Source organism: Ursus americanus, chromosome 26 (genome assembly GCF_024610735.1).
Source record: "Ursus americanus isolate L20-20 chromosome 26, mUrsAme1.1.p, whole genome shotgun sequence".
Lineage (NCBI taxonomy): Eukaryota > Metazoa > Chordata > Mammalia > Carnivora > Ursidae > Ursus > Ursus americanus.
The window spans coordinates 41,609,042-41,748,309 of NC_142152.1; the positions used below are offsets into that span (position 1 = coordinate 41,609,042).

Sequence of the window (139,268 nt, forward strand, 5' to 3'; positions counted from 1 at the left end):
CTCTTAGGATTGAAGTTTTTCAACTGTGGTGTCAACACCCATCAAATCTCTGAGAGTCAGACGTTGGCGCCCCCGAGATATAAAGTGCAAAGGTTTTTGCAGGAGACTTAAATTTGTGGCTGTTATCGTTTTTTCTCTTTATAGTTTTTCAATGTTCCCTGTATAATAAAGTCCAAAGCTGTTAGCCTTAAAATACACTTTTTCATGTTTTTCTGCGGATTTATCTTCCACAAGCAAAAATCTCAGCATCACATTTCTTAAGACCCTTTGGCAAGAATCCAGACTCCTTAGCATGATATAAAAACTTGTTCCAGTCACTCCTCACATTAAAGCAACCCCCCAAACCCCAAATCTATTCCTAGAACCCCGCTTAAAATCTTTTCCTGTATTTTCATCACTAACAACATGTCTCAGCATCTTCAATCATGGTGTTCTCAGTGTAAAACCTTTCAGATTTCATGTCCAAAGCATAAAATCCAGATGCCTGAGCATGAATCGAAAATTGGACCAGGTATTTGTTATATTAAAAAGTCTTTACATTACTCTTCACTACTTAGGGAATAAAGCCTAAATCCCTTTGCACGAAACCGACATTTTTCAATCCTCCCTAATTTCTCCATGCAGCTTCTTGTTCCTTTCACACTTCGCTCCTCCAAGACTGGGTTTCTTACCTCCTGTCCCCGAACTCATTTTAATGTTTTAGTTCTGGATCTTTTTATGTTGTTAAGCTGGTTCCTCTGCCTACATTTCATTAATTCATTACAGCAACATGTCCTGATTCTTTTTTCTGGGCCAGGCACTGTATGAGGACCCCGATGGGAAGAGATGGAAACAGGCTTTCCTTGCAGAAAGAGCATCGCCGGCAATGGAAATGAGGACTGTGCCCTCCTGCTAAATGTCGTGCTGGAGGTGAGTGCATGGTCCTGGGGGGCAAGACCAGGGGATCTCCTTCTGCTGGTGAGCGTCTCCTTCGAGGCTCTACTGGGCTCAGCTGCTTGCCCCTTTGGGAAGACTCTGGGTGTTGTTGGGGCCATGTTTTGTAAAGTGAAGGAGTCTCTGGCCTCCCATGTCTGGCTTTCTACAGTGGCTACGGGCTTCCTTCTGACTCCCACCCTCTACACGCCCACCTGCTGCTGTTGGGACAGCCTGGAGGCTACCCGGCCTCTTCTCTGGGCTCCCCAGAGGTAATATGGTCAGTCCTACAGATGTAGCGTGATAAAAGCTCAGATCTCAGGCCTTAAGGCAATTTCTTTAAGAAATATCTCTTGATTTGGCAATTCTCACCTTACCGGAAAAAAAAAATTCAAAATCAAAATCAGGATTTAGTGCACCTGGTCCGGGTCAGAAGTGCCCTCGAGGTCTTTGAGTTGGACCCTCTGCCCCCCGCCGACACTCATAGACAGACACCCCAGCCTCACCACCTTCAGTGCCCGAGCCTTCTTGGCCAGGTCAGCTCCCTGCTTGCCGCTGAGCAAGTGGCCCATTGGGTCAGGGCTGCCAACGTGAGTCTATGAAGGGTTGGGTGGGAGGGGGGCGGGGGGGCCAATCCCTCAGCGAATACCTCGCCCTGTCGGCTCACTTGTACAGTAAAGGAAATCTGATTTTAAAAATAGAGCTTGGAAGAGGAGATGAGGGGTATTTAGGGGCATATTCGAGCCTGGGGCGGGGATCGGGGAGAGGTGAGGACAGGGGAGGGGGCACGCAGCCTGAGTTGCTGAGAAGGAAGGTGGAGAGCCAAGAAAAAGGAGGCGTGCGGGCAGAGGGGAACGAGGGACAGCGGGCGTTCTCTGTCACGTTCTCCCCTTTCCTGGCCTCTCAGACACTAGCGGTCACACCTGCGGCCCTGGCCCTCTGGGCTGTCAGAAGGGGCATCGGGGCTGAGATCAGGGGGAGACCCTCGTCTGCCTTGGCCTGCCTCCAGGCCATCCTCAGAACTGCGTGGCTCTGTGGGACACAGCTACCAGGTCTTGAGGGCTAAGCGACTTTGAGATGAACGTCCCGCATTTACTCCCTCCGCTGCCCTGGACCTGCTGTGCCTCACTGCGGGGTGGGCACGTGGGAACACTGGTGGGTATTAGTTATTTTATTAAACTAGCGTCAAGGTCCAGGTGTACCCTTGTTAGGCTAGGGCTGGGGCTCCTTGGTTTCCTGGTGCAGACCGGTGGTGGGGTCACTCTCCCCCCTCAGCTTGCCAATTGGGATTTCCCAGGTGGCTCCCTGAGAGCCCCGGGAGGAGCTTGGGTGGGTCTTGGGTCCCGTGGACTCCCGGGGACTCCTGCTTTGTCTGCTCGCCCCCTGCCTTGTGGATTCAGACCACTCGGGCCTTACAGCTGTGAGACCCTTCGCACCTGGAACCAGAGCAGTCAGCCTCAGTTGCTTCCCGCTCTTCACCTGGGGGCTGGGGCCTGGGGCCTTGGAAAACAGTTTCACCGAGGAAACAGTCTCTGGAAGGGGCTTGCAGTGATTCAGGACAGACATGGAATTACAGCAGAGCTGGGGTTGGCCCCAGGGCTTCGTCACCAGCCCCAAGCTAGCTTGATGCGATACCTCCCGGAAATGGTTCCTCGGCCCCTTGCCTCTTCAAGCCATCGAGGTGAGGGGCAGTGCCCCTGACGTAGCAATATTTCTGTGGCCGAGTCCCTACACCCCCGCCCCCTCACTGCTTGATTGGCAGCTCCAGGGGGCAGCTGGATCACTCTGCCCAGAATAACCCTGGGAGGGATTGGGAGAGGGGTCACATACGAGAATGTCCTTCTTCTTTGGGCTGCCCAAATGGGCCAGGCCAATCAGCTGCTCCCCAGGCTGCTTTTGCCTTTCAAGGCAAGCGGGCAGAGGAAGGAGCCTTGCCAGCTGCTAGCCCGGGGCCCACACTGACTTTCAGTGTGACCTTCTCTTCCTGGGCCCTCAGTTTCCCCAGAACTGCAAGGCGGGCTTGGGCAGGGGATCTTTGTTCCTGTAGCTCTGGGGTCCTGGCAGGTGCCAGATGGGTGACTTGGGGAATGGCGGTTAAAGGAGGGGTTGGCTGAGCAGGTGGGGCTCAGGGACCCCACCCTGCCTCAATTCCAGAAGCTGGGGGTCCTTGTACTATTTAAAAATAGTATTAGGAGTTGGGGTCCTCACACTATTTCATTTACGGAGAGCCCCCCACGTATAAGTCATGGTTGGGAGCTTAGGCTGGCCGGTTCCTCCTGGGGTTTGTCCCGTTTGACATTGGGGCTGGGAGGGTCTCAGTGGAGCCTGTCTCTGGTGGGGCCCTCTGGGCCTGGTGTTCTTCTGGCTCTGTGGACGGGACGGGAGCTGTAGACCTAGAAGCTGGGTGAGGGCTTTGAGGGAGACGAGGGGGCTTGGCCTTGCTGTGGGTGGAAGTCGGGCAGAGTGGGAGGCAGACTTCCTTCCCAGGGGAGGTGGCCCTTTGTAAGCTGGAAAGGGTCCCAACAAGGAAGGGCCTGTGATTATCATGAAGACTGGCGACTTTTAGTTTTGGAACACCTGCTGTGACTGGACGGTCAGCCCTCAGACAGCATTTTCACGCCTGGGTCAGCTTGAATTTCCCCACTCGCCCTGTGAGGCGACGGCGTTCGGCCTTGCGAGTGAACGCACGGGAGCCCTGGGGCTGCAGTGACTTCCCTGGGAGCTCCGATCAGCAGTGGCTGTGGCAAGGGGGCCAAGACCACCGAGCGAGCACCCCTGGCAGCAGGCTCCTGATGACCGGAGCTAGCGAGGGGCGGGGCGCGTGCACGAGGAGGCGAGTGCCGTCCAGACGGGGCTAATTAGAATTTATTTATTGAAACTGACGTTTCCCCGGCGTCTGCTCTGTGTCAGGCATGACCCTAGCAGCTTGACCCCCAGACACTGACTTTGCTCCGGACATAGTTCCCCATTTTGTGGCATCGAGAGAACCCAGGTCAGGAAGGAAGCGGCAGTGTAGAAAGCCAAGTTTTCCTGCTTCCTTCCACCAGTGGCTGGAGAGAGCAGGAATGGATGCCCCAGGGGGGCAGACAGTGGCCATTTGGGGACCCCGAGGGACCCTCGGCCAGAGAGGCCACTTTGGTTCCGTGGCATCCATGTTCTCAGCCTCGTGACCCGATGGGAGGCCAGGCCCTCCCTCGGAACAGGGGGCCCCAGTGTCTGCCTCCATCTCCCTGAAAAGCTCATGTGGTCATGGCCAACTCATTTTGGCCGATTCGGTTGTCGGCAGAGGGACAGGACAGCTGGCCCTGGACCTGCTAATTATAGCCGCTCAAGTATTTGAACGAGGTACTGAGTCCCCCATGTCATGGTTTTTTCCTGCAGACAGACTAACCCTTTTACCTTTGTTCCTGAGTGCTGGCCAGCCTAGCCGCCCCATGTATCGCCCAGGCACCCCACGTCCCCCAGCGAGCCGCCTGCCCGGTGGGGAGGTCAGCATGGGACCTCCACCCCAAGTCTTACCTTTGATGCAAGCGTTCAGTTGCTCTGCTCCTGTCCCGCTGTCGGCTAGAATCTCGCTTCTTCCTGCAAAGTGATTGGATACGTTTATTTCTGTAATTAAGAGTGTCCAGGCTTTGGGTCACTTATGGACATTCTCCTGTCCCCCATGGCACACCCCACACTTTCTTCCCTGCTTCTGTCCCAGGGCTGAGTCACTTTGCTCCCTTTGGGTACTTCCGTTTTGAGTACTTACTATTTTCCAGACGCTGTTCTAATTCTTTGAATCCTTATGGCAACCTGTGACGCTCTTACTGTTACTGTCCCCATTTTTCAGAAGAGGAATTGGAGGCTCAGGGGCGAACCTCAAATCTTCAGCAGACCTGAACTCGTTCTCCCACTGGGTCTGATGAAGGCTGCGCCTCCTGCTGGCCTCAGGGATAGCCTACCACCCACGGAGGTCCGCAGTGGCGCTTCCATTCAGCTGTCCCCATGGACTCCTGAGCTTTTGGCAAGACCCCAGTTCTTTCCAGACCCCATTTTGCTCTCAGCAAGAGCAAGAGTTGATGTGAGTCTGGGGTCTGGGCCCCGTACGTCACCCCGAGTTGGTCTCTTAGCTCCCTGAGCTTCGACTTCACAGGCGAATCTAAGTAGCATCTCCTCAGGCTGGTGGTCCTTCCTTCCCCTGGGGCCCCGTCCAGGGGGACCCCCGTGCTGTTTTGTCCTACCCCTGGTGTCTGTATGCACATGCTACTCCTTCGTCCCACCCTCTGTTGGCACGCAGTAGGGCTGCAGGCAGCAGGTGTGTTCTCAGAGGCGGGTGGAACTCTGAGCGGTTTCCTTTCTCCCCTCCCAGGTGGCTGGAGGTGAGACTGCGCTTCCCCCCCAGGGAGGGAGCAGATGCCTGGCCCAGAATCCAATCGAAAGAAAGGTCTGCAACATGAATTTTTTTTTTTGATTTGTAAATTTGGACAATTTGTAAATGTGTAGCTCCCTCAGGATGGAACTAACCTGACCTCTTTATTTTGCAGCTGAGGCTCACTGCTCCCTGGGTGGGCAGTGAGTTGTGGGTTCCTGAGGCCAGCATGCGGCCTGGCGCCCCATCCCCACCCCCCCTGGGACGCACCCCTGTCCAGAGGGGGGTGCATGCTGCCCTCCTAGGCTGACCTCATAGAAGACCAGGTATGTATGCCCTATCTTTACGCCACACAGGTTCCGTGGGCAGAGGCCTTAACACCACGTTAATATGGTAATATAATTAAAAATCCGGAATAACTGTCACTCTATTATATGTAATCGAGGGAGGTATTAAAATCTCTGACCAAGATACAAAGGAGTGCAACAAGTGAGACCTCTGGTGGGGGCTCAAAGGGGGCCCAAGGCGGAGCAGAGAGCACAGACTCCCCTGGGGGACCTTGGTCAAGTGACGTGAGGCCCCCTCCCCTTCTGTAGGATGGGGACTGTCATCTTTCAGCGTTGCCTTGTTGCCTTAAATGAAATAAAATAGAAAGTGCCCGGCACACAGTAGGTATTCAACACAGATAAAAATAACCCTTATTTGAGGCAGATCTGTCCCCTCCCTGTTTGAAAGCCCTTCTCATTTTTAGAGAGCCCAGAGGGAAGACGAGGGGAGCAGGGACTGTTGGGGGTCAGTGTAGGGATCCAGAGAGCCTTTTCTTGAGTCAGCTGTATGACTTGGGCTGGCGTTGCCTGGATTTATGAGGCCTTCCGGAGGAGCAGACGTCTTCATGTTGAATTAGCCTGGCCCGGAGGTGGACGCAGGTGATGTCAGCCCGGGTACGGCATTTTATTTTTCTTTATCCTGCCATATTTCATATCTGAAATCTATGACAAACACCTCAAAGTATTCACCAGGACCAAACCTAGGCCAAAATAAAATGCTATGTAATAAACAGCAGAGCCTCGCGTGTGGGAAAGGCGATTACGAGCTGGTCACGCTGGCAGAGGGCTGGTTAACCTGTGCTCACGTTTCTTCTACATAAAGTCATGGTCAAAAATAGATCTCTGCCCGGCAGGGGGGAGGAAAGTTCTAGAAGGTCCCTGTCTGTGCTAGCAAGAGGAGAGACTCTAGGAGGCCAGGGTGAAACAGGACGAGGGCTCACACTGATTCAGGTTGAACGTTGGCTTAGTTTGGTGTTCTGGAGGTCTCAGAGCCTCAGCGGCTCCATCTTTAGGTGAGACCAAGATGGTCTCTGCTGCGCACTTAGCCCTGTGCCTGCTCAGGGATTCTGACAGCCTAGACAGCTGGGAGGGGGCCTGGGGAGTTGAGTCTGAAGCTCAGGGAGCAAGCAGGAGTTAAAGTGTCTTGGGGAGAGGGGCATTCTGATGGGACACCAGGGTGCAGCTCGCCACCCTGGACACAAAGGGGGGCAAGCAAGGGCCTGTGGGGTTGTTCCCCTTTGTCCTGGAACCGACAGATCAGATATACCCGTGCCCTTGAGCCACACTCCGTCTTGATGAGATGTGGGGGAAAAGATGGCAGCTGCGGGTTCTGTACAGAAATCTAGCTGTCAGGACTGCTCACTGGGCAGCCGCGCGGCTGTTGACGATGCACGTGAGCTGTGGGGCTGCTGCTCCCCAGAGGCCCGCATGTCCCCTTCACCAGGCCCAGCTCATGTGACATTCTCCTGGAGTTCTCATTCCAGCTAGCTAATCCCCGAGAACATGGGGCCTCTTGAAGACTGAAAAGGAAAGTCCTCCCTGATGGGTGCATTGCAGACACTCCCGCTGGTTGGCTCTGGAGGGATTTGGGGCCTGGGGGCGGTGAAATCGAAGCCGGCAGGCCCACACCTGCTGGCCTCCTGTCACTGACATGCCACCGGGAGGCCCGGGGCTCTGGCTTTAGGACATATAAAATTAAAAGAGGAATGATCTTTGGGATAAAATAAATCCCCCGTGTCTGGCAGAACTTGTTTTGGGGATGTGTACCCATCCTGGGCCATCAGCCAAAATGCTCTTCCTTTTGTTTTTGTAAAAAAAAGAAAACAACCCCCCCACCCCACAAACAAACAAACGAGAAAAACCAAAAAAAAAAAGAAAAAAACCCCACACCAAGTGTTTATTTTAATTATGTAAGGAATGTACTGATAATTAATACACTCGTTACTAAAAATCAAACACTGCAGATAAAAGCTAAAGCCATCTGCAGCCCCTCCCTCACTCCCAGCTCCCCCCACCCCCAGCATATTCACTGCCGTTGCCAGTTTCAGGTGCATGGTTCCAGATATTTCTCTGTGCATTTATGTATGTATATAAATAGACCTCTAAAATATATGATTTTGTTTATTTTTTACATAAGCTACAGCACAGTGTACATTTTCTTCTGCTGCTTTTTCTTCCCTCAGGAATCTGCCTGGAGATAATCAAGATCGACACCGTGCCTTATAACACATCTTAGTACCCTGTAATCCGAACGCCCCGGGGCTGACTTAACCCCCTCACTGCTGCGGCAGGAGCCCCAGGTCCTTACCCCGTGGGGACAGGAAGCGGAGTGCGGGGCAGGTGTAAGTAATTTCTCAGGAGCGGGCTCACAAGTGTTTATGACATTATCACAAATGAATATATGGCTGCATCAATTAGCAAAATAAAAGGGGGACATGCCTGGACCAATGATGGCAAAGTGTTTATGAACAAAGGATCATGATGAATCCAGTTCTGTGCAAAATACTGAGGTCCATTAAAAGACAATAGGTCTCGGCTGTTTCATTCTTTTTAAGAGCTGTTTAATATTCCAGGGTATGTATGCACCCTTGTTGATTAGACCCTCTTCTATTGTTGAAAATCCCGGCTGTAAGTGTGCCGGGGGGTAGAGAATGTGTCCAGATAGGAGCTCTGGTCAAAGTCCTGGTCATCTGGGTTGGTGGGGGGAGTCACAGGTTCATGGCTGCTTGTTACGTTATTTAAGGAAATAAATAAAAATGAATACGTAAGATAAAAGTAGACCTTGCAGAGATAAACGAGCATGTCATGAGCCGAGGTTTCAATTCCTACGATTTTGTTCCACTGATGCCGCTAGAAAGGGATCTAAGCCATTCGTGTTTTGTTGTTTCAAATGGCCCCGCAACGAGCATTTTTATAGCCAACTCTGTAAACATGTCCCTGGCTGTTCCTTTATCCCAGCTTCTTGGAGGTGGGGTAGCTGGGTTAAATGGTTTGCAAAGTTTATTTTCATTGAGCTTTCTAAAATGCCATTTTGACCTTGTCACTGTCCTGCTTTAAATCCTCCCTCTGACTTCCTGGAGCTTCTGGGATGAGGTCCAAGAGCCTTAGCCTGGCACGCAGGCTCCTTCAGGGTCTGGCTGGAAGCTTCCCAGCCTCGTCCCCCCCAACCCCTTGCCCCCCACTAGGCACACTGCAGCCCCAAGAGCTACCTGCTTCTGTCTGTGTGTGCTTTGCCCTTTTACATTCGGGGGCTTCAGCCTGCCTTCCCAACCAGCTTCCCCTGAGCCTTTAAGACCAGGCTTTGAAATGTACCCCACGCTGAACTCCCCCCAGCACCTTGTTGAAAAGTCCAGCAAAGCACAGTCCCCGTAAGTGTGATGCCTCATTGACACATTTTCCTAGTTCAGGAGAAGGTTTTGAATTTTTCCAGAATGCATGAAACCGGCCACATGTCAATCTCCCCTTTTCCTTTGTCCCTTTCTAGGGCCCTGGGCTCCTGGGTCGCCTGGATCTGCCTTCCTCCCACTGAGAAGGCCTCCTGTTCTGCTCCCGAGGACTGAGCCGGTGCACTGGGTGAGTGCTCCGAATGTGTCAGACCACAAACGCATGCCTGGGGGGGAACCTTCCCCTCCACTGCCCCCAACGGCTCTGCCCTGCCCTCCAGGGCACAACACCAGGTTCCCTCCGTGCCTGCTGGCAGGACCCCAGAATCCATGAGTAGGGGGGATGGTAGCATCTCGGGGTTGAGTGTGCTGGTGATGGGTTTGGGGGGCATAATTACAGCTTGGAAACGGTTGATTGCATCTTTTATGGCCTTCTCCTTGCCAGAGGGAAATGGGCTCAGTCCCAGAATATAAGAAGGAGGTAAGTCTTAGCATGTGACAGCAGGGCCACCAGCTGTGGTAAGGCAAGGGCTCTGGGGAGAGGACAGGCTGACAGTGGATGCTGCCTTGGGGACAGGGTCATGTTCCAGAAGGAGCACAGGCTTTGGGGCAGAGGGACGATGATGCCAGGTCCACATCACCCTGGGGGCAGAGGGCCTCACCTGCTTGTGGGAGGGACTAAAGTCACCGGACCTGCTCAAGGTTTGGGTCTTTTTTTTCCCCTCCAGGATGGGGGGTTGGGGGGTGAACTCCGAGAGGCCGGCCATCTTGAGAGCACAAACCCAGCTACAGAGCAGACGTGAAGTGTACGTCTTTGGCAAGGCCCTGAGAATTCCTGTGCCTCAGTTTCCTGATCGGAAAAGCATCTGCACACATGGAGTAGTGATAGGCAGAGTGAGACAAGAACACAGATAAATCACCAAGCACAGTAGCCAGTGGAAAACAGGAGCCTTTCCCCTCCTGTCCTGTCTGAAATGCATAACCTTCCCTCCTGGAGACACAGGCAGCCCCTCTTTGGAGCAGGGAGACCCACAGAGTGGAAAAAAAAGGCTGCAAGAGGGTGAGTGGGATTAAAGGCCCCCCCCTTGCCCCTCTCGCTCCAGTGCAGACGCCCCCAAGGGAGACCCTGGCCTTTCTGTCAGTGCCCTGGCAGGGGAAGGGGCTGCCCCCGCCGGGTTTAATTGGGTTCTCCTGAAAAGTTTGGCAATAGTTTATTTTATTTTTTTATAAATATATATAAAATGTCAGACTGCTCTTCAGGCAGATTTTTTAGGCGTGTATTTTATGGACTTTGGCAAGGACGGCTCGGAAGGAACAGTGGTACAGTCTCCAGGGGTTAATAATTCCTGGAAAAACTTCTGGCTAAACCTGACTTCTCCTGCATTTCACAGAAAATGCTCCCTGGGCCCGGCCCAGCCTGAAGGAGGTTTTTGTGCAGTGGGCAGCCTTACCTAGCGCCCGTGTGGCTTGTCTGTTGCCTTTTACACAAAAGTGAACTTCCTCGGGCGCGGGGCACAAAGACTCCTCTCTCCGAAAGGTTGGGTTTATTTACTCTGGAGCGGCTCACCCCGGCTGTTTCTCGGTGGCCCCGTGTGTGGAGCCGCCTGCACCCCTACCTCGTAGCCCCGTGCTTCTCGAAACCCCACTCCCCACTTCTTCACACAGGGACGGGGGACAGGGCCCGGAGCCGGCGCTGTTTGTGTCTGAAGCAGGAGGAAGTGTCCTGGGGAGGGGGATAGAGCCTCCCTCTCAGCGGGAGCCCCTCCCTAGCCAGCCTGCCAGGCAGGGGCTAGAGGGTTTGCCGCCCTGTGGCCTTTGGCTGGTTAGCGATTTGGGTAGGTGACTTTTTAAATCCACACCGGTGCTAACCTGAGCTCTTTCCTGAACCACAAGCTACCCCTGACCAGAAACCTTTATTTGCAAAATTTCTTTTGTGCGAGTCTTGTGTTCCGCACCCCGCATTGCCCCCCCCCCATAATGCTGCAGCAGCAGGAACGCATATGCAAATACCACTTTACCAAACATTTGCAAATTGACACTTTCAAAGCAATCCTTTAATAGATTAAAACAAGAGCAGTGACAAAATCACAACAGAAACCCCAGGCTCTGAAAAGCAGTTTCCCCAAGGTCTCACAGTAGCTCCCAAGCGGGGCAGCAGGGGCAGTCTGTCTGTCTGTCTGTCTGTCTGTCTGTCTGTCGGGAGTCAGCCTGCACTGTCCACCTGCAACACGATGCTGCCCCCCCACGGCGGGTCAAAGCAGCTGTCGGGACCCCGACAGTGCCCTGGCCCATTGGATTGCCAGGAGCGGGACGGTCAGGCTTGCAGTGACAGGGGTCTCCATCCCCAGGTCCCCAGGTTCCTCTGCCCCCCCCACCCCGAATCTTACAATCTTACTGCCCCACGAAAGTGCGTCACTGCCTTGAGGGTGAGCTAAGGCAGCCTGGTCATTCCACACAGCCTGTTACACACGCACGCACGCACGCACACACACACACATACACACACACACACACACACACACACACACACACACACACATGCGCGTGCCTGCGCGCGTTCCCTGAGCGCCTGCACTGGGAACAAAGACAAGAAAACTCCTTTAGAAACTGCAGAACAGAGCCTCGTCTAGCGGGGGTCCCCTGATAAAGGCCCCGTCCACCCAGAGTTCCTGGGAACTGAGCCCCCATGAATGGGCCTGGAGATCCAGTGCCTGATGCGGCGTGGGCCGCATTCATCAACATGCAGGCCCCTGGGCCCGTCGCCGGGCGAGGGGCTTTCACGAGTCCCCAGAGCATCCAAGTCACGGTCCAGCAGCCGGCTGAATCCGTGGCTGCGGCCCAGCCTCCAGAAAAGGGCCCTGCTTTTCCCATGACCGGGAGGCCTCTCAACTCACCAGACCCCCCCCTCCTACTTCCCCCCTGCAGGAAGGTTCTCCCCCACCCGCTGCACCAGCCTGTTGCCCCAGAGAGGACCCAGGCCAGCCTTTCTGGGCCTGGGAGTTGGGGCGGGCACTTGGCCACTCCAGGTGGCCCGGCCCTTGAGATGGGGAGTTGGCTGCAGGACAGCCCCCCACCTCCCCCCTGCTGGCCCCGAGCACTCACCCCCATTCTCTGCTCCTCTCCCTCACTGCCTCATTGTGACAGAAGCGCTCCACCAGCCATCTCCGTGCCTTTGCCATGCAGCTCAGGGCAAGGTACATGGGAAAAGTCTGCGCATCCTTGCTCTGACCCCAGCCTGTCTCCTCCGCAGCCAGCCCCGCTCGGGACTTAGCTCTGTAGGAGCTTCTCAAAGGCCTAGACGTGCGGGCTGCCAGCCCGGGCAGGGAGCCGTGCTGCAGCCTCCCGGCCAAGTACCGGCCTGCCTCTCTCTGCTCGGATGCCTCCCGTAACAGGGAGCTCCCTCTCTCCCCGAGCAGCCCGCTCAGGGCTCGCACACCGAGCTGCTTTGCCGAGCCCTCCCCTGCTTTCTGCATCTGCCTCCGCGGCTCTGCTGCAGCCCCCTCGCCCCCTCTGCCCTCGGCTCTCCGCAGACAGCAAGCTCACTTCAGTGCTCTCCTTTCCGTGCTGAGGAGCGAGCCCCCCACCCACCGAGGGATCAGATCTGGGGTCCCTGTCACCGTCCAGATCACAGCCGTCTACACCTGTCCCGGGGCGCCTCTGCCCCTGCTCGGTGGGGTCTGGGACGGGAGCCCTTTGCCCTGCTGTTCTGCAGAGAGCCCAGGGGAGGGCGCGGGTCTCCCCTCCCAGGTCCAGCTTCTCGAATCTCTCTGTTAAGCGGCGTCTGAGCCCTCCGTTTTTTATGGCCCCTCTGCTAGTTGCCAGGGAGAATGCTCTCTATGCAACCCCCTGCCTTTTCTGCAGGAGCTGCTGGCGGCTGGCCGGCCCTGGGCAGCAGCAGCGGCGGCGGCAGGCGGCCACAGTGGGGCTGGGGGGCTCCTGAGACAGAGAACACCAGACCGGGCTGGACTCCCTGCTTCCTAGCTGTGAGACCATGTAATTCCTTTTACTTTTCAGAGCCTCTGTTTTTCCCTGTGCAATAGATAAGAGAGGGGCTCCCTCCCCGTGAGATAAAAATGAGATAAGAGTCACCTAGCACACATCAGACACTTCATGAATGCTTATGGAGTAGACAGTGGGACCCAGGGAGGGAGGCGCACATGTAACAAGTGGCACGCAAGGAAGAAAACAGTCTGGCCTTTCACGACCCTGCCCCGAATACAAACAGGAACCTTGCTTGCCAGAGACCCCTCAGCCAGCTTAATCGCACAAATGAAGTCAGCCAGAGGCAGCCCCTGGCCTGTGAGCTCACAGTAGATGCAGCAGGCGGTAGAAATGCATGCGAACCCACCTCTGCATTTAATACGGCAAGAATTTGCATTGTATGTAATAGCACGCGGGGCCCCGGGGTAAGGCATGAAGAAACACTTTGCTCTGCTGCTGCCTGGAAGGGCTGGCTTAGACAGTAGGGGGGGCCATCTGGGAAAGAGAAACCCAGTGGGCTCCGGGCATCCCACAGACTGTGGGATCCGGGTATCCTCCCATGCACTCATTCTCCAAACCACCGCAGTGCACCTACCTTGGCAGGCCCAGACCCAAGTGGGAGGCTGGACCCCGAGTAGTGGCAGTCGGCTTCCTGTCCTCGAAGTTCAGTCTGGTGGGGGAGAGAGACAAGGAATAAGTCAGTCACTGCACATCAAGTGATCGGGGGGCGGGGGGGTGATGGCAGGTGAGATTTATGGAGCCCTGTCTCGGGGCCAAGCCCTGAGCCTGCACAGGACTCACCCGGGGAAAATCTCTGAGCACCAGCTTCATAATCCCCATTGGGTTGATAAGGAAACTGAGGCAGGGGATTGTGAAGTCGCATACTCACCGTCTCTCAGCTGCTGTGAGGCCAGGCTGGGATGGAACCCCAGACCGTCTGAAGCTCCCCACCACACCCTGCTGCTGAGGGCTGCTCAGGAAGGCAGAGCTGAGTGCTGGGGGGGCGTGGGTGGGCAGGGGATGGATTGATTAGTTATAAGCACCTCCCAGCGGTGCTTGAGATCCCAGCTCCTCTGTGGCCCAATCCGTTTGAAGGGCAGATTCAAAATTAGGTGGTAGCACCTATGGGCAGAGGCTTATGAAAATGGCATTATTAACCTGACGTGGAGAGGGCCCTGCCCACCTCCAGGCAGATTGCAGATAGAGACGGAGGGGGCTGGGGCTTGTTTATGTGGACAGTGCGTGAGAGAGGACAGAGCACATCCGGGGGTGGGCCCGCCAGGGCTTCTTCGTGGGGAGGACTGGCTTTGGAGGGGATGAGGGCTTGATGGCTGAGAGAGGGGAGCAGGGGAAAATATTCAGGGCAGCCCCTCACCTCAGGGAGATGCTCTAAGCTGGAACCCACTCTTGGAGGGAGGGTCTCTGGGCCCTTTTCTGATCGGCACAGGGACTGTGAGCCTCACTGCTCCTCAGTTTCCCAAACGTCACTTCAAGAAAAGCCCCTGTCCCCACACCTTCCCTCCCACTCCCACCGCTGTTACAGTCGGCAGACACCTGTCTGCGTGTTGGAGCAGTATTCAACAGGAGAGCTCTGGTTCCCGGAGGGAGGGAGCGAGGAGGGCTCGATGTGGACGGGGGAGGGAGGGAGGAAAGCCGTGCCCCCGACTCAGAGAGGCGGCTGAGCCAGGTCTGCAGCGGGTAGGACTTGGGCCACTTAAGATTTGTGCCAACTCACGGTGCAGTGGAATCAGACAGTCTGAATTCTTCAGACACCAGCCAAGAGTCTGTGGCGCCCCCAAGTGCCGCAAGGGGGCTGCCTGGGCCACATTTCTGAGCCCAGAAAGTGAGGAGGGGGAGACCGTCAGTAGGGACTGTTGCTTTTGCATCTTTATTGGCGCTTTTAATTGCGGCATGGAGAGGGGGGCCAGGCCGTGTGCTGGGCTGGGGACAGCCGGGAGGGGGTGGCAGGCTCTGGCTTGGGGTGGCTGCTGGCTGTGCCCCTCCCTCACAGAGGGCTCCGCTGCAGTGCAGCAGGCTGCCGGAGGGTCCCGGGAACTGTCCCAGGGAACTGTCCCGGAGGGTCCCGGGAACTGTCCGCTGGCCGGCTTTCCAGAATGGGAAACGGAGGAGGAGGGAGGGAGCTTTTCCAGGGTGACGAGGTGCCCAGGAAGCCCACCGCACAGAGTCTGGCAGCTTTAGAAGGGCCAGGATCGGGGAGAAGAGGAGGAGGGGGGTGGTGGTCTGTAGGGTCTGGGGAAATTGGCTGGACCTGGGGTCGAGTGTTAGTTTGCCGTGGGTGATATGACTGATGCAGAAAAAGGGGGCTGAGAGAGGGAGAGGAAGGGGCTGAGGAGTCAGAGCAACTTGGTACACAGTTTTAGGGCAAAAGCACTAATTCTTTTCCTCCCCAAAAGGCAATTAAAAAAAACAAAATAAAATAAAATAAAATAATTTTAAAAAGGCATTTGAAAGCTAGACAGCTCAATCCTTAGCAGCCAAGCTGGTCTCCGGAAGGATTCATCAGGTGGGCAGCTCTGTCTTGGAGAAGGGAGGGGCTGGCAGGTCCTTTAGAGCCAGTGAAAAGGTTGCAGGGGCCTGGATGGCTTAGGGTGGAGGAAAGGGGCCAGGGAAGGAGAGGGCCTGGGGGGAACACAGGGGATCTGAGGGAGGCAGGAGGGCCAGGGAGGGGGCTGGAGGGCCTGGAGGGAACATTGGGGTGTATGTGTGAGGGAGGCATGAGGGCCAGGGAAAGGGCTGGAGGGCCTGGGGGGGCGGGGGCATGGGAGTGGGGTCTGAAGGAGGCAGCAGGGCTTAGGGGTGGCTGGAGGGCATCTGGTTCTGCAGCTCCTGCACCTTTGCACTTTCTCCTGGATCCAGCCAACTTACAGTGGCCTGCTCCCATCAGCCCCAGCCCCTTTCTTGCACCCTCTCCACTTTGAGGCATTCGTTCTGTGAATCAGCTCCCTAATACCCCCCAACATTTAGTTTGGATGCTGGGCTCCTCTGCTTTTTTCGATGGCTTCCCCTCTCCTACCCCCTCACCTCCTGCACTTTATTTTTACCTATTGATCTTTAAGACCTTCAATTATGTAAAATTTGAAATAACACAAAAGTAGAGAAAATAATACATATTTTCATCACAATTTACAGTTTCCACATTGCCGGCACCCAGGTGCCAACAGCTCTCAGCCCCTCCTGTTCTGTCTGAGCCTTACACTGGCCCCTTACCACCCCCACCCCAGACTATTTGGAAGCAAATTCCAGACACCATATTGTTTCCTCTGAGCATATTTCAGTGCCTATCTCTAAAAAAGAAGGACTCTTTTCTGTTTTAAAAACATAACCACAATGCCACTTTCACAGTTAAAAAATTAACAGCCTTTCCTTAATGTCATCCAACATCTATTCAGCATTCAGATATCCCCAGTTGACTCATAAATTTCTTTAACTGTTGGTTTGTTCAAATCAGTGTCCAAATTCTTTCCTGCACTTTCAAGGGGCACTGGGATGACAGCAGGTAAGTTACAGATACAAATTCAGGGGTCTGACTATATACCCTCACCTTAAGTGAGTAATCCACCCTCAGTAAATCTCAGTTTTCTTACTGAAAATGGGGCAACTTCGGAGTCTCTCCCAGGGTCATTTAGAGGATCGGAGACAGTGCACGGGAAGCCCCCAGCCCTGTTTCTAGACATAAAAGACACTAAGCAAACAGAAGTTGCTAGAACTTCTTTTTTTTTTCTGGAAACATTTAAAGGGGAGTTGGTCTGGGGTAGGTAAAACAAAACTGGCTATCATCCACAAAACAAAAGGCTCCTGGCAGTCCAGGCCCCCTGAGTGATGAAGACAGTACGTGTACCACATCTGAACGAGGGCAATCTGCAGTCTGGGGACTGGGACCTCCAGCTGGCTCGGAACTGTCACCCCACATGGGAACAGCAACCTGGGACCTATCAGGGACCCCCGCCGGTTGCTGATCCACTAGATGGCAGTCTCTGCTGGGAGTCCAGGAGGGACCACTACCCCAGAAGGCTCTGGCCACCCCCCAGCCCCTGGGGCCGAAGGGGGATGCACACCACTAAAACACTGCAGATAATTTCTAAAAAGCATTTCTCAAGATGTCATGCAAGACATTCTGGTTTTCTCCCTGTATAAATCCGGGCCCCACTGCAGAAGCAGAGGGAATGAACATTTAATGATCATTTGCTCAGGCCAGTCATTGGTATGTCCACTCTCTCTTTAAATCATCACCACAGCTATGACTGATTTCCCTTTATTTTACAGCTGAGAGGACTCTGAGAGGTTAGTGGCTTATCCAACATCAGCTAGGAAGCAAGACCCAGGATTCCAATCCAGGTTTGTCTGATTCCTGCCCATAATATGGAGAGGAGGAAGGATGGGTGTTTGGTCTGATGGGTGGATGGATGCTGGCCTCGGTGAGGTGTCCGCAGATGGAGAAATGGTGTGATGGCTGGTGCATGCTGGTGAGATGGGTGAATGAATTCAAGTGCAGAGGGTGGAGAGATGGATGAATGAGAGAGAATAGCCAGCTTCTCACCAACATTAAAGGCTTACTTGGTCTCTGAAGAGATGTCTCCTCTGAGTGGAGCTTGCTGGCGAAGCTCCTGCCTTTTGCTCTGCCGCTGAGCGAACTGACTGGCTCAGGTGTCTCTGGGACAACAGGTGGGCTGCCAGCTCACAGGGACCAAGCCCCAGCTGTGGTGCTGGAGCTTCTCAGCAGCAACTCTTAGTTCCAGCAGTTTTCACACTGCACTGAGAAACAGCAGGCAGCCTCCCTCCACTGGCTCTCCTGGATGACTAAGCCCTGAGCCCAACCGCATGCTCAGTCCTTATGTAGCCACTTGGCATAATTTTATCTCCTCTAAATCATTACAATGACCCTCTATGATAGCAGTTACCACCCTCAATTAAGATGCAAGAAAATTGAGGTTTAGGAATGCTAAGTGACTGGCCCCAAATCATGTAGGGGACAATACAGAACCAGGATTTGAACCCTGGTCTGCTTTATTCTTCCAAACTCATACACTTTCAACATTTATTTTTCTCTAAGTCTGTGTCTGAAAAAAAATTCACTCCTTGGGGTTAACCCATGTTAGACTCCTCCACCTGGTCTGTCAGGGAGCTGGACCTCTTATCCCCCATACTCTAAATTTATTTCTCAAGTAACACCTTCTCTAGTTTGTCCTATTTGTGACTATCACACATATAAGGGTCAAGCATACTACTGACATCTTGCAGTATAATTAATCAAGTCAAATTTCTGGTAGTTCCTATGATGACTGAATACTAAGGGAAGCAGATGTAAAAATGACTCTAGAGCCTGAAGGAGTACAAGGCAAGGAGAGAGGGAATCAGACAGAGGGCTTAAGGGCAAATCAGTAAGCCTCCCTGAAGACCTGGCTCAAATTCAGCAGATATGTTTTGATAACCTGCATATGGGCTAAGTCCTGTTACACATATCCCAGATGCTCAGGTTTGATTCCCAGGTTTGCTGTTTACTAGTTTTGTGAGTATTTAACCTCTGTGCCTCAGTTTCCTCAGTTGTAATATGGGGATACCAACAGCACCTTATTAATGGGTACTTGAAAATTAAATGAGTCAAACATTTAAAGAGCTTAAAAACAATGTTTCCCATATGGTTAGCATTCAATAAATACTCCGTTACAGTTAAAATTGTAATTGTCATAACTACTTTATTGAGATGGTATTTAATATCTCTAACTGCTAAAGAATCATTATCCACATTTTATAGACGACAGAACAGGTGCTCAGAGATGTGTATGAGCTTGCTTTTGGAGAGGGAGTCTGTGAAATAGAAACATATAAATTTAAGGCTAGAAGATTTTAGCTCTAGTTAGGGAAATGAGAATTATATACACTAAATGGACATTATCCATCTAATGAAATATTAAGCCTTGGAATAGGCATTTCCTTGGGGGTATCGAGAATTATAGAAAGAATGGGAGCTGAGAAGAAGCTGAGTAGATGAAGGGCAAGATGAACAATTACGTTGTCTTGGTTCAACTTCCTGGCTTCTAGAAGCAGTGGGCAAGTTCCCCCAGTATTCTCATGTATGTTCTTACCAAATTTCTTTCTCTTTCTGTTTTTTTTGGGGGGGGGTAGAAAATAATCATTTTAGAAACATTTCTTTGTTTGCTCTTTTGAGGGTGGCTGTTTGGAATGAAGAATTGTTCCATGGAGTCTTAGCTTATGTAGGGCATGAGGACTGGGTGACCTCCTCCCATTTCTGGGCAGGATATTTGCAACTTAAGCCTCGGCAGTGTGTAGCTGCCTGTGGGGGTAGTGCTGGGGTGGGGTGTACATTTGGATGCCCTGCTACCCCAGACAAGGTATGGGGCTAGCATCCGTGCTGACTTGCTGGGCTGTGTTGGGTGCATGCTCTGATTTCAGCATTACCTGACAACGACTCTGCAGGTCCTGCAGGAACTGTCGCCTCTGCGTCTTCTTTAAGGAAGGCAGTGTATTTACTCATCCATGGCTGTTAGTATATCCTGGAGATGCCCTGTGCTCCTGGGACTGCCTGTGTGGGAGGTCACATAAGCCGTCCCACTCACCCACACACACGTTCACACACTCACCTTGGAGGCTGACAGTGGGGTATCAGAAAGCAAGAACTGCCATAAAAATGAGGCAGCAGGGGTAAGTGGGTAAGGCAGACTCTGGAGCTCAGCATCTTCCTTGCTGCGTGACCACTTGTAAGTCACTTAACCTTTCTGAGGCTCAGTTTCCCCGTGTGTAAAATGGGACTAAGCATGTCTGCCCATATATCAGCTTCTCAGGGAGTCTCTCTCGTCATTTGCTATTGCTCCCTCTCCTGCTTTATTTTTCTCCATAGTTCTGTGTCATATACCGCATATCATACTTACTTATTCTTAATGTTTTCTGTTCTGTCTCCACCCAAGGGATGTTAGCTCTCCGATTTTGTCTGTTTTGGTCATTGCTGTATCCCAGGACCTAGACCAGTGCCTGGCACAAAAATTGCGTGCTCAGAACTTTTGGGGGGAAGAAAAAAAGAGATGCTGTTGAATTGTACCCCTCCCCGCCAGAGACTGTCAGTGCATGCCAAGCAGGCAGCATGGTGCCTGGTGCAGTGTATGCATTCAATCAATATTGGCTAATTATGATTATTATGTCTAATTCGCAGGGCTGCTGTGAGGATCAAACAAGATAATGTATGCTAAGGCATGCTGTGAACACTACGTGCTGGGTACAGGAGGTACAACATTAATGATCGTCTGATGCTTGGAGGGAACTTGCACTTAAACTTCATGCTTTTCACTTCCACACCACCTGGGAGGGAGGGCAGACTGGTGGATTTTTGCCACCTGAGGCTCAGAGAGGGGAAGGGCCTTGCCCAAGGCCATACAGTGTGATGAAGGCAAAGGCAGAAGCCTAGGTTCCCAGCCTGGTGGTCTACCCATGACTCCCTTAGGAAAGTACCCAAGTGGATATATTTATGTATATATTATGTTATACACACATAAACATGATGTATATGTGTTTTAAATTTTATTTTTAATGTTTCATGTCTCGAAAGTTGCACTGTGGTCAGTGTGCTGGGCACCTACCAGGCCAATCTGGGAGGGTAGGGAGGAAACTGGCTATATTGTCAGTAAGGGTCAGAGTAGAGGCATTTGTAGTTTCTGGGAAACGATTTGGTCATCAAGAATCTCCTGGCATAGACTCCCCCGAGGGCAGCCCCATTTCATGAAATGAATTTTAGTTTTCTAAAGCGCATCCCTTAGTTGGATTTCTATTTTCCAGGGCACTTGTTTAAGCTTTGATGCCGTGTCCAAAAAAGAACAGATCCCAACAATTTCCTGCCCGAGGCCCATCCTTCCCGAAACCCTCGGCTTGGCCTGAGCATCGAGATAATTCGTTTTTCTAATCAGATTGGGGGCTGTTTGGCCAGCAGGGTGGGTGTGTGGGCCGGGGAGGGGGGTGTTCAGGGTGGGAGCTGCTTGAGGAACTGTCGATAGTTCACTGCACCCTCACGCTGGACCCACGAGGGTGCTGCTGTCCTCAGTCTACAAATCGCGCAAGTCGGGGCACAAGACAGAGAGGCCAGGTCACGTCTCTGCAGTTACACAGCTCATGAGTGCCTGCTGGGGTGGAACCTGGTCTGTCTGTCTGTCTAGCACCACAGCTCGGGCGCTGCTGCAGAGGGAAGAAAGATTTGGATGAGGGTCTCAGAGGCAGGGTGGGGGTGGGGGAGATTACCTGGTTGCCTTGGTGGGAAACTAATGGCTAATTCTGCTTAGGAACTAGTGCTGCGACTATCTTACAGATGGGGAGACAGGCACAGAGAGGTTCGTTAACTTTCCTGATGCTGCCCAGCTCGTCAGGGTTTGAGGCTGGATTTGGAGGCAGGCAGTGTGGTGTTGAGCACATGTGCTCTAACCATGGGGAACAGAGCTTTATGACTGAGCACGTAGTCACGCAATGTAAAGATGGCACACAGAGTTCAAGGATCTCGGCTGGACTCCCTTTACCGTCCCCTGGTGGGTGTGCTCTTCAGTGAGTCAATGGATTCATTCTCCCCCTTAACAGAGCCCTGCAGAGGCCCTGCAAGCCAGTGGCCCATGGAAGTTACTTGTAAAGAATCCACATATGTGATAAAGCTTTATATATTTATAAAAGGGGGAGGAGAGGGTACCTGGGAGATTTGGGAGTGACCATTGAAGGCAGAGGGCAGCAAGGGTCTAAGATCGAGGGAAATGGAGGTGGGGGTCATGGTTGTTGTAGAGGTTTTAAGAATCAGTAAACCAAGAGAGGGGCAACCCTGGTGCAATGGCCAGAAGTGACCCTGAACCAAGGATCATGATTAATTCTCCACAACCGAGGGATATAAAGAGATCAGACTGGTTTGTGGTTATTAATTTTATTATTAAAAAGAATAGAGTCAAGAAATAAAGTAATAAAGGCCTTGAATAGAGCAATCGTGAGAATGTGTTCTGGACAAAAGATTATGATTAATCCAGGTCTGCTAACCTGACATGAACAAACAAAAAAGGTCTAGGCTATTTTCTTCCTTTTAATGGGGCTTTGTGTTCCATAGAATGGGCGCACGGGGGTTTTTCGCGAGAGATGAAAGATCTTTGTGGGGAAGGAAACTGTGGATGGGTGTAGGCGGGGCTTAATGGGTTTTACTGAATAGTCAAAAATGAATGAATGCATAAATAAAATTATAGAGGTCCAAGTGTGGACCAGTGACGAGGATGTGTTTTTAAACAAGAGTTATGAGTAATCTGTTGTATCCACCTCTAGTTACTAAAAAAACAAAACAAAACAGAACAGAAACAAAGCCCAATGAATTCGAGGGTATTGGGATGGTGGGTAGGAAGCATATCAACAGCTATATAGAACTGTCATTGGTCTGGGGCTGGATGGTGGCTTCGAGTGTATTTGCTGTATAGTTAAATATGAATTAGAGGAGTAACAAACTGAGGGTTACTGGAGGGGAGGCGGGGGCGGGGTAACTGGGTGATGGGCATTAAGGAGGGCATGTGATGGGATGAGCATTGGGTATTATATGCAGCTGATAAATTATTGAACACTACATGTGAAACTAATGGTGTACTATATGTTGGCTCATTGAATTTAAATGAAAAATTTAAAAAATTAATTTGATGAGAAAATAAACAAAAGGATGAAAGACAGCTGATAATGAAGCACCAAAGATAATGTTGTATGAATTATGGATTAAGATTAATACACTTATGTACATTATTTATGTACTTTTATGTACTATTTATGTACTATTATGTACTACTTATGTACACATTTAAAACCATAAAACAAAGCTCTTACGTCTGTGGATAAGAAGCATTGGAATAGAAGTACTAATAATATAAGTGCTGATGGATATTTTTGTTCTGTGTTAGTGCTGACCTGGTGTGTTTATTGTATTTAAAAAAATAAGTAAAAACAGTAAGGGACATGTGGGAAACGATGATGCAATTATACCTGGAATCAAAGATTGTTATTACCTCAACTCTGCATACCTGAGTCCATTAGGAAGAAGATCTGGGCTGGTTCCTTTGTGGGTAAGAAGCATAGAGACAGATGTTTATAATGGCTGTTACTCTGGTTTTTGATTAGGTCATGCACGTTGATTATAATATATTAAGTGAAAAAATATGTACGATGAGAACTATGCTTAGGCCAATGGTGAGAGAGTGTCATGAACCAAACTGTGATTAGTCTTGAGCTGCTCATCCAACAGCCGTTAAAGAATACCTGGTTGTTTCATCCTTTTTAACACATGCCTTGTGTTCCACAGAATGGAGGCCCCAGAGTAGGTCTAATGACACTCTGTTGATGAAGATCTTGGCTGTGACCTCCTGTGGGAAATGAGCCATGGACCAACCAACCAAGTGAGTGATGGGTAATGTTATTGTTCTAAGGTTGGGTGGTTGGGTGATGGGTGTGTGTGTAGCATTATTAAACATGAACAGGCACAAATAAAATCAAAGATGGTCAAACATAGACCAGTGAGGAGACTGTGTCATGAACCAAGGTGATGAATCTCATTTGGCATAACTGTCACCAAGGTAAGAAAAAAAAAAAAAAACAGGTTGCTCTCTGTGTAGGAGATGAGCAAATAATAACAAACAATTATATTCATATATATTAATTTTATACATGTATAGAACATGCATATCTCTTTACAGAATTGTTACTTATTCCTGGGTTGAGTGGTGAGTTCCTGTTTATTGATTTATTAAAAATAAATGAATGTGTACATAAAATAAAAAAGAATTAAACATGGACTAATGAAGACAAGATTTATGATCCATGATTACATAATCCTGCAAATCTGAAGGACATTAAAACAAAAAATCTGTGCTATTTTATTTATTTTAATGGCATTTCACTATTAATTTATACGCTATGGTTTATATAGACACTTCTGCATTGATAAATTTGGGTGTTACCCTGGCAACAGCGACGCTCCGGTAGACATAGATACTGGTAGTTTTCTGCTTGTCGGTAAGATTCATAGGTATTCTTCTATGATTTTTTGAAAGGAATAGATAAAATTAAAAAGGACCAAGTGTAGTCCAGAGAGGGTAATGTTTAATAAACTAAGGCTCATTATTTTAATTCTACACAAGTGAAAGCCATTGAAAATGATCCAGAGTGTTCAGTTTTTAAACGGTTGTCTTCTGTTGCACAAAATGGAGCACCATAGTTCATTTAATCATGCAATATTTATGAGGATGTTGAATCTTATTTGGATGGATAAGGTATATAAAGAAAATGTAAGTAATAGTTGATGTTCTTAAATCTTTGGCTGGGAAGTTGTTCAAGGGTGTTCATAGCTAAGAAAATGTATGAATGAACAAATTAAGGAGTAAAACAAGAGATGGCAGACATGGGCCTATGATGATAATATCTCATACTCCCAGGATTAAGATGATTCTAATTCTGTACATCTAAGGTCCGTTTAAAACAATGTGTTGGTTAAGGAGTAGTCAGTATTCTTGCTTTTGCATGATGGTGCATTGGATGTTGATTTTAGTACTAAAAACAAATAAATAATTACATTAATGCATAAAATACAGGAAAGGCCAAAACTCAGACCGGTGATGAGAAGGGTCCAAGGATTACAGTTAATTCAGTTCTGCCCTTTGGTCCGCTATCAAAATAATCTAGTCTTTTTCATTCCTTGGACCAGCTACTTTGTGTTTCACTGTGGATATATACGTAGTTTATTTAAACAATTCTCCATGGATAAAGATCTAAGATACTAACTCTGAGCAAGGAGCACAAAGGGAGATGAAAGATAATGTCAGTGTTTTACTTGTAAGGGTAAGAGATTGGATTTATGGTTGCTCATTAAAACTTCTTTAGAAATGACCAAGTCAAACAAGAGAGAATCAGCATGGACCAATGATCAAGAACTATGATTCATCCAATTCAGCTTCATTAGAAAAAGTTCTAGACTATTCCGTAAAGATAAAGAATATTTATTAGTGTTGCCCAATAGAATTTTCTGCAGTGATGGATGTGTTTTATATAATTTGTTCTGTCCAATATGGTAGCCACTAACTACATGTGACTCTTGAGCACATGAAATGTAGCTAGTGTGTATGAGGAACTGAATTCTTAATTTTACTTGATTTTTATGAAATTTAAATAGTCCTATGTGACTCATGGCTATTCTGTTAGTCAATTGTGTCGGGTAGTTGGGTAATGGGACTTTCTTGAATACTAAATATGGATAAATAAATATATAAATTAATAATACACAAATCAATAACAGGATTAGTTATGGGCTAGAGATGAGAATGTCTCATGAAACAAAGATTATAATTAATCTAGTTCTGTGCAACTGAGATTCATGGGCAAGGAAGTCTTAGGTTCATGGAAAAAAGACATAGGCTTATTCATTTGTTTTATCAACTGTTTATATTACCTTGTGTGTCTGTTTCAGAGTTCATGTGAACATTTCTCTACCATTGAAGATCTTTGTATCTTGGTGGGAGAGGATCAAAAACATACTGTCCAAATCATAGTTGGAGGGCTGAATGGTGGTGTTGTCAATATTCAGTACGTTATTATATTATTTACTTTAAAAAATGAATAATAAATTATAGTCCATGCTTGGTGCAAGGATGATAATGTGACATGGACTAAAGTTTGTGATTCATACAAGTCACCACAACTGCGGTCCATAAAACTTTATCAGAATGGAAGGGAGGGAGCACCCCTTTCATTAGGCCCTATTAAGCAAGGTCCTTTTTGAAAAAAGGTGAAAGAAGATTCTCCATTTTACATTTGTTTAATATTTCATTTTATACTCCATCACTCTAGATTTACACATTCCACCATTGGTAAAGATTTGGGTGTCTAACATGTTGATAGAGAAACACAAGTAAAGATTTTTGGTGAACCGTTGGGGAAGTAAAATGAGATGTTCCTGGATTTTCTTTGTTATGTCTTTAAAATTTGACCAAATTAAAGAAAGACTAAAACAAGAGGGCCACGCATGGTTATGATGGGTGTGGGTTTGCATGAAGAATGGTGGATCCGTATGCACAACAGTGAGTCCATTGTAGAAAGAGGTCTAGTGTATTAGTTCTGGGAGAAATTAAACAAAAGACAGAAGTAGGTGATATTCTTTTATTCTTGCTTGTTGTGATTCATGAATATGATCAAGTCATTTTTAGTCAATGAATGAATGAATGAACAAATGCGTAAATGAATAAATAAAAAAAAGTCCCAAGCCTAGACCAATGATGAGTACCCTGGGGTGTCTGAACCAAGGATTTTGATTAAACCCTGTAACTCTGAGGTCCATCATAAAAACAAACCTCATTTCTTGCCTTGGTGGGACATGGATTGTGGCAGTTAGGAATACAGGCGTCTTGCTTGTGGCTTTGGCACATCTTAGGGATGGGTCCTTTTATTAGTGAATCCGTGTGTGAGTACATAAAGAAACACATCCACAAATAATGACAATGAGACCTAGGTATTTGCCAGTTACGAGAGTATCTAATGAGAAATAAATTATTATTCAAACATTTCTGAGGAGCTGAGTTCCAGGAAGTGAAGATTTCATGGTTTTTACCATGTTTTATCAGAAACTCGTAGGCAGATGTCTGTAAGCATCAGTGTTGTTTCTGGGTTGGTGGTGGTTACTTTTATCAAGTAAAGGGGGTTAAAGGGAAACATCATAAATATTGATTACAGAATACTTAATTAAAGAAGACCAAGCATGGGCCGATGTTAATGTGTTACGTGAGAGGAGTTATGATTAAATTAGTTATTCTCAATATCATTTTTGAAAAACACATCTAACTTTTTCTGTGCGTATTTGAGTTTATGGGAAGATATTAGTTGCGTTTAGGTATGTCTAGGTATGTAGTTTCACAAATGTTGATGATATTATTGTAAGTGATTGAAGGAAGAGATTATTTAAAAGAGGGCAAACATGTATCAATGAAGATAATATGTCATTAAAAGAAGTTCATTATTAATCTTGCTCTACCCTTCAGATGTCCATATAAGTAAAAGGGGGTGGTTTGGGGCTCTGTCCTCTTTGGGTAAAGGGCGTAGAGACAATTGCTTATAACAGTATTTTGCATTTTTTTTAAGAGAAAATACAAGTTATTTCATGAGCAAATAAACCAAAAACAAACAGATAAAGGAATAAATTTATAAGGTACGGTTATGCATGGATCACTGATGAGCATATGTCAAGAAATGAAGATGTAGATTTGCCAAATTCTAACCAAGGAAGATCCATAAAAAAGACAGTCTAGGCTCGGACCTGCGTGGTTAGGGTTTAATAGACAGGATTTGGAACGGGAAGAGTTCTTAATTCTTCTACTAGGATGTAGATTTAGCAGTTGTCCTTATATTACATACATTAATAATTAAAGAAGTCAGCAAATAGAAAGGTGGCCATTTGTGGGCTCATAATGGGAATGTGATAAAAAGGCCTTTATGATAAATCTGGTACAGTAGGACTAAGGTGTCTTTAAAAAAATCTAAATCTATACCACTGCTTCAGTTTCCTAAAATCTGCATTTTATCCACAGATTTCAGTCTGCTTTCTTCATTATCCCAGGAGGAAGATCTTGGCTGTCCTTTCTGTGGATAAGAAGCAAAGTGACTCATGTAAGTGACAGAGTTTGTGTTCTTGGTTTGGAGATAATTTGTGTGGGTTTTTTGTGGGGTTGTTTTGAAGGAAGAATGGGCACTGTAAACATAAGTGAAATCAGACTCATCAGGCCCAGACCACAGCTGCAAATGTGTAATGAACCACGGATTAAGATTAGTCCATTTTAGTTTAATTGAGATCCATTAGAAACAAAGTTTGAGGGGTTTGCATCCATTTTCAGAGTTCCTTAATATTCCATTTTATTTCTGCACCACATTCTAAGAACATACTCTACTGATAACTATCTAGATTGTTAAACCTCTGAGGAAGGAGCACCTGGGAAGATAGAAAGTATTGCCAACGTCCTAGTTATGGAGAGAGTCAAATGGTAGGTTCAGTGTACTATTTTTAAAATATGAAGAAATTAAGTGAAAGACCAGCAAGCAGAGTGCAGTGAAGCCCATGGGATGGGTATGAAGCCAATGTATTGATTAATCCGTACATGTAACACTGAGGTCCAATTAAAAAGAGATCTCATTTACCAGCTCTGTGGGAAATAAGCCTGTGAACAACTCTCTGCAACATTCAAAGATCTTGTTCCTGGGTTTTTGTGATTCATAGGAAGTACTTTCTTTAAATCAGCAAGGCCATGAATGAAGTAATCAATAAATAATGCATAAACAATCAATATACAATGTAGAAATAAATAAATGAAGTAAAAGAATGTTGAGCTTGGATCAATGATGAGTAGTTCTGGGGTATATGAATCAAGAATTTTGATTAAACCCTAAACTCTGAGGTCCATATAATACCGTATATTAACTGTACAGGAATTGAAATTAAAAAAAAAAATAAAGAGACCTAGTCGTTTTCTCTAAAGGAATAGAGTTCAAGCCCATCGGGGATCTGGTTCTTGGGTCTTAGGCGGTTTTGCATGTGGATTGTATTGACGCAGGTGAATCAGTGAGTGCACGAATAAATGAACGTGTAAGTGAATGAAGACAAAGAAGCTCACGTGTGAATCATTTACGAGAGCGTGTCGTGAAACAGGTATTATTAGTAATATATTTGTTTAACACCAAGTTTCAATATAATATGTAGGTAAAAGCTGTTGCCCCCTTTAGAGCACATAGGAAGTCCGGACACATAGGAGCACACACGCGACGTATCTATATGCATGTGTCCGCAGTCTGCGTTGATGGGAGTTTGTGGTTGTTGGTTTTGTTAAGAAGAAGGAAGAAACGCTTACATAAGCCAATGATTATGTGACTGTCTAATTGAAAAGAAGCAAGAATGGGCCAGTGTTGAGGACGTGTTATGTGATGTCAGTCATACTAACACATTAACACAATTAACTTAATCGTGTTCACTGAATTTTATTTAAAAACAAAAAATGTCTGTATGGTGACTAATATAACAAAAATTATAAAAAAAATCCCCCCAAAATGAAAAGGGACGCGGTTATTTCTGTGGGCAATGAATGTGTAGGTGTGGGCAGTTGTTAGTGTGTTTATGTGTTCAAGGATAGGGTCTTGTAGAAACTCAAGTAATTATATATTGTGTTAAGTCACGGAGTGAATGAATATGATCATTTTATTCGATTTTTTTAGAGGGGGGAAGGGCAGAGGGAGAGGGAGAGAGAGAATCGTGTGCAGGCTCCATCCCTAGTGCGGAGCCCCACGCAGGGTTCTGTCTCATGACCCTGAGATCATGACTTGAGCTGAAATCGAGTCAGACATTTAACCAACTAAGCCACCCAGGAGCCACAATATGAGGATTTTCAAATGATTACTTAAAAGAGGGCAAACTGGACAATTTGGAGCATTCGTGATGTGAAATAAAGTTAACAAGTAATCTTGCCCTACTCTACTGATGTCCATACGAAGAAGATGGGATCTAGTTTCTTCCTACTTGGGGTAAGGACATAGAGAGAGGTTTATGTAATGATGGTATTTCAGTTCTAGATTTCAGTTGGAAAGTTTACAGTTTTATGTGTGTGTATATATATATATAATATATATATAATACATGATTATATATTTACTATTATATATATAAAATTTTATAATTTTATCATATATTTATCTTATACATAATGCATTACATACAATGTTACATTCTGGAATGTGTCTTTATCATATATTATGTATGTTTTAAAAAAAATAAATAGGTGATGAAATTATTCCATGGGCAGTTAGATAATGATAAAGCTAGGACTGTTGAGAATACGTCATGATGCCAGGTTCTAAATCTACACAGTTCTGCACAAGTAAAGTTCATGACAATAATCATTAGGCTGTTAATGAAGAGTAGGGAGTATAATAGTTACAAGCCTTATTCCTGAGTCAAGTCTTAGATTCCATGATGTTTCCATGGCCAAGAATTAAAAATAAAACGAACTGATAAATAAAAAGGAGCACAGTTTTTGCACCAGTAATGAGAATGTGCTATGATCCAGCTTTATTATTAATCTGGCGGTGTAAAGCTCACGTCCACTTAGACATATCCAATAGAGACTGTTGAGAATTGGCGTTTTCATTTACAGCGTGAACACACCACAGCCAATGTAATAATTCTCTAATGGTGAAGGTCTCTGTTGTTGCCTCTGTGAGTAAAGAGCACAGAGACCAGTATAAATAACTATCAAAGCCACTGTTCTCTGGGGAGAGTGTTCATGAATTTCCAAGGAATTATTTTTAAAAACTGGCTTTATAGAAATAGATACATGTATACATATATATAAAATCAAAGAACAGCAAGCATTGACCAAAGCTATGACTACGTTATGAACCGAGGTTCATGGATTAGTCGTTTTCAAGACCACGTAATAGTATGTCATTTTAGTTTGGCACCAAAGTGTATTTAGAAGTATATCCCTTCCTTGATAAAGATCAAGGTTATTTACTTTTTGAGGGAGGAGAACATAGGACGGTGGGAGAAAATGACATTATTCTAGTTGTGAGGGAAGAGGATGGTTCACAGTCGTTCATTTTACCACCTTTACAACGTGGACACATAAAGAGACCAGCAAAAACCTGTTATCACTGTGACACAGATAGGAAGCACAGCTGTCCACCAGTCCCCATGTGCAACCAGAGCTGCACTGAGAAAAAGACGTCAAATGCATTAGCTTTGTGGGACAGGTACAGATAGACTAAGCTTAGTAAGAATCATTCCTCTCGTTCTTGGCATTTGTGAGTCATGGCTATTGACTGTATTATAATGTATGCATCTAAAAATGATGCAGAAAGGAAGATAGGAATGAAGAAGACAAAAAATGCCAAGTGTAGGCACCTGGGTGGCTCAGTCAAGCGTCTCCCTTTGGCTCAGGTCATGATCCTAGGGTCCTGGGATCTAGCCGCATCTGGCTCCCTGCTCAGCAGGGAGACTGCTTCTCCCTCCCCCTCTGCCCCTCCCCCTGCTCCTGCTCTTTCTCTCTGTCTCCCTCATAAATAAATAAAATCTTTTTAAAAAATTGCCATGTTTGGATCAGTGATGAGTACCCTGGGGTGTCTGAATTAAAGGTTTTGATGAAGCTCTGTAGCTCTGCGGTCATTCCAAGAGGAGGTCTCGTTATTCCCTCTGTGATGAGGCACTTGAGAAGCAAGAAAGGAATATTCCGGATCCTGTTCTTAGGCTTCGTGTTCCTTGGGTGTGGGGTGTTTTTAATCACAAATGAAATAACGCCTGATTAAGGAAAGACATGAAAAGATGAATGATGACAAGGAAAGGCACACATCATTCAATTACGAAAGTATGTTTTGAAACCTTTCCGAAGCAGTGAGGTCTAGGAAAATAAGTAGGTCAAGGTTTTACTCGGTTCAGCAGGGAACAAATGGAAAGGTATGCCCAAGATTGACTGTTGTGATTATGAATTGATGGTGGGTTGCTGATGGTTCATTTTATTAAGAAAATGGAAAGATGTTTGCATAAGTAAATAATAAGACTCTAATTGAAAAAAAAGGTTATGGACCAGTGATGAGAACAGGTCCTATTAGAAGCTGGTTTACTGTGAGCGTACGATCACACGTTAATATTATTCAAAGTTTTGTCTAGTGAGTTATAATTATAATAATGACATATTATATGTTATTGTAAGCATATGAATAGATTCATATTTTATTTAAAAGGTGAAAATCATACCCCAGTGAGGACCTTATTATGGAATAAGGATAATGATTATCCTGTTTCACAGTACTGTTTGCATATTTAAAAAAGGCTAGGCTTGGGGCGCCTGGGTAGCGCAGTGGTTAAGCAACTGCCTTCGGCTCAGGGCGTGATCCCAGTGTTCTGGGTTCGAGCCCCACATCAGGCTCCTCCACTAAGAGCCTGCTTCTTCCTCTCCCACTCCCCCTGCTTGTGTTCCCTCTCTCGCTGGCTGTCTCTCTCTGTCAAATAAATAAAATAAATAAAATCTTTAAAAAAAATAATAAAAAAATAAAAATAAAAAAGGCTAGGCTTTCCCTGCTTTGTACGATGTACACAGACAGATGCACTAGTAGTTATTTCCTTTCTGAGGGGCTGCCTGTTTTACCATTTCGCTTTTTCTTTTCTTTTTTTCTTGTTTTTATAAATCGAAGTACAGTTAACACACAATATCACATTAGTTTCAGGTGTACATCATAGGGATTTGACAGCTCTATACGCGGTACTCACCATAAGTGAAGCTACCATCTTTGCCTTTTCTTTTCTTTTTTTAAATTTATTCATTTATTTTAGAGAAAGTGAGAGTGAGTGGGGGGGAGGGGAAGAGGGAGAGGAAGAGAGAGAAATCCTAATGCAAATGCTCTGCTGCGTGTAGAGCCTGACTTGACTCCCAGAACACTGAAATCACGACCTGAACTGAAATTAGGAGCTGGATGTTTGACCAACTGAGCCACCCAGGTGCCCCTGCCTTTTTTAATATAATGAACAACAGGTAAAGTTACTCCATGAGTAATTGAATGAATGAATGAATGAATGAATACATTAAGTAGAGTCAACCATGGACCATTATTAAAAATACACAATGAAACAAGAATTTAAATTTATCCAATCAGTACAAGAAAGATCCATTGAAAAGGATAATGGAGATTTTCCCTATGTAATGTACATGGGCGTGTTTGTAATAGCCATAGTTGTTACTTGTGGGTTGGGTGGTAGATTCAATCATGTTCTTTATATTATTTAAAATTAAAATTAAATGATTAAGTAAATAAACAGTAGTGATATTCTTGAGCCAATGAAAAGAAGCAGGTTTTATGTTTAACCTAGAACTCTACAATTAATATCTTTTAGACATAACAAATTTATGGCTTTTTCATCATCATCATTATTATTATTTTTATTATTTTTAAAGCCTGATTTTTATCTCAGAATTAAGACACCATAATTGATTTAATCATATCTAATGATGAAGATTTTGGCTCTGTGGTTAAGGAGCATAAATACTGAGGTGAGTAATAGTCAAAATTTATGTACTTGGTTAGGGGAACTTGCTCAAGGGTGTTCGCTAAGTATTTCAAGTAATAAAGAACTACACAGAAGTATAACATAAAAGAATGCTGCATATTACCTATGACAGGAATAGATTATGAACCATAAATAATGATGTTTAATTCAATTCTGCACAACTGATGACTCCTTAAGAAAAAGATGGAAGATGTTTCACACATCTTCATACATGATATTTACATGACAGTGGATTTTAATATTCATCCCTTCAGATGATTCAGGGAGCACATGTGTGCTACTCTAAAGGCCATTGCAAAAAAAGATCTAATGTATTAGCTCTGTGGGAAATGAGCATATGAATAAATCTTAATGTTCCAGGTAGTATTTTTGAGCTTTTGTGATTTATATGTATTGACTATATTACTGTTGGAACAGTGAGTGAATCGATAAACAAAAGATAAAGGACTGAAGAAAAAGAATGCAAAGCTGGGGACAATGATGAATCCTGGAGCTGGCATTGAGTCTGAATCTAAAATTGTGTAGGATGTGGGGAAAGGGGAGCCCTCTTCACTGTTGGTGGGAATGCAAACTGGTGCAGCCACTCTAGAGAACAGTATGGAGGCTCCTCAAACATTTAAAAATAGAACTAAGCTACAATCCAGCAATTGCACTACCCGGATTTACCCAAAGAATAAAAAAATACTAATTTAAAGGAATACAGGCATTCCTATGTTTATAGCAACATTATGTGCAGTAGTAGAGATACGGAAACGGCCCAAGTGTCCACTGATGGACGAATGCATAAGGAAGAGGTGAGGTATATATAAAATCGAATATTACTCAGCCATCAAAAAGAATGAAATCTTGCCATTTGCAATGACATGGATGGAGCTAGAGAGTATTATGCTAAGAGAAAAAAGTCAGAGAAAGACAAATACCATATGATTTCACTCCTGTTTGGAATTTAAGAAACAAAAAAAACGAGCATGGGGAAAAAAAAGAGAGAGAAACAAACAGAGAAACTGACTCTCAACTACAGAGGACAAACTGATGGTCACCGGAGGGGAGGTGGGGGGCGTGGGGTAACAGATGATCGGGATGAAGGAGCGCACTTGTGATGAGCACTGGGTGGTGTATGGTAGTGTTGAATCACTAAACTGTACACCTGAAACTAATATTACACTGTAGGTTAAGCATACTGTAATTTAAATAAAAACTTAGAAAGATAAAAATAAAAAATAATGGAACAAACAAAATTGTGTTAATCCCTGTCTGGAAATCTGTGGACTGTTGTCACAAAGAGAAAAGGCAGACTCTTTGGGAAAAAATGAGCTCATGAATGGATGAGGAAATGTGAAAATGAACAAAGGTAAGGAGGGCCACATGTGGACCGACTGTGAAGTTATGTAATAAAACAAAGATTATTTTGCTTAGCATAATCCCCTCCAGTTCCACCCATATCAATGCAAATGGTGGGTACTGGAACAGAAAAAGAGCATAAGGAAAAACTAAGGAAATCTGAATAAGGTATGGACTTCAGTTAATGATAATGTATCAATATTGGTTGATTAGTAACAGATGAACCATACTACTTTAAATGTTAAGAAGAAGGGTTACCTTCATAAATTTTCTATAAATCTAAAATTGTTCTAATATTAAAAAAAAAGATTATTAGCATATATTTGAAACACCTGGTTCCAAAGATAAATCAAAGCTCTGAGCTCTTCCATAAGGACAGGTATGGACAGATACATCCAAGAGTTTGTGTTGTTGGTTTGATTGATTGTTTGGTGGTTTTAGCTAAGAAGGACAAAGAAAAAAAGGGCTTACATAAATAAACAATTGTTTCAATATTGTATTATTGAGAGAGGGCCAAATGTGAATCCATATTGAGGATGTGTCATATGACCAGAGTTAGAGTTAATATAACTGTATTCACTAGTTTAATTTTTTTTTTAATCAAAAGAGGTTTTAGTAATCAGTTATGTCTCTGGGCCATGAGCATGTAGACTGAATATTTAATATTCCCGTTCCGTGCTTTGGTTTTCATTGATACTGACATATTGTCATAAGGGAATGAAGGAGTGCATCTCTGTATAGGTTAATTATTCAAAAGAAGGCTGAGCAAAGGCCAATGAGGAATATGTGTTATGAATCAAAGATAATGATTGCTCTTTTTATACCCAAATGTCCAGATAAAAAAAATAGAACTCACAATTTCTTCCACTTTGGGTAAAATTTACATTGCAGTTGGTTAACATGCAGTGTACTGTTAGGTTCAGGTGTACATGGAAATTTACATGGGGAAATTCTTTAGAAAAATGGGTAGGTAATTGATTTATTTTATGCCTAATTGTATACATGAATAAATAAATGAATCTGTAGACATCAGTCAGAAAACTTTGTGCTTCATTGGTGAGAATATGCAATAAAATAAAGATTTTACATTTATCCAATTTTGGACACGTGAGGTCTATTAAAAGCAACCAGTGAGTTGTTAAATTTATGGATAAGGAGTATGCAGATGGATCTATTATGGTAGATAATTGTTCTTATTTTCATGTTGGTGTTAATTGTGTTGTGTAAAAAGAAAAACTAAGTAAGTCAATAAATAAGAATGCGATTCATGGGCAATGATGACATTCTAAAATGACCCATGTTCATGACTGGTCTGATACTACAAGACTAACCTCACTTTAAAAAAACATCTCACTATAGGCTCTTTCTCTCTTTTGAGAGTCTGCATTTTCACCACGTGAACACACCACCGATTTAATCATTCTCTAATGCTAAAGATTGTTGGCTTTCACAAACGGTGTGGGTAAGGAAAGAAGAAATTGATGTAAGTAGCAGAGTTTATATTCTTGGGTTGGGAGGTTGGTTTATGGGTGTTGTTTGACTTTTCCAAAGTAATGAATGGCTATATTAATAAATAAAGCCAAGTAACACCGGCACAGACCCAAATTGGGATTTATGATTAATCTGATTCAGTACTACTGAAATTCAATAAAAAAGATGCAGGGTGTGTCATTGGTTTTCAGGGTTGATCCACATTGTGTTTTATTTTTGCATTGCAATACATTTAAGTACTTCTCCATTGATAAAGATTTAAGTTGTGACTTCCTTGAGGGAGGAACGCACAAGAAAATGGACAAGTTGATGTTTTAGATATGAGGAAAGATTAAAGGTCCCGCAGTTATTTCTTGAATCATCTTTAAATGTAAAAGGGTCAAGCATGGACCAATGAAATTGATACGAAGCAAGGATGTTAGCTAATTTATATTTGCAAAGAGCATATGTATATATTGCAAAAAATGTCCTTGTCTATTAGCACTGCAGGAAATGGGCATAAAGCCAGTTCTTAGTGTTGTTCTTGGGCTTTTAATGGATTATATTGTTATTAGTGAATCAATGAATAAAAGAAGAATCAATTTATAAATGAAGGAAGAAATGTTCAGTGTAGATTAATGATGAGTATTCTGAGATGTCTGGATCAAAGATTTTAATTAAACTCTGACTTTGAGGTCCATTAGAAAAAAGAAATGTAGTTAACTTCTGTGAGAGAGGGACTTAAACAGCAAAAGTTAGGAGGAGTCAATGATCTCTTCCTGAGCTTTAGTTCTTAATGTCTGTGAAATGTATCCTAATAAAGCAATGCAAGGGTAAAGATGAGTAAGTGGATGATGACTAATTATGTGAGTCTGCGATGAAACAAGAATTATTATTATATTATTTCCTGAAATCTGAGTTTCATCATCTAAATAGATCAAGTCTATCTTACTTTTTTCCATAAAGAATATGGATCCTATTCCATGCGAATCCACGTTGTTTCAGATTTCTGGTAGGTAGCTGGTTGTTGGTGCTGTTTAGAAAAGGTACAAATCTTTCACACTAGAAACAATTGTTTAAATACGTACCTAATTGAAAGAAAGCCCAGCATGGACTAATATTGAGAATACGATCATAGCTATGATCGAACAAATCCTGTTCACTGACTATTACTTGAAAAAAAAAAAAGAGTCTAACAGGTTATATCTGTGGGCAATGAACATATGGACAAATACTAGTATTAGTCAATATTCTTGTCCAGTGCCTTAGCTTGCCTTCACTTTGAATGTATTTTTAAAAGTTAATGAACAAATGCGTTCATATATTGGTTAATTATTTAAAAGAAGGCAGAGGAGCAGGTGTCATGAAACAAATACAGTGATTAAACCATTTTAGACGAAGAGGAAGAAATCTAGACTTATCCCACTTTGGACAAAGTAGATATCAGCAATTGCATGAACTGGTATTTCAGTTTTGGAGTACTGGTGGGTTTTACTCTTTTTCTTTAAAAAATGAATAAATAATCAAATTAGGGCAAATCTTAGACCGATGCTTCATGGCGCACTCTGAGCAATGCATGAATGTGGACCCTTAAAAAAGATTAATGGGGCTGTGAACCATGTGGTTAGGGTGTATATAGATGGATAGTAGTACTAGTTACATTTAGTTATTTAGCAACTAGTGGGTGGTGGATTTAACAGTGTTCATTACATAAATTAAAAATTAAATGGTAAATAAGTCAATAAAAAATAGAGTCATTCATTTTTTTTTAAAAAGATTTTATTTATTCATTTGACAGAGATAGAGACAGCCAGTGAGAGAGGGAACACAAGCAGGGGGAGTGGGAGAGGAAGAAGCAGGCTCCCAGCGGAGGAGCCTGATGTGGGGCTCGATCCCAGAACGCTGGGATCACGCCCTGAGCCGAAGACAGACGCTTAATGACTGCACCACCCAGGCGCCCCAAAAATAGAGTAATTCTTGCGTCAGTAATGAGAATATGGTAGGAACTAAGGTTTAGTCATCTAGTACCTCATGACTCCATTAAAAAAGGTGTCTATGCTGTTCTGCTCTTTATAAAATGTGTATTTTAATTCATGGAACAAAAACACTACAGCTGATTTAATTATTCAATAGTAATAAACATTTTAGTTTTTACCTTTGTGGGTAAGGAGCCTAGAGACTGTAGTAGATTATAGTCAGAATTCATGTCCTTGGTTTAGGCGGTTATAAAATCAAAAGACCCCATGCGGGGACCAATAATGGAAACTAACCAAAGTGTATAATTAATGCAGCCCAGTGCAGTTAGGGTTTATTAAAAATCATGGAGAACTGTTTTTCATTTTTAGGGCTTTTAATGTTATCGTTTGTATCATGGTTAATTTAAACATTTTGCCAGTGTTAAAAAATCTAGGCTATTTACTCTTCAAATGGCAGGGGGCAGATACAAAAAGGGAAGGTAGTATCAGTGTCCTCATCGGGAGATGTGATGGTAGTTGGTTCATCATCGTATTAGTTATCTATTGCTATATAAACATTTCCCTATAACTTAGCGGTTTAAAACAAGAGTAAACATTTGTTATCTGTCACAGTTTCTATGGGGCAGGAATCCAGGAGGGGGTTAGTGGGCAATTTGGCTGAGGGTCTCTTGGGTTGTTGCAGTCAAGATACCAGGAGTCATCTAAGGTCATCTAAAAGCCTGACCGGGCTGGAGGATCTGCTTCCATGGCTGCAAAGTTGGTGCTGGTTGTTCGTGGGAGACCACAATCCCTTCCTACACAGACCTCTCCTTAGGACTTCTTGAGGATGCTCACAACCTGACAGCTGACTAAACGAAGAATAGCCAATCCAAGAAAGAGGAAGGTGGAAGCCGCAATGTATTTATAACCTAGACTCAGAAGTCCTACACCCTCACTTCCACAGTATTCTATTGGTCATGGAAGCCAGGCATGATTTCCTATGGGAGAGATTATACAGGCTGGAATACCAGAAGCCATGGATCATTGGGAGCCATCTTGGTAGGCTACCTTATTATGTACCATCTTTAAAACATGGAGTAACTAAGTGAAAGAAGGGCAAGAATGGACAAAGTATAAATATGGGGTTGATGTGAAGCACGAAAGTTGATCATCTGTATGCAGAGTGCTGAGACTCAATGGAAAAAAAATGTAGTCTCTTAGTTTTATGGAAAACAAGCCTACAGATAGAGCTTAGTGATATTTTGGGATCATGTTTTTAGGTTTTGTGATTCATGAGTGTTGCTTTTATTATTATTAGTGACTTAATGAGGGAACCAGTAAACAAAGGTAGCAATGAATGAAGGGAAGGGTGCTAATTTTGGACCAATGATGAGTATCCTGGGGTGTCTGAATCCATGATTTTGATTAAACCCTGTAACTCTGAGGTCAGAGACCTAGTTAATGTCTATCTGGTAAATCAGCTTACAGCAGAGGTTAGTAATATTCAGGATTTTGTTTTTAAGCTGTGAAGTTTCATAGTTCTGAATTGTAGCACTATAAGTGAATTAATAAATGAATAAATAAATAAATACATAAATGAAGACAAGGAGAGCCATATGTGGCCCAGTTATGAGAATGTGTAGTGTGTTTATTATCATTAATATTTTCTGAAGCACCCAGTTCCGTAATAAATTGATTAAATCTGATACCTGTTCGGGACAGGAACATATACAGATGAGTACCAGGAAAGCAATGTTGTGTTGTTCTGTGGTCTTCGAGGTGCTGCTTGCTTGTTGAAAACAAGAAAATATGATCTGGTTGGTTATATCTGGGAGTAAGGAGCATATGAACAGCTGTTAATTCTATTTAAGTTTCTAATCTGGTTTGTATATTTGTAGATATTGATGGTATTGTGAGTGAATGTATAAATACATTTATGTCTCAACCAATTATTTTGAAGAGGGTACAGCAGGATTTTCCCAACCCCTCTTTACTGACATTTTTGGCTGGATAATTCATTGCCAGGAAGGCCGCCTGTACATTGTAGGGTGTTTAGTACTTCATGGCCTGTGCTAGATGCCAGTACTGACCCCTGCCCCTCTCAGTTGTGACAATAAAAAATATCTCCAGACATTGGTAAATGTCCTCTGGTAGCAGATTTTTTGTTTTAGTTTTAGTCTTTTTAAAAAAATTCTTCATTTAAATTCAATTTAATTAGCATATATTGTATTATTCGTTTTAGAGGTAGAATTCAGTGATTCATCAGTTGCATGTAACACCCAGTGCTCGTTACATCAAGTGCCCTCCTTAATACACATCACCCAGTTTCCCCTTCCCTGTACCCACCTCCCCTCCAGCAACCCTTAGTTTGTTTCCTAGAGTTAAGAGTCTTTTATGGTTTGTCTCCCTCACTCTTTTCTTATTTTATTTTTCCTTCCCTTCCCCTATGTTCATCTGTTTTGTTTCTTAAATTCCACATATGAGCAAAATCATATGGCATTTGTCTTTCTCTGACTGACTTATTTTGCTTAGCATAATACCCTCTAGTTCCATCCACATTGTTGCAAGTGGCAAGATTTCATTCTTTTTGATGGCTGAGTAATATTCCATTGCATATATATACCACATCTTTCCATTCATCTCTCTCTTTTTTTTTTTTAAGATTTTATTTTTATTTATTCGACAGAGATAGAGACAGCCAGCGAGAGAGGGAACACAAGCAGGGGGAGTGGGAGAGGAAGAAGCAGGCTCATAGCGGAGGAGCCTGATGTGGGGCTCGATCCCATAACGCCGGGATCACGCCCTGAGCCGAAGGCAGCCGCTTAACCGCTGTGCTACCCAGGCGCCCCTATCCATTCATCTCTTGATGGGCATCTTGGCTCTTTCCATAGTTTGGCTCTTGTGGCCATTGGTGCAGGTGCCCTTTCGAATCACTATGTTTTTATCCTTTGGGTAAATACCTAGTGGTGCAATTGCTGGGTCATTGGGTAGCTCTATTTTTAACTTTTTGAGGAACCTCCATACTCTTTCCCAGAGTGGCCGCACCAGTTTGCATTTCCACCAACAGTGTAAGAGGGTTCCCCTCTTTTTGCATCCTTACCAATATCTGTTGTTTCCTAGGTTGTTAGTTTTAGCTATTCTGACTGGTGTGCAGTGGTGTCTCATTGTGGTTTCATTTTGTCATGGCATGAGTCATCACAGAGAATGTAAAATAAGTAGTCAAGTGTACCCAATTCTGCAAAAGTAACATCTTTTAAAATGATCTTTTATCCTGTTAAGACTATTAAAATATATATATATTTTTTTTCTTTAATGATTTTTTATTATATTATGTTAGTCATCATACAGTACATCCCCGGTTTCCGATGTAAGGCTCGATGATTCATTAGTTGCGTATAACACCCAGTGCACCATGCAGTAGATACTGTTTTTATCCTTATGTGGTGTATTCAACGGTGGCCAGTTCATTATTTAAACATGAAGAAAAGACTAATTAAGAAGTACCAAAGTTTATTACTAGCTAATTCCACATAATCAACATACATTAAAACCTAGGTTAATTCTCCTTTTTCCTTCACAGAATTACCATAAGGCAGCAGACTTACTCATTTTCTAAGAAACAATATCTTGGCAGTTAGCTCTGTGTGTAAAGAACATAGAGACAAATGTAAGTAAGACTCAGAGTTGCCATCCTTGATTGGGATGCTTTGTTCATGAGTGTTTAGTGGTATGTTGAAAGAATCAATGTCCATAAAAGAAATAAAAATCTCCAAGTATGGACCAGTGATGGGAATATGTTATCAATCAAAAGTTACTTTTAATCTAATTTGGCACAATTGAGGTGATTAAAAAGATAGTCATTTGATTCATTCTCAGAACTACTTAATATTTCACTTTATTTACCTCCACAGACGACTCAAACATTTCCATATGGGGCTAGTACCGGCTAGCACACAATGTTTTGTGTGGCAGCCTATAAGCAAATGGAAGACTTTGTTTTGAGATGTGATTAAAGATGGTGGCTTCATCACTTTTCATTGAAACATCTTTAAAATATGGGCAAATTAAATAAAATAAAACCACAGGAGGACCAGTGGTGAATGTGGATTTGGCAGGAGGCATGGATATTAATTGATCACATGTATTCTCTGAGGTCCAATATAAAAGGAGATCTAGTCTATTTGCTTTTTGGGGAAAGAGCCACTAGTGGGAGGATCTTGTCCTGGAATTTTATGTGATCAGTGAATAACTAAATAAATGAAGATATTAAGGAAGAAAAACGTGCCTGGACCAATGATGAGTACCATGGGGTATCTGAAACAGGAGTTTTGATTAAACCCATATGCAACTCTGAGGTCCATTACAAAGAGACACGGAGTTATTCCCTCTGTGGGAAAGGAGCACATGGTACCTTGTGCTTGGGCTATCGTGGTTCTTAGTGATGGACTGTATTTTATTATAAAATTGACCCACAAATAAAAAAATGTGTCAATGGAAAAAAGAAGACAAGTTATACACTTACTATTAAGGAATGTAATGCGACATGGGGTAGTATTATTAATATTTGTCTGAAACTCTGACTTTCATTAAATTAATAGTAAATGAAAGGGGTATATGATTATTTGTACATAATACTCAGGAGTGTTTGTTGGTGGTGGGGGTTGCTGACTCTTTTATTAAGGAAATGGCAACACATTTACTCTATAATAGTCAGTTAAATGACAACATAATGGAGAGCCAAGCAGAGACCAATGATGAGAATGATTTATATGACAACACTCATCATTAATCCAATCTTCTTGAAAACTAACTTTTATTAAAACAATAAAAAAGAAGCAAGTCTGTTATTGACGGTAATAACTATGGCCAGACATAAATTTTGTTCAGTGTTATGTCCAGTGGAAGAGATCACAGTTATTAGTTTCTTTGTATAAGAGAAATAACGTATAATTTTATATATCAGTCTATTTTTAAAAAGTCAGCAAACCACGGACCAATTAAAACACAGGTTTAAAGATGAGGATTTTGATTCATTATAGTTTTCCAATGACAAATATTCTAGGAACATTTTAGGCTCTTCCATTTCTTGAAAGGTGCATTTGGACCTTTCCAAATTGTGGTAATTTGGTTCTGGGTTGCTGTTTAACCATTTTGAGTTTTCTTTAGAAAGATGGTATTATTATTCCCTGAATAATAAAATCAGCAGTAAGTGGGTGAATCCATAAATCCATAAATACGTGTAGTGGAGGATTGGGAGATAGAACCAGGAAACAAATTAAATATGTTAAATTCTGCACAAATAAGTCCAATAAAAAGGTGATCATGGCTCCTCCTTTGTAGGTAGCAAATAAAGCCAGATGTCTCTAACTGGTCATTATTTTATTTTATTTTGTGTTGAGCAAGGAATTCAATAGTATTCCTAATATTTCGTAGAAATTCAACTAAGTAAGAGAGTACCATCCTTGGGAAGATGATGAGAATGTGATCTGAAATAGAGCTTCTGGTTAACTAGTCCTCTTCACAAATTTCAGTTTAAAAAAGAGAACTCTGTTTTCATTGTGTTTACAAATTGGCCTTCCTTCCCCCTTTTTCCTTTGTAGAATGAACACAAAGCTGATGTAATCATTCTGTAGTCCTGAAGACCTGGCCATTAATTCTGGGACTAAGAAGCGTAAAAACTGATGTGAGTAAATATCAGTGTTTGTGTTCAGGGCTTAGATGGGGGTTATTTATGGAAGCCCACGAAATTATTTCAATAAAATAAATAGTTAAATAATATATGAAATTGAGGAATGCCAATCCTGAGCCCCATGATTGGAATATGTCATGAATTAAAATTTGTATTTACTTTGACTCATCTCAACTAAGGACCATTACTAAAGTGATGGAGGGCATTTCATATATTCTCAAAGCAGTATATCTTCCCATTTAATATTCTTGCCACATTTGCTTAATACATTCCTTCACTGGTAAAGATCTCAGTTGTTAACCCTTGGAGGCTAGAATACCTCGGAAGATGGCAGATGTCAGTTTTGTCACTTGTGGGTGAAGATGACAGGTCTGTGGTTGTTGATGACACCAGCTTTAATGTATGACAAGTCAAGTGGAAAAGGAGCAGGCGGATACCAGTCATAAGTGAGGGACTGATATGAAGCAGCATGCTGATTAATCCCTACGTGTCAAACGGGTTCATTGTGAAAAGTGGGTGACTATTTGCTCTCCATGAATGGGGGCAATGAACAGATTTTGGTTGTTTTTCAGGCTTTTGTTCTCAGTTTTGTGTCATTAAAGGTTACTGATTGTAGAACTATTATCCGTGATTCTGTGAATGAATGAATGAATCCATTCAAGAAGGCATCAGTGAATGAAGACCTAGCAAGCTGTGCCTGGATCAATGATGAGTATTGGTGGAGGTATCTGAATCAACACCTTTGATGAAGCCCTCTGTGTAACTCTGAGGTCCATTACCGAGAAGGAACCAGTCAATATTCTCTGTAGAAATTAGCTAATAGTAGAAGTTAGGAAAATTCAATAAACTCGCCCCAGGCTTTTGTGGTTCATGGATATGGATTGTATTATTTCAAGTGAATCAATGCGTGAATAAATAAAGAAATGAATACATGAAACACTAAAAGCCTCCTCATGGGACAATTAGCAGAGCGCAGTAAACACTATTAATATCAATACAATCCTGAAGGAAAATGGAAAGGCTTACTCTGTAATCCCCTTTTATATGGAACATATTAGTGTCTGCAGCTAAGAAGCAGTGTGTGGAGTTCCTGTAGTTTGCTGGGTTTTTTTTTTTTAAAGAAAAAGGAAAGTGTTTGCCTCAGTCAATAATCTGTTAGATAGCCATCTCTTTAATAGGTATTGATACAGGTGGATATTTGAAACCATTATAGATCTTAATCTTGGGTGAGGTGTGGACTTAAGAGTATTTAGTGTATTTTTTATCACTAAGAATTCCATACTGGTTTAATAATGAATTGTATGTTTGAGCCGAAGTTCTTATTGGTATCTAGCTCTGTCTGATGAGCAGCCATTAAAAAATTCTAAATGTGGTGTAAATCTGCTTTTTCCTACACAGAATGAACCATAGCATGGCTGATTCAATCATTTATTAAGAATGATTATAGTCAACCAGGAGCATGAAGACTAAGACAAGTGAGTCCCTTAGCTCACATTCTTGTTTGGATGACTTGTTCATGGGTGTTATCTGAAGCATTTCAAAGTAGATAATTGTGTACCTCACAAAATAAATAAAACACTCCAAGTGTAGACTGGTGATGGGAATGTGTTATAAACCTAATATTACGTGTAATCTAAATCAGTACAATGGAGGTAATTTTAAAAGAAGATACAAGTTATTTTATTTATTTTCAGAGCAGTTTAATATTCTTTATTTTTTACCATGGTTGATTTAAGCATTCCCATTTGGGTAGAGCTAGCTGATAGCTCTTTGGGGGCAGCCCAGAGGTGATGGAAGATGGTGGTTTCATTATTTTTCATTGAACCATCTTTGACATATGGACAAATTAAATAAGAGAGGGTCACACAGGAAGCAGTGCTAAATGTGGGTTTGATACAAAGCAGGGAAGTTGAGCCATTTGCATGTGTAGCTTTGAGCACCATTACAAAAAAAATGAGTTTATTAGCTCTCTGGGAGAAAAGCCTAAAATTCAAGGATCTTGTTTTTGGAATTTTGTGATTGTATTATTATTATTTGTGAATCAGAAAATTAATCAATAAACACAAAAAAATTTCCTAGCATGGACCAATGATGAATGTCATGGGGTTTCTGAAACAAGAATTTTGATTAAACCCATCTGCAACTGAGGTCCATTACAAAGAAACACCTCATTATTCTCTTTGTGGGAAATGAGCCTACAGCATCTTATTCATGGGCTTTTGTGGCTTGGGGTATGAATTCATTATTATAATACAATTAGCCCATGAATAAAGAAATATATCAATGAATAAAGAATAAGAGAGATATGCATGCACTACTTTTAAGGCATAGAATGAGACATGGGTAGTTATTAAAACAATTTTGAGATATTTAGTCCCAATAAATTAATACTCAAGGTTTTTATCACTTTGGTAAGGGGCATGTGGTCAGGTGCGCGTAAGAATCAGTGTTTTGTTTTGTGTTGAGGCACACTGCCAATTGATCATTTTATTAAGGAAAGGGAAATACATTTACATAAGTAGTTGATTGAATAAACTATGTAATTGAGAGGGAGAGCATGGAGCAATGATGATAATGTTTTATACAGCCACAGTCATGATTAATGCAATCTTTTTATGCAGTTTTATGTAAGCAAGCAAGTATTAAAGAATCAGGTTGCTATTCTTCTGGGTAATGACATAGGACAAATGTAAATATTATTCAAGGTACTCCTCCGGTGTGGGTGGGCTGACATATATTGAAGTATAATTATAAGTGAGCAAATGCATTTGCATTTATATCAGTTTTTTTAATATCAGTTTTTTTTTAAAGTCAGCCAGTAATGTGCAAAAGGAAAGCATGCAGTTGGATGTAGAGATCACGATGCATCATGTTTTATACCGCTGATATCCAGAGGAATTCAAAGAGCTCTAGGCCTTTCAAATGGTGCACACAGACATTTGTAAATAATCAGTATTTTGCTTCTGTACTGATGGTTGTTTAATTTTTGGAATTCTTTTAGAAAAATGAAGGGATGGCCTTATTATCCCATGAGTAATTAAATAGAACAATTAGTGAGTGAATTAATAAATATATTAAGTAGGGTCAAGCTTGGATCCCTGGTGAGATTGTGCCCTGAATTGAATCTCCCAGGTATCCAATTCTGCACAAAGAAAGTTCCACAAAAAAGATGATCCTGGCTTTTACCTACATGGGTAGCAAGTCCAGACAGATACTCCTCATAATTATAATTATTTTTCTTCTGTTTAGTGCTAGGTTCAATGGTGTTCATTATATTATTTAAAAAATCACACAAATTAGTAAATATAAAATAGAACGCTCTCTTCCAGATGTGTAGAAAATTATGCAAATTAAGGTTTATGGTTACTTGACTTTTGATCATTTAAATTAGTTAAGTGTAGACTGATTCTTTTTCAAGTTTGCCTTTTACTCCTCAGAGTGAGCACAATCTTGATTTGATTATTATCTCATGGTGAAGATCTTGCCTTTTATCTCTTTGGGTAAAGAGAGAAGAGATCAATGTCAGCAATAATCAATGTTCATGTATTGCTTGGGGCTTGGTCATGGGTATTCATTGAGATGTTCTGAAAGACAAATGGCTGCATACATGAACAAATTCAAAGGTGGTCATGCGTTGACCAGTGATTACAATATGTTATGAATTCAGAATTATGATTAATCCATTTTAGCATTACTGAATGATTGAGATGAAGGATGAAAGGCATTTCAATAATTTTCAAAACACTTTTATATTCCATTTTATTTTTGTTCCACAGTGGATTTAAACACTTCTCCATTGGTTGATATTATTATAGACTATGAACCCACTGAGGGGAGAACATAAGAAAACGGGAAATTTTGCTTTTTTCTTAGTCATGATACGAAATGGTAGTTCACTGAACCATCTTTAAAACCTAGATGTTAAATGAAAGAGCCCAAGCAGAGACCAATGACTAAGGGAATTGAGATGATGCAGGGAAGTGGATTAATTCACATTTGTAATTGCACAGAGAGAGCTAGTTCTGTAGCTCGGTAGGGAGTCAGCTTTCATGGACATATTCCTGTCTTCAGGGACCTTCATTTTATTTTCCTAATTCATGCGTGTTGACGGTATTATTAGCAAACCAATGAATAAGTCAGAACAATATGTTAAATGAAGGCACAGAATACCAGGTCTGGATCAATGATGAGTGTGCGTGGGGCATCTGAATAATATTTTTGATTAAAACCCAGTCTGTAACTCTGAGGTCCGTTCCAGCTATGGGAAATGTGCTTACAGATGAAATTAGAAATATTCAGAGTGGTCTTGATTTGTGTTGTTGCTATTTTATTGTTCACAGCTATGAATTGTATTCTTATGAGGAAGTCAGTCCACGAATAAGTAAAGTATAAGTACAGAGGAGGCCTTACCTGATCCGGAAAGGAACTCGTGAATCAAGGATTATTATGAATATTTTTCTGGAATTTTGAGTTAGAATAAAGTAGACTAAGGCTGCTCCTCCTTTGGGAACGTACAGATAGACACATGTGAGCATCAGTGTTTTTGTTCTGAGGCGGTAGTGAGTCAGTGGCATGTCTTATTTTAAAAAGGGACAAGAAAATTATATTTTGTATAGTAATCAGCAATACTTAATAGAATATGTATTTTCAATGATAATCTAGCAAATCATGATAAGCCCATTAGTATACAATGATTTTAATAAATAAGATTTAATCTAATCAATGCTAAAAAATAAAATACATTATTACATAATTATTGAAACTTAGAAAAGGTCTAAGCATGAACATTGGAAAGGTGAGTACAGTAACTGTGTTCACTGACTTTTCTTTCAAAAGAAAAATGTAAAAATAAAAACCTAAAAATGAGAGAAAACTGTAAATGTATTTTGTTGACGATTTCTGCAAGTGAAAAGCCAATGGATACATTTAGTATCACTTAGCTTTCAATTATGAAGTATCCCTAGGGTTCACCATTATTGGTGCCATTATTGGCAGTGAGTAAAAGAATAATTTTATATTTCAATCCATTATTTAAAAGAATGTAAACCATGGGTCAGTGCGGAGCACATATAATATATGAAGGAGCATGATTAACCCTGGTCTATACCCTTGAAGTCCACTTGAGTAAAAAAGATCCAGGCCCCCTCCTTCAGGGAAAGATCATATAACCCCCATTCTTTAAATACATCTTACTGTTGAAACATTTAAATTCAAATTAATTAAAAATAAAAATTCACACCCTTCATAACACTACCCACATTTCAAACCACATGTGGCCAGTGGCTACCATATTGAACAGTGCTAATAGAGAATATTTTTATCACGGCAGAAAGTTCCATCAGTGCAAACAGTGCTGAGATAGATAGTTGCATGTAATAGCATTTAGCTTTGGATGGTTGATGGCTCTACCATTTTGTCTTTTCTCTAGGAAAAAAAAGAGTAGATAATTAAATTATCCTTAGAGTTATTTACAAAGTGAGTAAATAAATTAATTGATAAACACAAGAATTGAAGTATAGTAAGGCTCGTTGTTCAGATTGTTTGATGAAATAAGAATTTAAATTCATCCCGTTTTGCTCAGGTTTTCCCACTAAAAGATTATCTGGACTTTTTACTATTTGGTAGGTTATAGAGAAAGATATCAATAATAGTGCTAGTTCTTTTTGTGTTGGGTGGTAGATGATAAAAGATCTTCTCTATGTTATTTCACACTAAAGATTGAGTAATTCAGTAGATGAAAAGGATACCACTGTTGTATTGAAATGTGTGAAAATGTGACACGAACCAATATTTATGATTAATCTACTAATGCAGAACTAACTTCTATTTAAAAATCTAAATTTATACTTTTCACTCTTTTAAAAATCTACCTTATCCTCCTGGATGAACACTCCACATTGAATTCAGCCATTGTCCAATGAAGAAGATCTTGACTGTTACTTCTGTGGGTAAGAAGCACATGTAACAGTCAAAGTTTGTTCTCGTTCATATGGTTTGTCCTTATGTGGTTACTAAGGTAGTTAGATAGAACAAAAGGCTATATACACAAAAATATCATCTAAGAACACTATGTATGAACCAGTAGTAGGAATGTGCTCTGGGCCAAGGAGTAGAATTAACCCATTTCAGCACAACTGAGATGCATTTTTTTTAAATGGGTGGCATTTAATTAATTTTTGGAACTGTTTGCTATTTCATATTATGTCTAAACCACAGTTGATTGAAGCATTTTCATTTTGTTAGAGATCCAGGCTATTTAACAATTTAGAGGAAGGAGGTCTCAGAAGGTAGAGCATATTGTCTGTGTTCTAAATGTGGGATACCATTGTATTTTTTTGTTATTAATCCATGCTTAAAACTGGACATTAAATGAACATGGCCCAATCATGGGACATTTTTAATGATGGTATTGGTATGAAGCAAGGTTCACACGGAGATCTGGTCTGAAAGCTCTGTGAGAAATCAGTCTAGAGACAGATCATAGTTCTATCGAGTATCTTGTTCTGGGAGCTGGTGATTCATGGGAAAATGAAAGTAGAAATGAATGACGATAAAGAGTGCCAAGCGTGGACCAATGATGAGATTGGAGGGTGTCTGAATCAAAAATTTTGATTAAAGCCATCTGTGACTCTGAGGTCCATAATTAAAAAGTGGCCTCATTTTTTCCTCTATGGAAATGAGCTTAGAGCAGAAGTTCAGAATGTTCAAGTGTCTTGATTATGGGCATACCCACTTTCTGGGTATAGATTGAATACTTGTAAGTAAATCATGCATGAATAAATTGAAGAAATATAAAAATGAGTAAATATAAAGAAATCCGGGCATAGACCAATTATGAGATATGTGATAAAACAGGGATTGTTGTTATACATTTCTGTGGTACTAAAGTCCTTTTTGCCCCTTTTTGGAGGGAGTGGGTAGGCAGATGTATGTAAGACTCAGTATCGTTGTTTGATGTAGGTGGTTGTTTGCTGGTGGTTGTTTTTATTTAGAAAAGGAAAAATTACATACATAAATAATTCATTAAATACTTAATTGGAAAAAGAATGAGCATAGTTCATATTAGAATGTGCCTTATGAGCAGAATTAGTATTAATCTACCTCTGTTCACTGAATTTTATTAAAAAAGAGAAACAGCTCATTTTTAAAGCTCTGTGGGTACTATAATAGACATGGAGACAAAATGGTATTTTTCACGTTTCCTTGTCTAGTATTAGTTAATTCCCAGATATTGATGAATTGTTACATTTGAGTAGATTAAGTCCCAACCACCGTTTTTAAAAGGGGGCAAAACATGGTCCGGTAAGAAGCAAGAATAATGATTAATTTTTTGTATATACTACTGATCCTCTCTTTGTAGCTTGGCTATGGGCATGTGGACACTTGCACATGATAAGCATATCTATTCTGGGTTGTTCATGGGTTTACCTGTGTGTGTGTGTGTGTGTGTGTGTGTGTGTGTTTTAGTATATTTTAATGTATGATCAAATATTCCCTGAGTCACTCCATAAATGAATAAATAAAACAATGAATGGTTGAATTAATATATGAGGAGGGTCAAGCATAGATCTTGGTGAGAATATGCCATGAACTACAAATTTAAACTCATCTATTTCTACACAAATTGAGTCCTTCAGAAAAAGAAAATTGTCTACGTTTTTGCCTATGTGGATTGGGGGTCACTAGACAGATAAGTGCAATGGGCAGAATTTTAATTTTTGCACAATAAACTCAACAGTATTCATTGTATTATTTAAAATTTATAGTTAAATCAAGAAATAAGATATTCTTGGGTCAGTAATGAAAATGAGAAGTGAATCAACTTCCTGATTAATCTTGTACCACACAACAATTGTCTTTTAAATCGGTCTAAATCTGGACTGTTCATTCTTTTGAATATTGGTACTTGACTCCACAGGATGAAGATGATGGTTGATTTAATCAGTCTCAACTGATGAAGATCTTGGCTGTTAGCTTTGTGGGTAAGGAACCTAATGACTAAAGTAAATAATAGTCAAAAGATCTTGTCAGTTGGGGTGAATTTTTCATTAGGGTTCACTGAATTATTTCAATTAAGCCATACATAGATCAATGATGTGAATGTGCTATGAAATAAAGATGATGATGAATCCAGTTCAGTACAATTGTGGTTGAAAATAAAATGGGAGACATTTTATTCATTCTCAAAGTAGATGAATAATCCATCTTATTTTTGCAGTGCATTTGACTTAAACATTTATTCAGTGATAAAATCTAAGACTGCACTGTCAGTGTGGTAGCCCCTAGCCACATGTGGCTATTTAAGTCTAAAGGAATTAAAGTGCAGTGAATTTTAACTTCAGTTCCTCAGTTGCACTGGCCACATTTCAAGTACTTAGTAGCTGCACGTGGCTAATGGCGACCGCGTGAGAGAGTGCAGGAATGGCACAGTCATGTTATGTTGTAAAGTGCTACTGCATAGCTCCCCCTGAAGGAGGACAGAGGAAGATGGAAGGTGGTTGGAATAGGGTGCTCGTGAAGCTGGCATGTTAATTGATCCATACATAACTCGCTGAGGGCCACTGCAAAAAACGGCTTTTGGGAAAAGGTCTAGTTATAGGAAAAGAGCCTGTAACTAGACCTTGGTCACATCCAAAGATCTTGTTCCTGGCTTTTTAAAAATTCGTGGGTATTGATTTTATTACTGTTGGTAGATCAATGAATGGATCAATAAACAAAGGTATACATGAAAAAAAAAAGATTGCTTAATCTGGATCAATGATGAGTACCCTGGGGTGTCTGAAATCAAGGATTTTGATTAAACCCTATAACTCTGAGGTCCATTACAAAAGATTCCTCTCTGTTGTCTTTATGGGAAATGAGCTTATTCTAGGAGTTAAAAATATTCAGGAGTGTGTTCTTGGGCTATTGGGTATTTTATTTTCAGTAAATCAGTGCATGAATAAATCAAGAAGCAGATAAATGAATAAGGACAAAATGGGTTATTCCTGGACCAAATAGGAGAGTATGTAATGTAATATATGTAATATAAAAATCATTGTTAATAAATTTCTGAAGCACTGAGTTCCGGTAAAGTAAATTGATTAAAGCTGACCCTTTTGGGTAAAGAGAATTTAGATAAATGGATGTAAGAACCCATGTTGTTTTTCTCGGTTGGGTTGTTGGTTTTTTGTTTTACTGAGAAGAGCAAAACATTTACTCAAAATTAATTATCGATTAAATAACTCCATAACTGAGTGAGGGCTTACACATGGACTTATGTTGAGAATGTGTTACATGACCAGTTACAACTAATCCAATGATATTCACTATGTTTTAATAAAAAAAAAGGAAAAAAATCATCTGATCTTTTTTTCTGTGCCTAAGAAGCATGTGGACAAGCATTAATATTGTCCCTTTTCTGTGGAGTCACAAATACTAATGATATTATAAATATATAAAAGAGTAATTTAACATTTTAATCAATTATTTGGACCATGAGGAGCACGTGTTATGAAACAAGGACAGTGATTAATCCAGTTCTACACAATTGCTCTCCAGATAAAGAAAATAAGACTTACGCTCTTGATTTGGGGAATGGTGAATACATTTAGATAGGGTTTCTTTTTCTGGTTTGGTGAAGTTTCTTTAAAAAAGCAGAAGATAAATGACTCCATATAACTATGTTCGTACATACACATATAAAGGTGAGACAAGAATGCACAATTGTTGAGAATGTGCTGGAATCTAGGATTCAGATTAGCCTAGTTCTTTCCAAGGAAGATTCATATAGAAAAAAGAGTTCTCTCCTGGCTGAGTAGGGGACATAGAAACAGATATGAATAGTAGCCATGGTTCTTGCTCTTTTATCTGTTGTTGGTTTCAGAGGTGTTCATTATATCAGTTAAATGTAATGCTTGGCTCAATCAAGCAGTAAGTATGCTGTTCTGAGTTTTAATACATAACAGGCACTAAGGTTTATTTCTAATCATTTATTGTTGACTTGAACTAAAATATCTGAATCTAGGCTGTTCTATATCATCTGTTTCATTGAATCTATTTGTTTTTATATTTGCTTTCTACTCTACAGAATGGATGCATGATGAATCAATTATGGAGTGTGGAAACTTGTGTAAGTAACAGTCAAGGTAATTGCTTGTGGTTTGGTGGTCTGTCATGGGTGTTAACTCCATTACTGAAAGGGAATAAATGGCTACATATACAAATAAAATGAATGAAGGTCATGTTTGGGCCAGTTCAGCACATCCATCGTCAATTAAGGAGAAAAAAGCAAGATCGTTTTATTCATTTTCACAGTTAATTATTCAACTAATTAATGTAAAATGTATTACTCAATTTCAATTTTGAGTCACAGTTGATTTAAACCTCCCTTTATTTATGGAGACATAGTTTGGCTACATTCAAATAGTAAAATGGGGTTAATATGAACTATTGTATTAATCTCTATAGGAAACATTATGGACAATCAATGAAAGATATAATCAGTGGGCTGTAATTCTATTCAGAAATGTTAGAGATATTCAAGGCTCTTGTCTCAAGTTTTCATGACCTTTATGCATTTTATTATCATTAGGGAATTGGTGAATTAATCATTAAAACGTGCACACGATTGAAGATAATGAAGGCCAGTCCTGGACCAATGATGATGACTGGTGGAGTATGAGTCATGGATGATGAATACTATGTAACTGGAACTCTGAGGTCCAAAACAGTAAGAAATCTAGTCTATACCTTCTGCTGGAAATGATCCAATGGACAGACAGAATATTTAGGAATATTTAAAGATCTCCTTAATTTTTTTTTTTAAGATTTTATTTATTTATTCGACAGAGACAGAGACAGCCAGCGAGAGAGGGAACACAAGCAGGGGGAGTGGGAGAGGAAGAAGCAGGCTCATAGCAGAGGAGCCTGATGTGGGGCTCGATCCCAGAACGCCGGGATCACACCCTGAGCCGAAGGCAGACGCTTAACCGCTGTGCCACCCAGGCGCCCCTAAAGATCTCCTTAATTTTTGTGTTCATGGAATTCGATTTCTATTATTGTAAATGGATCAACAAAAGAATCAAACAAACAAACAAAGCAAGAATGCAAAACATTATCCAGTTATGAAGATATATGATGAGGACAGAAATGTTGTTAATATATGTTAAAAATACTGAATTCCATTAGGAAATAAATGTCCTAAAGGTATTATCTCTTTGGCTAAGGTTGATATGTACAGTGTAAATCATAGCCTGTTTTCTTGTTTGGCCAGGGCCTTGTTCAACGTTGTTTGTTACTTTGAGGAAAAAACGTAACAATTTAATGCATACCTAAATCACAAATAAAATGAACGGAGGCATGCAAGGAGAAATGGATAGACTATTTCAAATCTATTTTATGATCTGTTTTTGTGATCTCAGAATGGATGCTCCCGGCCAGTTTAAGCATCTCTCTCCATGGCCTTCATCTCTGGTTGCCTAGCAGCATAGAGACCAATGTGAGTATGGTCTAAGTATTTGTCTTGGTTTGGGTCCTTGTGAAAGGATCCAAGAAGGCCAACCATGGCCCAGTGATAAATACGGCACTGTCCTGAGCACTATTGCTGATGATTGCAAAATTAAGAATGATTAATGAGAGATAGAATCAACGTAGTAAGGGATCCTGTAGCGAGCTGTTAGAGATACTTGAAAATCTTGTTCTTAAGCTTTTGTGATTCAGAGTTACCTAATTACTAAAGAAATGAGGGGTTAATCAGTAAACAAATGTAGAAATTAATGGAGCAGAAGAGAGCCAGTTCTGGACCAATGATGACAAAGGGTGGCGTATGAGTCATGGATGATGAATATTACGTGTCTGAAACTCTGAGGTCCAACGAATAAGAAATCCAGTGCATTCCCGCCGTTGGAAATAATCCTTCGGGCCGCTGTAAGGGTACACGAGGCTTTTGTTCTTTTACTATGTCTACCCGGTTTCGATTTCCTATTATAAATGGCTCAATGATAGAACCATAAACAAATACGTAAATCAGTAAATATAAAGAGATGAAGCAAACTGTTAAACAAAAAAAATGTGGTGAGGCAAGAAATACTATTAATATTAATTGAAATCACAGACGTCCATTAAGAATTAAAGGGACCGACTGTGTTACCTCTGTGCAGGGATCGCACAGGCACTGATTACTAATAGTCACTTCGGTTGTCACAGACCAGTCTCATGGGTGAGGTGGTTGATTTTGTTAAGAGGAAACTCTGTAAATATTATGAAAAATTAATAAATAATCAAATGGCTGGGTAAATGAAATGTGAAAGCAAAGCTTAATGGAGAGGACGTCTCAATTTTTTAAAATAATCTCTTCTGCTTTGTACTCCTCAGAATGGAGGCACTTGAGCTGATTCCCTGCGGTTGGCTCCATTGTTAGGAACACAGACGCGAATGTGAGTAATAGTTACAGTGCTCTTAGGTTGATGGTTAGTTTTTAAAAAGAATATTCAGTGTTTTAATAAGATGTATTTTGTATAAGCAAAGAAAGCCAACTGTTGCCCAATGATAAATATGCTATCATATGAAACATTGAGGATAATTCATATAAGAAATATATTGATGGGGTAAATGATTGTATAGGTGGATATAGGAATATTTAGGGCCCTTCTTTTTTTTTTTTTTAAATACATTGGTACTTGTTTTATTATTATCAGAGAATTGGTAAATTAATTCATAAACAAATATTGATGAAAATGAAGAAAAAGAGGCTCAAGCTTGGATCGATGATGATGGCTGGTGGCGTATGAATCATGCATAATGAATGATACGTGTCTGGAACTCTGAGGTCCAACGAAGAGAATCTAGTTTACCGCCTCCATTGGAATTGGCCCTATAGACAGATGTTAAGAATATATAAGGTCCTTGGTCTTTTTGTTCATGGATTTTGATTCTATTATCATAATTCGATATATTAAAGTTATAAACAATCAATAAACAAATATAAATAAATATGAATAAGTAAAACATTGTTCAATTATGAAAATGTGTCATGATGTAAGAGAATCTATTAATATATGTTAAAAACACTGAGCCAATTAGGAAAGACATGGTTCAAAAGTGTGACTTCTTTGGCTAATGATTATATAGAAAGTACAGTAATAATCATTGTTCTTATTCTGGCTTGGTGACAAATTTGATATTCATTTTCTTAAGAGGAATATTAATAAATATTACCCCAAAATAATAAATACCTAAATTACTGACTAAATGAAATGGAAGGATTAATAGAGGGATAATGTCTCTCTCTCTCTCTTTCTTTTTCATCTTCTCTGCTCTGTACTTCTCAGAGTGGCCACACCAAGCTGATTAAAGCATCTTCCATGATTATGAGCTCTATATGTAGGAGATGGAGACCAGTGTGAGTACAAAGTTCTTATCTTATTTTTGGTGGTTTGTTTAGGATGTTAATTGAAATATTAAGAAGTATTTAAATTTAATTAAAGGCCAACCATGGCCCCACGATAAGTATACAATTGACATGAAACATATTGATTTACTGGTATTTGCAACATCGTAGATGATTAATGAAATGTAGCTTCAAGGAGGCAGTGATTCTATGGTCAGATGTTAGGGATGCTTAAGGGTCTTATTTTCAAGTGTTTTTGATTCATCAATGTTTATTTTATAGTCATTGATTTATCGATAAGTTAATCAGTAAAGAAATGTAGAAGTGAGTGAAGAAAAAGGGCCAGTGCTGGACCGATGATGACGGCTGGTGGCGTATGAGTCATGGATGATGAATACTGTGTGTCGGGAACTCTGAGGTCCAACACAACAAGAAATCTAGTTTTTTTTTCTCTGTTGGAAATGACCACAGTGGTAGATATTAGTACCATACAAGAATCAAGTTCTTGGTCTTTGTGTGCATGGATTTTGATTCTTTTAGTATAAGGAAATGAAAGAATCAATAATCAAATACAAATAAATATGACTAAGTTAAGGATTATAAATTATGAAAATTAATAAATACCTAAGTGGATGAGGAAATGAAATGTGGAAAGCAAAGCCAATAAAGATAAGGTCTTAAATTTTTTTTTTTTATCACCTTCCGTGTTTTCCACTTCTCAGAATGGATGCACTAGAGCCAATTTCAGGATTTTTCCACGGTCACAAGATGTCTGCTTGTCTCTATGTGTTTGGTGCATAGAATGGTGAGTTTTTATGGGTATATACTCTGTATTTGAAAAGTATGAAATGTAATAAAAGAAAGCCATGGTTCATTGATAAATATGGAATTGCTGTTACTTTGCATTACATTGGGTAGTCCCTATATGAGACTTTGAGGGTGACCAATCAAGGCAATACGCTGATGTAGCATATGATTCCATGGACAGATGTGGGACTGCTCAAGGGTGTGTATTCTAGGTGGTTTTTTTGCTTCATAGGTATTTTATTACTATAAGATAAATTGATGAATTAATTAATACACAAAGGATGATGAGAGTGAGGGAAAAAAGGCCAAGGGTGGACCAATGATGATGGCTGGTGTCGTATGAATCATGGTTGATGAATACATCTCGAACTCTGAGGTCCAACATCAAAAGAAATCTAGTTTATCACCTCTGTTGGAAATGATCCTATAGACAGATTTAGAGTTTTACAGGGATCTTGTTCTGGGGTCTTTGTGTTCATGAATTTTAGTTCTATTAGGATAAGTGAATCAATAAAAGAAGCAATGTAGTAAGGCAAGAATGAGAGAGAAATCGTTCATGGGTATTACCTCTACATAAGAATGCTATAGATAATATAAACAATGGCCAATACTCTTGTTCTGGGTTAGTGGAAGGTTCAATGTTTGTTTTTCTTAAGAAAAAGTAAAATACATATTACCCTGAATTAATATGCAGCTTAATTACTGAGTAATGAAATGTAGCGCAAGGATCAATAGAGAAAATGTTTCATTCATGTTATTATCTACTCTTTCTACTTTTTAGAATGCACACACCCAGGGTGGTTTAAGTAGTACGCCTTGGCCAGTGATCTCTACATTTGTCTGTAGGAACATGGAAGCCAATGTGAGTAATAGTCAATGTTTTCGTCTCACTTTGGGTGGTTTCACCTGGGGATTCTCTGTATTATTTAAAAACAAGTATTCAGTATAAGAGAAAAGACCAACCATGATCCAGTCATGAAATTGGAAATGTATGAAATACGATGTTGATTAATCTACCTTTATAACAATGAGGATGATTAATGGGAGGTATTTCAATGAGGCAATGATTCTAAAGAAAAATGATAGGGATACTGAAGGCCCTTGTCCTTGGGCTTTTGTGATTCATAGATATTTATTTAATTACCATAGTGAATTGATGAACTGATCCTTAAAAAATGTATATGAGAATAAAGAAAAGGAGGCCTGTGAATGGACCAATGATGACAGCTGGTGGCGTATGAGTCCTATACGATGAATGCTACGTGTCTGGAAGTCTGAGGTCCAACACAATGATCCTGTGGATCACCGTTAGGACTATACAGGAATCTTGTTCTAGTAATCATGGGTTCGTGAATTGCTGTGTTATTCATATAAATGAGTGGGTCACTGATAGAACCAATCAATAAATATATAACTAAATAAAACCATGGAAGAAGTTTTGCCAACCATGAATATATATGTGGTGAGGCAAGAACTATTAATATAAACTAAAGAAAGCAGTGCAGGTTAAGAGATAAATGGACCAAGGGTGTTCCCTCTTTTTCTTTCTTTTTTTTTTTTTTAAAGATTTTATTTATTTATTTGACAGAGATAGAGACAGCCAGCGAGAGAGGGAACACAAGCAGGGGGAGTGGGAGAGGAAGAAGCAGGCTTCTAGCGGAGGAGCCTGATGTGGGGCTCAATCCCATAATGCCGGGATCACGCCCTGAGCCGAAGGCAGACGCTTAACCGCTGTGCCACCCAGGCGCCCCAGTCCCTCTTTTTCTAAGGATCATAACATTGCATTTATATTTATACGTATATATGTGTATAAATTATGAAAAACAGTAAGTACCTTTATGACTGAGTAAATGAAATGAGGAAAACAAGGACCAGTTAGAGAAGGCCTCAATTTTTCTTTATCACCTGCTCTGCTCTGTAACCCTCAGAATGGGTGCACGACTCCAGTGCGTTGAAACGTCTTCCGTGGTCACGAGCTCTGTGGTTGCCTCTTTGTGTAATGAGCCCAGAGACCAATGTGAGTAATAGTTTCATGTCTGCATTTGAGAATTTATTTTCAGGTATTCACTGTATTATTAGAAGTGTGAAATATAGTAAGAAATGCCAACCATCAGGAATGATAAATATGGGATTGGTCTGCTGCATTGTATGTATTAATACATATATGGAACTTGGATGATAATTTATGAAAGAGATATATCAATGTGGCAGATGATCTGATAGGCAGACAGAATATTCATTGCTCTTATTCTTGGGTTTTTGTGAATCATAGAGTTTTAGGGATTAATATTAGTGAATTCATGAATTGGTCAGTGAACTTAGGCTGATGAGAGTGAAGAGAAAAGAGGCCCAGATTTGGACCAATGATGACAGTTGGTGGTGTGTGAGTCGTGGATGATGAATATTACGTGTCTGAAACTCTGAGGTCCAACGAAAAAAGAAAGCTCATCTATTGCCTCTGTTTGACATATTATAGACAAATATTAGGAAAATAAAAGATTAATTTTCTCACATATTGCATATTGCATGGAGCACTGGGTGTTATACACAAAAAATGAATCTCGTTTTGTGTTCATGAGTTTTGATTTTACTGTAAAAAAATGGACCAAAGAGACAATCGGTGTACAAGTACAAATAAAGAGGGTGAAATATGTTTGCTCTTAGTATATGTGGTGAGGTGATAAAAGCTATTAACATATATTGAAAATGATGCAGTTCATTAAGAAATGTAAATGGTTCACATATCTTGTTCTGGCTGAGAATGATATATAGACAATAAATAACAGCCAGAGTTCTTACTTTATATTAGTGTTAGGTTTGATTTTTTTTTTGAGAAAAATAATAAATATGATCCCAGTTCACTGTATTCCTAAATGTCTAACTGAAGATGGAGTGTGTGGATCAACAGTCTCTCAGCCTCCTGTTATTGTCTGCTTTGCTTTGTATTCCTCAGAATGGAGACACTTGGACTTATGATCAGGTGCTCATGGATGCCCCTGCGTGTAAGATCATGGAGACCAATGTGAGTGACAGTCAGATTCTTCTCCTGATTTAGGTGGTTTGTATAGGATATTCAGTGTCATATTAAAAATTTAAGGAATTCCAAACATAGCTCAATGGTAAATATGATGTTGACATGAAACATTATGGTAACTAATCAATACGTTCCCAATGAGGATCATTAGTCAAATAAACATATTCGGTGAGGCAGAAGATTCTATAGACAGTTGCTAGGGATGTTAAGGATCTGTTCCTTGAGTTTTGTGATTCACAGATACTTATTCTATTATATTAATGACTTGATAAATTGACAGTAAACAAATGTAAACAAGAATGAAGAAAAGAAAATCTGAGTGTGGACCAATGATGACAGCTGGTGGCGTATGAGTCATATACGATGAATGCTATGTGTCTGGAAGTCTGAGGTCCATCCAATACAAAGATATCTAGTTTAACAGAGGTCAGGAATATATAAGGACCTTGTTCTTATTCTTTGTGATCAAGAATTTTTAGAAATATTATAGAAGTGTCAATGGCAGAATAAACGTATGAATGAATAAAAATGAAGAGGGTTAAGTATTGTTCATAATTAAAATATGTAGTGAGGAAAAATAATATGTTAGAATAAGTAATAAATGGATCAAATGCATTTAACACTTTTGACTAAGGATGATATAGACGGTGATCAGTAGTAGTCAATTATTGAGTCATGGGAATAAAGGGTACAAAATAAGGAATACAGTCAGTGACATTGTAATAGCATATTGAGCATACCATAATGTATAGCGATGTTGGATCACGTCTTGTACACCTGAAAATAATGTAGCATTGTGTGTCAACTATACTCAAAAATTAAAAAAATTTTTTAAATTTAAATTCAATTTAATTAACATGTAGTGTATTCTTTGTTTCAGAGGTAGAATTTAGTGATTGATCAGTTGCACATAACAACCTGTGCTTATTACACCAACTGCCCTCAGTGCTCATCACCCAGTTACTCCATCCCTCCACCCACCTCCCCTTCGGCAACCCTCAGTTTCCTAGAGTTAAGAGTCTCCTATGATTTGTCTCCCTCTGTTTTCATCTTATTTTATTTTACCTTCGCCTGTGTTCGTCTGTTTTTTCTTAAATTCCACATATGACTGAAATGATACGGTATTTGTTTTTCTCTGACTGACTTATTTTGCTTAGCATAATACCCTCTAGTTCCATCCACGTTGTTACAAATGGCAAGATTTCATTCTTTTTGATGGCTGAGTAGTATTCCATTGTATATGTACACCACATCTTCTTTACCCATTCATTTGTGCATGGACATCTGGGCTCTTTCCATAGTTTGGCTACTGTGTACCTTGTTGCTGTAAACATTGGGATACCTGTGCCCCTTCGAATCACTATGTTTGTATTTGGACAAATAATACCTAGTAGTGCAATTGCTGGGTCATAGGGTTGCTCTATTTTTTAAAAAATTTAAATTCAGTTAATTAACATATAGTGTATTATAAGTTTCAGAGGTAGGGTTCAGTGATTCATTAGTCTTATATAATACCCGGTGCTCATTGCATCAGGTGCCCTTCCTAATGTCCATTCCCCAGTTACCTCATCCCCCACCCACCTCCCCTCTAGCAACCCTCAGTTTGTTTCCTATGATTAGGAGTCTCTTACGGTTTGTCTCCCTCTCTGATTTTGTCTTGTTTTATTTTTTCCCTTCCCCTATGGTCCCCTGCCTTGTTTCTTAAACTGCACATATGAGTGAGATCATATGATAATTGTCTTTCTCTGATTGACTTATTTTGCCTAGCATAATACCCTCTAGTTCCATCCTCATCATTGCAAATGGCAAGATTTCGTTTTTTTGATGGCTCAGTAGTATTCCATTGTATATTTGTAATACATCTTCTTTATCTATTCATCTGTCGATGGACCTCTGGGCTCTTTCCATAGTTTGGCTATTGTGGCCATTGCTGCTATAAACATTGGGGTGCATGTACCCCTTCAAATCACTATGTTTGTATCCTTTGGGTAAATACCTAGTAGTGCAATTGCTGGGCTGTAGGGTAACTATATTTTTAACTTCTTGAGGAACCTCCATACTGTTTCCCAGAGTGGTTGCAAAGGAATGAAGTAGTCATCCGTGCTGCGATGCAGATGTGCCTTGAAAACATTGTGTTAAGTGAAAGAAGGCAGACAGGAAAGGTCATGTCATGCATGACTCCATTTATATGAAATATCCAATGTAGATAAATCCATAGAGAGAGAATAAAGATTGTAGTTGCCCAGAGCTAGAGAAAGGAGGAGTAGGAGAGACTGTGTCATGAGTATGAGATTTTATTTTGGAGTGATGAAAGTATTTTGAAACTACATAGAAATGGCAGTTGCACAATATTGTGAAAATATTGAATGCTACCAATTTGTTACTTTAAATGGCTAATTTTACCTCAATTAAAAAATGAGAGATCTTTATTTTAAAAAGGCAGTTATTAAACTGACAAATTTGAACATTTGATGTTTCTTTTATGAAGGGAAAATAAATATTACCATACATTAATAAATACCTTAATGACTACATATATGAATGGTGGAAAATTTGGATCAATGGAGAGAATGTCTTAATCTTTTTATCACCTTTTCTAATTGGTACTCTTCAGAATGGAACCCCAAGCTGATTGGCCATGGTCAAGATTGTCATGTTGTTTCCATGTTGGAAGGAGACCAAGGTGAGTAATGGTCAAAGTTGTCATCTTAGATTGGGTCATTTGTTTAAAGGTATTCATTGACTTATTAAAAAGTATGAAACAGGGGCGCCTGGGTGGCTCAGTTGTTAAGCGTCTGCCTTCGGCTCAGGGTGTGATCCCAGGGTCCTGGGATCGAGCCCCACATTGGGCTCCCTGCTCTGCTGGGAGCCTGCTTCTTCCTCTCCCACTCCCCCTGCTTGTGTTCCCTTTCTCGCTGGCTGTCTCTCTCTCTGCCAAATAAATAAATAAAATCTTAAAAAAAAAGTATGAAACACAATTTTAGAAAGTTAACAATGTTCCAGGAATAATGATATCAGCCATGATGTTAGTTTATCAATAATTGCACTACAGAGGTCGGTTACTGAAACAGAATCAGTCTCCGTGGGAGATGATTCTATAGAGAGATTTTAGAGATCTGAAAGGATCTTCTTCTCGGATTTTGTGACTCACGTATTTATTTTATTATTATTAATGGATTAATGATTTATTTGATACAAATATATAAATAAATGAAGAAAAAAAGACCCAAACCTGAACCTTTGGTGGCAGCTGGTGGCATATATGTCTGGATGGTGAATAATATGTGCCTGGGATTCTGAGGTCCAACACAGGATGCAGTTGGATCCCTCTTTTAGACATGCTCCTGTAGACAGATACTAGAAATATACAAAGGTCATCTTCTTGTCCTGGTTTTATCAATTTAGATTTATTATTATAAATGGATCGGTGATTGAACTATTAATGAATTATACATAAGTGTATAAAGAACAAGAGAGTGACGCATTGTCCAGCTGTGAATATATGTGGTGAGGCAAGAATTATTATTACTGAAAATTGAAAATACTGATACCCCTTAAGAAATGAATGGATCAAGAGTGTCAGTTCCTTGACTAAGGATCAGAAAAACTCCTAAGTATAAGTTAATTGTAGTTTTTAGGTCAGTCTCAAATTTGAGGTGGTTCCTTTGTTAAGAGAATGAAAATTAAGGGGCGCCTGGGTGGCACAGTGGTTAAGCGTCTGCCTTCGGCTCAGGGCATGATCCCGGCGATCTGGGATCGAGCCCAACATCAGGCTCCTCTGCTAGGAGCCTGCTTCTTCCTCTCCCACTCCCCCTGCTTGTGTTCCCTCTCTCGCTGGCTGTCTCTATCTCTGTCGAATAAATAAATAAAATCTTTAAAAAAAAAAAAAGAGAGAATGAAAATTAAGAAATTCCTAAATGACAGAATGAATGAAATGTGGAAAAGAAGGATCAATTCTGATGAAGTCTCTGATTTTCTTTTTCACAACATGCTTTGCTTTATATCCCCCAAGATGGACATCCTAAAGGTGGTTGAAGAATTCTTTCCTGGTCACAGTCTCTATGGCTGCATCTGTGTTTCAGGTGTACAGAGACCAATGTGAGTAATAAATCTCATGTTTTCATTTGACAGGTTGTAAAAAAAAGGGGTGTTTACTGTGTTATTAATAGTGTGACTATAATTCGAAAGGCCAATCATGGCCAGTGATAAATATGGGAGTATTACCAAGCGTTACATTTACTAATGCATTTATGATAGATTAAGAGTGATTAATGAGAAAGAGTATATCAATGTGATAAATGATTCTAGGGACAGATGTAGAATATTCAAGGTTCTTACTCATTTTTTTGTGAATCATAGGGTTTTTAAAATTAATATTAGTGAATTAGGGAATTAATGAAATAATATGCAGAAAATAAAGAAAAAGGAGCTGAAATATGGACCAGCGATGACGGCTGGGGGCATAAGAGTCATGCACAATGACTGCTATGTGTCTGGAACTCTGAGTCCAACGCAAAAGAAATACCATTTAGTACCTGTCTGAAATTATTCTATAGACTGATTTTAGGACTGTAAAGGGACTATTTTCTTACATTGTTTTCTTGAATTTTGATTCTTTTATTATCAGCTGATCAATTTAAGAATCGATGTACAAATACTAAAAAGTAAAAATGAAGAGCATGAAGCATATGCACTTTTAATATACATGGTGAGGCAATAAATACCATTCAAAGGTATTGAATATCCTGAATTCCATTAAGAAAAATAAATGGTTCGTGTGCCTCTTTAGTGCATGGTAATAGAGAGGTTCTTACTCTGGGTCAGAAGCAAGTGAGATACTAATGCATTTTTAAAAATAGAAGATAAAGCATGATTGCAAATTAATGTATTTCCAAATGATTGACTCCATGTAAAGCGGAATGTCCAGAACGCAGGAGGTAACGTTTCCGTCTTGTTCTCATCTACTTTGCTTTGTGCTTCTCAGAAAGAAGACACCTGACCCGGAGTAAGCATCCCCCATGTTCAGGCGCTCCAGGCTAGCCTCTCTGTGTGGGAGCATGAAGCCCAATGTGTGTAATAATCACAGTTTTTGTCTTGGTTTGGAGGGTTTGTTTAGGGTATCGCTATAATTATTTAAAAAGTATTAAGTATAAGATAAAAGACCAACCATGGTCCAAGGACTGAGTTGGAACTGCATGAAACATTATGTTGACCAATCTACCTTTACCATAAGGAGGGTAGTTAATGAAGAAGTTTGTTTATTTAGGCAATGATTTGAAAGAAAAATGGTAGAAATACTGAAGGCTTTTGTCTTTGCATTTTTGCAATTCGTAAATATTTGTTTAATTTACTGTTGTTAGTAGATTGGTGAATTAATGGATGAGGGTAAAGGAAAAGAGGGCCAATCCTGGACCAATGATGACAGCTGGTGGCGGATGAGTCCTATACGATGAATGCTACGTGTCTGGAAGTCTGAGGTCCAACACAACGATCCTGTGGATCGATGTGAGAAATATACAGGATAACGTTCTTATAATTTTGGATTTATGGATTTCTATATTATTAATGTACGTGGATCAATGATCGAACCAATAAAAAATCTATAAAAAAATTAAAAAAGGATGAAGCCTTATCAACTACCAATATATTTGGTGAGACAAGAAATCCTTTTGAGGTAACCTAAAGAAACTGAGGCAGGTTGTGAAATTAATGGACCGAAGGTGTTATCTCTTTTTGTAAGGCTCACGTAGACACACTGATAAGCGATATCCAGTTTTGTAAGCCTGGGTCATTCTTGAGTTGAGGATGTTTATTTTGTAATATATACATTTATATTTTCGTATGTATGCATGTTGTGAAAAATTAATTAGCACCGCGTAGCTGGAAAAATAAAATGAGGAAAACAAGGACTAATAGGGAAGAAGTTTTAATTTTTAATTATCTTCTCTGTGTTAACACTCCTCAGAATCGACACACTCCAGTTGATGTAAGCATTTTCCATGGTCAAAAGGTCTGTGATTTCCTGCATGTTCTGAGCATAGAGATGAATGTGAGTAAATGTTCTTGTATTTGCTTAAAAGTTTTTTAAATAAGGTATCCACTGCAGTGTTGAAAGTGTAAAATACAATTTAAAACCCTCAACACAGGAGCCTTTAAATATGGCATATAACATTTGCTAATGCGTATGTGAGGTATGGCTGACCACTGGTGTAAGACATGAAACAACGTGGCAGATGGTCCTATAGGCAGTGGTAGAATATTTGTTGCTCTTATTGGATTTTTTTGAATCACAGGGTTTTAAAAATTAACATTAGTCAACTAAGGAATTAGTGATGTAATATACAAGAGAATGAAGAAAACAAGACCCGGATTTGGACCAGTGATGACAGTTGGTGGCGTATGAGTCATGGATGATGAATATAACGTGTCTGAAACTCTGAGGTCCAATTAAAAAAAAAAGAAATATAGTCTGTTGCCTCTCTTTGAAGTAGTCCTATGGACAGTTGTTAGGGAAAGAAAAAGGTACAATTTCTTGGTTCATTTTCATGAATTTTGATTCTACTGTAACAAATGGTTCAAAGAAGAATCAATATGCAAGTATAGATAAGAGGGTGAAGCATGTCTACTCCTAATAAAAATTATAAACATTTTTTGAATATACTGGAGTTTTTAAGAAATGTAAATGGTTCAAGTGTCTTACCTCTTCCGCTACGAAGGGTACAGACAGTAAATAACAGCCAAAATTCTTACGCTTGGTCTGTGTCAAGTTCGATATTGTTTGTTCAGAGAAAATTAATAAATATGTCCCCAACGTGCTGTATTCCTAAGTGACAGACAAATTGAAGGTAAAATCAGTGCATCAGTAGAGTGTGTCTCCACCCTGTTAACCATTTGCTCTGCTCTGTGCTCCTCAGAATGGATATGCTCCAGCAGCACTGCCATCATTACGTGCTCTCTGGTTGCATCTGGGAGTTTGGAGCATAGAGACCAATGTGAGTAGTAGCCAAAGTTTTCATCTTCTTCTTCTTGTGTGTGTGTGTGTGTTTTTAAAGGTATTCACTATATCGTTAAGAAGTATGAAATATAATCAAGTAAGGTCAACTGTAGCCCAGTGACAAATATGGAATTGATTATATTGATTAATAGGGGTTGATTATATTGATTAATGCATTTATGTAAACCATTATAATTAATGAGAGTGATACATGGATGTCAGAATGATCCTAGGGAAAGATTAGAGATATCAAGGCTCTTGTTACGTTGTCATGAATAGTAGCATCTTAAAATTATTTTAGTGAATTAATGAATTAGTCAATAAACAATGTGGCACTGAGTAGAGAAAAAAAGGGACAGTATTGGATCAATGATGACCACTGGTGGCGTATGAGTCATATACGATGAATACGTGTCTGAAACTCTGAGGTCCAACAGAAAAGCAGTCTAATGCACTGCCTCGTGTGAACTGATCCTGTAGACAGATACCACAAATATAGAAGGATCCTGTTTTGGGTTCATGTTCATGCATTCTCTATTTTTATAATTGGATCAATGAGATGGTCAACAAATAATATATAAATAAAGATTAAGGTCATAAAGCATTGTCCAGTTATCAAAATGCGTAGCGAGACAAGAAATACTGTTAATGTGTATTGACAACACACTCCTGTCCATTAGGAAATAAACGATACAGACAAAGGTGTTGCCTCTTCGGCGAAGGACGGCGTAGGCGGTGTTAAATAGTAAGAGGCAATGTTCATATTCTGTGTCAGTAGCAAGATCATTATTGTTCATTTATTAGGAGACATTAAATAAACAGTTCCCCCCATTGCAAGTTCTCTAAGTGACTGACTAGATGAGAGGTGGGGTGCAAGGGCCAATTGAGATAAGGTATAAAGCTTCTTGTTTTCGTCTGCTCTACTCTGTTCTCTGCAGAATGGACACACTCACGCCAATTTAAGCATTCTTCCATGATCACAAGTTCTATGGCTGCATCTGTGTGTTGGAGAATAGAGATCAATGTGAGTAATAGTCAATGCTCTTGTCTCAGTTTGAGTAGTCAGTTTAAGGGTATTCACTGTATTGTTAAAAAATGTGAAATATAATCAGTGAATGCCGACCGTGGCCCCCAAATGAACTAACATGAAGCATTGTGTTTATTAATCCATATACAAAACATTGAGGTCAGTTAATGAAAGAAGTGAATTGATGGGGGAAATGATTCTACGGACAGATGTTACACATTAGTCACTGCCAACCATGCACTAATGGTAAAGTAAGAGGTTAAAATGAGCATGTTGGCCAATCTATACATTCTACACCGAGGTCAGTTAGCAAAGTAGATCTAGACTGTTTGCCTGTAGAAAATGATTTTATGTACAGATGTTAGGGATATTAAAGTCACTTTTCAAAACCTTGTGGGCATTTTTTATTATTAGTGAATTAATGAATTAATCTTTAAACAAAATTATGGTTCAATGAAGAAAAAGAGGATGAAATCTGGACCAATACCGATGACTAGTAGCCTAAGAGGCAAGGATGAATACGACTTATCTACAACTTTGGCATCCAACACAAAAAGAAACCTAGTCTATTGCTTCTGTTACAAATGGTCCTACAAGCAGTTGTTAGAGCTATCCCAGAATTTTATTCTTTGGCTTTTGAGTTTCACAAGTATTGATTGCTTATTAAAAATTAAGCGATGTAATAATAACTAAAAATATGTGTGAGTAAATGAAGGAAAAATAGGGCCAAACGTGGAATAACTATAGCATATGTAGTGAAATGAACATCCTCACGAATTCATTTCTAAGAAATGAAAGTCCATTAAAAATATATTAAGGTGTTTATACCTCATTAGAAGGGATGTAGGGACAGATGTATGTGGTTGTCGATATTCATGTTCTGTGCTGCCTCTGGGATGCAGGTGTTTTTGTTTTTGTTTCTTTTCAGTTGAGAAATTGGGGAAAAGTTTATATCATGTAATCAACTAACTGTATTAAAGAGGGTCAAGCCTGTAGCTGTGACAAAATTGAGTCTTATAACAAGTTATGACCAATCCAGTTCGCTTCACTGTGCTCTATTGGTAATCATTCCACAATGTATACGTAAATCAAAAGTCAAATATACAACTACATTTATCAATAATTTGTCAGTAACGTTGGGAAGAAGTATATAGTCCTTTGTCATTTATGATAGTGAGCAACTGGGCACCGTTTTTATTAATTAGTGTTATGATCTTGATTTTGTACAACAGTATGCATTTTATCATTGTAAGTTAATAAATAAGGTAACAAGTGAATACAGTAAAAGGGGTCAAAGCTCGTGGCCAGTGACGAGCACACGGTGATGCATGATCCAGCAGTTCTACTCAGGTTTTGTCCCTCCTAAGACACAAATCTCAGCTCTCCGCAGGTCGAGTCAGGAGAACCGCACAGGTGGATACACAGCAGCGTTTCTATTCTGGGTTTCTGGGAGGTTGTTTTCATTCTTTTAAAAAAGTGACTGGTTGTCAACTTTTTATGAGTTAAAGATTGAATGAACGAATATTAAAGCTACTGATAAATATTTAGGGGCATAAATAAAATCAAGGAAGACCAAATATGGGTCTATGATGGAGCTGTATGGCAAGGTTTATGAAGTAACCAATTTCAGTACAGCTTTTCTTGTAAAGGTTTGAGGATTTTCATTCACTCTCTTAAGTATCTAATTTTTCATCTTAGGTTGGCACCACATTTATGATCTAAGTTGTTAAATCAATGAAACAACTCAGAGAGAGATGTAAATTGCACTCTTTGGATGGGGAGTGGATAGTGGGCTCATGGTTATACTTACATCTTTAAAGACTGTACAAGTTAAATGAAAAATTATGGAGGCTCCTCAAAAGATTAAAAATACAACTACTCTATGATCCAGCAATTGTACTACTAGGTGTTTACCCAAAGGACACAGAAATGCTGATTCAAAGAGGCACATGCACCCTGATGTTTACAGCAGCATATCTGCACTAGCCGAAATATGGAGAGAGATGAAATGTCCATTGACTGGTGTCTGGATAAAGAAGTTGTGGTATATATATATATATATATATATATATATAATGGAATATTACTCAGCCATCAAAAAGAATGAAATCTTGCCATTTGCAGTGACATGGACAGGGCTTGAGTGTATAACGCTAAGCAAAATAAGTCAGTCAGAGAAAGACAAATACCATAGGATTTCACTCATATTGGAATTTAAGAAATGAAACAGGAAACGTAGGGGAAGAAAAGGAGAGAGGCAAACCATAAAACAGGCTCTTAACTCTGGAAGACAAACTGAGGGTTGCTAGCTGGAAAGTGGGTGGAGAAATGGGCTAAATAGGGGATGGGTATTAAGGAGGGCACTTGGGATGAGCGTTGGGTGTTATATGTGATGAATCAGTAAATTCTACTCCTGAAAGTAATATTACACTATATGCTAACTAACTGGAATTTAAATAAAAACTTGAAAAAAAAAGAGCCAAGCAAGGACCCATGATGTGAATGGAGTGCATTCTGAATGTGTCTTGTGATTAATTCATTTCTTCATTACTGAAATTCATCTCAAAAGGTAATTTCGTATATTATGTCTGCAGGAACAAGGCTATAGCCAGACTTCAGTAATGTGCAAGAATCTAATTATGTGGTTTAAGTGGCTTCTGGGAATTTAGTACATTATTATAAGAGACTAAATTAAAAAATCAGTAGATGATAGATAAGCAGATAGATGATAGATAAGTAGATAGATGATAGATAAATGATGGTAGGTAGATAGATAAAGAAAGTAATTAATGCTGGATTAATTAAGAAAAAACTGTGAGGTTGAAATTTTTGTTTATACAATTAGGAAACCTTGCAGTGTATTAAGAAATCAGTGGGTTAAAGGTGTTACCGCTCGGGGTAGCTGACTGTAGAGCAGTGGTTCTCAAACTTGAGTGAGCACCACCATCCCCTGAGAGCTGGTTAACCTGTAGATTGCTGGCCCCATCCTCAGCATTTCTTTGATTATATTTAATACTTTTAAAAAAGTTTTTATTTCCATCCCAGTTAGTTAGCATACAGGTGTTTCCGGTGTACAATCCAGTGACTCAACACTTGCGTGTAACACCCAGCACTCATCACAAGCACACTCCTCGTCCCCGTCACCTGTTTCCCCCCTCCGACCCGCCTCCACTAGTTGAGATGATGTTAAAAATAGGTCAAGTCCGTGTCATTCATTTTTATAGCTCTTTAAATTTCTATTTCAGCTTTTCCTTAGACATTCCTTAACTCATAAAGATGTAAACTCCCTTTATTACGAGGAAGAAGCACATGGGAGATGTAGGTGGTAGTCAGTGGTTTAGTTCTGATGCAGGTGGTGACTCTATAGAAAAAGAATATACAGATTAGCTGGAAAAGGACAAACTGTGGACCAGGGATGTGAATGGAATGCATTCTGAACCATATTTTATGATCAAAACACCTGTGGCCTACGGAGGTCCATTACAAAAAGGGGTTTAAGCGTCTGTATCTGTGGGACTGAGCCTGTGGATTTCAGTAATACTCAAGGGTCATGTTCTTAGGCTTTGGTGCTTCATGGATTTTGATTTTATTATCGTAATGAATAAAGGAGAGAAACAAATATGTCAGTGCCTAAAGATGAAAAGCGTGAAGCATATCCAGCTATGAATATATGTGGTGAGGCGAGAATTACTATTAATGTAACTTGGGACAAGTGGAATTGATTAATAAATGGATCAGGGGTTTACATTTTGGGACAGGATGATACAGATGGTGATATGTAATATGTGTGCTTGCTTTTTTGGGGGGCTTTATTTAAAATCATGTTAGTTAAGATACAGTGTATTATTAATTTCAGTGTAGAATTTAGTGATTCATCTGTTGCATGTAACACCCAGTGCTCATTACATCAAAGCGCCCTCCTTAATGTTCATCACCCAGTTACTCCAACCCCCTACCCACCTCCCCTCCAGTAACCCTCAGTTTATTCTCCATAGTTAAGGGAGATGGCGTATGAGCCATGGACAATGGAAAATAAGTATCTAAAACTCTGAGATCCAACGCAATACATAATTAGTCCAATCCCTCTTTTGGAAATGATCTTATGGGCAGATGTCAGAAATATGTAAAGGTCACGCTCTCATTTTGGCTTTATAGATTTAAATTTATTACCATTAATGGATCAATGTTAGAACCATTAAAGAAATGTAAATAAACAGAAAATGAAGCACTGGCCAATTATGAACATTCGTTGTGAGGCAGGACATATTATTAATAAAAAAAACACCAGTGCCCATTAAGAAATAAAGGGATCAAGTATGTTACTTCTTTGGCTAAGAATTATGTCAACATAGGTAATTAAAAGTCAATTATTTTAAAATTCTGAATCAGTTCCAAGTTCAAGTTTCTTCCCTTTGTAGGAAAGAAAAATAATGAAAAATTAACACGTATGCAAAACATTCAGTAAATGACATGTGGAAAGGCATGGTAAATGTAGATAAGGGCTTAATTTTCTTTATCCCCTGCTCTGCCCTGTACTCCTCAGAATGGACGCAGTTGAGCTGATGGAAGCATCTTCCATGGTCATGAGTTCTGTGCCTGCCTTTAGGCATTAGGCGCATAGAGACCAACGTGAGTAATAGTCAGAGTTCTCGGGTTGAGTTGGGCGGTTTTCTTAAGAATATTCACTGTATCATTAGTGTGAATTAATAAAGAACTTAGAAGTGAACAAAGGGAAAGAGGACCAGTCCTGGACCGATGATGATGACTGGTGGCGTATGAGTCATGGATGATGATGAATGACATGTGTCTGAAACTCTGAGGTCCGACCAAACACTACAGGGCAACCTCTTCATTTGAGAGGATGCTGTAGGCAGAAGTCAGGAATACAGACAGATCTGGTTTTTGGTCTCTGTGTTTGTTCGTGCATTTTCATCTGCGATTATAATTGGAGCATTGAAATAGTCACTAAACAAATATATATATATATAAATATAAGTAAAGAAAGAGGAATATGGGAAAGCATGCTCTAATTATAAAAATACGTGGTAAGGCAAGAAATAGTATTAATAAATTTGAAAAGCGTGTGAAGTCTGAAGACGTGTAAATGGGTATATGACTTAAATCTTTGGCTGAGGATGATAGAGACAAAATAAATGATAGTCGATGTTCATTTTCTGGGCTGGGGACAAGGTCTAAGTTGTTCATTTTCTTAAGAGAAAATGAAATAAATATAGTATACGCCTAATTAATGATTGCCTGAATCACTGAAAAGGGAATTGCAGAAGCAAGGATCCATGACGATGAGGTCGCAGTTTGTTACCGTCCTCTCTGTTCTCGGCTCCTCAGAACGGGCACACTCAAGCTCCTTAAAGCAGCTGCACATGTTGGAGCTCTGTGGTTGCGTCTTTGTCTTAGGAGCCTAGAGAACGATGTGAGTAATGGTCAGTGTTCTTATCTTGGATGGAATGTTTTGTTTTGTTTTAATGACTCTATTATTAAAAAGTGTTTGCTATAATTAAGAAGCCCAAACATACCAATATCAAACATCGTTGTGAGCCAGTATGATGTTAGTCCATATGTGAAACACTGAGTTCAGTTAATGACAGAGTTTGTCTTCAGTGGCAATAATTGTATGGATAGATGTTAGGGATAGTCAAGGGTTTTGTGATTTTTTTTTTGGTGACTTATGTTTATTTCTGTATTAGGCAATTAATCAATAAACAGGTGCAGATGACAATAGAAAAAAGAGCCAGTCCTGGACCAGTGGTGGCGACTGATGGCATAGGAATTGTGTGGTGAATACTATGTGTCTGGAACTCTGAGGTCCACCGCAAAACAAATCCATTCCATGTTGTTGAAATGGTGCTATGCAGACGTCAGGATATACAAGGATCTTCTTTTTGGTCTTGGTTTTTATTCATTTTCATTCTACAACTATAATTGGATCAGTGAAAATAGCAATAAACGTATTACAAATGGATGATGGGAGTAAATCATTGTCCAGTTGTAAAAATATATGGTGAGGTACGAAGTACAATTAATATATATTGCAAACACTGACAGTTAATGAAAATAAATGATACAAGCATGTTGTCCCTTTTGCTGAGTATGACATAGGCAGTAATGAGTAGTCATTGTTTATTCTTTGTCAATGGCCATATTGATGTGATTTGGTCCCTTAAGAGAAAATAAAATAGACATGATCACAACTTACTAATTTCCTAGATGGCTGAATAAATAAAGGTGGAATTATGGGCCAATGGAGAGAATGTCTCAATCTTTTTGTTGTTGTTGTTCTTCTTCCACTTCTGTACTCCACAGAATGGACGTATTCCAGTGGATTTAAGTCTTCCATGGTCAGGAGCTCTCTGGTTTTCGGAGCATGAAGACCAGTGTGAGTAATAGTCAATGTTCTTCTTGGCTCAATTATTGTTTTAAAAAACATTTTCAATGTATTATTATAAATTTATATATACATATCATATAAATCATATATATATATATAAATCGTATAGAAATGAATGAAATTTTGCCATCTGGAATGACATGGGTGGAGCTAGAGGGTATTATGCTGAGTGACATAAGTCAGTCAGAGAAAGACCGACACCGTATGATTTCACTCATAAGTGGAATTTAAGAAAAAAAGCAAAGGGGAAAGAGAGAGAGGGGCAAACCAAGAAACAGACCCTTAACTCCAGAGAACAAACTGATGATAACTGATGGGGAGTTGGTGGGGGTGAGGGGCTATTACCAGGTGATGGGCATTAAGGAGCGCACCTGTGATGAGCACTGGGTGTTGTGTGCAAGTGCTGAATCACGATATTGTACACCTGAAACTAAAATAACCTAGTATGTTAACTAACCGGAACTGAAGTAAAAACTTAAAAAAGTATTAAATATAATCAAAAAAGATGAGATATGCCAGTGTTAAGTATCAGATTAATATGAAGCACTGTGTTGATTAATGCATATATAAAACACTAAGCTGAGTCAATGAAAGAGATTTGGTCTCAGTGGAAATGATTGTGTATAAGGATGTTAGAGATACTAAAGAATCTTACTTTTGTTTTTTTCGTGTGATTTATGTGTATTTCTTTATTAATGAATTAAATGGTGAACAAATGTAGGTGGTCATGGAGAAAGAAAGCCAGTCCTGGACCACCAGTGATGATGGGTGGGATATGAGTCATATATGATAGACACATTTTCTGGAGCTCTGAGGTCAAATGCAAATGGAATCTGGTCCACTCTCCTTTAGGAAGGGAACCTATGGATGGATGTCAGGAATATATAAGGATTTAGTTCTTGGCCTTTGAGTTCATGAAGCTTTAAAATATTATTATAAATGTATCAATGGAAGAATAAGTAAACATGGAGAAATGAAGCTTTGTTCATGAGCAAAATGAAATACATACTAAGGAAAATGTATATTAGTGTAAAGGAATGGATAAAAAAAGGACCACGTGGATTTCATATTTGACTAAGGGTGATTTAGACAGTGATAGGTGATAGTTATTGCTCTCAGTCAGGTATCAATTTGAAGTTTATTTTAGTAAGGGAAAAATAAATAAATATTACCAAAAATTAATAAATGCCCAAATGACTATCCAAACGAGTGGTGGAAAATACAGAGAAAATGACTCAATCTTCTACCATATTGTCTACTTGTATCGTATTTTATCAGATCTTCAGAGTGCACACACTGGTTTTTAGCATCCCCGGTGATTAAAATCGTTATCTTTGTGTTAGAAAAGAGACAGAGGCAGGTAATTGTCAAAGGCCTTACTTTGTTTTGGGTGATTTGTTTAAGAGCATTCATGGTATCATTTAAAAGTAATAAATACAATAAAAAGTTAACTGTGGCCTGATGAGAAATATGATATGAAATATTAATGTTGATTCACCGATAATGTGCAACATTGAGGTCAACTAATGAAAGATGTAATCTATGTGGTACATGATTCTGCAGATAGAAGTTAGGCTTCTTCAGGGGTCTTTGTTTGTGATTTTATGAATCATTTATTGATTTTTATTATCAATGAAATCACAATTTAATTGTTACAAATGTAGAAACGATTGAAGAAAAGGAGGCCCAAACACAGACCAATGATGAGAACTGGCGGCATAGGAATCCTATGGGGTTGAGTGCTGCACGTCCATAATTCGGAGTCCACACAAAACAAAATCTAGCCTATTTTCTGTTGTAAATGACACCAGGGGTCAATGTAGAAACAGGCAAAGCTCATATTCTTAGTTTGGGTTCATATACTTAGATTTATTATTATGAAGGACTCAGAATTCAAAGCATTAAAAATGTAAAAATCCCAGATAAATAGGGTGAAGCATTGTCCAGCTGGGAATGTATGTGGCGACATATAAAAAATGAGCAAAAATGCTTATTAAGCAATAAACAGAATAAGCGTTTTTGCCTGTTTGCTTAAGAATTATGGAGGCGCTGATAAGTAAGAGCTGTTATTATTGTTATTAATCAGTCTCAAGTTTAAGCTTTCCTTTAGATAAGGGAAAAAGTACCACATTATGAAAAATTAACGTGGGCTAAATGAATAAATGAAATGCAGTAAAGAAGGATCAGTGGAGATTGGATCTGAAATTTTCTGTTGTCTGCTCTACTCTGTACTCCTTAGAATGGACCTGTCAAGCAGATTTAAGGATTCTTCTTTGGTCACAAAATCTCGGGTTACATTCACGTGATAGGAACATGGAGACCGTGTGAGTAATAGTCGAAGTTTTGGTCTTAGTTTCAGTACTTTGTTTAACAGTATTCAGTGCATTATTGAAAACTGTGGAGTATAATCAGTGGAATCCAAATAGCCCACTGACCGATAAGGGATTAATATGAAGCATTATATTGATTAATGCACATAACATGAATTGATAATAATTAATGAAGGTGATAAAGACATGAGAATGAGTCTAAATAGATATTTGGGATTTCTAGACTCTTTGTTTCTGTGAATAATCATTTTTAAAATTATAAACTGAATTATGAATTGATCAATAAATAATGTAGAAACAAAAGGTGAAAAAGAGGGAGTATAATGGATCAATGATGACCACTGGTGGCGTATGAGTCATGTACGATGAATACGTGTCTGGAACTCTGAGGTCCAACACAGCTGGAATCTACTCCGTTGTCCCTCTTTGATGTGGTATAGACGCAAAGGTCAGAAATATATAAAGACTATGGTTTTGGTCATTATGTTCATGAATTTTCTTCCTATTTTTATAATTGGATCAGTGAAATTACTAATACACAAATGTGTAAATGAATTTAAATGGAGAAGATGAAGCCTTGTCCAACTATGAAAATAGGTGGTTAGGCAAAAATTACTATAATATAGTAATATATTAATTATATTGAAAAGACTGATATCCATTAGGAAAGAGATGGTATAAGGGTGTTGTCTCTGTGGCTAAGGTTGATTGTATAGACCGTATTAAGTATAGTGTTCAGATTCTTTGGAAGGGGCAAGATGGATATTATTTGTTTAGTTAATAGAAAAGAAACTATACATTATCCCAAGTCAATAGCTACCTAAATGACTGACTGAATGAAAGGTGGAGTACAGGGATGAATGAAATATGATCTCAATCTTTTATCCCCTGCTCTGTCTGATACTCCTTAGAATGGTCACCCTTGGCTGATTGAAGCAATCCAGCATAGTCAAGAGCTCTGTGGTTGCATCTATGTGTGAAGAGCATGGAGCACAATATGAGTAATAGTCAAAATTCTTTTCTTAGTTTTGTGGTTTTACAAAAAGGTTTTCACTGCATTATTAAAAAATTGTGAAGTATGGAGTGCTGGGTGTTATACACAAACAATGAATCATGGAACCCTATATCAAAAACTAATAATGTACTGTATGGTGACTAACATAACATAATAAGATTTAAAAAATTATGAAATATAATTTATGATTGCCAGCCATGGCCAAATAATTAGAATCAGATTAATATGAAGCATTGTGTTAATTAACCTATATAGGAAACGTTGAGGTCAATTAATGAATGATATATATTGTCAGTGGAAATTATCTGTAGACAAATGTTAGAGATGTTCAGGGATTTGTTTTGAGTTTTTGTGACCCCTAAAAATATTTTATTATTATTAGTGTATTGATGAATTAATTAAAACATGTAGATGTGATTGAAGATAATGAGGGAAATATCCGGATAAATGATGACAAGTGGTGGCATATGGGTCCTGGGTGATGAACACCACGGGTCTGGAACTGAGGGGTCCAACACAAAAGAAATCTAGTCCTTTCTCCCATTTGAAGTGATCCTCTAGAGAGAGGTCAGGTCTAGATCCTCTAGAGAGAGGACCGCGCACTTGGTCTGTGTGTACACAAATGTTGTAAAGTATTGTAATAAGAAATAAATAGTAGTATAAATATATAAATGAATAAATACAAAGAGGGTAGAGCATTGTTCATTGCTATAGTATATAATAAGTAAAATGATATTACTATGAATCAGAATGGAAAATAAAAGATTCACGTGTATATGTCTGAGGAAGAATGATGTGGAGAGTAAGTAGTAGTTACTGAGTCAGTTACAACTTCGACATTTGATTTATTAAGGGGAAAATTACAATAACTGCATAAATGCCAAAATGACTGCAAGTGAATAGTGGGGTATATGAATCAATGGAGAGAATATCTCAATATTTTTATCATCTTGTCTGCTTGTTACTCTTCAGAACGGATGCTTGAGCTGATTTCAGCTTTTTTTTTTTTTTTTTAAAGATTTTATTTATTTATGTGACAGAGAGACAGCCAGCGAGAGAGGGAACACAACAGGGGCAGTGGGAGAGGAAGAAGCAGGCTCCCAGCGGAGGAGCCCGATGTGGGACTTGATCCTGGAACATCGGGATCACGCCCTGAACCAAAGGCAGATGCTTAACGACCGCACTACCCAGGCGCCCCTGATTTCAGCTTCTGCCATGATCAAGGTTGTGATCCTCCCTTTGAGTATGGAAAGACATGAAGGCGAATAATGGTCAAGATAAATGTCTTGAAATGGGACATATGTTTAAGGGTAATCATTGTATCACTAAGAAAAATCAGTAAAAAATTAAACGTGTTCTCATGATAAATGCGATAAGAAACATTATGTTGATTAATCCGTAATGTTCAGGTTGGAGGTGATGCAGTCCATTTGGATAATGATTCTGTAAACTGATGTTAGGGGTATTCAAGGATCTTATTTTAGGCTTCCTGTGAACCATGTCTTATTTTTATAATTATCAATGAGTTAATGATTTAATTGATACAGAAGTAGAACTAAGAAGAGACTGAGTCCTGGACCCGTGATGATAACCAGTGGCATGGGAGTCATGGACAATGAAACTATGTGTCTGAAACTCTGAGGTCCAACACAGAACGTAATTTGGTCTGCTCCTTCTGTTGAAATTGATTCTACAGAGAGCTGTCAGGAATAAGATCATATTCCTGAATTGTTTCATAGATACAGACTTGTTAGTGGATCAATGATAGAACGATCAAGCAAATAAAAATAAATAAGAATAGGGTGAGGAATCGTCCAAATAGCAACCCAAGTAGCAAGGCAGAGTATACTATTGCTAAGAATTGAAAGCGCTGTGATGCCGTTAAGAAATAAGTGGATCAGGGGCGCCTGGGTGACGCAGTCGTTAAGCGTCTGCCTTCGGCTCAGGGCGCGATCCCGGCGTTATGGGATCGAGCCCCACATCAGGCTCCTCCGATCGGAGCCTGCTTCTTCCTCTCCCACTCCCCCTGCTTGTGTTCCCTCTCTCGCTGGCTGTCTCTATCTCTGTCGAATAAATAAACAAAATCTTAAAAAAAAAAATAAAAGAAAAAGAAATAAGTGGATCAGGGGCGCCTGGGTGGCACAGCGGTTAAGCGTCTGCCTTCGGCTCAGGGCATGATCCCGGCGTTATGGGAGCGAGCCCCACATCAGGCTCCTCCGATCGGAGCCTGCTTCTTCCTCTCACACTCCCCCTGCTGTGTTCCCTCTCTCGCTGGCTGTCTCTCTGTCACATAAATAAATAAAATCTAAAAAAAAAAGAAAAAAAAAAAAGAAAAAGTGGATCAGTGGGTCATCTCTTTGACCCTGGTTCTGTAGGCATGCCTGAGTACGAATCACTGTAATTGTTCTTCCTCAGACCAAAGATTGGATTTTTATAGGATGACAATACATATATAAAGAAACAGTAATAAATACCTAAATACTGGGTAAATGAAATGCAGAAAGCAAGGATCAATGCGGATTAGGTTTCAATTTTTTTTTAATCATCTGCTCTGTTCTCTACTCCTCAGGATGAACTCACTGGAGATGATTCAGCCGCTTCCATGGGCACACGTTCTGTGGTTGCCTCTAAAATAGGAGGATGGAGATTAATGTGAGTAACAGTTGAAGTTCTCTTCTCAGTTTAAGTGGATTTTTTAAAGGTTATTCACTGTGTTATTAAAATGTGTAAAATAGAACTAAAGAAGGCAGCTGGATCTCAGTGTTGAATATGGAATGCATGAAACACATTGATTAATGCAAGTATGAAAGCTGAGGATGATAATGAGAGTTATATTGATATGAGATTAGTTCTGAGTATGGATTTGAGACTTACAGTCTCTTTTTATTTGAATTGTACTACTTAAAAATTATTAGTGAATTAATGATTTGATCAATAAACAAATAGAAATCTATGTAGAAAAAGAAGGACGATATTGGATCGATGATGACCACTGGTGGCGTATGAGTCGTGTACGATGAATACGTGTCTGGAACTCTGAGGTCCGATATAAAATTGGTCTGGTCCATTCCCAGTGTTTGGAGGCATCCTAGAGACAGATATCAGGAATAAATGAAGGGTTTGCTGTTGGTCTTGGTGTTCATGCATTTTTATTTTACTATTACAATTGGATAAATGTGAGAATCTATAAATAAAAACATAAAGAAAGATGAATAGAGTAAAGCATTGTCCAGTTATCAAATTATGTGGTGACGCACAAACACTATTAAACTACTATGGAAACCCTGAAGTTCAGTTAGAAATGAATCATATTGGACCGTTACCTCTCAGGGTAAGAATGATGTAGACAGGGTAAGTTACAGACAATGTTCATATTCTGGCTCAGTGACAAGACTGAAGTTGTTTTCTTATCAGACTAAATAAATACGCCAAATTAATGATTGCCTAGAGAGCTCTGTGAATGTTGAAGCTGGGATCAATGGAGAGAATGTCTCAACCATTTTTATCACCTGCTTTGCTTTGTCTTCCTTAGAAGAGACACTGGACCTGATTTAAAGATTCTTCCTTGATCCTGACCTCTAAGGTTGCATCTGTTTTAGGAGCCTGGAGACCAGTGTAAGCTTAATGACATTTCTTCTCTTGATTTGGTTTTTTTTGTCTAAGGGTATTTACTATAGCAATCCAGTATTTGAAATACAATCAAAGAGGGCAGTCTTTATCCTATTGATAAATGAGATTTATAGGAAGCATGATACGGATTAATGCATGTATGAAAAACTGATAAAAGAGATATTGTGATGTAAAAATGGATCTAGAAGCATATTAGGGATATCAAGACCTTATTGGGATTTGTAAATAATGGAATTTATATATAATTAGTGAATTAATAAATTAGTCAATGAACAATATCGAAATGAATGAAGAGAAAGCCGTCTTTTCTGGATCAGTGATGATAACTGCCGGCGTATGAATCACGGATGATGAGTAATACGTGTCTGAAACTCTGAGGTCCAACACAAAAGCGATATGTGCCTTCTCTTCATGCATTTCCATTTTTTAATATAATTGAACCATGAAAGAATCAGTAGACAAAACTATGGATCAGTTGAGAGAAAGTCTCAATCTTTTTATCACTTTTTGTGTTTGGTACTTTTCAGAATAGAAGCTCGAGATTTCCACCTGTATTGTGATCAGGGTCACCATATTTCCCTTCTATAAGAAAGAGACCAGCGTGAGTAATGGTCAAAGTTCTTTTCTTGGTTTGGGTCATTTGTTTAAGGGCTTTCATGGTATTATTAAAATATAATAGGGGCACCTGGGTGGCTCAGTCGGTTAAGCGTCTGCCTTTGGCTGAGGTCATGATCTCGGGGTCCTGGGATTGAGCCCCGGGTCGGGCTCCCTGCTCAGTGGAGAGCCTGCTTCTCTCTCTCCCTCTGCTGCTTCCCCTGCTTGCGTGCTCGCTTACACGCATGCTCTCTCTCCCTCTCTGTCAAATAAATAAAATCTTTTAAAAAACCTACTAAATATAAGAAGAAATTAACTATGGCTCAGTGATAAATATGATATGAAACATTATATTGATTGATAATATGTAACATTGATATTTATTAGTGAAAGAGATATGATCTATTTTGGCAATGATTCTAAAGGAAGAGGTTAGGGATATTCAAGTATCATGTACTTCAGTTTTTGTTAATCCTGTATTGATTATATTATTACCAATGAAGGTATGATTTAATTGATACAAGTATACGAACAAATATATGGGTGAATAAACTAACCTCTAAAGGAACCAACCAGTGGTGATGGCTGGTGGGGGATGAGTCATGGACAGTGGACAGTGGACACTATGTGTCTGGAACCCTGAGGTGCAATACAGTGAGTATCCTATTTTCTCTATTTGACCCTCTGGATAAATGTTAGGAATGTATACAGATTATGTTCTTATTTTGGATGAATTATTCATTTATTTATTTACTTATTTTTAGAAGGGAGGGGTAGAGGAAGAGGGAGAATGCTAAGCAGGCTCCATGCCCAGCGCAGAGCCTGACGCAGGGCTCGATCCCATGACCCTGAGATCATGACCTGAGCCAAAATCGAAAGATTTGGGCACTTAACAGACTGAGCCACCCAGGCGTTCCTTGGTTGAATATATTTATATTTGTTATTACTAATGGACCATGGATAGAACCATTAAAGGATATTTAAATAATAGATTAAGAAGAAAAGGTGAATTATTATCTAACTATGAACATAAGATGGTGAGGCCAGAAATATGAATAAAATTTGTAAACCCTGATGCCCTTCATGAAATATATGTTAAAAGGGTGTCCCTTCTTTGGCCAAGGATTATATATACATGAGTAATTAAGAGTCAGTTTCATTATTCTGGGTCAATGTCAAGTTCGAAGTTTTCCTTTTAAGAGAAAAAGCTCTACATTATGAAAAATTTATGAATTCCTCAATGAGTGAGTAAATGCAATATGGAAGGCAAGAATCAATAGGGATAAACATTTTATCATTTTTTCTGTCATTGACTATGGTTTGTACTGCGCAGAAGGGACACATTCGAGCTAACCGAGCACTCTGCTATGGTGGCGAGCTCTCTTGTAGCGTCTGTGTGACAGAAGCATGGAGACCAGTGTGAGTTAATGGTCAGATTTCTTGTCCTTTTTCAGTGATTTTTTTCCAGCATATTCGGTGCATTATTCAGAAATTCCATGTAGAATCACAGAAGGCTAACTGTAGCTCTGTGATAAATAGTGAATTTTAGAAAACATTATATTGATTAATGCAGGTATGGAAAGTGAGGGTAATTAATGAAGGGAACTGATGTGAGAATAAGTTTATATTCAGTATAAGGACAGAAAGACTCATTTCAGTTTTTTGTGAATAATAGGGTTTTAAATTATTAGTAAACCAATGATTTAATAAATATACAAAGAGAATATAACGTAGAACGAGGGACAGTATTGGATCGATGATGACCACTGGTGGCGTATGAGTCATATACGATGAAAACGTGGAACTCTGAGGTCCAACAGAAAATTAATCTAGTACATTCTCATTATTTGAAGACATCAATAAATAGATGTCAGGAATATAGTAAGATGTTGTTTTTGATCCTGGTGTTCTTGCATGTATATGTATCATTACAATTGGATAAATAAGAGATTCTATAAATAAATAAATAAAAATGATGGAGTGAAGCATTGTCTAATTATAAAAAGATGTGATCAGGCAATAATTAAGACTTAATTTATTTATTAATGTATTATTATTGATTAATAATTAGTACTATTAATATACCATGAAAACCCCGAAGTTCAACTAGAAGCAAGTTGTACATAACTGTTACTATACAGTGAAGGATGATAGAGACAGGGTAAGTTATAGATAATGCCCATCGTCTGGGTCAGTGGTAAATTTGACGTTTGTTTGCTTAAGGGAAAAAAGACACATACACCAAATTAATGATGGCCCAAATGACTGACTACATGGGAGGGGAAAGGCGAAGACCAATGGAAAGAAGGTCTCAACCTTTCTTATCATTTGCTCCTCAGAACAGACAGACACACAACACCTGAGTTAAGGATTCTTCCCTGATCGCGAGCTCCAGGGTCGCATCTCTGTTTTAGGAGTTGGAAGACCAATGTGAGTAATAACCAAAATTCTTGACTTGGTTTGGGTGGTGGCGTGTCTAAAGGTATTCACTGCAGTAATAAAAAAGATGAAATCGACTCAGATGGTCAGCTGTGTCCTAGTGACAACTTTGGGGTTAAAATGAAGTATTATGTTGATTAAAGCATTTATGAAAAACTGATAAATATAAATATGGCAGAGATATAATAATGTGGGAGTGGTTCCAGACATATACTAGTTCAGTCAAGGCCCTTTGAGTTTTTGTGAATCATACAGTTTTAAAATTGTAATTAGTGAATTAATGAAATAATAAACAATGTAGAAATGAATGGAGAGAAGGCAGTGTTTTCTGGATCAGTGATGATAACTGCCAGCGTATGAATCACGAATGATGAATGATACGTGTCTGGAACTCTGAGGTCCAACACAAAAGAAATGTGGTCTTTCTCTTCATGCATTTCCATTCTTGATTATAATCGGATCAGTGAAACATCAATAAGGAAATGTATTTTTAAAAAGTGAATCGTAGAAACATTGTCCAATTTTAAAAATATGTGGGGAGGCAAGAAGTACAATTAATATAATTTGAAAACACTGAAGTCCAAAGAGAAATAAATAGTACAGGACTCTCCCCTCTCTGGCTCGGATGATATAGACAGGACAAATTACAGACAATGTTGATGAAGTATGAAGTGGTTCGTTTTTATAAAAGATAGTGAAATTAATGTTCTCCAGTAACAATTTCTTAAATGCCTGACTAAATGAAAGATGTAAAGCAAGGGTCAACGGAAGAAGGTCTCATTTTTTTCTCATGTTCTCTGTCTGGCACTCTTAAAACAGATGCTGTAGCTCATTTCAGCTTCTGCCCTGATCACGGTTATTATGTTGCCTGCATTTTAGGAGAGCAAAGCCAGGTGAGTAGTAATGAGAGGTTCTGTCTGGGTTGGGTCATTTTTTTTAAGGGTATTCACAGTATTATTGAAAATTAATAAATATAATCAAAAAGTAAATTATGGCCCGATGATAAATATGATATGAAACATATTGATTAATTGATACTATGTAACACTGAGATTGATTGATGAGAGAGATATAATCTGTGTTGGCGATTACTCTATAGGTAGAAGTTAGGAATATTCAGGTTGTTGATTCAAGTTTTTGTTACGTATTAATCAATGAATTAATGATTGAATTGGTACAAATATAGAAAGGAATGAAGAAAAAGTGGGTCTTTAATGTACCCGTGATGATGACCGGTGGAAGATGAGTTATGCATGATGAACACTGTTTATCTAGAACGCTGAGGTCCAATTCAATATATAGTCTTTCTCACTGCTTATTTGATCCGATGGACAGACGTTCAGAAAGCACAAAGATTATGGTTTAACTGGGTTGACAGATTTAGGTTTGTTACTACAAGTGGATCAAGGGTAGAACCATTGAAGAATATGAATAGCGGATGAATACAGAAGCGTGAAGCATTGTCCAACTATGAAGACCTGTATTTAGGCAAGAAATAGTAATACAGATTGCAAACCCTGACACCCGTTAAGAATTAAATGGCTCAAGAGTGTCACTTGTTCAGCCAACGGGCATTTAGACATGAACAATTTAGAGTCAATTTCATTGTTCTGGGTCAATTTTAATTTTGAGAAGTTTTGTTACTATTGTTGTTAAAAGAAAAAAAATCAATGTTGTGACATATTCATAGGTATCTAAATGACTGTGTAAGTGAAATGTGGGAAGAAAGAATAAGTGGAAATAAAAGTTTTATTTTACTTTTGTTTATCATCGACTGTGCTTTTCATTTCTCGAAATGGACACATTTGAGCTGAATTAAGAAATACTCCATGGTGGCGAGCTCTGTGGTTGCATCTCTGTGTTGGAAGCCCAGAGAACAATGTGAGCAGTATCCAGTTTCTTGTCTTGGTTTCAGTGATTATCTCATTCAGCATAGTGAGTCCTGTGTAGTATCATCACAGAAGGCCAACAATAGCTCAGTGACAAATACTGAATTTTATGAAACATTATATTGATTAACACATACATGAATAACAGCATAATTTTAAAGGAGATACATTGATGTGAGAATGATTCTATTTACAGATTTAGGATACCATGACTTTTCTTGGGCTTTTGTGAATGATAGGGTTTTAATATTATCCGTGGTGATTTAATGAATTATTCAATAGACAATGTAGAACTGAATGAAGGAAAAGGGGGACAATAATGGATCGATGATGACCACTGGTGGCGTATGAGTCGGATACGATGAATACGTGTCTGGAACTCTGAGGTCCAACAGAAATGGAATCTGGTTTATTGTCCTGTTAGAGGTGATTGTATAGACAGATACCAAGACTATACAAGGATCTTGGTTTTGGTCTTTATGTTTATGCATTTTCCTTCAATTTTTATAATTGGATCAATGAAACAATCAATAAACAAACATACAAATAAATAAAGATGAAAACAGTGACATCTTGTCCAATTATAAAAATATGTGGTTAGGCAAGGAATAGTATTAGTGTATATTTAAAATGCTGATGTCTATAGGGAACATATGGTACAGGACTTGTTCCTTGAGGGTGATATAATGGCTGATAAGTAATAGTCAATGTTCATATTCTTTATTAGTGGCTAGACTGATATTGTTCGTTTACTTAGGAGAAAATAAAATACGCATTATTGCAATTCACTGCTTAATAGTTGACTAAATTAAAAGTGGGGTGCAAGGATGAGTGAGCATAATATCTCAATCCTTTTTTCATCTTGCTCTACTCTGTACTCTTCAGAATGGACACACGTGAGCTGATTTAACATCTATCATGATCCTGAGTTCTCTGGTTGCCTCTATGATAAGAGGACGGGGATTAATGTAAGTAACAGTTGAAATTATTTTCTTGGTTTATGTGTTGTTTTTTAAGTTAATTCACTGTATTATTAAAAACTACAATATATAATGAAAAGAGGCACTGTATTTCAGTGATAAATATGGGATGTATAAACCATTATGATGATTAATCCATGCATACACTGAGGATAATTAATTAAAGAGATATATTGATGTGAAAATTGTCTAAGTAGAAATAGAGACATATAAGTTCATCCTCAGTTTTTGTGAATTACAGCATTTAAAATTATTAGTGAATTAATGATTTACTCAATAAACAATTAGAAATGAATGAAGAAAAAGAGGGATAATATTGGATCAGTAATGATCACTGGTGGTGTATGAGTCATATATGATGGATACATGTCTGGAACTCTGAGGTCCAACAGAATAGAAATCTAGTTTATTCCCATTGTTTGAAGAGATCCTGTGTGGACAGATCTCCAGAATATACAGGGTCTTGTTTTTGGTGTTAGTGTTCACGCATTTCCTTTTAATTTTTATAATTGGATCAATAAAATAATCAATAAACCTTAATAAAGAAGAACGTAATGAAGCATTGTCCAATTATAGAAATACGTGATTATGTAAGAAATACTATTACTTCTATGAAAACTCTGAAGTTTAATTAGCAGTAAGAGCTACCTGACTGTTAACAGGTATGGCTAAGGATCCCATAGATAGCATAAGTCATAGACAATGTTCAAGTTCTGGGTCATTGGTAAATCTAAGTTGTTCATTTTCTTAAGAGAAAAAATATTTACACCAAATTAATAGTTGACCAACAATGGATTTAATGAAAGGTTAAAAGCAAAGACCAATAGAGAATGTCTTTACTATTTTTATGATACGCTCTGTTTTGTACTCCTCAGGATGGACACATTAGACCTGCTTTAAGGATTCTCCCCCGATCAAGAGCCCTAGGGTTGTATTTTTGTATTGGGGAGACTGGAGACAAATGTGAGTAATAGTCAAGGTTCTTGTCTTGTTTCTGATATTTTGCTAAGGATAGTCATTGGATTAATACAAAATATGAATTGTAATTAAAGAAGGCCAACTGTAGCCTAGTGAAAAAAGTAGGATTTAAAATGAAGCATTACATTGATTAAAGCATTTATGAAAAGCAGGATAATTGATGAGAGATACAGTGATGTGTGGATGATTCTAGATACATATTATGGATAATACTTCTTTCTTCATGTTGTGTGAATCATATAGTTTTAAATGATAATTAGTGAATTAATGAATTAATCAATAAACAATGTAGAAATGAATGGAGAGAAGGCAGTGTTTTCTGGATCAATGATGATAACTGCCAGCGTATGAATCACGGATGATGAATGAATGATACGTGTCTGGAACTCTGAGGTCCAACACAAAAGAGGTGTGGTCTTTCTTTTCATGCATTTCCATTCTTGATTATAATCAGATCAATGAAATATCAATAAGGAAATGTGTAAAAAAATTAAATTGTAGAAACTTTGCCCAATTCTAAAAATATATGAGGCAGCAAGAAGTACTATTAATATAATTTGAAAACACTGAAGTCCAAAGAAAAAAAATTGGTACATGACTATCCCCTTTTTGGCTCGGATGATATAGACAGGACAAATTATAGACAGTTTTTATATTTTGTGTCACTAGGAAGTTCAAAGTAGTTCATTTTTGTAAAACACAATGAAATAAATATTCTCCAGTAATGATTTCCTAAATGCCTGACTAAATGAAAGATTTAAAGCAAGGATCAGTGGAAGAATGTCTCTCTTTTTTTATCATCTGCTCTGCTCCATACTCCTTAGAATGGACACACTCCAGCTGATTGTGACATTCTTCCAAGGTCGTGAGCCCTCTGGTTGCATCTATGTTGGAGGAGCATGGAGACCACGTGAATAAGACTCAAAGCCTTTGTCTTGGTTTATTGAGGACAATTCAGTGTATTTATTCAAAAGTATTAAATATAATCAAAGAAGGCAAAATATAACAATGTTTAATACCGCATTGATATGAAGCATTGTGTTTACTAATCCATAAATGCAACACTGAGGTCAGTTAAAGAAAGAGATTTAGCCTCTGTAATATTATAGAGACAGATGTTAGGCATGTTGAAAGATGATATTCTTTTTTTTTTTTAAAGATTTTATTTATTTATTTGAGAGAGAGAGAGAGAGAGAGAGAGAGACAGCCAGCGAGAGAGGAAACACAAGCAGGGGGAATGGGAGAGGAAGAAGCAGGCTTCCAGTGGAGCAGGGAGCCTGATGTGGGGCTTGATCCCAGGACTCTGGGACACGCCCTGAGCCGAAGGCAGGCGCTTAATGACTGAGCCACCCAGGCGCCCCAAAAGATGATATTCTTATATTTTAATTTATGTGTATTTTTTGATTAATTAATTAATAAATAAATGTTTATGAGAATGGAAAGAAAGAGGGTCAGTCTTAGACCAGTGATGACAACTGGTGGCAAATGAGTCATATATGATGAATGCTATGTGTCTGGAACTCAGATCTGATAAAAAAGTAATCCTGTCTGTTTCTCCTGTGTTTAGGGAGCCTATATACAGATGTCAGTAATAAATAAGAATTTTGGGGGCGCCTGGGTGGCTCAGTCGTTAAGCGTCTGCCTTCAGCTCAGGGCGTGATCCCAGAGTCCTGGGATCGAGCCCCACATCAGGCTCCTCCACTGGGAGGCTGCTTCTTCCTCTCCCATTCCCCCTGCCTGTGTTCTCTCTCTCGCTGGCTGTCTCTATCTCTGTCAAATAAATAAATAAAATCTTAAAAAAAATAAATAGGAATTTTGTTGTTGATCTTTGTGTTCATGAATTTTAGTAATTAATTTATAAACCTATTAATGGTACGATAAATAAATGCATAAATGAATTAACATAAGGAGGTTGAAGTATTATTTTTTGGTAAATAGATAGCAAGGTGAAAGTATTTATATACATTAGAATGGATATAAAAGGATCAAGTGTATTACCTCCTTGACTTAGGTTGATATAAACAATGAAATTCTGTAGTCAGTTATTTATTGTCTGATTTAGTTTCAAGTTTGAAATTTATTTTTAAGGTAAGAATAAATATATCCATCATGTTAATAAATGCTTAAATGATTATATAAATGAATGGTGGACTCCATGGGTCAGTGGAGAGAAAGTCTCAACCTTTTCATCCCCTTCTCTGTTCTGTCCTCTTCAAAATAGGTGCTTGAGCTGATTTTGTCTTCTGTTGGGATCAGGATTGTCACATTCCTGTGACACTTGTGACATTCCTTTTGTGTTAGGAAACAGAAAAGACAGTAATAGTCAAAAATTTTGTTTTGGTTTGGGTCTTTTGTTTGTGTTCATGGTATTATTAAAAAGTAATTAGTTTGATAAAAAGGTTCACTATGGCTAACTGATAAATATGATATAAAACATTATATTCCTTAATTTATTACATAACATTGAGTTTGATTAATGAGAGAAATATAACCTATGTTGGCAATGATTCTGTATTTGATGTTGAGGGCATTCAAGATCTTATTCTTCAGTTTTTGTGAATTACACTAATTTTAATATTTTCAATGAATTAATGATTTAATCAATACAAGTATAGTAAGGAATTAAGAGAAAGTGGGCCTCTAATGGACTAGTGATGACGACAGGGGATGGAGGAGTCATGGGTGATGAGCAGTGTGCGTCTGGGTATCTGAGGTCCAACATACTAATCGTCTGTTCCTTCTGTTCTGTTTGATCCTGTACGTGGATGTTAGGAATATACGAAGATCATATTCTTATTGTGAGTTTATGGATTTGGGTTTGTTATTATTAGTGGATCAATGATAGAACCATTCAAGAAATAGGTGTAATAGGTAAGGAAGAGAGGGAGAAGGATTATCCAACTATGAACTATGAATATATGGTGAGGAAAGATGTAATAAAATTGAAAATATTTATATTCATTAAGAAATAAGTAGAGGAAGGGTGTTACCTCCTTAGCTAAGAGTTATACAGACAAATAAGACTTTCTGAGTCAGTGTCAAGTTTGAGGTAGTTCCTTTTATTAAGAGAAAAATATATTCATGTCATGAAATAAGTGAGTAAATGAAATATGAAAAGCAAGGATCAGTGGAGATAAGGTCTTAATTTTCTTTATCATTGACTATGCTTTGTACTTCTCTGAACAGACACACTACGCTGACTGAGCATTGTTTTATGGTGGTGAGCTCCATGATGGCCACTGTATGTAAGAAGCCCAGAGACCGATGTGAGTAATAGTCAAGTTCTTGTCTTGGCTTCAGCTATGTTTGTTTTAAAGATATTTGGTGTATTTTTAAAAGTGCCATATAGAGTCAAAGGCAGCTCACTGTAGCCTAGTGAAAACCATTGAATTCCTATGAAACATTATATTGATTATTACATGCATGAAATTTAAGATGATTTTTTCACATTTTCTTTATTTTTTTATGTTTTGGTTTTTAAAATTATATCACAGATGAAATTTAAGATAATTAATAAAAAAGATATATTGATGTGAGAATGATTCTGTATACAGATTAGGGGTATCGTGACTCTTGTGTTATTCTGAATAATAGGGTTTTAAATTATTGTTAGTGAATCAATGAGTTAGTCAATAAACAATGTAGAACTGAATGAAGGAAAAGAGGGACAATATTGGATCAGTGATGACCACTGATGGCGTATGGGTCGTGTCCACACACAAAAATGTAGCCTATTCCTATCATTTGATGGGATCTTATACACAGATGTCAGGAATATATGAGGGTCTTGTTTTTAGTCGTGTTCATGCACTTTTATTCTATTATTATATGTGGATAATTGATTTATAAATCTATAATCTATAATCTTGTTTTTGGTCTTTTATGTTGATATATTCTATTTTTTAAATTGGATCAGTAAAGTAATAAGTATGAAGTGGGTGAAATATAGTCCAATTACAAATATATGTGGTTACAAGAGATACTGTTAATATATTTTGAAAACAAGGATCTATTAGGAAATATATGGTATAATGGTGTTATTCTTTGAGTAACCATCCGTGTTTATGCTGGCAGCTACCAGATTGATACTGCTTATTTTCTTGAGAAAGAAAATGTACGTTATCCCAATTCATTCTTATTAATGAATGAAAGGTGGAATGCAGGGACCAATGGTCATGAGGTCTCAATTTGTTAATCATCTGCCCTGTCTTGTACTCCTCAGAATGGTCACCCTCGGCTGATATAGACATTCCACCATAGTCACGAGCTCTGTGGTTGCATCCATGTATTAAAAACACAGAGAACAATGTGGGTAATAGTCAAAATTCTTTCCTTGATTTTGTGGGTTTTTTTTAATAATAATTTTTTATTATGTTATGTTAGTCACCGTACAGTACATCCTTCGTTTTTGGTGTAATGTTCCATGATTCATTATTTGTGTCTAACACCCAGTGTTCCATGTAATAGGTGCCCTCCTTAATACCCATCACCGGCCTATCTGATTTTGTGGTCTTTTAAAAAAAGATTGTAGCTGCTTGATTAATAATGTGATATAAAGTTAAGGATCACAACCATAGCCAGATGGTAAATTTGAGGCTAATATGAAGCATTATGTCAATTAATCTATATAGGAAACATTCTGGTTAATTAATGAAAGATCTTGTCAGTAGGAAGTAATCCTAAAGACAAATGTTGGAGATATTTAAGGCTCTTTTTCAAGTTTTTGCGGTCTCCAAGCATTTATTTTATTGTTATTAGTTAATTGAATTATTCAATAAAAACATGTAGACATTAATGACTATAATGAGACCCAGATGTGACTGCTCATGTATGAATCTGGAACTCTGAGGCAAACGTGTAAATTAATTAGTCTGTCCCCTCTTTTGGGATTGTTTCAGTGAAGAAATGTCTGGAATGTACAAAGATCATATTCTCATAATGATTTTATGGACATAGATTTGTTGTTATTAATGGAATAATGATGGAACTATTAAACAAACACCAATAAATACTAAAGAACAAGAGGGCAGAACATTGTCTTAACTGTTAAAGTTCGTGGTGAGGCAAGAGATATTTGTAATAACCATTGAAAACCGTGATACCCATTAAGAGATAAAGGGGCAAAGTTCTCACCTCTTTGAGGTCACATATACTGATAAGGAAGAGTGAATTTTATTCTTTTTGGTAGTGAAATTGAGTTTCTGCTTTTGTAAGATAAAAATATATACATATTGAAAACATAAATACTGACTACATGACACATGGGGAGCGAGGATCAATCGCAGTTAGGTCTCAGGTTGTTTTTGTTATGATGTGTTAGTCACCGTCGGGTTTTTATATCACTGCTCTACTCTGTCGTCCTCAGGACGGATGCAGTGGAGCTGATTAAGCATTTCCATGGTCGTGAGCTCCTGCTACCTCTATATAAGAAGAGGACAGAGGTTAATGTGAGCAATAGTTAAAATTATTTTCTTGGTTTCCATGTGTTGAAGGGGGCTCCATGCCCAATGTGAAGCCCAATGTGGGGCTCAAACTCATACCCTGAGGTCAAGACCTGAGCCAAGATCGAGAGTCAGACGCTTAACTGACTGAACTCTCAGAGGCACCCCTCCATGTGTTTTTTTAAAAAGAAGGGGGAATGAACCATGAGAGACTATGGACTCTGGGAAACGAACTGAGGGCTTTAGAGGGGAGGGGGGTGTGGGATCGGGATAGGCTGGTGATGGGTAGTAAGGAGGGCACGTATTGCATGGTGCACTGGGTGTTATACACAACTAATGAATCATCGAGCCTTACATCGGAAACCGGGGATGTACTGTATGGTGACTAACATAAAATAATAAAAAATTTTTATAAAAAAATAAAGGCAATTCACTTTATTACTAAAACATGTGAAATACAATTTAAAATGGCAACTGTATCTCAGTGATAAATATGGAATATATGAAACATTGATTAATCCCTGTGTAGAAAAGTGAGGATAATTGATAAAAGAGATGCATTGTTGCGTGAATAATCTATGTACAGATTAGGGATACAAAGGCTCTTCTCGGGCTTTTTATCATAGTGTTCAGAAATTATTATTAATGAATTAATGTTTTAATCAATCAATAAATAGAAATGAATGAAGAAAAAGAAGGACAATATTGGATCGATGATGACCACTGGTGGCGTATGAGTCGTATGTGATGAGTACGTGTCTGGAACTCTGAGGTCCAACGCTAAAGAGATGTGGTCTTTCTCTTCATACATTTATATTCTTTGTTAAAATTGGATCATTGAAATGTCACTGTGGAAATATGTATTTCAAAAAGCTGAATTGTAGAAGCCTTGTCCAATTTAAAAAATATGTAGGAGACAAGAAATACTATTAATATATTTTGAAAACACTGAAGTGTAAAGAGAAATAAATGGTACCTGAACGTAACCTCTTTGGAGGACAAATTATAGACAATATTTATGATCTGGGTCAGTGTGAAGTTCAAAGTAGGTTTGTTTTCTTAAGAGAAAAATGAAATAGACTTCAAATAATGATTGCCTAAATGCCCAACTAAATGAAAGATGTAAATCAAGGATAAATGGAAGAATGTCTCCTTTTTTATCATCTGCTCTGCTCTGTACTCCTCAGAATGGACACACTCCGGCTGATTGTGACATTCTTTCAATGTCATGAGCCCTCTGGTTGCATCTATGTTTTAGGATCATGGAGACGACGTGAGTAACAGTCAAAGTTCTTGGCTTGGCTTGAGCGGTTTGTTTAAGGCTATTTACTGTATTATTCAAAAGTATTCAAAAATACTATTAAAAGGTATTATCAAGGAAGGTAAAATATGCCAATGTTATTTATCAGGTTGATATGAAGCATTATTGTGCTTAACCATTTTATTGATTTTATATTTGTATACTTCATTTTATTTACATATATATATTTATATTATAGATATTTTGTATTATAACTATGTTTTAAAATATTTAATACTTTATGTAATTTAGGTGTTAATATAGTTATACATTCTATTATATACTTACACATTTTATTATATGTGTATGTATAATATATAAATTTTTAATTCATGTATAAAATACGTATTATACAAATAAAGATAAAAAAATCCATATCTAAATCCTGCGCCTATGAAATAAAAAGTGAGGATCAATGACAATTAAATCTCATTTTTTAAAATCACTTGTTCTGCTCTGTCCTCCTCAGAATGGATGCACTGGGGCTGATTTCATACGTTTATAGGCGTGAGCTCTGTGGTTCCCTCCATGTGATTGGAGGATGCAGATTAATGTGAGTAACAGTTGAAGTTCTTTTCTAGGTTAAGTGTTTTTTTAAGGTAATTCACTGTATTATTTAAAAGTACAAAAGGTACTTAAAGAAGGCAGTGCATCTCCATGACAATTATAGGATATGTGAAGATTATATTAATTAATCCACGTGTGGAACACTGAGGATAGTTAATGGAAGAGACACATTGATATGTAATCTACGTACAGATTAGGAATGCAGTAACTCTTTGGCAATTTCATAGTGTTTAGAAATTATTACTCGTGAAGAGGAATGAATGAAGGAAAAGAGGATATTGGATCGATGATGACCACTGGTGGCGTATGAGTCGTGTACGATGAATACGTGTCTGGAACTCTGAGGTCCAACAGAAGAAATCTAGTCCGTTCCCAGTGTTTGAAGGGATGCTCTAGACACATGTCGGGAATATACAAGGGTCTTGTTTTTGGTCTTACAGTTCATACATTTTCATGCTGTTATTATAATTGGATCAATGAGAGAATCTATAAAGAAAGGTGTAAATTGATATGAATCAATGAAGCATTGTCCAATTATAAAAATTTGTGATTATGTAAGAACTACTGTTAACGTCCTGTGAAGACCCTGGGCTTCCATTGGAAGTAGATGGTGCATGACTGTTGCCTGTACGGCTAAGGATGCCGTAGACAGTGTAAGCTGTAGACCATGTTTGGATTCTGGGTCAGTGGTAAAATCAGAGTGGTTTGTTTTCTTAAGAGGAAAACAATATTTATACCAAGTGAGTGATTACCTAAGTGTTTTACTAAATGAAAAGTGAGATGCAACAATCACTGGAGAGAATGTCTCGCTTTTTATCATCTGCTCTGCCTTGCACTCCTCAGAACAGACACACTGGACCCGCTTTAAGGATTCTTCCCTGATCATGATCTTTGGGGCTGCGGTTCTGTTGTAGGAGTCTGGAGACCAGTGTGAGTAATAATCAGAGCTCTTATCTTCATTCTGGTATTTTTGCTTAAGGATATTTGCTGTAATAGTAAAAAGTGTGAAATAGAATCAAAGAATGTGAACAGTATCCTAGTAACAATTATAGGATTAATATGCAGTTTTATTTTGAGTAATACATATATGAGAAATTGATGATAGTTAACGATAGAAGTATTGTGAGAATGATTCTAGTCATATACTCGGGAGCTCAAGGCCTTGTTTTACTTTTAATAATAGAGTTTCACAATTACAATTAGTGAATTAATGAGATAATCGAAAAGCAATATTGCAGTGAATGAAGAGAAAGTGGTCTTCTCTGGATCAATGATAACTGTTAGCGTAGGAGTCACGCACGATCAGTGATACGTATCTGGACCGCTGAGGTCCAACACAGAGGAAATGCGAGGTTTTGTTGCTGTTGTTGTTGTTTTCACGTGCTCTGATCTGTACTCCTCAGAATGAACCCACTTGAGCTGATTTAAGCATCTTCCAAGGTCATGTGCTCTCCAGTTGCATCTATGTTGTTAAGAACATTGGAAAGACCAGTGTGAATAATGTTGGTGTTTGAGCTTAGGTGGTTTGTTTAAGGGCGTTCACTGTATTATTCCAAATATTGAATATACTCAAAGTAGGCAAAATATGCCCGTGTTAAATATCAGACAGCTATGAAATGTTAAGGTGATGAGTCCATAAACGTAAACCTCGAGGTCAGTTTTTGACACAGAGGTAGTCTCTGAAAAAGATTGTAGAGGGAGATATTAAGAGGTCTTCTGTTTATTTATATTAATTTTGTGTATTTGTTAATTTATCAATAAGCAAATGTTTATGAGAATTAAAGAGGCCTGATCATGAGTCAGTGGTGATGAAAGGTGGTGGATGGATCAGGGACAGTGAGGACTGTGTGTCTGGATACCGAGGCCCAACGTGATACCAACATGGTGTATTCTGTTTAAGTCGGTAGACAGGTGTCAGGACTATACCCGATGTAGGTATTGGGTTTATAGATTTAGATTGTTATTGTTAATAGACTAATTATAGGACCATTAAAGAAATATAGATAATAAATAAAGAGGACAAGGCAAAGCATTGTTTAACTCTGAACATTTGTGGACAGGTATGAGATATTATTAGTTCAATCAAAAACACTGAAACTCATTAAGAAATAAAGGGATCAGGAGAGCCATTTGGAAAAACAAAAGAAAAAACGGAGTGTCATCTATTTGACTAAGGATCATATTAACACAGATAATTAAGAGTCGGGTTTTTTTGGTTGTTGTATATCTGTTTCAAGTTTCCTGCTGTTCATTTTGTTAAGATGAAAGTATCTAGACGAGGAATAATTTATAAATTCCTAAATGAGTGGGCAAGAGATGTGGAAATCAAGGAGCAGTGGGAATAAGAATTTGACTTTTTTTTTTTTTTTTTAAATCATCACCTGTGCTTTGTCCTTTTCAGAATGGATACTCTTGAGCTGATTCAAGCAGTATGACTTGGTGGCAGGGAGACCAGTGTGAGTAATAAAAGTCAAAGTTCTCGTCTGGGTTTCAGTGATTTTTTTGTTTCCCCAGGGTATTCAGTGTATTTTTTAAAAGTGCCGTATTTAATAAAGATGGTCACTGGTAGCCCAGTGACAAATATTGAAATGACATGAAACATAAAAATGTAGGATATTTAAAGAAAGAGTATATTGATGTGAAAATAATTCTGTATACAGAATAGGGATTTCAGGGCCGCTTTTTTTTTTTTGATAATTGGGTTTCAGAATAATTAGTGAATTAATCAATTAGTTAATAAGCACTGTAGAAATGAAGAAAACAGGTACAATTTTGGATCGATGAGGACCACTGGTGGCGTATGAGCCGTGCGCACTGAATACGTGTTTGGAACTCTGAGGTCCAACACAGATGGATTCTGGTCCGTTGCCCCTGTTTCAGGTGATCCTTTAAACACATGTCAGGAATATACAAGGATATTCCTTTGGCCTATATGTTCATGTATTTCTATTATTATTATAATTACTTCCATAAAATAATAAGCAAATATATAGAGAAAGATGAACGTAGTGAAACTTTGACCAATTATGAAAATACATGGTTAAGCAAGAAATACTATTACCATATATTAAAAACAAATGCCTATTATGAAAGATACATATGCATCTATTCTTTGACTAAAGATGATGTAGTTATTCATAAGTAGTAGTCAATATTCATGTTTTCTGCCAAGGACAAGATCAATATTTTTATTCACTTAAGAAAAATAAAACGTTCTCCCAAACCACTACCTACCCAAATGACTGACTGATTGAAAGGTGGATACAGGGATAAATGAACATAAGGTCTCAATCTTTTATCCCCTGCTCTGTCTTGTACTCCTTAGAATGGTATGAAGAATATGGAGCACAATGTGATTAATAGTCAAAATTCTTTTCTTGGTTTTGTGGTTTTTCAAAAAGGTTTTCACTGCATTATTAAAAAGTGTGAAATATGATCAATGATCACCAACGATGCTAAAAAGAAAAATGATGTTAATATGAAGCATTATGGTAATTAATCTTTGTAGGAAATTTTGAAAGCATTAAGAGAAGATACTTACTGTCTGTGTAAAGTAATTCTATAGACAGATATCAGAAATATTCAAGGGTCTTGTTTCAAATTTTTCTGACCCCCCTAGGTATTTATTTTATTATTATTAGCAAATTGATGAATTAATAAAAACATGTAGACATGATTAAAGATAATGAGGGACATACCTGAATAAATGATGACAAGTGGTGGCATGCGAATCTTGGATGATAAACACCACAGGTCTGTAACTCTGGATTCCAACACAAAAGAAATCTAGTCCTTTCTCCCCATTTGAAGTGATCCTCTAGACGGATGTCAGGGACATGTGAGGACCACGCACTTGGTCTTCGTGTACATGAATGTTGTAAAGTATTGTTATGCAGAATCAGTAGTAGGAATATAGAGGACAAACTGGTCGTTGCTGGAGGGGAGGGGGTTGAGGGGATGGGCAGATGGGTGTAGGGAGTGGGAGGTACAGGCTTCCAGTGATGGAGTGAGTAAATCATGAGGTAGTATAGCATAGGGAACATAGTCAGTGGTATCGTAATAGTGTTGTAGGTGACAGGTGGTAGCTATAATTGCGGGGAGCACAGCATAACATATGGAGAAGTTGAATCACTATGTTGTACACCTGAAACTAAGATAACATTGTATGCCACTGTACTTCAATAAAAAAAATCAATGGTAGGATAAATAAAAATGTAAATGGATAAATCTAAAGAGGGTAAAATACTTTACTGTTACAATATATAATAAGTAAGTACAATATAATTGGAATGGAACATAAGATGACCAAATGTATATGTCTCGAGTGAGAATGATAGACAGTAATAAGTAATAGGTATTGATTGAGTCCATTAAAACTTTGACATTTAATTTATGAAGAGAAAAACAAATATTACCACTAATAAATGTCCAGGTGACTGTGCAAACAAATAACGAAAACTGTGAATCAATGGAGAGAAAGTCTCCACATTTTAGTCACATTTTCTGCTTAGTATTCTTCAGAATGGATGCTGGAACCGATTTCAGCTTCTGCCTCATTAAAATAGTCATGGTGCCTCTGTATGGAGAGAGGTCAAAGTGAGTAATGGTCAAAGTTGTTGTGTTGGATTGGGTCATTTGTTTAAGGGTATTTATGGTATTATGAGAAATTACCAAATTAGTTTAAAAGTTTACCATAACCTAATGATAAATATGATATGTAACATTATGTTAATTTATAATGTGCAGGATTGAGGTCTGTTAGTGAAAGATACAGTCTATACGGGAAATGATTTTGTGAATCGATGTTAGGGATATTCAAGAAACTGTTCCTGAGTTTTTATGAAGCATGTATTATTATTGTTATTAATGAATTCATAACTTCATCAATACTAATGTAGAAACAAAGAAAAACAGACTCAGTCATGGACCGGTGATTATGACTGGAAGCATAGGAATCAAGGGTGAAGAAAATGTGTCTGAAACTCTGAGGTCTCGTGTGGGACATGATCACTCTATTTCTTCCATTGAAATTGTTTCCATGAAGAGATGTCAGGAATACACAAAGATCATATTCTTGCATTGATTTCATAGACATCGATTAGTTATTGTTAATGAAGTAATGATAGAAGTGTGTAACAAAATATAAATAACTGTACCAGGAAGAAGTAGATGAAACATGGTCCACTTACGAATGTATGTGGTGAGGCAGACGATATCATTAATAATTTTAAAACCATTGATACCCATTAAGAAATTAATGGATCAGGTGGCTAAGGATCATACGGGCACGTGATGAGGAAGAGTGAATTTTATTTTTCTGGGTCAATCTTTAGATTGAGTTTTTTCCTTTTGCTAAGATAAAAAATACGTATTAAGAAAAAAATAATAAATACCTAATTAAGGAAATTCAGAAAGCAAGGCTCAGAGGTGATTAGGTCTCAGTTTTTTTTACCGTCCACTCTACTCTGTACTCCTCAGAAGGATGCACGGGAGCGGATTTAGCGTCTCCGTGGTCAAGAGCTCTGTGCTTGCCTCTATATAGTAGGAGCACAGAAATTAATGTGAGTCACAGTTGAGATTACTTTCTTGGTTCAGTGTTGTTGTATTTTAAGATTATTTGTGAAAAAGTGCAAAATCCATTTAAAGAATGTAACTGTATCTCAGTGGTAAATACGGGATATAGTTAACATTATTTTGATGAATCCATATAAGAAAAACAGGTATTAATGATAAATATATTGATGTGAGAATAATTCTATCTATAGATTACAGACATAAAGACTCTTCTTGAGTTTTTACGAATGATAGCATTGAAAATTGTTATTAGTGAAATAATTCTGTAATCAATAAACCCATAGAAATGAATGAAGAGAAAGAGGAACAATATTGGATCGATGATGACCACTGATGGCGTATGAGTCGTATATGATGAGTACGTGTCTGGAACTCTGAGGTCCAACATGAAGGAAATTTAATTCATTACATCTATTTGAACTGACTCTTTAAACTATACATTAGGAATGCCCCCAAAGAAATCATATTATTATAATTTGGAATGGACAATAAATGGACCATTTTGTCAGGTGTGTTTTGTCTGATGAAAGGATGGTAATAGAACAGTATAAGTAACAGTTACTGCTTTCAGTTTCAAGTTTAACATTTGATTTATTAAGAAATTTATATTAACCTAATAAATACTTGAAAGACTTCATAAATGGATGGTAGAAGCTATGGACCAATGGATAGATGTCTTAATTTTTTATCATCTGCTCTGCTTTTGCTCTCAGAATGGACACACTTGAGCTTATTTAAGGATTCATCTACAGTTGTCATCTTTATATTTGCATCTACATGTTGGGAGCATGGAGAGCAATGTGAGTAATAGTCAAAATTCTTGTCCTGTTTGAGTGATTCAGAGAAGGCCAACCATGCCAATGTTTAATATCAGATTAATATGGGGCATTAAAATAATTAATTCATAAAGAAACACTAAGTTCAGTTAAATGAAAATGATTTAGTCTGTTTATATATGATATTATGGATGAATGTTAGGGATAGTGAAGGATCTTATTTCTTGGTGTGATTTGTGTGTATTTCTTCATTAATGAGTAGTCAATAAAGAAATGTCGATGAGAATGTGCAGAAAGACAGCCAATCCTGGACCAGTGATGATGATTGGTGGTCCATAAGTCATGGATGATAAGTAATATGAGTGTGGGACTCTGAGGGCCAATGCAAAAGGAATCTAGTCTAGTCCCGATATTGTAAGTCATTCTGTAGGCAGATTTCAGGATTGTACAGTGATTTTTTCCTTGGTCTTTATGTTCATGAATTTTAAAAATATAATTAGGAAAGAACCAATGGCAGAATAAATTAGCAAATGTATAAATGAATAAAGATGAAGAGGGTGAAGCATTGTTCATTACTAAAATATATAGTCAGGAAAATGAATATTAATATCCATTGGAATGGATAATAAATGGACCAAGTGTATTACATCTTTGGGTAAGGGTGACACTGATGGTGATAAGTAGTAGTCAGTGTCACCCCGAGTCAGTTGCAAGTTTGATGTTTATTGTATTGAAAGAAAGATAAATAAATTTTACTATAAATTAATAAAAACCTAGGTGATTATGTACATGAAGTATGGAAATTATAGATCAGTAGAAAGAATGTGTCAACCTTTTTATCATCTTTTCTGCTTGACGCTCTTCAGAAACAAAAAGCTAACTTAAGTATTCTTCTGCCATCAAATTGTCACATTATCTCTGTTTTCAGAAAGACACCTAGGTAGAGTAATAGCCACAGTTCTTGTCTTGGTTTTGGTCATTTGTGTGAGGCATTCACTGTATTAAAGTATTAAGTCTAATTTAAAAAGTTATCTATGGCCCATTGATTAATGTGATATGAAATATGGATTAATAATGTGCAATGTTGAAGTCACTTAATGAAAAAAATACAGTATGTTGAGAAAGATTTCTATCGATAGATGTTAGGGATGGGATTCAGGGATCTTGTTCTTGTGTTTTCATGAATCATGTATATTTTATTATTATCAATGAATTAATGATTTGATACAAATTTAGAAATGAATGAAGAAAAAGGGGGCCTCTCATGGCCCATTGATGATGAGTGGTGGCTTATGAATCAGGGACAGTGAATAAAATGTATCTGGAATTCTGAAGTCCAACAAAAACCATATCTCTTCTATTGGAAATGATCTGGTAAACAGAAGTCAGATGCACGAATGTCATGTTCTTGTTTTAGATTCACAGGTTTTGGTTTACTATTTATGGATCACTGACAGAATAATTAAATAAAAATACATAGATCAAAAAGAAGAGGATAAAGCATTGTCCAACTGTGAACTTATGTGATAAGGCAGAAAATATTATCAGTAGAAATTGAAAACACCTATATCCATTAAGGCATAAATGGAACAAGAATTTTACCTCTTTAGTTTAGGGTCATATAGACACTGATATGTGAATGTCAAGTTTGGTTGTACAGGATCAGTTCCAAAACAGGTTCTTCTTTTGTTAAGAGCAAAATATATATATGTTATGAAAAATGAATAAATACCTTAGTAATTGAGTAAATAGAATGTAGAAAACAAGGATCATAGAGGATATGGTCTCAATGTGTAGAAGATCACTTGCTTTGTTTTCTATTTAGAATGGACACAGTTAAGATGATTTGAGCATCTTCCATCATCACGAGTTCTGTGATGCAAATCTCTATTAGGAGGACAAAGATCATGTGAGTAATAGTCAGATTTCTTGTCTTGGTTTGTGTGGTTTGTGTAAGGGTATTTAGTGCATTATTAAAATTGTGAAATACAATCAAAGTTGGCCAACTGTGATAACAATGGGATTGATAGGAAGTATTATTTATAATGCAGCTACAAAATTTGAGGAGAACATATGAAACAGATACACTGATGTTAGAATGATTCTATACACAGATTAGGGATATCCAGCCTCCTGTTGGGTTTTTCCATAGGGTGAAATCATAACATTTAAAATTATTAATAAATTAATAAACAATGAAGAAATAGATGATAGAAAAGAGGGCCAATCCTGGACAAGTGATGATGACAGATGGCATATGAGTCATATGCAATGAATACTATGTGTCTGGAACTTTGAGTCCTAACACTACAGAATCTAGTCTATTCCCCTTATTTGAAATGATCTCAGAGACAGATTTCAGAAATACAGAATGAATTTGTGTTTGTTGTTTGTGTGTGTAATTTCATTCTATAGTTATAATGGGATCAGTGGAAGAATCAGTAGACAAATACATAAAGAAGAATAGGGTTCCACATTGTACAATTATAAAAATACGTGATGAGACAAAAATACTTTAATATAAATTGAGAACACTGAAATTTAAAGAGAAATAAGTGGTACATGACTCTTTCCTTTTTTAGCTAATGGTGATATAGATAGTATAAGTTGCAGAAAATGTTTGTTTTCGGTCAGTCTCAAGTTCAAAGTTGGTCGTTTTCTTATGAGAAAAGAAAACAAATATACTCTAAATAATGATTGCCAAAATGACTAACCAAACGATGGTAAGAAAGCAAGGTACAATGGAGACAATTTCTCAATTTCATAATCATCTGCTCTGATGCTCTATATTCCTTAGAATGGTCACTCTTGACCTGATTTAAGGATTCGTCCAAGATCACGAACTGTATGGCTGCATCTTTGTGTTGGAGCATGGAGAACAATGTGAGTAATCATCAAAGTTCTTGACTTAGTTTGAGTGGTTTTTAAAGAAAATTATTCACTGCATTATTAAAAAGAATATAATCAAAGAAGACCAACCACACTGATATTTAATATCGGATTGATATGAAGCATTACATTGTTTAATCCATGAATGAAACACTGAGTTCAGTTAAATGAAAGAGATTTAGTCTGGATGTGAATGATTCTATAGGTGGATGTTCTGGGATATTCAAGGACCTTATTCTTGTGTTTTTGTGATTTATGTGACTTCCTTGTTAATTAATTAATAAACAAATATAGATGAGAATGAAGCTGGGCAATCATGGTCCACTGATGATAACTGGTGGCTTTTGAATCATATGGAATGAATACCTCATTTCTAGAACCCTGAGGTCCAACACAAAAAGACTAATCCACTCATCATATTTTAAGACTGTAGATAGATTTCAGCATTCTACAGTCATCTTTTTCCTGGTCTTTGTGTTCATGAATTTTAAAAATATGATTATAAAAGAATCAATGGCAAGAATAAATTTGCAAATGTATAAATGAATAAAGATGAAGAGGGTAAAGCATTGTTCATTACTAAAATATATAGCCAGGAAAATGAATATTAATATTCACTGGGATGGATAATAAATGGACCAAGTGTATTATATCTTTGAGTAAGGGTGACATGGATGCTGTTAGGTTGCAGTCACTATCGCCCTGAGTCAGTTGCAAGTTTGATGTTTATTGTACTGAGAGGAAATTAAATATTACCATACATTAATAAACACTTAAATGACTATGTACCTGAAAGATGAAAACTGTGGGTCAATGGGGAGAATGTCTCATTTTTTTTAATCATTGTATTTTCTTGGTACTCTTTAGAATGGATGCACTGAGCTGATTTTAGCTTTTGATGTAATGAAGATCATGTTGCCTCTGTGTCAGTAAAGAAAACAAAGTGCGTAATAGTCAAAGATCTTAGCTTGGTTTTAATCATTTGTTTAAGAGTATTCTCAGTATTGTTAAAAAGTATTAAACAGTATAAAAAAGTTATCCATGGCAAAAATAGATATAATAGGAAACATTGTGTTGATTAATTTAAAAAAATGGAAAAAAACATAGTGTATATGGGAAAGGATTCTATACAACAGCATTAAGGATATTCAGGGATCTTGTGCTCATATTTTCTTGAATAAATGTCTCTTTTATTCATATCTATGAATTAGTGATTTAATAGAGGACAAATGTAAAACACATGAAGAAAGGGAGGGTCTAGCTTGGACCAGTGATGGTGACTGGTGGTGTGTGAGTTGTGGGTGATGAGCAATACCTGTGAGGGTCAACACAATACCGAGTCACTTGAAATGACCCATTAGACACATGTTAGGAATATACAAATATCATGCTCTCATTTTATTTTATTTTTTTTTATTTTTTTATTTTTTTAAAGATTTTATTTATTTATTTGACAGAGATAGAGACAGCCAGCGAGAGAGGGAACACAAGTAGGGGGAGTGGGAGAGGAAGAAGCAGGCTCATAGAGGAGGAGCCTGATGTGGGTCTCGATCCCGGAACGCCGAGATCACGCCCTGAGCCGAAGGCAGACGCTTTAACCGCTGTGCCACCCAGGCGCCCCTCATGCTCTCATTTTAGATTCATAGATTCAGATTCACTATTACTAATGAATCAATGATAGAGCCATCAAACAAACATAAATAGAGAAGGGGATGAAGTGTTTTTTGATTATAAACCTGTGTGGTGATCAGGCAAAAAGTGTTATTACTAAAAATTAAAAACACTAATGCTCATTAAGAAATAAATGGATTAAGAATGTTACCTCTTTGGTTTAAGATCATGTAGACACTATTTAGTAAGAGTCAATTTTATTGTTCCGAATCAGATCCAAGTTTGAGATCCTTCCTTTAGTTAAGAGAAAAAAATTTATGGAAAATTAATAAATATGTCAGCGAGTAACTGAAATGCAGAAATCAAGGATCAATGGAGATAAGATCGGTGTTTTTTTGTTTTTGTTTTTTCGTAATCACCTGTTTTGCTGTGTATTCTTCAGAGTGGACACACATGAGCTGATTTAACACCTTCCATGGTCATGAGCTCTACGGTTGCATATGCGTGCAAGGAGCATGGAGACCAATGGGAGTAGTAATCAAAGTGCTTGTCTTGGTTTGGGTGGTTTGAGACTATTCAACGTATTATTAAGAGATGGCCAGTTGTACAGTTGTGATAAGTGCGAGATTGAGATGGTGCATTATATTGATTATTGCATATATATAAAACTGAAGTTAATTAATGAAAGAGATTGATTTGAGAATTATCCACTCTACGGATGAGGGACATAAAAACTCTTCTTGGGTTTTTGTGAATCACAGTGATTACAAATTATTATTAGTGAATTAATGATCAATAAACAAATGGAAATGAATGAAGAAAAAGAGGGACAATACTGGATTGATAATGACCACTGGTGGTGTATGAGTTATGTATGATGAAAACGTGTCTGGAACTCCGAGGTCCAACAGAAGAGAAATCTAGTCCATTCCCTTTGTTTAAAGCCATTCTACATACAGAGGTCAGGAATACACAAAGTTTTTTTGGTCTTTGTGCTCATGGTTTTTCATTCCATTATTATAATTGGATAAGTGAATTACAAGAAAGAGAAAAAGAGAGAGAAAGGTAAGTGGAGTGAAGCATCATCCAATTATAAAAATACATGATCAGGCAAGAAATGCTGTTGATAAATATTGAAAACACTGAAGTCCAACAGCACGTGACTCTTACCTCTTAGGTTAGGGAGAATATAGACAGTATAAATTAAGATAGCATTTATGTTTTGAGTCAGTGGCAAGTTCAAAATTGTTTTCTTAAGAGAAAATGAAATAAATACACTTGAAATTAGTGATTGCACAAATGACTGCCTAAATTAAAGGCGAGAGGCAAGGATCAGTGGAGAGATGGCATAATGTTTTTTTTTTAATCATCTGTTCTGCTCTGTACTCCTTAGGATGGGCGCACTTGAGCTGATGTAAGCCTCTTTCATGGGCTTGAGCCCCTGGTTCCTTCTATTCGTCAGGGGCATGGAGACCAATGTGAGTAATACTCAACGTTCTTGTCTTGGTTTGGGTTCTTTAAGGGTTTTCAATGTGTAACAAAGAAATACAGGGTGGATATGAAGCATTGTATCAATGGATACCTGTATGAAAACCTAAAGACATTAATGAAAGAAATATATTGATATGACAATGATTCTATGTACAGATTAGAGATACCAGGGCTCTTTTTCAGTTTTTGTGAGTCATAGGGTTTTTAAAGTATAATTAATGAATTAATGAATTAATCAATAAATCTCATAGAAATGAATGAAGAGAAAGTGGACTAATCTTGGATCGATGATGACGGCTGGTGGCGTATGAGTCGTATACGATGAATGCTACGTGTCTGGAACTCTGAGGTCCAACCCAAAGAAATCTAGTCCATTTTCTCTTTTTGAAATGGATCTATAAATAGATGTCAGAAGTATACGAGGATTTCATTTTGGTCTTTGTGTTCATGCATTTTCAAACTATTATTACAATTGGATCAATAAAAGAACATTGAAAATGTATAGGTAAAGATGAATAAGGTTAAGCATTGTCCAATTATAGAAATAAAGGATAAGACAAGAATACTATTGATATATATTGAAAACTCTAATATTCACTAGGAAGTAAATGACATAAGGGTGTTATTCTTTGGCTAAGGATGATACAGTGTTACCAATAGTCAGTGCTCTTGTTCTGTGCCAGTAGCAAGACCTATACTGTTTACTTAAGAGAAGATAAAATGTTATCCCAAATAACTACCTAGATGACTACGCAAACAAAAGGTGGAATGCAAGGGCCAACACAGATAATGTCTCAACCTTTCTTTATCTCCTCCTCTGCTCTGTAAGCCTTAGAACGGACACTCTTGAGCGGATGTAAGCATCTTCCAGGGTCATGAGCTCCATGGTTACATCTCGGGTTTAGGAGAATGGAGACCAATGTGAGTAATAGTCAAGGCTGTTGTCTTGGTTTCAGTGTTTGCTTGTTGTTGTTGTTGTTTTATAATGGCATTCACTGTATTATTTTTAAAAATATGAAATATAATTTTTGAAGGTTAACCATGGCCCCGGCATAAGTATGGGGTTAATGTGAAGCGTTGTTTTGATTAATCCTTACATGTGACATTGAAATAAAGTAATGAAAGAGGTGTATTGCCATGAATAATAGTTCTGTAGACAGATGTTAGAGATCTTTAAGGATCTTACTCTCGTGTTTTAGGACTTCAGGTAGTTCTTTTATTATTATTGATGAATTAATAAAATTCATGTGGACACAAATTAAAATGAGGGCCAAGTCTGGATCAATGATGACCACTGGTGGCGGTATGAGTCATGGATGATGACTACTACATGTCTGGAACTCTGAGGTCCAACACTAATACAATAGATACCTAGTCTATTCCTCTGTTGGAATAAAATCTTATAGATAGATGTTAGAGATATGTAAGAATCTTTTGCTTCTAATTTTATGGCTCATAGATTATGATTATATTAATATAAAAGAACCAATGGAAGGATCAATAAAAATATTTAAATGATTAAAGATGAATGAAGTGAGGCATATTCCAAGTTATGAAAAGATGTGGTAAGGAGAGCAATACTATTAATATAATCTGGAATGGGTAAGTGGACCAAGGGTGTTGCCTTGGATTACATAGCCCTTGATAAGTAATAGTCAGTGTTTTGTTCTGAATCAATGAATTGGAAGTTCAACGTTTGTTTTAGTAAGAGAAAAGTAAGCGAATACCACAATCGATTAATAAATATTAAATGGCTGAATAAATGAAAGGTGGAATATACAGGACCAATGGATAGAAGATCTCAAATTTTATTTTCTGCTTGCTCTTATACTCCTCAGAATGGGCACTGCCACACCAATTCTGACATTTACCATGGCCTCGAACTCAGTGGTTGTCTTAGGAGCATGGAGACCAGTGTGTGTGAGTAACAGCCGAAGCTCTTGTCTTGGTTTGGGCAATGTAAGAGTGGTGAATGCATTATTAAGAAGTAGGAAATAGGGGCACCTGGGTGGTTCAGTTGGTTAAGCGTCCAACTCTTGCTTTTGGCTCAGGTTGTGATCTCTGGGTCATGGGATCGGGCCCTGAATTGGGCTCTGTGCTCACCTGGGAGTCTACTTGAGATTCTTTCCCTCTCCCTATGCCCCTCCCCCTGCTCATGCTCTCTCTGTCTAAAATAAAGAAATAAATCTTTATTTAAAAAAAAAAGAAAAGTAGGAAATACAATCAAAGAAAGCCAAACATGATCCAGTAATAAACATGGGATTGACATGAAGCATTTTGCTGAGAGGTCATACATGAAACATGGAGGCCAATTTAAGAAACAAATGTGATGTCTGTGGGAAATGATTTTATAGATGGATCAGGGATGTCAAAGCTCTTATTCTGGGTTTTTTTGGACTTACGTATATTTCTTCACAAGTAGGTAGTAAATTAATGAATAAATCAATATTTAAAATTTAATAATTTTAATTTAATAATAATTTAAAAATTTAAAATAATTAAAAAATAATTGAATTTAAAAATTTAAAATAATTTAAAAAAAGTTTAAAATAAATTTAATTTAATAATAAATCAAAATTTAACTGAAAAGAATTCACAAGCTTGGATATTGACAATGATTGGTAGTGTATGAATCAAGAATGATGAATAACTTGTGTCTGGACATCTGTATGGATGTGTTAAATCGCTGTATTGTACACCTGAAACTAGGGTTACAACATATGTTAACCAATCGGAATTTATTTATTTATTTATTTATTTATTTATTTATTTATTTAGAAAAGATTTCATTTATTTATTTGAGAGCAAGAGTGAGTGAGTGAGAGAGCACAAGCAGGGGGAGTGGCAGGCAGAGGGGGAGGGAGAAGCAGACTCCCCACTGAGCAGGGAGCCTGACGTGGGGCTCGATCCCAGGACCCTGGGATCATGACCTGAGCTGAAGGCAAATGTTTAACTGAATGAGCCACCCAGGCGCCCCTAACCAATTGGAATTTAAACAAAAACTTCAAAAAATTAAAGAATTTAAAAAAACAATTCGTAGTCATTTTCCCTTTTTGTTCCCCATCTACGTTCTACTCTGCAGAACGGACACACGGAACTGATTCTGTAATCATCAAGACTTTTATGTAATGGTCCCGATTCTGGTTTATTGAGGGTATTCAGGGTTGTCCGTGGGATTAAAAAGTGTACTATATAATCAGAGAAGGACCCATAGGGACCAAAGATGAGATGGTGTCACAAACCAAGGTTCATGATTCATCTGGGTTAGCACAACACATACCCTTTTATAAAGAAGTTCTAACCTCGTAGCTCTGAGGGTACGTGACCCAGACTCAATTGTCTGCAGCACTCCTCGTTTTTATGTCGGGTGGCTTATTTAATGGTGCTCCTTATATTATTAAAATGAATAACTTAATATATTAATTAACAAAATAGAGGTCCATTCATGAGCCAGATGTAAGAATGTGGCATATATCACTCTTTACGAGAAATTTCTGTCACGGACCCCTCATGTTCAGTAATTACACCCCAAACCTAGTTTGTCAGCATCCTCTTTACATCCTGCAGGATGGCTGCACCATAGCTAATCAGATTATTCTCCAGTCTTGAGGATCTTTGCCTTATCCCTGTGGGAAGGAGCGTATCGTGCTACGTAAGTAAGCAAGTTCTTGGTTTGGTGGTTAGTTTGTGGGTTTGCATTGTATCAGTGAAAAAAAAAAGCTCCATCTGTTAGCATGCAACACTATTACAGTACCACTGACCGCATTCCCAGTGCTCTGCCCTTTATTCGTGTGACTTGTTCATTCCATGACTCTGGGTCTGTATCTCCCACCCCCTTCACCCATTTTGTCCGCCCATCCCTGCCCTTCAGGTGACCATCATTTTCTTCTCGCTATGTATAGCTCTGACTCTGATTTTTGTTTATTCTTCGGGATTGTTTTTTAAGATCCCACATATAAGTGAAATCATACACTGTTTGCCTTTCTCTGACTTATTTTAGTTAGCACCATACCCTCTAGGAGTGGTTGAATCACTGTGTTGTGCGCTTGAAACTAGTGTAACATTGTGTGTTGGCCATTCTCAAATAAAAAAAATATATCCGGAAAATGGAAACAGAAAGTGAAAGGAAATAAAACATAAATGTAATGAACTTTTCAAATGTCATGCACAGACCAGTAATGTAAATACGTGACGAACCACAGTTTGTAATTAATCCCATGTGGTGCAGATGAAGTCCAAGTAAAAAACTGAGCTTTTCTCATTCATTTCAAAACTTCGGGTCTCATTTCATGTTTGTCCCATTGATTATTTATTTATTTCTTTAGTCCCACTGATTATTTAAACATTCCCCTCTTCTTAAAGATCCAGGGCATTACTCATTTCAGGGGTCAGTATTCTAGTTGTTGAATAGGATGGTGGGTTCATGGTTGTTCCTGTAACGGCTGAAAATGCTTCCATGTCAGCTCTAAAAGTTAAATGCAGAAGGGCCCCACCTGGACCAATGATGTGCGTGGAATGCATCTGAATGAAAATGATGATCAATCAGTTTTTGAACCACTGAGGTCCACTGCACAAAGAGAACTACTGTGTGACTTTGGGGCAATGATCTCAGGAAGGTTCAGGAATCTAGTTGAGAAGGGTTCATGGATATTGATTTAATATTATTAGTGAATAAAGGAATGGATCAATAAACAAACATATTCAAAGGTAAAGAAAAATAGAAATAGAAAAAGACCAATTTAGGGGCTCCTGGGTGACTCAGTTGGTGAAACGTCTGCCTTCGGCTCAGGTCATGATCCCAGGGTCCTGGGATTGAGCCCCACATGGGGCTCTGTGCTTAGTGGGGAGTCTGCTGCTCCCTCTGCCCCTCCCCCCGCTTGTGCCCTCTTTCTCTTTCTTCCTCACTCTCTCACTCAAGTAAATGAATAAAATCTTAAAAAAGACCAATTTAGAGGCTATGTTATAAAACAGGAAATACTACTAATTCAGTTCTGATATACTTTGGTTCATTAAGAAAAAAAATACACAGATTAAGGTTGTTACCACTTTGCGTAAGAAAGCAGCTAGACAGGTATGTAATGGTCAGTGTTCTGCTCTTAGTTTGCCGTAGGTTTCTAGATGTTTGATTTATGAAGAAAGAAAAAAATTTTAACTGAACAAATGGTTAACTAAATGAGTGCGTGCCAAGTATGGACCGGTGATGAGTATATTTTATTCTTTTTTACATCTGCTTTGTACCCCTGAATGGCCGCACATTGGCTGCTTCAGTCATTACAGTTAAGGATAAAAATCCTGATTGTGGCCAGTGTGGCAAAGTGCAGTATAGATTTTGGCAAGTCGTAGATTAAGTTTTTATTCTTGGTTTCATCCTTTTGTTCATAGATGATGACTGTAATATTTGAAAAGAATAAATGGCTTCATGCAATCATAAAATGAAATACAAAAAGACCATGCATGGACCAATGATAAGAATTTGTCGTGACAAGGTCATGCTTTTTTTTTTTTTTTTTTTTTTTTTTTAAAGATTTTATTTATTTATGTGACAGAGAGACAGCCAGCGAGAGAGGGAACACAGCAGGGGAGTGGGAGAGGAAGAAGCAGGCTCATAGCAGAGGAGCCCGATGTGGGACTCGATCCCGGTACGCCGGGATCACGCCCTGAGCCAAAGGCAGACGCTTTAACGACTGCGCTACCCAGGCGCCCCGTGACAAGGTCATGCTTAATTTATTTTGCAAAACTGGAAAAAAAGAGAAACAGATCTCCATTCAAAAAAATAGGTTTAGACTGCTCTCTCTCAGATTAAGATGATTATAGACCTTTGTTGAGTGAGAAATGGAATAAATGATGAATGAAATAGAGAATGATTGAATGACACAGTGAGTTAGTGAATGAGTCTTTGTGTAAACAAAAAGAAAAATATTGATGAAAATGCTAAGGAGTATGCAAATGTGTTAACAATTGACAGTGAGTTAAGTAACTAAATGGATATGTGCATAAATGCATGATGAATTAATTGATGAATTAACGTGTGAATGAGACCATGTGTAAATAAAAATGTCAAAAGAGAATGAGTGAATGATAACTGAGTGGGTCTGTGAGTCAGTGACTGAAAGACTAGTAACCCAAGAAGTAAGTGAAGGATGAATGCCAAATGGATGGAAGAATGAATAAGTGAATCCCTGAATGAGCTCCTGAATTACTAGAGAATTGAAAATTAACTAGTAATGAGGGAATGAATGAACCCGTGAGCCAATGTATGCATCAATGAGTGAGTAAGTAACCAAATGAATTAATTAATAAGCCAGAAACTGAGAGGGCGATGAAGTTCATAAATCAGTAAGAGAAGGAAAAAGTTGAATAATTTAACTAATGAGTAATAAATAAGTCCACGAATGAGACAAGTTAATGAGCGGATGCGTTAGCAAGTGGATGGAGGGATGGAGTGGATATTAGAGCGAGTGAACAAAATAATGAATTAGTGAGTGAGTCACTGAGTCAGTGGATGCGAATGTAATCCAAGAACAGCTTCACTGAATGAATGAGTAGACGGGGGAGTCGAGAAATGAGTGAGTGAGTCAGTGATCCGCGTGTGAGGCAGTGCAGGAGTGAGGTCACACTGGGATCCCTTCCCCGACCGCTCCAGAGAGAGCTCGCCACACCCCAACCTCACGGCACGCTGGAAATGCCGGCACGTCGTAAACGGCCACTGGAGCGCCCATGCTACTCCAGCACGGGCACCGGTGTACATGTCACCACTAAACGCATGTGCCCCGAGAGCCAAGAACCGGGTCACATTCTTCTCCGGATCCCCGGCGCCTGCCCAGCCCAGAGCCTAGGAGGCGCCTTGTAAATTATTGGTGAATGAATTAATGAATAACTAAAAATACATGTGCTTTTGTGGAACCAGGATGGCCCTTCTCAGAATGGTCTGGGAACTGTTCTGTGGGTCAGATGGTCTGTGGCATCCTCCTACGCAAGTCCAGATTCTCCCTTGGGTCTGGCTTCTGGGCTTCAGTGCCAGACAGTGAGACAGGATACTGGCAGTTCTGACTGCCCTGGACCTTGGCCCATCCTTGGGCAACGTTGGCTTGCCATGGTGGAATGGAAGTCCTGGGTCTTCCCGAAAGCTGCTCTCGCCTCTGCCAAGACTGGAGGTCGAAAATAACCTGGTCTTGTTTTCATGCCTCCAGCAAGTGGGCCAACTCCTTGCCTGTGCAAGCAAAACGAGTTCCTCTGGTTGTCGTTGTAGGACTTCGGGTTAGACGTTAAGTGCCTCTGGACCTCTAGTCTCAGTATCGCCCGTAGATGAGGGTAACAGCTGTTACGGGAATTAACCTTGTCTAACAGGAGCTTGTTAGAAGGTCCACACTCTGGTACCTGGGAGGGAAGAGAAGCCTCAGAAATCACCCAAAGTACCTGTAATCGATGGTTTCAACTGTACTTATTTGAAAGCTTCCAAATGCTACCCAACTAATCCCCAGTTTCCCCTGTCCCAGAAGAATGGCAAGTCCAACAAAGTTCTGGAAGAATGCCAGTTTGGATGGGACCGGCCAGCATGGACCATGCACCTTTAAGGCAGCAGACCATGCCATTCTGCCAGGGACAGATGACAAGAAAAGTAAGTTAGCAGCACCTTTGCCCTATGTGGGGTATTTGCCCAAGACCTACCCTCCATCCCCCCACCCCCTCCTGCAATTATGTGTTGTAATTTTATACCCACTTTATGGCTGACACTGACCACTCCACTTCCTCTCCTGTCTTGCTGGCTCCTGACCCTGGATTCCATCTCTCACTCCTGGCTTTGCGTCCTTTGGACTTGGTGATGGAACTTGGTCATTTGGCTTGGAACGTGGCTTCCTCCTTCCTGACGATTTGATCTCAGCTCAAATCATTGGCCTTTCTACTTCAGAGTGAATCTGGTAGACGCCCCCATTCTTCATTGTGGACATGTGGAACCCTAATTTTGAGTCTTTTGGGCAACATCCAGCCCCTTCGGGCCCCTGAATGCTGAGGGTGGACAGCAGGATGGACATCGGTGGCTTTCGGCTAGAATCAAAGGTGTGACTGGCATGTGTGTGTGGACGTAGGAGACGGGACTTAGTTCTCACATTACCCAGGATTGCTGGGTAAACAAGCTGTCTGGATCTCACAGCGGTCAGCAACTTCCAGTAGATTCTTGTCTGGGCTTCCCATGGTTGCTCAACTTTGTACTAAGCCTGACACCCCCGTAACCTGCCTCACACTCACATAGCCCCTTGTCTTCCTTCCTGGCTCCCCACATCCCCTTGTCCAGATTTGTCCTGTCCAGACTCGCCCTGTCCTCCTTCCTGGTGTGTCCTGACTCCTTTGACAGAGCCCGTGTTATGGTGTTTGTTAGGACCTGCGGATTTCCTCCGAAGGGAATGAACTCCTTGAGGACAGAGTCTTTTCTTGTGTTATGTAGCCCACCAGAAGGTTGAGACTTGAGAAAATGTTCGGGGAATTAATCATCCATTCTTTCATTTATTCAAAAAATATTGGGCTCCTTTTGTGGCACCAGAGGCTAGAAATAAATAGCAAGAAACCAGCCATAGCTCTCTCTGCCCTTGTGGAGCTCCAAATCTTGGGTGGGAGATAGAGGTTAGACACATTCTCACTGCAAAATTACTTAATTAAGCTCGTGATGAGTTCTATGAAGCTGAGGCACTGGGGGCTTGGTTGACCTGCCGCCGGGCTGGGCCGGCCCTCACGACAAGTTCTCTCTGCTTCTCTTCTATGTTGGGGGAGCAGCCTGAAAGGACAAGGCCATAGCCACGGGGGTCCTTGGATGTCCTTGGAGGAAAGAGGAGTGAGTGGGTTGTGGGTTATTACCTGGACAGTGGCCACCAGCCACACATCGCGCCTCATGAAAGCCCGTGCTTGTTAAGGCCGGGTCTGCTGAGCGTCAGGGTTTGATCTGCCCCGTCAGCTTCCAAGGTTTTCTCTCAGATGTGCGGCCAGATGACAGACTGAAGGTCCAGTGGAATATGTGTTGACCTTTTCTCCCTCTACCACATTTCATTCTGCGTTTCTTAAAATGGCCGCCCAAGAGACTTGTGTCGCTAGCTTCCCTGGGATGCTCTACAGCACACCTGGCCGCCAGCGCGCCTTGTTTCAGCCACCCTGGCCCACGCCGCCTTCCCTCTGCCTCCGACTTCGGTCCCTCCCCATCAGCATGTCTGCAGGGAGTGCCGAGGCCACCTCTGTCATCCCCTATACCACACCAGTCCAGACTGCCCTCCTCTTGGGCTGGCGTCGGCCTCCGCGTTGGTCTTTTTGCCCCTCCTCCAGTTTGCTCTCCTCACTGCAGTCAGTACAATCTTTCTAGATTTTTCTAGAATGCATGAGAAAGAGTCCCATGCTCCCTAGAGCCCTCTAGTGAGTTCAGGAAGCCCCACGGTGAAGCCCAAGGCTCTCAGCTTCCCGCTCGAGTTCTTTGTGACTTGGCCTCTCGCCCTGGCTCCCACCACATGCTCCTGGCCGTGTGTGTCACCCTGCAGACCCTCCCTGAGTCTGTGTATCTGCGTCTCTGTCCTTTGCACACGCTCCTGCTCTGACGCTGTCCTTACAAGCGCAATAGCTGGATGGGTTGTCCTGCCTCCCCCTGGTGGGTTGGGTTACCCCACATTTGGAACTGTTGCACAGCCGTGAACTTGATCTCCATTCAGAAACCTCTCCTGTGCTGGGTGTAGGTGTCTGCCTTCCCAGCCCAGTGGTGGGTGCTGGGTCTTGGGGTGTTTCGGATCCCCCTCTGTCCAGGACAGAAACTGGTGGGTCCATCCCACAGAAGCTGGTTGAATGAGACAATGAGTAGACACACACAAGAACGATTGTGAGTCCTTTCTGGAGGCAGATTCTATCCCTGGCAGAGAACTGGGGTCCTTGGCGCTGGGGAATATCACCTCCTCATTACCGAGGCCTGTCCTCTTCTCCAGCCAACTCTGCTTTGCCTTCTGCCTGTGACTCATTAAGAGATATGTAACCTTAATCCTTGCAATCGCGTGGGACGGAGCGTGTTTTCACTCAAGGACGTGAACGTGGAGATTTTATTCTTTCTTAAATAAATCTCACTCCCCCAGGAAGTTTGGACAGGATGTGGGCCATCGGACCAGGGATTGAAACTGAACATGTTGCAAAAGGCTCATTTCAAAATTTGAAACTCTGTGGCCACTGGCTAGAGCCGAGTCTGGTTTGCGGGGGTCGCTGGGGCCTCCTTGCGAAGAAGGGAAGCGAAAATTGAAAACAAGCCTTGAGCTGTCACTGAGTAGGCTGGTGGTCTGCGAGACAGAATTCCGCGGTTCGGTTTTGCTTCTCTGATGAAACTGGAGCGAGCTCGCTCAGCCCCATCAGGTCTTCCTCCAGGCTTCTGGCAGAGGTCTGAAACCCTCCTGGAGCCAGAGTGGAGTCTGGGTTGCTCCTGAAATGGATGGGACAAGTATGTGGCACTAGCTGGGACCGAGATGCTCAGGGGCAGGCCCAGCTGAGGGTTCACGCTTCCCCTGGGGGGCGGGCCCAGGTGGGGCTGAGGAGCAGAGCCTGGGGGTCCTGACACTGAGGAGAAAGTAATAGCATTGCATTATGCCAGAAGTTTCCCCGGCTCCTCCGGAGACAGGTGACATCAATTCCTCACTGTGGAGAGGCCTAGGGAGGTCAGCCATGGCTCCATGCTAGGGCTCCTCCCAGCCTTCTCCTCAGTGGGCTCTTGCCTCCCAGAGTGGTGGCTGAGGCTGGCGCCCCAGCGTCACAGGTGCGGCAGGCTGGGGGTGGGGGTGGAGGGACGCACAGACGCACAGACAGGCCCGGAGGACGGTGTTTGAGCCCTTGCGACTGGCTGTTCCACTGTCCCTGCTGACCTGTGAGTGCACCCAGGCTTGGGACCGACCTCCAGGACAGGGCGATTCGTGGCCTCTCATTCTCTTTTGACATTTTTCTTTTTCTGTCAGGAAAGAGCAGTTTGTGTCTTCGAAGTCACCAGAGCCCTACAAGTTTTGTGCTCCTGATCTGTAAGAGAGAAGTAAGTTTCCTTCATTTATCCTGCAGAAATCTTGCTGCGTGCCATGCCCCATGGCGCGCCCACCTGAGCTGGGCCTCACAGCAGCTGTCTCCCCACCCCCTACCCCGTGTCCGTTCCCCTTCCACCAGCACCGTCTCCACTGGCCTGCCATGCTCGCTGGGCCTCAGCAGCCACTTGGGACCTTCATGAAGGGTGACGTTTTTGTCTTCCCTCCATCAGAGACTTGGGTTGGAGCGAATGGCTGCCCAGCCTCAGTGTCCCCATCTGTAAACACAGAAGGATGATGGCAGGAGTCTCCGCCGTCACCGTTTTACCTGTTCTGTTGGGGGGCGGGGTGGGGAAAAAGATGGCTCTCCCTTGGACTCTGGTCCCAGACCTCTTCCTCGCTGTCCTCTTGATCCTCGCTGGTCACTTTGGGGCCGGTTTGTTATATTTCTTTTCCCTCGGGTCAACATGATAAAATAAGAGATAGTCCTGCTCGCTTGGCAGATGTTCCCAGACCAGCAGGAACCCGGTGGCCCCTGCTGGCCAGGGCTGCTGGCAGCTGTCCAGAGGGGACAAGGGCAGGCCTGGGCACATGTGTCCCTCCCGTGGCCTCTCTTTCCTCAGCTGTCCCCTCCCCTCCTCTGCCCCCAGGTGCCACTGGGATTCTGGCCTCATTTACTGATGGCCCCCCTGTGGGGTTCTCTGGGGAAACTCCAGGCCAGAGTTCAGACCTTTTTAAATGGACATTCATCCAGCCCCCCTGCCCCCGGGGTCCCCTGCTGCTTCCTTGCAACTCTGAGCCCCTGCCCCTGATGTTCTGGCCCATCCTGCCTATGCATACCCTTTGCTGACCCTCCTCCCCCCGTCCAAATCCCACTGCTCCACAGGTCACCTATCCAAATATTTAGTACCCTGGTGAGCCGCGGGCCCACATTCCTTGGTTTGGCTGTATGTGCAGCTGTTGGGTGCTCGTTGGCCTGGGGAAGGCCATACTTGAAGTGTGGGGGTGGTCACCAAAGTGTGGAAGCATTCCCTTCGAGCCACAGAAGACAGTGGGGGCGGCCCGGGACCCTCTGGCCTGAGTCCTTTGCTTTGTGGGTCTCCTGGCTGCTTCTCCCAGGCTCTTTCTCCTCAGCCAGGGAGTGTGTTGTGTGCAGGCTTGGCTTCCTACCGGGAGGAGGAAGGGGCAGAATGGGGGATGGAGGGGCTGGCGTTGGCTGGAAGAGGTGGTCTCGCGGCATGATGGCTGTCCTCTGGGGTGCAGCGGGGCACAAAGGAAAAGGGTTTGGGGACCTAGAAAGCGCTGGGCAGGTATTGGAGAAAGAAGGGAGGAAGAGGCTCTTCAGGGTGTAGCTTCCAGGGGACTGCCCCTCCCTTACCAGCTCCGGTCTCCCCGGGAGCTGGCTCCAGTCGGTAGGTGCTGCTACACTGGCAGCTCACTGGGACCCCTGGTGCCACAGAGGGTGCGTCACCCCCCCTTGCAGAGAAGGAAACTGAGGCTCAGATGAGTGCAGTGAGCCCAGCTGTGTCCCCAAGTCTAGGGTGTGTCCCATCCCCCCAGAGCAGGCCCCATACTAGTTGCCTCCCCAGAATGCATAGCGTGAAGAGGGGCAGCAGACAGGTGCCCTGACCACAGAGCCCAGAGGTCTGTTGCTCCCCTCTGGGAGATTGGCGGCACCATCCTCCTTCGTGCCGGGGGTTTGGGTCCTAAGAGCTTGGTGTCACATGTTTATGCTTTGCTCATCAGGATGAAAGAACAAACTTTCATGACAACGTCTCCCAATTTCAGGACCTTTTATAAAAACCCTGCAGGGAAGCATCTGGAAAACTCTCTTCCTGCTCCTGACAGTTGCCCCAAATAGCATGTTTCAAAACACATAGGCTGTGGAGCTGGCTCGCTCTTGGCCTGGCCCATCAGGGGAGTGGGGTTGGGGCTGCCCTCAGCCCACCTGAGCTTGCTCCCTACCCCAGAGCCCACTGGGTGCTGGCTTGCCCCCAAATTCCCCCTGCGTGGCCTCAGAGAGAGCCTCCATTGGGAGGGCATCCGTCTGTCATTGAGGCCAGCCCATTTCTCTCCCAGCAGGGGGAGCATCCAGGAATGTTGTGGCCAGAACTCTACAAAAACGGGCAAGGGGGTGAACAGCACAACACAGCTCGGAGCCCAGGGTCGGGGCATAGCCAGGGGCGGGTCTCAGCCTGTGAGGTCAGGGCTGGTGGCAGGCTGCACAACCACGGGGCTGTAGGAACAGACACCCAGCAAGGGGGATGCACGTCGGTTCGTGCCTGGCTCTGGGTCGGAGCTATGCCAGGCTTGTGGACGGGCATCAGATCCTTCACAGGCTGGATAGAGATCATAAAAGAGGGCAGCAGCCAGCTCTGATCCAGCTCCATGTCCCTGGTGCTGGCCTCACCATTCCCAACGTACCCCCCATGGAGTGTTTGCCAGTTCCCCGTACCCTGTGAGGCAGACATGCCCCTACAGGCTAGATTTGGTCTTGTGACTTGGCCCTCTTGTCTTGGAAGGTCGTCTGCAGGGAGCCGGGGAGGAGTGCTTTCTTGAGCATGAGTTTTCCCGAGGACACCTGTGATGGGGGGAGCGCCCACTTCACTGGGTGAGTTCCGCTTTTCCTCGTTGCACTCTAAAAGGCATACGTGCCCGTGACAAAGGTGATACATGGACTGTAGGTGATCCAAGACAGACTGGAGCATGTGTGAAGGCCTCAGGGGGGTCCAAATGCTTGCACTGCCCACCAGAGCACCGGCAGGCAGAGGCTGGGCTGTTCTGGCAGCTGCTTTTCTGCGTGCAGGGCCGGCCAGCCAGATAAGCGACTTAGACGTTGCCAGTGGCCGCACTAGGGACAGTGCAGACAAGGAGGTGAGGTCAGTAGGGACACGACCCCAGAGAGCTGTCCCTCGTCCCTGATCCCATGCGATTGGTAGGGACCGTGTTCACTTCACAGCTGACTGGACACCAGGGTCCTTTTTGGCAGTTGGAGTTGCGACTCAGGTTTACCTTCATGCTCCTGGCAGAAATGAGGCTTCTTTTAAATATTGTGCATAAAATTGCATTTTGTTAGCTCATTACTATAGTGGAAAATGCAATAAACAATGGAGCCATGTGAGTTTTCCCCATAAAAGGCAAGAAGCTAATAACGAAACTTATCGCACATCATAATTCCAAAAAAATAGTATTTTTTCTCATTAGAAATGAAATACATGTTTATTGTAAAAGCTTAGAAAATACTAAAAAGAATAAAATGAAAACTAGGAATCGCCTTCATCCCAGTCCCTCAGTGGTGAACACTGCCAGTGCTGATGACCGTCCTCCGGTCTTTTGAGTTCTGTGCATTACACAAGTGGGTGTGTGTGTGGGTGTGCACGTAGGGATGGGCACGTGTTTGTGTGTGTTTATACACATACATTACGTGTGTATATTTTTAACTGGGCTCCTTGTTGTCATCTAGTTTTATCACCTGACTCTACAGCCTGAATATCTTCTCATGCCAGTAAGTAATTTTCTAGCTTGTGATGCTTTAGTGGTTACGGAGTATGCTAGCAGATTCCTGCCTCCGGACGGATTCAGTGGGCCCTCTCTTATCAGATATGTAGATAATTTCCAAAGCCGGATTGTGTACGTTGGGGTGGGCGTCTTTGTTCACCTCACATATGTGTCCAATTTGCTTCCTGAAGTTCATTCTCAAAGTGGAATGGCTATGTTGAGGGGGGGGAGCATTTCGTGCCCAACTTGCCCTCCATAAACTTTGTACCAACTTGCAATCTTAGAATTAGTTTAAGAAGTGCCGGTTTCCATGGGCACTACCAAGTTTTTAACATTTGCCAATTTGTTAGCACACATCATTGTCAGTTCTTTCGTTACCTGTGATCACAGCATTTCCCCCATATCTTTACTGGGTCTTAGGATCTGACCTGCCAGCTCCGGTTCCTTGCATTGTTCGTCTTCCCTTAGTTTTATTTCTGTTGAAGTCCTGCATATGCATCATTCTCAGGGTCAGATCGTTCTGTAAGCCCGCTGCAGGGGCACCAGTCCACCCCCCCACCCCACCCCATAGCCTGCTCCTGTTTGGACTCTTTTAACTCATTCTTTTGACATTTACATCCATTTTTCTAAGTAACATTCTTATTTTTCGGCTTTTTTTTTTTTTTAAAGCTTGGGGGTTACCTTGATTTTTCAATCACAGAACGTATGTCCTTGGCCTCACCTTCCACAAGCCATACCTCTGTGCCCCATCCTCTTAATGTTTGGTTTATGATTTTGGTTTGGTCAGTAGTCAGTGTTTGCATTATTGTAACCATGGAACACTCCTGACAGCTGAGCAGCAATATTATGATTATTTACTTGTCCTTCAAAACTTTTTGTTTTCTTTGGAATTAATAATTACCTGGGTGTTTGTTTCTTTTGGTTAGTTTTAAGTGAACTTATCACAGATTTATTTCAAGCCTCTCAACACATTCAAGTATGTTCAAACAATTTTTTAAAATGTGTTTTATCTTTTCAAAGAAATCTCTTCCTGGAGCGTTCTTGCCTCTTCTGTTCCCGATTGGTTGATCTTTGGGGTTCCTGCCCTCATTCTCTTCTGAGGAAGTCCCCTGATCCTCTATCCATTGTTGGACCCCTGATTTTATAAATCCTGGGTTATCTTTCTTCGTTTACTCCCCTGCTCTGAAAGGGTTCAGGGGAGGTACATTTTTGAAAACTTTTCACATCTGAAAAGGAGAATCTCTACTTCACAATGACGTAGATAGTTTGGCTGGGTATAGGATTCTGGTTGGTCATCTTTCTTCCCCTCAGACTTTGAAAGCAGAAATAATTGTCTTCTAACTTCTAGTGCTGGTGGGGAGAAGTCTGAAACCTTTGTGATTCCTCAGCCCTTGTATGTGATCTTCTTTTCCTCCCTTTCTGGAATGTGCAGGATTCTCTTACTGTCTTCTGGTGTTTTAAATTTCATGCATATGCAGCTTGATGTGGATCTCTGTTCACCCATTTTGTTAGGCCCTTTGATCTGAAACTTGCTGTGGACATTTTTGGGGAATAATCCTTGGATAATTTCCTTCCATCCATTTTTCTAGAACTTTTGTTTTTTGTATGTTGGATCTCTTTGACTGGTTCTCTAATATTCCCCATGTTTTTTTTCCCCTCTGGTTTTCAACCTTCGATTTCTTTGTTCTTTCTTTCTTTTTTTTTTTTTTAAGATTTTATTTATTTATTTGACAGAGAGAGAGACAGCCAATGAGAAAGGGAACACAAGCAGGGGGAGTGGGAGAGGAAGAAGCAGGCTCATAGCGGAGGAGCCTGATGTGGGGCTCGATCCCATAACGCCAGGATCACGCCCTGAGCCAAAGGCAGACGCTTAACCGCTGGGCCACCCAGGCACCCCTTCTTTGTTCTTTCTGAGAGATTTCTCAGTCTTCATATTTTAACCTATTCTCATTTCCACAATCTCTTATTTGCAAGATTTTTTATTACACTCCCAAGTGTTATTTTATGACATTTTGTTTTATGGATGTGATTGCTTTGAGATTCCTGATAATACTTGATATCCCTGATAATGTTAATGATAGTTTTTGTGAAATGTTCTTCTTCCTACAGCGTCGCCAAGCTTTTCTTTTTTCCTTCCAAGTATATGCGTCTCTGACTTCCATGTTACATGCTTTTCTCAACTCTCTGGTGAGAGAGAGCAGCGTATAAATATAGATACACACACAGATACACTAGTGAGCTCTTCGGAAGCTCTCAGCGTTCACACTGATGATGTAGTTGGGACTCGTGAGCTGTGGGCTGTACTGTAGAGTGAGCTAGCTAGTGCCCCCCCATGTTTAGTGTTTTAAAATCTTTTTCTTTTAGACTGCTCAAATGTTCCCAACAAAGGATCTTTAGTTTCTGGCCTAGAGTATATCTGGCTGCCAGTGCCCTGGGAGGTTTGAGGAGGAAGACTGGGGGTTCTCAACATCCAGCTTGTAAATTTTGCCTTCTTCCTCTTTAATTTAGAACTCTTACCCTCAGCTGTGCTTGCTGTTTCTGTGTTAGTCACCTTTGCTTTACTTTCTCTGTACATTGTCAATCTTCTCTCAGGATCAGGGAAGGCTCTGCATGGTGGGTTGAGGATTTGGCGACCTGCCTTCTTCTTAAACAGACTTTCAGCCACTTCATCCTATTAGGCTCAGATTTTCCTGCCACATCAAGGTGTCTGGTGCTGTCAGTTCCTGAGACTTCTGTGGGTCCCATGGGATACACCAGGCTTTCTTTCAACCTCCCTCACAGCCATTTAAATTTGGTTTTCCCAGTTCTGAATCAGTTTCCACTCCTGTCTTCTTGTTTTTGTCCCTGCGTGCTTATCTCAAAATGAACATCTCTTCTCCCCCATTTAGCAGTTTTAAGGGGGAAGGCAGGTGAACATCTGTATTTAATTCACCATATTGAACTGAACGTCGTACCCATTTTTCTCTTTTGGTGTGTTCCTCCTTTTATTTTTATCTTACAAGACTTTTAAAAAAAGAACAGTAACTTTTTCTATCCTGTATTACCAATGGTCACCCCACCCTTGCCACCCCCTGCCATTTTCATTTGCCATTCCATTTTACTCATGGTGTTTTTCATTTTTTTTAAATTTAAAACGTTTTTATGTTCTAAAAATCTATCCCTAAGTTTTCCTTATACTTTTCTCTTAGAAATGCCTTTCCCACACTGTACTTATATAGGCACTTTTATTTTTTCTAGTTATTTCATGATGTCATCTTTTATATTTGAATCTTTAATCATTTATTTATTGTAAGAAATAACCATATGTTCTATTTCCATATGTACCACATGCTAGATAATTTTATAGTTTTTGATTCTTGTTGTGGTTTTCTATTATTCAATTAATCTGTTTATTCTTATACTTGTATTGCTTTGTTTTAATATAGTATTGTTATAATATGTATTATTATTCGGGAGCAATAGTCTTTCATTCTCATATCTCAGTATTTTCTCCATTGGTCTCACTTGTTTATTTTTCTAGATGAATTTTAGTGATATCAGGAAGTTAAAAACAGTCTTTATAGATTTTCTGTGGAATTTTATAAAATTGTGAATTAAAGAGAATTTATATTTTTTGATACTTGTGCTTTATATAATCTTTTGTAGTAATATATATATTATATATTTTTTCACAATTTGTCAAATTTGACAAATTCACAATTCATCATTAAGCTTATTTCAAGGAATTAAATATGCCTTACATGTTTCTGTTGTGAATTTGCTCCTTTATGTTTTCTAACGGGTTACTAGTAGCATGTAGGGAAGAGATTGCATTTTTATTGTTACTGGCTATCTCATTGAATTCTTTCATTTTCCTACAAGTTTTTATTTGAATGTTTTGGAACTTCTAGGTAAAAGTCATTCACTTCTATATAATACAAATTTTACTTCTTTTTCAATATTTTATGTCTTCTGTTTCTCTTTCTTGTCTTATAGCATTGGCTAGATCTTCCAAAACATTAAGCTGTTGAAAATAGAAATCTTCATCTTGTTTCTGGTTCACTGTCAAGTATAATAACAAATAATTTTTTTAGGTATGTTTTTTGTAATGCTAATGAAGTATTTATTTTTAGTTCGTATATGACCTTAAAATCAGGAATGGATTTAGAACTTTATGAAATGCTTTTTTGATTAATTCGTAGTGATATTTGTGTTGTTGACTTGATGCATGAATTATAATAATGTTTCATAACTCTGAAACATTTTTTTGGATCAAATTCTACCTGGTTATGGAGTATTGTTCTTCTAATATACCACATGATTTGCTAGGATTTCACTTAGGACTTTTCACATTTTTTGATGGTTTTGGTATCAAAGTTATGCTGCCTTTGTAAAATGAATTAGGGAACATTCCATCTTTTTCTGTATTCTGTACCATATATACATCATTTGAATGATCTATTCCATGAAAGCTTGAAAGAACTCACCCATATAACTCTCCCGGGATAATTCTTTGACAACTTTTCCTGTTTCTTCTGTATTAATTGGATTCTTCCTATATTTTGCATCTGTAGAATATATGCTTCTTTTTCTAATATAGCCCAGCATTTAAATGTGCAGGTACTGAAATCAGACAACTTGGGTTCAAATTCTTGCTCTGTCATTTCCCGTGTGACTTTGGGAAAACTATGTCTCCTTCCTAATTCTTAGTTTCCTCAGTTGTTAAATGATGAAAACAAGAGCCTGTAGCTAAGAGTGCCACTGTGAGGACTAAAGAGATAAAGTACCTTGCACCTTCTCTAGCACATAGCGAGTGCTTAGTGATTTTTTAAAAACCTATTATTAATCCTAGAAAATAATAGATTTTTCTGAGATTTAAAAACTGCTCAGCATAGAGTTATAAATAGTAGTTTTATAACATTCTAATCTATTTCTATGATTGTATCACCTTTGTCATTCTTAATTTTGTGTATGTGTACTTTATCTCTTTTTTTATTAGATGAGCTGGAGGAGTGTCTCTATTAGAGGTTTTTCAAAGAATCAGTTTTTGGAATAATTTATCAATTCAACTGTTTGTGTGTGTGTGTGTGTGTGTGTGTGTTCAATTCAACAATATCTGCCTTTATCTTTATTGATTCCTTCCTTCTGCTTTTCCTGAAGCTTGTTTTGTGGATCTGTCCATATATTCCTTATGTTATTCTTCTTAAATAATGAAAACATTTCATGGTATGAATTTGCCTCTGCTTGCAATGTTGACTGCATAAGTTTTAATATGTAGTTTTAAAAATATTTAAAAATATTTGTAATTATGCTTTTCATTTCTTCTTGCTCTTAGAAGAGATGATTATCTGAATTTAATGTGCAAAAGTAGAGCTTATTTTAAAATTAATTTCTAATTGATTTGGGTTGTGTGTTGCTTACCTTGTTTTACTCAATTGTGGTTATATTTCACTGTGGCTAGAGAATGTGGATATGTAGATTCTACTCTGGGCAATTTATGGATATCTTCTTTGTGCTTTATATAATCAATTCTGTAAACATTCCATGGACCTTTAAAAGTAAGGTGTACATCTCATTTATAGGGTACAGATTTTGATGTAAAGACATTTTGTTTTACTAGGTTTTCAGTCAATTCTTTTGGGTTTTCTTCGTAGAGAATGAAGTAATCTAAAAACATTACAATCTCCTTCTAAAAGTTTATAACATTTATCTGTTACATGAGTCAGAGCTTTTTGGACAGTATAACTTAATATTGATGAAGTAAGCATCTTTTCTTTATTTCTCATTTTCTGTTAACTATGATGTTGCTCGCCTCTGAATTTGTTTATCATTTACTTTTTTGCCTATTTGATGTCTTTAGGACTGAGAGGCCCTAGAAACTGTTTCTATCTGTTTCCCCATTTCCTTCGAATGCTATTTTATTCCGAATGTAAATGTTTGTGAATGTTGTATCATTGCTGTGGATTGTACCTTCCACCTCTGAGAGGTGGTTTTTATCAACCTGTTTAATGGTTTTTCTCTTGGGTACTTGAAATTGCAGAGACACCTCTGTTTTATTTTCCTTTGTGTTCCTGAGTTAGGTAGCCCTACCCTCCCATGTAATTGTTTCTGGAAGTCTGTATTCAAGGCAAAATGTTGTTTGGAAGTTGAACCAGAGACTTGCATGTTCCCGAGTGTTCTGCTCCTCGAGAGCTCAATATTCTGCACATTTCTAGGCCATTTCTAGCATTCCACGGATGTTCTTTAATTTTGTTCTTTTCAAACAAATAGTTGACTGCCTTAAATTCAATTACTGAGGCTAGAGATTGGCCACATTGGGTCTGCCTAACGATTTCCATCTTCATCTTAATTTCTTAAGTATATGTGAGATCTATGCTCTTAACCACAGGTATCAGCAATTTTATTTTTCCATTTTTCACTTATTTTTACAAAAAAATAAGAGCAAACTGTAATTAAATACTGGTTCTCAAATGCAGCCAACCCCTTTATTCAAACCAAATATTCCCCAGAAGCCCAATAAGTAAAATAGATCAAATCAGCGCTACCCTATTGGAAGCTGGGCGGTGAACTCAAGCTGTGGGCATCATCCCAACAGAGGCCTGGGGGACCTCAGGTGCCCCTCAGAATACCCTTTGGAAGCCTCTGCAAGGAGGTATTTAGGCAACTGCACAAATTGAACAAATTGCTGTGTATGTAAAACTGGGGATGCCGTTGATAGGGAGTGGATTGCTGGCAGTCAGCTGTTGTATAAATTTTGTGGTTCTGGACATGTCAGTGCATGAGAGTGTGGGTTGCCTGAAAGCCAAATGCATGGAAATTGAGGCCTTCCTATTTATCTATGCCCATTCCTTGGATTTGATTTTTTTTTTTGCGTTAATTATTTAAAGTGTGCCTCAAATAGATGACAGATACTTTGGATTTAAGGCTTTTGCCTTGACTTGAAAACTCTCCTTTTTAAGGGTGCGTAACCCATTTACATTTTTATGTTTTGATTGTCTTGTCTGGACTTAAAACAACTGCACTAATGCTTGTTTTATTTGTTTCATCTTTTCTTTCCTGATATTTTATCATATAGACCATATTTTTCTTTTTAAAAATTTTCTCTGGTAATTCAGAGAGCATACAACCAGTTTCTAAGTGTCTTAGAGTTTGAGTTTCAGGTTTTTTTTTTTTAAACCATACCTACATTTGTATTTGTCTATGGTAAGGAAAAAAATGAAATAGTATTTTCTGACTTGGCATCATTATTAAGATGCGTGTGTATCTGTTTTTTTCCATTCCTCCTGTTTATGAGCTTCCAGATGATGAGGTCTGAGAGGGGTCTCATCGCTGTCTCCTGTTGGCCTCCCCAAACTGTGCTCTAGTCTTTAGGAGGAGAGAACTGCCTCTCTTTGCTCTTTCGGGGCCTGGCCCCTTCTGTGGGAGCTGAAGCTCCTGGCTGTTTCTGGACTATGGGTGTGGTAAGCCCGATATCCTAGCATTCTGTGCACTTTACCTGATCTCTTATCAACATGTGGGTTGTGTCCGTCTCTCTCCCTACGAGCCTGTGAGCTCCGGAGAGGCAGGAACACTAAGTCAGGGCAACCCCGACCTCCGTACAGGGTGTGCTAGCCAGGCGTGCTCACAGCTGTGTGCCTGAGAGGGTGTGTGGACTGAGCAGTGCAAGGGGGAGCCGCTGAGGAGCAGACAAGTGTGCGAGTGAATCTGTGAGGGCGAGCAAGGAGGGCACACATGAGTGAGAAGATCCGTGCGCCATTGAGAGAATGGCCGAGCCAACGGACAGGTGGTGAGTGGGACATTGACAGGGGTCTGGAAGAGTGAGAAGGGCCGTTGGCCACCAGCCGTCTGAGCTGAGGGGATGCTCGTCCAGGCTGGTGTCCATGTGTTGGGGAGCTGGGTGGGGAGGGTGGGTTGCCTGCTGCTCTAGAGATCCAGGAGGGCACAGCGGTGTCAGGGTTCATCGCGGCTGTTTGGAGTTGTCCGTCCTTTCATTCCTTGATATTCTTGCTATTCATTCTACAGAATGTCTGGTTTTGGCCACTGGGGATTCAGAGCAGAGGCCAGTGTGACCCCTCCTGCCCAGAGGAGTTCCCATTCCAAGAGGAGACATGAGTGGCGTCCTCTCCAATCACGGACACACAGAAAATAAAAGCCATCAAAAGGCACTCCCCCAGCTTTCCCCCATTAGCCTTAACCCCCTTGCTTCTCTTTCCCTAATGACTAGTGGAGGAAGCCACCTGCCCCTGGTGCATGGCACACCGCCACCTGAGCATGGGCTCTACCCCCCGACCCCCAGCTGCTCTGGAACCTTCTATTGCCATGGCTGGCTTCTCCCATCCCCTGGAGGCTTCCCGTTGGCTCTTAGCATGCTGTAGTGCCTTTAGTCTGAAAAATCCCAGGAAGCCACCTCCTGCCTCTAGCTGCCATCCTCTCGGTGCTTTCTCTGCATTTCACTTTTATTTGGCTTCCAACCCTACCACTCCTCTGGAGGAACTTTCATGAAGATGACCAGGGGCCTCTATCTGATTGCTAGGGCCTCTTGCTGGTGCTTCATACTTGGTGCAACTCAGAACTCAGCTCCTCTTCCCCCACTGACACTTGCTTCTCCTCCGGGGCTCCCCACCTCAGGAAGCGGTGCCCTTCTCTCCTACTTTCCCTGCCAGATACCTGCACGGATTCTGGACCTTCTTTTAGTGCTCACCGTTCCTTACCTGCGTCTGGAGCATCACCAGGTCTCTCATGCTCTTCTTCCTACCTGTGCTCAAATACGCCTGCTTTCGCCACTTCCGTGACCCCTCCCCTGCCCAGGCTACCATGCTCTTTTTTGAACTCTTAGACTCTCTCCCTTTCCCACTCTTGCCACCAGAAGCACTGTCTTTTCACATCAGCAAGACCTATCTTAGAAAAACATGAAGCTCGTGTTCTTTATCAGCTAATGGCTTTCTTGTGGCTTGAGGATAAAATCTGGAATCTTTAACCTTTGCTATAAGGCTCTGGATGATCTAGCCTCCACCTTATGCCTTGATTCTAGCTTGTTTCTGGCTCTCCGTGCCCCATTCACAGGTCTGCTCTCTTGGTTACCATGCTCCATCCAGACCACGCTTTACCTGTCTGGTCCATGGGCTATCCACCTGGCCCATGTTCCACCTGGCCCGTGCTCCACCTGGTCCATGGGCTATCCACCTGGCCTGTGTTCCACCTGGCCCATGCTCCACCTGGTCCATGGGCTATCCACCTGGCCCGTGCTCCACCTGGTCCGTGTTCCACCTGGCCCATGCTCCACCTGGTCCGTGCTCCACCTGGCCCGTGCTCCACCTGGTCCGTGCTCCACCTGGTCCATGGGCTATCCACCTGGCCCGTGCTCCACCTGGTCCGTGTTCCACCTGGCCCATGCTCCACCTGGTCCGTGCTCCACCTGGCCCGTGCTCCACCTGGCCCGTGTTCCACCTGGCCCGTGCTCCACCTGGTCCATGGGCTATCCACCTGGCCCGTGCTCCACCTGGCCCGTGCTCCACCTGGTCCATGGGCTATCCACCTGGCCCATGCTCCACCTGGCCCGTGCTCCACCTGGTCCGTGCTCCACCTGGCCCGTGCTCCACCTGGCCCGTGTTCCACCTGGCCCGTGCTCCACCTGGTCCATGGGCTATCCACCTGGCCCGTGCTCCACCTGGCCTGTGCTCCACCTGGTCCGTGCTCCACCCAGTCTTCCACTTCCACCCTGCCTTGTCACTCTTGTCCCCTCTCTTCCTGGCTTATTCCCCTCATCCTTCATCTTTTACTATAAACTTCTGGGAAGCTTCCCCCAACTGGTCAGATCTTCTTATTAACATTCCCTGCTTCTTCAAAACACTTTGACCTCTTTTAATTTTGAAATCAACGCTCTGCAGTATTATTTCAACGTGGGTCTCCCCTGCTAAGCTAGAGGCTGCTGCAGGAGGCCAGAGACCCTGTTTTATTCACAGCTTCAGCACCTGATGGGTGTTTCAAAAACATGAACTTATTGCTGTGCATGACCACATGGGAAGTGGGGTTGGGCTGGTGGAGAAGCACAGGCAGGGTGCTGGGGAGGGTCAGGGGATGCAAACAAGGGGCTGAGTTGCCTGGGGCGGTGTCAGGGCTCAGGAAGCAGGAGGAAGATGGGAAGGTAGGCTGAAGCCTTGAATGCCTTTCTAAGGAGTTTGGTCTTCAACAACTGGATTGTGAGCAGGGGGATGACATGCTCTGCGCTGGGTTTCAAGACTTGGGAGGATAGCTGTGTCTTCCCACCTTGCTGCCCAGGAGCCTGCCCTTGCCCTGTCCTTGGAGACCAACTGTCATGGCTGTGCATTCCATTTCTACGGGGTGGTGGTATTGACAGTTGGACTACGAGAGGGGATGGAGAGACCCAAGGAAAGCCTCTTGGGGGAGGTGGAGATGTTGAGAAGGAGCTAGAAGAACCCACTGCTCACTCAGGTCTGTGACTTGAGTAGACCAGGGTGGTGTGGTGTGTGGCAAAGACTGCCATAGCTTGGGAGAGCGTGGGGAAGTTGTTACCCAGAAGTTGAGGGACCCCCTTTCACATCTGAGCTCTGTCCTTCGAGCTTCCCATTCTGCCATGCAGAGCAAACCACTGCCCCTCACCTCGATAAGGAGACAATTGACCATATCCTGGCCAAAGCATGGCCAACGTGGCATGGTTGGCCTCTTCTCAATCTTTCTGAGTTGACATGGCCTTCCTAAGAAAGATGCTACTTCAGGATAGAGGCGCCTCTTCCCCATCAGCACCGCTCCCCCATACTTGAGGGGGGCTCATTTATGTTCACCACGTGTCTGCTTCCCAGTGCCAAATCAGGCCTCAGAGAGCTTTCTGGAAATGACACCAACTTCAGGGACAAGCCCTGGTCTGGGGTCAGCACCACTCCATGGTTCCTGAAGAGATGGTAGACTATGGAACGTAGGCTTTATGATTTTTGACCTATGTAACATGGTCCACTAACTCTCAGTATCCAATCCATCCTCGGAGGGCACCCCGGAGGTGTTGCCAACGTGAGGGAAGAGAACACTGGGTTTAGCTCCGGCACTGCTCCATGGTAATTCCCGGTGCCTGTGTTTGATGTCCGAATTGTGCAACGAGGCCTATTCAATGCACCCTCTGGGGGGTTTCTGGAGGTGATGCAACTCGGGGGCAAAGACGCCGGTTCCAGCCTCAGCCGTGGTGCTTGAAGAGATGGTTTGCCCCGTGGCATTTGCGCGAGGAAGCATTTGTGTGGCATGGCCCACCACTCCCCAGAAGCCCAGCCAGCTTTGGGAGGGCTTCGTGGAGCCCGTACTGCCTTCAGGGGGACCCAGCAGTCCAGCCTCCAGCACACTGTGCGGTGTGGAAGAGCTGTTGCCCTATGTTGATGTTCCTGTGTTTGTATGAATGTCCCCCTCTGGTCGAGATTACATTCAACCTCAGAGGGTGTTCTGGAGGCAGTGCCAAGATGGGGGCTGAAACGGAGGTTCTGACCTTAGGGAGTCAGTTGACCCAAACAACATCTGCTTTGCTTATGAAGATGGCATGGTGGTTACTGCTCAGATCCAGTCGGCCTGAGAGGACCTCCGGGACGTGCCCCTGACTTTGAGGCAGAGATGGCCGTTAGTCTTTACATAGATATATAATACATATATATATATATATATATATTTTTTTTTTTTAAATGCCCAAAACTTGGGTTTACAGCCTGGGCTTCACAGGCCCTGAGTCTACTTGCTTGGCCTGCTCAGAACTAGACAGGTGTTCTTTTCGGTTGCACACAGGCCATCTTAGAGTTGTCATTTTGCTCACCTGTCCCCTACCCCACCCTTCCAGTCCCGTTAGCCACATGCCATGGCCACCCTCCCACTGTGCCCACGTACCCATTCCCTCAGATCCAGCACAGTGCCCAGCACATAGTAGGCACTTAATCAGTATTTCTGGAATCATGAAATCCATAACATCGTCCACTTCTGCTCAGTGGGACTTGCAGCCTTGGAGGGCTTCCCGGAGGAGTTGCCAGCTTTGGGGCTAAGCCACCAGTTCCAGCGTCAGCACCAACTCCTGACAGTGGAGACAAGACTCCTAGCCTGTGTGTGCTTGTCGCATGATGCATGTGTTGTGCTCGACCTGCCCTCTGATTCCCCCAGCTCTGGAAGGCTTTCTGGACACATCCTCAACCTCTGTCCTCGGCGTCCCTGTGTGGTACTTGGAGAGATAGTAGACCGTATAGCGTACGCTTTATCTGTGACGTATGTAACACGGTCCACTAACCCTCAGTATCAAATCCATCCTCGAGGCTCCTGGAAACGACGCTGTCTTCGGGGAGTCACCACTGGACCGAACACCAGGCCTCCTCGTGATGCTCGAAGACATGGTTTTCTGTATGGCATGTTCTTTTCTGCATGATGCAAAATGACATACTCTCACTCTTCTTGTATCAAGTTCTGCCTCGGGAACTCTCGCCATCTCTGGGGAGGAGATTGTGACTTTCTGGGATCGGTGCTGCTCTCTGGCGCTCAGTGACGTGGTTGACCGCACAACTCTTGTTTAGTGTGCATCATGAGCCGCTGCTTCTCAGCATCACATGCAGCCCCGAAGAGGTCCCCAGAGGCAACTTTGTGGACGTGAGCCTTCCTTCGGTCATCACTGCCCTCGTGCGGTACTTGAAGAAATGGTTTACCGTCCCACATACATTTTGAATATGTATGTGGGACGGTAAACCGCTTCTTGGTATCTAGCCCAGCCATCCAAACCATCCTGGAGAGAGCCTGAAGTTAGAGAAGCGACACTGGTCTCCCTCAGCACCCTGTCTGCTCCGTGGTACTTGGCGGCACGGTAGACTGTTAGATGTGTACTTAGTCTGTTAATGCTTGCAACACAGTCTTCTCCTCAGTGTCAAACGCAGCCTCCAAGGGCTTCCCTAGGACAATGATACCCTCTAGGAAGGTGTCCTGCGTCCACGTTGGCACGTCCCCCCATAGTACGTGAAGAAATGGTGGTCAGTGCCTCAAACGTTCGCGAAGGAGGGATATTCCGTGTTCTGCCTCTTGTCATCCTCCAAGCTGTGCTCAGATGGCTTCAAGACCCCGGGCCTATGTAGAGGCAGGCGTGGTGCTCACGAGATGATGCCACTCCAGGTACTTGAAGACACACTGACTCGTTGTTGTCATTGACGATACGTGTACAGTCTATCTTTTTCCCATATCAAGTGTAGTCATCTCGGGGAAGATGCCCTGGCTCTGGACTCAACACGCTCCTCCACGAAGATCTGATCGGCCCTGCCGTGTACGCTTACAGACGATGCACGTTCCACGGCCCACTTCGTCCCTTTCCGCCATCCGGCCTCAGAGTCGACTTGGAGCACTGGTTCTGACGTCAGCACCGACCTCACGGTACCTGGAAAGGGTTCGACCGCACTGCATGTATTTTCTTAACAGCGTATGGAACATGGTCTACTTCTTTTCAGTATCGGGTTCGGCCTCGGAGGTCTCCAGGGCGGTCCCGCCAGCCTCTGGAGATGAGGTGCTGGTTCCGTCTGGCACCAGCACTGCTTTGGGATACTTGGTAGGAGTTGACCATGCTTCATATGTTTTACTTACAACGCATGTCACCTGGTCCACCTTTTCATAACAGCAAATGCACCTTGGGGGGCTTCCTGTAGGCGATACCTAAGCATCAGGCATCGGGCTCCTTCCGGCGTCATCTCCACTCTGGGTCCTTGAGGGGTCTCTCTGTGCTGCGTCCACTGCATCTGTGGCAGACATTGCATGGTGGCTTCTTCTCAATACTGCATCTAGCCTCAGAGGGCTTCCTGGAGGTGGTGCTAACGAGAGGAAAGAGACGCCGGCTCTGACAGCAGCCCTTTCCACGGTACCTGAAAAGATGGTTGACCATAGAACATGCGCTGGCTCTATGTCGTATGTAATATGGTCCACGTCTTCTCAATATCAAATTCAGTCGCAGAGGGCTTCCCAGAGGCAAAGCCAACTTCGTGGGAGACGTGCTGGTCTGGCTTCAGCACCATTCCACAGTGCGTGGAGAGATGGTAGACCAGAAAGCCTACGCGTTGTTTATGGCATATGTCACGTGGTCTGCTAATTCTCAGCATCGGTCGGCCTTAGGGCCTTCCTGGGGGCCATGCCGACTTGAGAGCAGGGCCTGTGTGGTAGGCACCATCCAGCATAAATCACCAGGCGGTTGGCTGTAGACCACGTGCTTTATTTATGACGTTGGCCGCTTGGTCCCCCAACCAATACTCAGCACCCATTCCCAGCCTTACAGGGCGTCCTGGAGGTGGTAGTGGCGTTGGACACGGGTTTGTGGTCACTGCCACATTTGCTGATTGGTGATAACTCAGGATGCTCATTGATTGCCAAGGGGTTCCTGGAGGTGGTACCAAATTAAGGGAAGAGAGGTGGGGTCCGCGTCACTCCATGGTATTTGAAGATGCGGTTGACCATGGTGTGTACGCTTTATTTATGACGTAGGACACATGGTCTACTTCTTCTCAATATCACATCTCGCCTTGGAAGACTTCCAGGAGGGGATATCAGCTTTGAGGAAGAGCCACTGTCCTGGTGTCAGTACTGCTGCTGCTTGGTACTTGGAGAGAGGTGGTCCGTGGCGCGTTCGCTTTATTTATGGCGCACATTACACGGTCGACCTCTTTGCAGTATCTAATCCCGCCTTGCAAGCTTTCCTGGAGCTAACATCAACTGTGGGGTGGGGACACTAGTTCTGCGCTCACTGCAACTCTGCGGGGTTTGTGATGCGTTTCCTTGTCTTGTGTGTGATGATAACTCATGTGTGGCAGCCTTTTTCTCAGCAAACCACTCTGGCTTGGCGGCTTCAAGGGCAGGGGTAACTTTGCGGACAAGGAGAGTGGCATCGACACGTGTCTGGGTACATGAGATGGTTGACCAGAGAGCACACGCTTTATTTGTGCCGTTTGTGACCTGGTCCACTAACCCTCAGTATCTGATCTCCTCTTGGAGAACTCCGGAAGAAGTCCCAACTTTGGGGAAAGAGACAGTAAACCAGGGCTGGCCGGGCTCCACTAGACTTGGAAGAGAGAGCGTCTGCAAGGCGTCCATCACACGTGGGCCAGATATGGCAAAACTTGGACTTATTTTTAGTAGGAGGGCCTTTCCTTGGAGGGCTTCCTAAATATGAGGCCGTCCAAACGCAGGCAAAGGAGCATGCTGCTGTCTGCACCACCTCAACGTACTCGAGTGATCACCTGACCCTCTGAGTGTGTGCACTTTATGACCAAAGTCACTTGGCCCATGCACCTCAATATCCAGGGAGGCTTGGGAAGACCTTTTGAGTAGCCAGCCTTGGCTTGGGGCATCTGTGTCTCTCTGTGGCCCTGGGGGTTAACCATACATGTGACAGCTCTTGTGACCAGTCTTTCTGTAGTATCACCACCCTCTGGCCAGGATGCCAACTGTAGGAAGTTCAGGATGCCATTGGGGTCTGCTCACTGGGGCACTTGGATAGATGGTTGACGGACAGCATGCATTGAACTAATGGCTAATCCAGCAAATTGACTCTTGCGCAGTGTCCAACTCCCTATTAACAGGACTTCCAGAACTGAATGTCAAGTCTGGGGAAGCATCAGTGGTGTTCTTGTCAGTGTTAATCAGTGGTACCTGAAGAGAGGTTTTCTGGGTTTCTGTTTCTTTAATGAGGATGAAACACACCTGGTTAACCTCTTTTCCAGTATCAGATCCCATCTTGGAGGCCTTCTGGTCCAGATCCCTGCTTCAGGGAAGGGAGTTACTGTCGGCTCCCATCCAGTGGACAGAAATAAGTGGTTGACCACGAAGCCTGTGCCTTATATTTATGACTAATGTCACCTGTTACACTAACCAGCAGTGTCCAATCCATTATTAACAGGACTTCCAGAACTGAATGTCAAGTCTGGGGAAGCATCAGTGGTGTTCTTGTCAGTGTTAATCAGTGGTACCTGAAGAGAGGTTCTCTGGGTTTCTGTTTCTTTAATGAGGACGAAACACACCCGGTTAACCTCTTTTCCAGCATCAGTCCCACCGTGGAGGCCTTCTGGTCCAGATCCCAGCTTCAGGGAATGGGCACCATGGATACGAAGACATGCTTGGCCAC

General features: G+C 40.5%; 2 long non-coding RNA genes, 48 other non-coding genes and 9 pseudogenes across 50 annotated transcripts; all 59 read left to right on the forward strand.

Moving 5' to 3' along the window:
- Positions 1 to 8,029: 8,029 nt before the first annotated feature.
- On the forward strand, positions 8,030 to 8,106 carry LOC123778211 (small nucleolar RNA SNORD112). Its single transcript, XR_006775841.1, has one exon. It is a non-coding gene; the product is annotated as a small nucleolar RNA SNORD112 (small nucleolar RNA).
- A 961-nt stretch (positions 8,107 to 9,067) lies between these two features.
- On the forward strand, positions 9,068 to 20,438 carry LOC123778189 (uncharacterized). Its single transcript, XR_006775833.2, has 3 exons — positions 9,068 to 9,162; positions 17,238 to 17,309; positions 20,140 to 20,438. It is a non-coding gene; the product is annotated as an uncharacterized LOC123778189 (long non-coding RNA).
- A 2,273-nt stretch (positions 20,439 to 22,711) lies between these two features.
- LOC123778179 (uncharacterized) lies at positions 22,712 to 90,256 on the forward strand. Its single transcript, XR_015721878.1, has 34 exons — positions 22,712 to 23,371; positions 27,545 to 28,656; positions 32,945 to 33,040; positions 35,758 to 41,490; positions 43,424 to 43,506; positions 44,085 to 49,460; positions 51,431 to 51,494; positions 53,582 to 53,623; positions 54,086 to 54,223; positions 54,915 to 54,991; positions 55,867 to 55,928; positions 56,823 to 56,893; positions 57,604 to 57,686; positions 58,470 to 58,550; positions 59,617 to 59,705; positions 60,642 to 60,710; positions 63,337 to 63,405; positions 64,735 to 64,820; positions 65,707 to 65,791; positions 66,688 to 66,771; positions 67,637 to 67,714; positions 68,655 to 68,740; positions 70,442 to 70,499; positions 73,287 to 73,372; positions 74,016 to 74,174; positions 74,449 to 75,137; positions 77,389 to 79,718; positions 81,064 to 81,146; positions 82,027 to 82,109; positions 82,652 to 84,137; positions 85,058 to 85,148; positions 85,977 to 87,038; positions 87,932 to 88,014; positions 88,902 to 90,256. It is a non-coding gene; the product is annotated as an uncharacterized LOC123778179 (long non-coding RNA).
- LOC123778255 (small nucleolar RNA SNORD113/SNORD114 family) lies at positions 26,230 to 26,301 on the forward strand. The gene has a single exon (XR_006775879.1). It is a non-coding gene; the product is annotated as a small nucleolar RNA SNORD113/SNORD114 family (small nucleolar RNA).
- LOC123778253 (small nucleolar RNA SNORD113/SNORD114 family) lies at positions 28,340 to 28,411 on the forward strand. The gene has a single exon (XR_006775877.1). It is a non-coding gene; the product is annotated as a small nucleolar RNA SNORD113/SNORD114 family (small nucleolar RNA).
- On the forward strand, positions 39,203 to 39,274 carry LOC123778256 (small nucleolar RNA SNORD113/SNORD114 family). Its single transcript, XR_006775880.1, has one exon. It is a non-coding gene; the product is annotated as a small nucleolar RNA SNORD113/SNORD114 family (small nucleolar RNA).
- LOC123778252 (small nucleolar RNA SNORD113/SNORD114 family) lies at positions 42,110 to 42,184 on the forward strand. The gene has a single exon (XR_006775876.1). It is a non-coding gene; the product is annotated as a small nucleolar RNA SNORD113/SNORD114 family (small nucleolar RNA).
- LOC123778254 (small nucleolar RNA SNORD113/SNORD114 family) lies at positions 44,211 to 44,288 on the forward strand (annotated as a pseudogene).
- On the forward strand, positions 45,594 to 45,666 carry LOC123778203 (small nucleolar RNA SNORD113/SNORD114 family). The gene has a single exon (XR_006775837.1). It is a non-coding gene; the product is annotated as a small nucleolar RNA SNORD113/SNORD114 family (small nucleolar RNA).
- Positions 47,689 to 47,765, forward strand: LOC123778258 (small nucleolar RNA SNORD113/SNORD114 family; annotated as a pseudogene).
- On the forward strand, positions 50,080 to 50,153 carry LOC123778244 (small nucleolar RNA SNORD113/SNORD114 family). Its single transcript, XR_006775869.1, has one exon. It is a non-coding gene; the product is annotated as a small nucleolar RNA SNORD113/SNORD114 family (small nucleolar RNA).
- Positions 52,263 to 52,335, forward strand: LOC123778251 (small nucleolar RNA SNORD113/SNORD114 family). The gene has a single exon (XR_006775875.1). It is a non-coding gene; the product is annotated as a small nucleolar RNA SNORD113/SNORD114 family (small nucleolar RNA).
- Positions 54,145 to 54,219, forward strand: LOC123778213 (small nucleolar RNA SNORD113/SNORD114 family). Its single transcript, XR_006775843.1, has one exon. It is a non-coding gene; the product is annotated as a small nucleolar RNA SNORD113/SNORD114 family (small nucleolar RNA).
- On the forward strand, positions 55,292 to 55,366 carry LOC123778212 (small nucleolar RNA SNORD113/SNORD114 family). The gene has a single exon (XR_006775842.1). It is a non-coding gene; the product is annotated as a small nucleolar RNA SNORD113/SNORD114 family (small nucleolar RNA).
- On the forward strand, positions 56,252 to 56,326 carry LOC123778225 (small nucleolar RNA SNORD113/SNORD114 family). Its single transcript, XR_006775854.1, has one exon. It is a non-coding gene; the product is annotated as a small nucleolar RNA SNORD113/SNORD114 family (small nucleolar RNA).
- LOC123778221 (small nucleolar RNA SNORD113/SNORD114 family) lies at positions 57,231 to 57,305 on the forward strand. Its single transcript, XR_006775850.1, has one exon. It is a non-coding gene; the product is annotated as a small nucleolar RNA SNORD113/SNORD114 family (small nucleolar RNA).
- LOC123778236 (small nucleolar RNA SNORD113/SNORD114 family) lies at positions 58,001 to 58,070 on the forward strand. The gene has a single exon (XR_015721937.1). It is a non-coding gene; the product is annotated as a small nucleolar RNA SNORD113/SNORD114 family (small nucleolar RNA).
- Positions 58,899 to 58,973, forward strand: LOC123778215 (small nucleolar RNA SNORD113/SNORD114 family). The gene has a single exon (XR_006775845.1). It is a non-coding gene; the product is annotated as a small nucleolar RNA SNORD113/SNORD114 family (small nucleolar RNA).
- On the forward strand, positions 60,045 to 60,119 carry LOC123778218 (small nucleolar RNA SNORD113/SNORD114 family). The gene has a single exon (XR_006775847.1). It is a non-coding gene; the product is annotated as a small nucleolar RNA SNORD113/SNORD114 family (small nucleolar RNA).
- LOC123778245 (small nucleolar RNA SNORD113/SNORD114 family) lies at positions 61,045 to 61,119 on the forward strand. The gene has a single exon (XR_006775870.1). It is a non-coding gene; the product is annotated as a small nucleolar RNA SNORD113/SNORD114 family (small nucleolar RNA).
- On the forward strand, positions 63,956 to 64,029 carry LOC123778204 (small nucleolar RNA SNORD113/SNORD114 family). Its single transcript, XR_006775838.2, has one exon. It is a non-coding gene; the product is annotated as a small nucleolar RNA SNORD113/SNORD114 family (small nucleolar RNA).
- LOC123778241 (small nucleolar RNA SNORD113/SNORD114 family) lies at positions 65,160 to 65,233 on the forward strand. Its single transcript, XR_006775866.1, has one exon. It is a non-coding gene; the product is annotated as a small nucleolar RNA SNORD113/SNORD114 family (small nucleolar RNA).
- LOC123778227 (small nucleolar RNA SNORD113/SNORD114 family) lies at positions 66,131 to 66,205 on the forward strand. The gene has a single exon (XR_006775856.1). It is a non-coding gene; the product is annotated as a small nucleolar RNA SNORD113/SNORD114 family (small nucleolar RNA).
- On the forward strand, positions 67,095 to 67,169 carry LOC123778222 (small nucleolar RNA SNORD113/SNORD114 family). Its single transcript, XR_006775851.1, has one exon. It is a non-coding gene; the product is annotated as a small nucleolar RNA SNORD113/SNORD114 family (small nucleolar RNA).
- LOC123778257 (small nucleolar RNA SNORD113/SNORD114 family) lies at positions 68,079 to 68,150 on the forward strand. Its single transcript, XR_006775881.1, has one exon. It is a non-coding gene; the product is annotated as a small nucleolar RNA SNORD113/SNORD114 family (small nucleolar RNA).
- Positions 73,492 to 73,569, forward strand: LOC123778228 (small nucleolar RNA SNORD113/SNORD114 family; annotated as a pseudogene).
- LOC123778243 (small nucleolar RNA SNORD113/SNORD114 family) lies at positions 74,500 to 74,572 on the forward strand. The gene has a single exon (XR_006775868.1). It is a non-coding gene; the product is annotated as a small nucleolar RNA SNORD113/SNORD114 family (small nucleolar RNA).
- Positions 75,898 to 75,970, forward strand: LOC123778263 (small nucleolar RNA SNORD113/SNORD114 family). The gene has a single exon (XR_006775886.1). It is a non-coding gene; the product is annotated as a small nucleolar RNA SNORD113/SNORD114 family (small nucleolar RNA).
- On the forward strand, positions 77,804 to 77,875 carry LOC123778234 (small nucleolar RNA SNORD113/SNORD114 family). The gene has a single exon (XR_006775861.1). It is a non-coding gene; the product is annotated as a small nucleolar RNA SNORD113/SNORD114 family (small nucleolar RNA).
- On the forward strand, positions 78,935 to 79,009 carry LOC123778249 (small nucleolar RNA SNORD113/SNORD114 family). Its single transcript, XR_006775873.1, has one exon. It is a non-coding gene; the product is annotated as a small nucleolar RNA SNORD113/SNORD114 family (small nucleolar RNA).
- Positions 80,069 to 80,142, forward strand: LOC123778238 (small nucleolar RNA SNORD113/SNORD114 family). Its single transcript, XR_006775863.2, has one exon. It is a non-coding gene; the product is annotated as a small nucleolar RNA SNORD113/SNORD114 family (small nucleolar RNA).
- Positions 81,470 to 81,541, forward strand: LOC123778219 (small nucleolar RNA SNORD113/SNORD114 family). The gene has a single exon (XR_006775848.1). It is a non-coding gene; the product is annotated as a small nucleolar RNA SNORD113/SNORD114 family (small nucleolar RNA).
- LOC123778229 (small nucleolar RNA SNORD113/SNORD114 family) lies at positions 82,434 to 82,508 on the forward strand. The gene has a single exon (XR_006775858.1). It is a non-coding gene; the product is annotated as a small nucleolar RNA SNORD113/SNORD114 family (small nucleolar RNA).
- LOC148107724 (small nucleolar RNA SNORD113/SNORD114 family) lies at positions 83,287 to 83,368 on the forward strand (annotated as a pseudogene).
- On the forward strand, positions 84,468 to 84,535 carry LOC123778233 (small nucleolar RNA SNORD113/SNORD114 family; annotated as a pseudogene).
- LOC123778230 (small nucleolar RNA SNORD113/SNORD114 family) lies at positions 85,487 to 85,561 on the forward strand. Its single transcript, XR_006775859.2, has one exon. It is a non-coding gene; the product is annotated as a small nucleolar RNA SNORD113/SNORD114 family (small nucleolar RNA).
- On the forward strand, positions 86,373 to 86,447 carry LOC123778247 (small nucleolar RNA SNORD113/SNORD114 family). The gene has a single exon (XR_006775872.1). It is a non-coding gene; the product is annotated as a small nucleolar RNA SNORD113/SNORD114 family (small nucleolar RNA).
- On the forward strand, positions 87,367 to 87,438 carry LOC123778220 (small nucleolar RNA SNORD113/SNORD114 family). Its single transcript, XR_006775849.1, has one exon. It is a non-coding gene; the product is annotated as a small nucleolar RNA SNORD113/SNORD114 family (small nucleolar RNA).
- Positions 88,344 to 88,415, forward strand: LOC123778226 (small nucleolar RNA SNORD113/SNORD114 family). Its single transcript, XR_006775855.1, has one exon. It is a non-coding gene; the product is annotated as a small nucleolar RNA SNORD113/SNORD114 family (small nucleolar RNA).
- LOC123778235 (small nucleolar RNA SNORD113/SNORD114 family) lies at positions 89,325 to 89,403 on the forward strand (annotated as a pseudogene).
- Positions 90,257 to 90,462: 206 nt separating the features above from the next.
- LOC123778239 (small nucleolar RNA SNORD113/SNORD114 family) lies at positions 90,463 to 90,535 on the forward strand. The gene has a single exon (XR_006775864.1). It is a non-coding gene; the product is annotated as a small nucleolar RNA SNORD113/SNORD114 family (small nucleolar RNA).
- Positions 90,536 to 91,648: 1,113 nt separating this feature from the next.
- Positions 91,649 to 91,723, forward strand: LOC123778261 (small nucleolar RNA SNORD113/SNORD114 family). Its single transcript, XR_006775884.1, has one exon. It is a non-coding gene; the product is annotated as a small nucleolar RNA SNORD113/SNORD114 family (small nucleolar RNA).
- A 3,428-nt stretch (positions 91,724 to 95,151) lies between these two features.
- LOC123778223 (small nucleolar RNA SNORD113/SNORD114 family) lies at positions 95,152 to 95,223 on the forward strand. The gene has a single exon (XR_006775852.1). It is a non-coding gene; the product is annotated as a small nucleolar RNA SNORD113/SNORD114 family (small nucleolar RNA).
- A 1,368-nt stretch (positions 95,224 to 96,591) lies between these two features.
- On the forward strand, positions 96,592 to 96,663 carry LOC123778214 (small nucleolar RNA SNORD113/SNORD114 family). Its single transcript, XR_006775844.1, has one exon. It is a non-coding gene; the product is annotated as a small nucleolar RNA SNORD113/SNORD114 family (small nucleolar RNA).
- Positions 96,664 to 97,575: 912 nt separating this feature from the next.
- On the forward strand, positions 97,576 to 97,647 carry LOC123778262 (small nucleolar RNA SNORD113/SNORD114 family). Its single transcript, XR_006775885.1, has one exon. It is a non-coding gene; the product is annotated as a small nucleolar RNA SNORD113/SNORD114 family (small nucleolar RNA).
- Positions 97,648 to 99,085: 1,438 nt separating this feature from the next.
- LOC123778237 (small nucleolar RNA SNORD113/SNORD114 family) lies at positions 99,086 to 99,157 on the forward strand. The gene has a single exon (XR_006775862.2). It is a non-coding gene; the product is annotated as a small nucleolar RNA SNORD113/SNORD114 family (small nucleolar RNA).
- Positions 99,158 to 100,011: 854 nt separating this feature from the next.
- Positions 100,012 to 100,086, forward strand: LOC123778260 (small nucleolar RNA SNORD113/SNORD114 family). The gene has a single exon (XR_006775883.1). It is a non-coding gene; the product is annotated as a small nucleolar RNA SNORD113/SNORD114 family (small nucleolar RNA).
- Positions 100,087 to 101,235: 1,149 nt separating this feature from the next.
- LOC123778202 (small nucleolar RNA SNORD113/SNORD114 family) lies at positions 101,236 to 101,307 on the forward strand. Its single transcript, XR_006775836.1, has one exon. It is a non-coding gene; the product is annotated as a small nucleolar RNA SNORD113/SNORD114 family (small nucleolar RNA).
- Positions 101,308 to 102,199: 892 nt separating this feature from the next.
- On the forward strand, positions 102,200 to 102,271 carry LOC123778224 (small nucleolar RNA SNORD113/SNORD114 family). Its single transcript, XR_006775853.2, has one exon. It is a non-coding gene; the product is annotated as a small nucleolar RNA SNORD113/SNORD114 family (small nucleolar RNA).
- Positions 102,272 to 102,970: 699 nt separating this feature from the next.
- Positions 102,971 to 103,045, forward strand: LOC123778250 (small nucleolar RNA SNORD113/SNORD114 family). Its single transcript, XR_006775874.1, has one exon. It is a non-coding gene; the product is annotated as a small nucleolar RNA SNORD113/SNORD114 family (small nucleolar RNA).
- An 882-nt stretch (positions 103,046 to 103,927) lies between these two features.
- Positions 103,928 to 104,002, forward strand: LOC123778240 (small nucleolar RNA SNORD113/SNORD114 family). Its single transcript, XR_006775865.2, has one exon. It is a non-coding gene; the product is annotated as a small nucleolar RNA SNORD113/SNORD114 family (small nucleolar RNA).
- Positions 104,003 to 104,892: 890 nt separating this feature from the next.
- LOC123778246 (small nucleolar RNA SNORD113/SNORD114 family) lies at positions 104,893 to 104,966 on the forward strand. Its single transcript, XR_006775871.1, has one exon. It is a non-coding gene; the product is annotated as a small nucleolar RNA SNORD113/SNORD114 family (small nucleolar RNA).
- Positions 104,967 to 105,868: 902 nt separating this feature from the next.
- Positions 105,869 to 105,943, forward strand: LOC123778242 (small nucleolar RNA SNORD113/SNORD114 family). Its single transcript, XR_006775867.1, has one exon. It is a non-coding gene; the product is annotated as a small nucleolar RNA SNORD113/SNORD114 family (small nucleolar RNA).
- Positions 105,944 to 106,814: 871 nt separating this feature from the next.
- Positions 106,815 to 106,880, forward strand: LOC123778205 (small nucleolar RNA SNORD113/SNORD114 family; annotated as a pseudogene).
- Positions 106,881 to 107,998: 1,118 nt separating this feature from the next.
- LOC123778231 (small nucleolar RNA SNORD113/SNORD114 family) lies at positions 107,999 to 108,070 on the forward strand. Its single transcript, XR_006775860.2, has one exon. It is a non-coding gene; the product is annotated as a small nucleolar RNA SNORD113/SNORD114 family (small nucleolar RNA).
- An 863-nt stretch (positions 108,071 to 108,933) lies between these two features.
- Positions 108,934 to 109,008, forward strand: LOC123778217 (small nucleolar RNA SNORD113/SNORD114 family). Its single transcript, XR_006775846.1, has one exon. It is a non-coding gene; the product is annotated as a small nucleolar RNA SNORD113/SNORD114 family (small nucleolar RNA).
- Positions 109,009 to 109,930: 922 nt separating this feature from the next.
- LOC123778207 (small nucleolar RNA SNORD113/SNORD114 family) lies at positions 109,931 to 110,006 on the forward strand (annotated as a pseudogene).
- A 1,248-nt stretch (positions 110,007 to 111,254) lies between these two features.
- On the forward strand, positions 111,255 to 111,336 carry LOC123778210 (small nucleolar RNA SNORD113/SNORD114 family; annotated as a pseudogene).
- A 1,811-nt stretch (positions 111,337 to 113,147) lies between these two features.
- On the forward strand, positions 113,148 to 113,221 carry LOC123778206 (small nucleolar RNA SNORD113/SNORD114 family). The gene has a single exon (XR_006775839.1). It is a non-coding gene; the product is annotated as a small nucleolar RNA SNORD113/SNORD114 family (small nucleolar RNA).
- The last annotated feature ends 26,047 nt before the right edge of the window (positions 113,222 to 139,268 follow it).